The sequence below is a fragment of the Choristoneura fumiferana genome, chromosome Z (assembly GCF_025370935.1).
Source record: "Choristoneura fumiferana chromosome Z, NRCan_CFum_1, whole genome shotgun sequence".
In the NCBI taxonomy this organism is placed as follows: domain Eukaryota; kingdom Metazoa; phylum Arthropoda; class Insecta; order Lepidoptera; family Tortricidae; genus Choristoneura; species Choristoneura fumiferana.
Window position 1 is genome coordinate 7,273,835 of NC_133472.1, and position 144,179 is coordinate 7,418,013.

A 144,179-nucleotide genomic window follows, 5' to 3' on the forward strand; every position below is an offset into this window, starting at 1 on the left:
CTACTCTTAGATTCTACTTATTGTAGAATCCTTCGCTACATTCTGGATTCAATTTACGCCCTCGCCGTAAATACACCATTTTGCTCCCTTGTGACACAAATAACTATTTTCACATGTGTGAACTAAAATTAAATGATGCCGTCTCAGCTTTAAGGGAATTCCAATCCGGATATCATACGAGTAGGCCGTTAAAAATCTTCCGCAAATAAAAAAAAACATAACATCCCATCTATAGCGTTGATCATCGGGTTGTGATGCAACTCGGTTACGCAAAGGTCTTTGCATATTGTCTGCGAGCTTTCTCGTCAAACATCGGATTCGATTCCAAGCAGCACCCGCTTGCCTTTTGTCTGTAATGTTTCTAACACGCAGACGACCCGCTGTATGCCGTGAAATTGACACAGTACCTTTGTCATACCGCCGCAGCGTTAAAACGGCGTACGTCCATCGATTTTTTAAACGCACATGGGACTTTTCCGATTGCCACGACATTATTCTTATGTTCGTGACGAATCGCAGGAGACGTAACCGCGTTGCTTTACCGTTATGAGTTGTTGTTTCTGACGAAGTTTTGACTGCATTGAATGTTCAGTTTATTGGTATAATAGATGGATGATAACAGGTGTACGGTCGGCTCTTGTTATGCTAACTTTCATTTACAATGAGTTACGATTTTTCAAATTATTAAAGAGGACCGTTTTTGTCAAACTTAAAACCTAAAATTGATAAACGTGGCTCCGAAGCGGTAACGTTTCTTGTGCTCTGCCTACCCCATTTGGGAATACAGGCGTGATGTTTGTATTTGTGTGTATTAAAGACACTTACCCTGAAGTCTAGAATGGGTAATGTTAAAATTATATAATGACAGTGATAAAATAAATGAATGAATAATCTTTCCGTGACTTATAACAGTTGCTCCAAAAAGTCAGGGTCGTCTAAATCCGAGTAGAATTTATTTAAGTAAGCCGGTTAGTGATCATCTTCGTTCCAAAATATCAATAGTTTATTATAGAGGTATGATACAAGCTAGACTATTCTGCAAGGTTAGATTGTAATATTGAGATGTTGATAAGTAATTAGCATCTACCTGTATACTATTTTACGTAAATATGTATAAGTAAGTATATAAGGTGTTTTTAAATACTTCCGTAATATTTCAGCAATAGTTTTTTCAGGATTTTCAAATATCAAATGTAAATACATTGATCGATATTCAAAGTCCAAAATTCGTTGTATATCTTGACAGGGGCGTTTACTCGAACTAATCCCATAGTCAAATAAAATAATATAAAATATTGCTCGTTTGCCATCCAGTTCAATAAAAAAAAAAAACACGTACCGTAAACTGCTTCAACTTTGCCCTCCGGCCCCAACATTGCCTGATTCGATTTAGAGTCGATAACTTAGCATCCTTTAGGTTTTTAAACTTTTATCCCCCCGTAATAATAATTCTCGTGTAGATAAAAGTTTGAAACCTATAAGAGTGCTAAGTTATCGACTCTAAATCAAATCAGGCAATGTTGGGACCAGAGGGCAAAGTTGAAGCAGTTTACGGTAGGTATGTATGGAATCCTTAATTTTAATTTATCTCTACTAGCTTTAAGTCATCATCATCCGTATATCAGCCGTAAGACGTCCACTGTTGGATATAAATCTCCCCCATAGATCTCCAGTTGCTTCTGTTGGAATCAGCCTGTATTCACCGAGAGACTGCAGCTTTAACCAGGTCATCCGTCCATCTCGCTGGTGGACGTTCCTAAGCTGCGCTTGCCGATTCGCGGTCACCATTCGAGAACTTTTCGACCCCAACGGCCATCTATTCTCCGTACTTTACCGGGTGTGGCCTGTAATATGAGCAAATAATTAAAACATAGATCATACTCCTCAAACTGAACAACATTAGTTCAGCGACTTTTAAAAATAATTAGTTTTTTAATTTTTATTACATTTTTAAGTTTATTCGAAGAAGCAATGTAAAGCAAAATGTTTGTAGGAGTATGAAAAAAGGAAAACTCAAGGACTCCATTATTTTTAAAAGTCGATGAACTAATGTTGTTTAGTTTGACGAGGACGATCTATGTTTTAATTTTTTGCTCGTATTACAGGCCACACCCGGTATATGGCCGGTCTATGGCCACTTCAACTTCACTTGTTTTAAGTAAATAATAAAATTAATTATCTCTGTTAATAATCGTCATTCGTTTTTTTTCAGGTAGACCTGTGACCATTTATTTAAATAAAATAATTTACAAAACATTATTTGCGATTGACTTTCTTCTTCTTAGCCGTTACACTTTTGACTTCTACTACTATCAGAGGGGCTACTACGAAAATCGACGGTCGTATCTTACTCTCTCTCACTCTACTGCTTGAGAACTTGCTTCTTTATTGAAACTCGGTTTTTCTTGCATACTACACCTATACTTACACCTCCACTGTCCTCACAATTCAATTTCCATCATATAGCCCAATTTTTCCAAGTTACCTAATCTCACTTAACCAATTAAAAACGCCTTCGTTATTTGTTTAAACAAGCTAGAATCTAGAATAGAATCGGCTAATACCCCTCGCGCGTCATTTGTTAATATGAAACAAGTACAGCTAATACAAAGAGTTTCTACTAATTTGTACCGCAGTTTACTGTAAAAAACGGTAACGCCAATAGCATGTGGCAAAGTGGCAATTAGGTGTCATTAAAGCCACGCCAATGAAGTCATTCTAGAGAGTGAGTTACAGCTACAGCGTACAATATGCCGCCATGCTTGAAATAGGATCACCACGCGAATCACAGATACCACTCTCGATTTCGTATTTGATATTAACAAATACCTCAGCTATCAGGGAATCGATATTTTTCGATAGTATTGAACAAAAAAAAAATTTGTAACAAAAAATTGAACCGACTACAAAAAAACCTTGATAACTTTAGACTGGTAGTAAATTATTTTCAAGGTTTTTTCTAGTCGGGTTAATGTTTTGTTATAAATGTAAATAATCTAAGGTACAATAGTTTAATATCAACTGCTCGACACCTTTTACGAAATAATGCTTTTTCCGATGCAGAGACGTTCATTATTGAGGAGTCCTGGTGATTCACCACCTGTTTTACCATATGCATTACGAGGAACATAAATTGCTTAGCAACTGTGTCAAAGTAATTAAAATTCAACCCGTGAAGTACTTGTTATTGAGTAGTAACTCCGATGGTCAACTGCGGTCTTCATCATCAGTTCCACTTCACCAAATGATGATTTTCAAGAGCAAATGCACGAGTCACTACTAAATATATCCAGTTAACTATAGGTGTCGGATTCCTACAACATTTGAAGAGTTCCCTCGATTTCCTTTAGATCCAATCATCAGATCCTGATTTGATGCTTATGGGACCTAATTGAAGACATTCGGTCATTCCTAGACGAACGCAAAAAAAATTATGGAGGAATGGTTCATAAATGACGGAGTTCTGAGGTAACAAGCATAAAAAAAATACAACCGAATTGATAACCTCCTTTTTTGAAGTCGGTTAAAAATGTGCTTAATTTGAAATACGAGTAACTACGAGCAATGATCCCCAACGAGTAAGAATAGAAAAATACAGCTTTGATAGTCTACTATTCGAAAATATAATTTTGAGCTGTAGTTGGGTACGAGTAGTAGGTAATATTTTTATATTTTACCCCTTTCGGGTGGTATAAAATAAATAAAAAAATATCACGGGACAATCCTTGTAATATATAATCAGAATCTCGGAAACGGCTGCAACGATTTCGATGAAATTTGGTATGTAGGGGTTTTCTAGCTTGGTCTTATTTCTGGGAAGACGCTTATTAACGAGTTTTAACAACTTCTTGAGGATAATGAATTTCGAAAAACTTAGAGGTTCGCGACCGGATTTGAAATTGCAATCCTCTGCTTGGGAGGCCTTTGTTCAAGTCACAAGGCCATTACGGCTCGCGGCACTGCGGTCTACATCCCTTGACAAATAGAGATAAAATCGGCAATAATTAAAAAAAATATAGAAATAAAACCATGTTGAACAAACGTATCGCGTCACTGTCCATTATGATTGCATATAATTACAGAAATAGGTACTTATTGCAGCACGGAGGTGTTATGTAGTTGTGTACAAGATGTTAGTTGCGAGGACGCACATAGGTTCGGCCACGGTCAGTGACCTCTAACATTTGTTGGCTTCACGTTCACTTACATTTGAAGATTTTTTTAAACGTTGCAGATACATTTTTAATACATTTGATCTTTACGTCATCGATTTAAGTGTCCAGATATCCTACTAATACGTATAAATACGAGTTCTGTTAATTTGTTTAACCTTTAACCTTTTCACGTCTAAACCACTGAACCGATTTAGATGAAATAGTTTGGATTCCGGGGAAGGACAGAGGATAGCTTTGTAGCACAGTTCCTGCGGGATATAGTGATAACCGAATTAGACAAGTACGCGGACGGAGTCGCTGGCAGGCCACAGAAAAGTCGGATCTCAATTATTGGAATACGACGGCACCCGCGTAAATGAGTGAAATCTTCATATACATAAAATATGGAACTTTGTTACTAAGGGTCAAATATCAAAATAAATAGTAAAAACTTTTTAATAAAAACATTAGACCGCCGAAAAAACTGAAAAGCAAAAAATATTAAACCTTTTTTGTTTAACCTTAATCTAGGTACCAGTTTGAAGTCAGTGCCTCAGCACGAGCCAGGAGGAGTGGATCCATAGTCGTCTACCTGATGGGCTTCTCATTTCACATTTATGTTTTGATGGTATGATTCTCTTCATCATGCAATGCGATGTCACATTTTCAGTTTTCTTATGCGAAATTATCCGAAATGAGTCTTATGCGAAATTACTTTATGCCAAGTAGATTTTACATGAAGTAAGTATTCTGCTGAAATAGCTTTGCGATACGTGTTATGCCTAGTGGGTTTCGGGCAATGCAAGATGAGCTACTGAGAGTTAGGTGGTTTAGTATTCTTTCACGCTAAAAGGATTAAGATGAAATTTCGTATAGATGTAGTGAAAAAAGCTTTTACACAGGCTAAGTCAAATTCAATCTTTGACATAAGATACAATACAGGCTTTGACATGGAAAAACTTTTCTCATTTTAACTATACTGTCGTATGAAAATATCGAGATTATGCTATATTCTAGATTCTTAATTTATTTTAGAGTTTAGAATCTAGATACTTAGATAATTTTAAAGTCTTAAATAACATGTAAGCTACCTTTTGTCCCGATATTCCCACGGGATCGGTAAAACAAGCCGAAATCATAAACGTCAATATTCATGGAATTTGGCGCGGGTGTTTTTTAAGCAAAGATAAATGAAGAGTAATTGCAAACTCGTATTTGCAAAATGCCGGAATTCTAATTCAAATGCTAAAACTACTGCTTAAAACAAGCAACGCCGCGGGTAAATGCTAGTCTTATACAGTTTGTTACTGGCAGCCAGGCTTTTTTAAGGGAGGTTAAAGTAACGTATTTCTGTAACTTAACCATGACCTTAATTTAATTAACAAACTAAAATTCAGACTGTTAACTTTCTAACCAAATTACTCGTATAATTGCCAGCAATGTACAGCAAAGTAAATAGACAAGTAAGTGTAAATGACAGCCGACATATACTTTGATTATTACTTGTCAATTTACCTGCTGTACATTGCTGTCAATTATAATTTGGATAGAAAGTTAACAAAGTCTGAATTGTAGTTTATTAAAAGAATGTCATGTTTAAGTTACAGAAATACCGTAACTTTACTGCCGGGTAACACACTGTATATTTTCGATGCAGGCTAGGTTAAGTCGACGTGCCATCCCCGTACGCCAAAGTATAAAACTTAGGTGATATTCGAAAAACTTTCGTCGGTTTCCGTGGTTCAGATGCTATCGAGCCATTATGCCGTGCGCGGGCGGCTCCTCTGAATTCCAATACTTCGAACGTTGCATCACCACAACTATTTGCTCGGCTCGAATTTGAATCAGGCTTCTGATTATTCAATTTTGAGTGTAAAACATTATTTGCGTAAACAAACCCTTTTCGGTCGGCCTCGCGTATACACTTGACCGTAGGTTACGTGACGCTGCGCTGGTTAACTAAATGTCTGATCGCGCTGACCTGGCCAACTGTTATGATCATTGTCTATTAAGTAGGGTGACGGCACCAATCATGGACATGTTAAGCACAGTAATACCCGAAATGGACAACCAGGATTTGACGCCTTATAGCTCACCATTTATGAACATTACTATAGTTATGATCATCAGTTATCTGAACATTAGTGTTATTAAATAGTTAAAACAAAGTAGGCCCGGGAAAAAACATTATTGGTTCTTGTTCATGACTGGTGCCATTACCATACCAATACTTATTATCGCTGGAGTCATGTAAAAAATTTGGGTAACACATTTGACCCACTTCTTGACGAAAAACTGAACAAAATGACACCGAGCGAACTTTTTTCGACAGAAGTGATATTTATATAGCGGCAAGACGGTAAATTTAAATGATATTCTTTTGTAATGTTTTGCTTTACATTTTATTTATATTAAGTATCAAATTATTACGAATATTGCGTCAACTTGTGGGAACTCATTAAGCAACTGTTTTGGCACGGCATCGAAGTTCTTGCGTATGTTCTGTATACGTACTTGTACATATATGCCTTCACTACAAGTGTGCGAATATCAACACTTTCTCGTATTTCGTTTGAATAAAAATCTCGTAACTATGCAATAGGCGTCTGATCAGAACAAAACGCTTAGAATGTTACGTAATGTTTTCAAAGGAACGATTTTATTTGAACGTTCTGGAAACTAAAAGATACCTGCAGTGATAAATATTTAGAGATTCACTCTTTAATTCAAACTATAAATTACTTAATATTTAACACATTTAAGAATGATCAAACATACTTGGCTTGTAATAAAAGTTTACAGAAGTTAATTGCAATAACAGATACTTGACCTTAATTAGTTCTGCTCCAATAGCTTCGTACGGATACGATTTTAGATGGCAATGCAAGTACAATTAATACAATAATTTTCATGACTCTTTATTACCAATTAGTACATACAGAGATAAGTTTTCAACCTTTGCAATAATAGGTATGGTGTTAAAAATATTTTTGTACAATAACTTGTACCATTCTGCGAATGAGTCGAGTTCGTTGGTGAGGAATGAAAAAGTGGCGCGTTGCGACTAATAGAGGCGCCTTCATTAATACTGCACAAAATACTAGCGATCTAATTTGATGCATACAAATATTTGACTTAATTCAGCATTTTAATTACGTGTTTAACATTTAAAATAAATCCCCGGCAGTTTCATGAATGATGGATGCAAAAGAGATTCAAAAGGTATAGGTCACGTCTCGACATTTAATTATCTAATTTATATTGCACATATTTTGGATAGACGGACATATAAGTATTAATTTGTGTCTGGAATTATGAAAGACAAGGACTTTACCACGGTCACTGAACTAGTGCCGTCATTTAAGAAATATTTTCTCCGATTTCGAACTCTTGATGTTTTGGTAGTGTCCCTTTCCGTGGTATAGGTAGTGACAACAGAGTTGAGGTCACGCACACAAAAAAATGACGTTTAATGACAACGGGATTTTGACATTCACTCATTCATTTCATTCATTCTCTTTTTCAACCGACGAAAAAAAAACGGAGGAGGTTCTCAAGTCGACGCGTATATATATATTTTTCACTTCTCATGCTCGTAAAGTTGGTATTTATGCTGGATCTAGGCGACATAAAATTACTTTTTATGCTCTAGTGCATAAAGTAAAATCTTCGTCTAAGACCAAGGTAATCAGGTGTCAACAGCCACAAACAAAAAGGTTTCTGTATATTTTTTTATTAATTTTTATTTTTTGTTAAACTAAAAATCACTCAAAATAAATCAATAAAAATAAAAATGTATAATTATATAGCAATGCATGAAAAATAAAAAGTACCTAGGAAGTGAACAATTGTTTCCGTTATTGCTATTTAATTTCCTCTCAATCGAAGTGAAAAGCAGAGTGTAAAACTCGAGCTTTAAACCCATTTTCCTCTCGACGTATCTATTCACCCTCGCCGTACCTTCTCGGGTAGCTATATAAACACCTCGGGTAAAATGGATCGTTTTATAAATGCTCTTGTACAATCTACTATTTTTATTATGCAATCTTCATGTAACTGTGTGTGTAATCATTCCCTTCAATGCCTCCCGTAGAAAATAGTTAACCCTTTTCTTGGTATTGTCTCTTATAAGATACATAATTGTAGTCAAAATATCACCAACGGGACTTATCACGCTAACACACACGAGTAATATTTACCTCGACGTTTCGGCAACATTGCAGTGGCCGTGCTCACGAGTAGACTGAAGTGTGGGGTGTCAAGTCTGCCTAGCAGCGCGAGTCCTTCGAACTACCTGCACTTGATCACTAATAGTACCGGCACTCGTATCACAAACTACCCGCACTTGGTCATTTTTATTTGTCACCCCATCACACCGACACACAACACTAACAACGTCCGATCGTCCCTCCGAACATTCATTCCGACGCCGACACTTATAACGTTACATAATTTTAGATCATATTTTTGTATAAGTTTTTGTTAGCGCTATGAGAATCCACCGAGGCTTGAATTCACTTGTTTCAACTTGCCAAGAAAGGGGTTAACTTACCTTAATTCCCGGCTTCACTCTCATGTAGGTACATTCGAATGAGTGCCAAGCAAATAATTAGGAGTCGAAGTGGTCGCCATGTCCGTAATCGGTCGGATCATCATCATTATCACATTTGTATATTGGGTGTCATAGTGCTGAAAACGAAGCGTGAAACGACGAAAATTGTAGCCTCTACTACGCTAAGGTGACGTCGAAGAAAAGGACAACCGTATGCTTTCCATAACGGGTCAAAGAAGACGTAAAGCGTATGTGTATTTATGTGTTTTCCATGGGAACTCAGCGAAATTCAACCTCCGAATCTCACGAGTCCATGCGTCTAGTCCATGTTTCTAGAACACTCGCATAAGGTCCACGTAATAGGTCGCCGTTGTCAATCACCTCACACCTGCTTCCGTTACACAAACTGATGGACACTTTTGCCCATCGGGACCGGCCAGTGGGTCACAGACGAACCGACTCACTCGACCAAGTTCTTAGCGCGTTGACAGAACGGTGATTCCAGCGTAACACTGGGCGACCTTACTGTGGTTCTGAAACACGGCCAAGCCTCTTTTGGTCTGTGACATATTTTAGCGAATGTAGGTTCATTTTAATTACAGCTAGGATCGCGTCCAATTGTTTCGGTTTCCGTTCAGGTTAAGGGAACGATATTTTTAATTCAATTGTGGGAAAAATATATTTATTGCTACATTAAGGCTAAATTTAGACTAGCTGATATGACTTACAAGAGCTGTATTTTATGCTACTCTACCTACTTGTATTTCAACTTCAAAAACACCTATATAATTTCTCATTTACTTGCTTTTTTACGTCAAAAATACCCAATTATCACCACTGTACGGTATTTTATTGGAAACATTTTTTTTTAAATTAGTCTTAGTATTTTAGTAAGTGTAGTCGAAGTGTTGATTTAATGACCAATTGTTACTTTATCATAACATATCCGTTGCTTAGTACCCATAACACAAGCTTTGCTAAGCTTACTTTGGGACTAGGTCAATTGGTGTGAATTGTCCCGTGATATTTATTTATTTATATAATTAGTTAAAGAAGCCGAAGAAATTTGGTTAGGAAAACTGAGTTTAATCTCCATTATTTATTCTCAGTTGTGCGTAACCTAAAGGTCTAATCTGCGGAAGTAGTTATGACACAAAAGTATCTATTTTTAGGTTTCCGTAGTCAACTAGGACTAGTTTCACCATGTCTGTCCGTCTGTCTATCTGTCGTCTGTCGTACGCCGCGTCTCCCCCCCTCTAAAATCTAAACTGTTGAGTGGAAAAATTTGAAAAAAAAACAATATGGTAGTAAGGACATCAAATGTACAAGTAAAATTATAAGATTGCTTGAGAATTATAAGTACTTTAAGAGTAAATAGCAGCCTAAGGTATAAAACATACCTAAACTTGGAATATTCCATACACAATACGAAATCCTTAGAAAAATATTATTTGATATTTTCGTAATGGCAACGGAACCCTATCTTGGGCGTGTCCGACACGCTCTTAGCCAGTTTTTAAGACGTTTGAATTACCATTGTAATAGAAAGCATTGAAAGTTTATTGATAAGCTGTACTTGTACTGTATGTAATGTGCAAACTGTATTTGTAATTTTAAACTAAATTTCAGAGCGAATTCGCGACGCGATTCCAGTGACATTGTTGCAATGGAATTTGCATACTATGATGTACGACGAATACTATTGTTTAACACATTTGGTGACGCTTCGAATATAAATCTATTTATGGAACCTTGAACGGTACATAAATATTCAAAAACTCGTCCCAAATTTCACAAAGGCGCTGGGCCCGATTCACTGTTAGCCAATCGAATATACTTCAATGGCATTTACAAAGCTAAAGATGCTAGTGGTCAAAAGTGGAACTATAGATATCACGTAGGAGTTATGAGATTTGTTGGTAGGTGGCGCTATCGCGTCAGCGGCACAGTTTTACTTTGTAAACGCATGTTACATTGCGAAGTTGGTAAGTTCAAGTATGTTAGCGAAATCATTAACACACCGAATAATGTCATAGGATTAGACTAATTTCTAGCATCAAATCATATTTAACGGGTATCTGATATGGACACTGATATGACACTGTTGAGTGAATAATGTGATGATTAATGAACCGTCCTGCGCCTGCACTCAGAGACGATTGAGAGCAATCAAATGGCTGTTAAAAAATCGTTGGACGATCCTAGTGCCAATTAGTGTCTTGGAGTGCGGCAGTTAATGGAAGAATGATAATGCCATGTTATGATGACGATTGCACTCATGGCGAACTACTTACTGCACTTGTGCAAAATTTCAAAGGTTGCGTGGTTGAAGCACATCTGTATGTAGAATGTTATAATATTTCCTGCTGTAGATTGTACCCATCAAAACAAAAATTAAAATAAAACAGCCAAGCGTGAGTCTTACTCGCGTACAAAGAGTTTCGTATAAATTCGTAGGTATCTTTGAATTCAAATTCAAATATTTTATTCATATAACATTGTACACGGTAATTATTTTTTAATATATACAATAGGATATACTAGGACATATAAACGTGTGCCTGAACTAGGATTCAGGCAAAATAAAATTAATACAATATTAGGATATTCAGATTTGTTAGCAGACCTCTCTTCTAAGCGATATTTACAGTGTGGGGTAATTTTAGATGGCTACTGACATAGACACACAAGCATAAAAAATATTAATAAGACATAAAGATAGCTTTGATTTGAAACAGATTTTTTTTTCTATTAAGTATAAATAAAATTTTGAACAGTAACTTATCTTCGTTTCTACTTGTATTTCGAAACCCCGGATAACATTTGCGTCAAGTTTGCATCTGATATTGGGGTCTCAAAAATTGGCTCCCGGACGGAGCCAACTATGATGTCACCTTACCCAATGCACTATTCAGTGTTACACTCTAATCACGTGCCAGAAAACGCTGCCGGGAACCAATTTTTGACCGATGCCAAATTTATTTTCGAGTGTCTTAAATATTTTTTATTCCAACAGTGCGTGAACAGCTGAAAATATAAATATGCGAACGTTCTCAAAGGCGCTATTATTAGGTACAATATGTTATTTATTTAGGTATTAGTAAAAAAAATATTTTTAATACAAGCTTTTTTGCTGACTGTACTTTTTGACAACTTTACTCACATTGTCACCCAAGCTACATTTGCGTACCAAATTTCAAGTCGATGCCATTAACCGTTGAAGAGTTCCATCCTGCGGACACGATCCTGGCCGGACTATCAGGATGTCACTACCAGATTATTGTATTGTCACGCAATTTACACAAGTATGTCAAATTTGAAGTCAATCCGACTACTGGAAGTTGGTCGAATTTAACTTGCAAGATTTGACTACAGCCACACAGACAGACAATGGGACAGGTGAAACTAAATTAAAGCTTGTTAAAACGTTCGCAAGCCGTCAGTCGCTCGTGGTCGTTCCTCTATTGTCCTGGTCGATGCGAGTGACCATTTTCCTTCGACCTTTTGCAACATAGCATTAAACAGTGTAGTCATGTACGGTCAAGGGCAGTTATCAAGACGTACGTACTTTCAAATGATATTTTCGAGTGATAGGTTTCCAAAAATGGTACCCTGATTATATGATATAAGAGTCGCATTCGAATAAGTCTGGTAGGGTATAACTTTTGAAATTAAATCACTGCGGACATACAGTACCTAGGTACATAAAATGCGTCAGCGATTCGATATTAATTTAAAGGATTCGCAGAATCAAATTGTAATCAACTCGTAAGTCGATTCTAGCTCTATAAATAACAGGATTGATGGCTCGTCGAGCAGGCGTCCTTGACAATACGCCAAAGGAGTTAACTGCTAAAGAAACATACCGGTCCGAGTAAGTACCTATCTGGGGGCCGATTTTTGAAATTGAATCTATGAAAATATCATTTTGAACTGGAAAAGTTTGTGTATTGCTACAAATTTAGAGCTCAAATGAAATTATCGACTAGTTGACGAAATTAACCCCCTGTTTCACCATCAATTGATTAAATTTATTTGACGGATTAATATGATGCCGTCTCTGTTTGTTTTTTAGGAATAGAAGGAGATGGCATCACATTTATCCGTCAAATAAAATTAATCAGCCCCTAATTATTGTTATTATCCCGATACTCCCACGGGATAGGGATAAAATCTCGAAATAATAACCGCTGGGCTTAGAATCATGTAATTTGGTACGTATGTAGCTGGACATCTGGAATAAAACATAAGCTACTTTTTATCTCGATATTCCCACGGGATAGGGATGAAATAAAAAGTAATGAAATTTTGGAGAGTTGTTCTTAACACACTCAATGAAGACCACGATCTAAATTTTGGGAATTCCCAGGAATTTTGTAACCAGATCGAGTAGTTTAAGCGTGCGAAGCCGCGGGTAAACTCTAGTAAATAATAAGTTTGTGTAAGCATTTTACTTTAAATACACGCTTTTTTGCTGACTATACCTATGCTTTTTATTGTTGTTTTTGTGTCTAACTTGCGTATGTATACAAAACAAGTCCATTCGACCGTTGGAACTGAGTCAGATTGAACTTCAAGATTGACCCAACAACATCAACAAACAAGGCAAGTAAATAAAAGCTTTTAAAAATACCCTGGTAGGAACTAAAATAATTTCTTTGCTCACCCACGACCTTATGATAGCTAAAGTTTATGCAAGATATGCGTGTTCTTGCAGTTCCTCCACCTCCACACTGTAAGAACACACACAAATCACACAAACCCATCTACCACCACCACCACACTACACTGACTCGTTTCAAACTCAACCAGAGCTCATCTTCAGAGCAACACAACCGTACACCATACTATCAGATGTTAGACCAAATAAAAAACAAATTCTTTTAGTTCATTGATATGGACCTCCGCAAAGTAACGCCTGATTCAATAAATTACTTTTTACCACTACCATGAGTTTACAGTGACCGTACTCGATAGCGACGGCGTAAATTATTTGCAGAGGCGCTGTACAATTCTCCATACAAATAATTTACGCAGTCGCTATCGAGTACGGTCACTGTAAACTCATTGCCAGTTGCATCTCCGCTATGGATGCAGTAATGCCTTACTCAATGCGTTACGTTAATCATTCGAATGATTTGACCTCTAACTGTCCATTGTAACATGCACTTAAGTTTGAAGATGCCACGTTATATCGAACGAAAATTAAGTGTTCCTTAAACCTCTTCCTAAAGATTACATGAGGTTAAAATAGCATGATATGGTATGTATAAGTTAATTAATGTAATTAATTTTAAAATTGCCACGCCCCAACAGGGCATCACTTTTTATATTTTTTTGTAAAAGGTGTTGCAATAAATAAATACTGAATACTGAAACTTCCGTTATAAAGATATCGAAACTAAAATATCGATATTTTGTCGATAACAGTTTCTTGACTAAATATTATTATATTACTAGCTCGCGGCTTCGTCCGAGTAGAAATATGAAATATTTCAACCACAACACAACAATTTCACAAAAATCGGTCAAGCTGTTTCGGCACACTATGACACGAGAATTTTATATATTAGAAATAAAAATATTTTTCATTACTTTACCCGAAATTTACTTGTAATTGGACACGTAATTATGGGCCAAAACTATTCGCGAAGGCCTCTTTTGTGACTTTTTAAGCCACTCTTCGTCAAGTATATATTATTAAATAACATACTAAACTCGGCCAAGAGTTGAAACTTTTAAATACTTACAATATTTCGTAAATACATCGTTGGATGAGCTTCTTAAAGTAATGACCCAATAAACTGACATTTGCTGGTGTAAAAGGTCAATGTTGCAGTTTCAATATTAATTCTAGTGTAGTTATAAAGGAATCAAACTATTAACATGTCTGCTCCTATGTCAGTGTCTGCAATCAATACAAATGCGAAAGATTATGAGTACGTACACACATATGTGTATGCGTATGCGTGCGTGCGTGCGTGCGTGTGTGTGTGTGTGTGTGTGTGTGTGTGTGTGTGTGTGTGTGTGTGTATGTGCGTTTGTTATTCCTGAAACAGCTAGAAAACGTGGGCTTGAAATCTGGAATAACGCAGAGGCTCCTAACTAAGATAAATCTAATATCTAAGATTTTACGAGTAAGATAAAAGATAATTTATTGCCACATTAACAACATCAGCAAACAATACTTGTCTTATACAGTATGTAACCGGCAGCCAGGTTTTTTTTAACGGAGGTTATAGTAACGTATTTCTGTAAATGGACCATGATATTAATTTAAATAATAAACTAATATTCAGACTTTTTTAACTTTCAAAAAAATTATAACTGCTTATAACTGCCAGCAATGTAGGTACAGCTACAGCAAAGTAAATTGACAAGTAATAATCAAACAAAGTATCTGTCGGCTGTCATTTACACTTACTAGTCAATTTACTTTGCTGTACATTGATGGTAATTATAATTTTGTTAGAAAGTTAACAAAGTCTGAATTTTAGTTTATTAATTAAATTAAAGCAACACTATGCTGAGTGGGGTCTACTTTTTACTATTCGATGTTGTTTTTATTTTTTTCCATCTAATGTATTTTTATGTGTATCGAATATGTGTAAATAAATGTTTCTCTCTCTCTCTCTCTCTAAAGTCATGGTTAAGTTACTGAAATACGTTACTTTAATCTCCCTTAAAAATCGTGACTTTTACTAGGTAAGGTACCATCAACCAAGTATGTGGTCTACCACATTAAAGTAGCGATAATCGTTTGCATGGCATAAAATAACAATGACATGTCTGTCAACTTGAAAGTTCGACTTTAGCGACCTATTCATTTCATAGATACTTGTTTAAAAAATGTTAGACCACTTATTTGGCTGACTGTACCTCATAACTTTGCACAAACATCTGTTCACAATAACAAGAGTTTAGAGTCAAAATTTATTGTAATACACCAGTGTAAGTGTACCTACTGTTAAATTCTTGAACTTTTCGGCAAAGCCATTACTACTCATACATTTCTAAACTCTTTAGTAATATCAATGTTGTTACAAAATGTTCAATTACATTAATTATACATTTTATTCAGTGAGTAATAATTGCTGCTGACGTATTGATAAGCTTTTAAATAACGATGATTTCTTAATTATCAATAAATATATGTTTTCAAAATTAATAACTGTCATTAAGTTTTGACGAAATGCGCATGTACTCGTAATGTTTCTTCTAAGAGTTCCGCACTCTACGGGCTTCTGTCACTGAGGCCAATTTTTCAAAATAAGTTATATTACCTTTCAAATGTAAATAAGTTTTTGGTACAAATTTCATTTTTAATAAGTACCTACCTACAAGCTTTTTTTTGCTGACTGTACTTTTTGTTGACTGTACTTGTATTGTCTCCCAAACTACATTTGAATACCAAATTTCAAGTCAATGCCATTAACCGTTGAAGAGTTCCATCATGTGGAGACGATCCTGGCCGGACTACCTGGATGTCACTATCAGATTATTGTATTGTCACCAGATTAACATAAGTTAATTAAATTTCAAGTCGATCGGACTACTGAAAGTGGGTCAAATTTAACTTGCAAAATTTGACCCAAATAAAGCTTGTAAAAACAACTGTGTATTGGTTACCTAGTCACTAAACTACAGCAATGTAAAAAACTGTGTATATTCACTAAACTACAGATCAGATAAAAATTACACAACAAATTTGAATCTTGTTGTCTAGTCGAAAATTTTATGAACTGAAACTATTACGTACGGTCAAGGAGTTTAATTCATTGGCCACCATGGAAGCATTTCACAGTAAACGTCATAGTGACATCGCATTAAATAACAAGGAAAGTCGTAATGACTTTTCCTTTGCAAAGGTTCCAAAGTGGCCTATGAATAAAATTCCTTGACTGTAACATTACTCGCCTTAAGTAATTATTTCAGTTCATTGATATGGACCTCCGCAAAGTAACGCCTGATTCAATAAATTATAGAAAATTTTATTCCAGCTGTAGTTTTTAGTGATACAAATATTATAACTAATTTCGAGTGATATGCTTAAAAAACCGGCCAAGAGCGTGTCGAACACGCCCAAGATAGGGTTCCGTAGCCATTACGAAAATATCAAGTAATGTTTTTCTAAGGATTTCGTATTGTGTAGGTACGGAATCTTCCAGGCTTAGGAATATTTTAAAAACTACTAATAATTCTCAAGCTATCTTAACCCGTTATCATTTTTTTGATATACTTGCCATCCTGATTTTTTTTTAATTTTCCATTCAACAGTAGATTTTACGAGGTGTCATCACCACGATAACCGATTTTATTGAAAACTAGCTGTTGCCCGCGGCTTCGCCCCCGTTGTTTTTTTCTGTATTTGCTTCCATAGAAACCTTCTTTTGACAGTAGTGACCACAACAAAAAAATAATTAGCGAAATCGGACCAGTCGTTCCCGAGTTTTGAGCTTAGCAACACATTTTACGATTCATTTTTATATATAGAAGATAAGATTTGCTCTTTAAAGTTGAATATTTCGCAAATAGATCTCTAAATCGAAAAAATTGTTTAGACAACCCCCAATGGTTTGAAAAGAGCTATCCAACGGTACCACACTATATAGGGTTAGTCGAGAAACAAAAATCACCCCCACTTTACGTCTATGGGAGGTAACCTAAAAATATATTTTTTAGTATTTTTTGAGATAAAGAATCATGTTTCTAGCACCATGTCTATCAACACGGCATTTTTAACTGTACAGTCGCTTCATTATAAACTCATTAAATAGTGAATGAAAAAGGTCTATCTTTAATTAAAGGCTCCTTATCCACTGAAAAGTGGACTTATAGAGGTTAATGAAATAAGTTTGGCACTACACTTTAATGTGGGTATCATGTTCGTCAAGTTTCGTAAGAATATATAATTAGTACATCCCGCCGACACGGTTTTTTGATAAATAATCATTAGACAGACAATTTTGCTTAAGACACTACAGTTTACATGTCATAAAACAATAATGCCAATACTCGTGTCTGTCAACTTGAAAGTTCGACTTTAGCGACATATTCATTTGATAGGAACTTGTTTAATAATTGATAGACCACTTATTTGGCTGATAGTACATACGTATGTGCAAATGTATATTACAAATTCGCGAATGAAATAAATTTCGTATCCTATTTACATTGATAACTCCTACGTCACTGAAGACTAAAAGCAGTCTTGTTTAAGTATTTTAGTCATATCCGCCTAAACTAAAAAGGAAATCAAAAGTAACCACGTCCAAAAGAGTATAGTCCCCCTGATAACATCCTCTAGCGCTTTATTTTTTAGACCTGGGAAATTATTTTCATACTACTCTAAAACATCATTCGAAATTACCTATAGTGAGTGAAAAATTGTTTTCAAGAGTTCAAATTAATTTTTTGAACTAATAAAAAAAAACTGAATTCTAGCATTGTAGCAATTCACAAATTATTTCGAACTAGTTTCGAATGGTACTTTAAAGTAATCTGATTTCAAAAATCAGTCCGCTCAAGCACATAATTATGTTTACTTAAATACAACTTTTCCGACATTCAAGGGACAAGTACAAATATCAGCATTCTATGGCGTCGAAATGTTTATTACTTATAGATGTTTATAGTGAGGGTTCCTCTGACAGGCTACTTGGCGCCACTATCGTGAGGTCCGTTTAATAACTGTGACATTTGCGTCGCGTTTGTGATTGGCTAAATAAATAAATGAACCAATCACAAACAAGATTCTAACGTCAAACAGACTACACGAAACCAACGCCATCTATTGACATTTCACCTGTCAAGAAACGCTCGGTAATGAATATCAGGGTATACCATGACGATAGAATAGCCTCGTCTCGTAGTCAGTGAAGCTAAAGGTTCCAGGCTTAAATCCTGGCGATTGAGTTTTGAAATCACTTCACCCAAAACTACTATTCAAAAATGGCGTTCACCTAGTTTGAAACTGGATAAAGCTTGTATTAGTAAGTTATCTATTAAGCTTTTCTAAAACGCATAGACATTAAATAAAAACAAACACGTAAAAATATTACGAATCAAATACAAATACTCGTACTTATCGTATAAAAGTACCTGTACAATTTTATTAAGGGGTCGATTTTTGAAATCATGTCTGTGCGAATTAGTGTTATATTAACTAAGTTAATTTTAGCAACTAGTCTAAAATCTAATCGAAACATATAACGCACCTTTGCGTCAAAACTGACATTTGTAAAATCGCAACTTTGGAGATAGCACAGTTTTGTTGCAAAGTTGCGATTAGTGGGTAATCACCGTTAGCCAGTTATGCATAGATTTGCCCAATTTTCGAATGGTATTTTCACAGATTTTATATCAAGAATCGGCACCCTGGTCAGGTGCTGATCAATAATTTCGGTATCACATTCAAATCAACCGGCCTAATAGTGCTTGGCAACGGTACACATTGCTTATTATTCAAGGTAGCGCTACACGCGAATGAATGCAGCGGAACTCTACTCATACAAATACAGCACCTTTTATCATTATCGTTTATGGCGAAAAATAGGTATATAACGACTTCAGCCAAGACTCATCAGACAGATTACAGAAAATAGTTATTTGTGTCACAAGGGGGCAAAATGTTGTATTTACGGCGAGGGCGTACATTGAATCCAGAATGTAGCGAAGGATTCTGCAATAGAATACTGAGCGTAGCGAGGGATTCTAAAGTCGAATCCTGAGCGTAATGAGGGATTCAAGTGTTAACGCCCAAGATGAAAATAATTTAGCTCCCGAGTGGCTCATACAACTTTTCACACCGAGCATTAAGAAACTTGAAAAAAAAAACAATTCTAAATATTATTAAAGAACAACCAGCATAGAAAATGGGGTGGCTATACAATTATCAACTTAAAAAAATGGAATTTGCAATAAAACATTTAGAAAAGCCTTGAACAGAAAAGTTGCACTTTGCTCCCTCTCGTCAGGGAGGAAAAGTTACTTTTCTGAAGGAGAGGTGTGAAAAATATGTTAATGTCCTCCTCGCAGTAAATGTAAATAACATAATGATAAGGTAAACGTCCGAGTGCTCGACACACTAATGCCCAATAGACGACACCCTGCTGTCAGCTCTATTGTTAATGACATAAGATTAAAGATGACTACTGGGAGTGACGTCGTACGTTTACCTTATACTTTTCTTGGTGTGTGTTATATAGGGGAGACAATTTAGCTAATTTTAAGGTACAGGTTCAATGCACTTTTATTTTTTGTACACTAAAAAACAGAGGATTTTTTTTAACCAATGGAGTCCATGTCCTCTTTATTTTTTCATCTAGCTAGGGTTTGTACATGAACTTTGTTGATACCCACACAGTAATTAGATATTTTTTGTTCCAGTATATCGCTGTTACAAAAGTACCAATCAAAACATCCTAATTACATAGTACATTTAGAATACTGAAACGTAACTACCTATTCTATTACTACACATTAATTAAACACAAATATCTATTATATTTCTTTTAATTTGGTCCCGGTTTGCGCAATGACTCACTCAATGCTATGTTCGTAGGCTGCTAGCGATTCCTTTACATTCATGCTTTTTGAAGCATGAATCACTGAGCCGTTATTTCATTTACGTTTAATTCATCATTACATTATCATTATTCATTATGATTTTCGTTTCATTTAGCAGTAAACTCACATAAAATTTTGAAACTTTCTACTAGTAGATAGTTTTTCATTTGGTATACCTCTAGAACGAGATAAGTTACAAGTGATACAATTCTAAGAAGCTGAGACGTATCGAGAGAAACGTAACAATTATATTAGAAATATTTTTACGGGCTGCAGACCGCGATCTCTCTTAAGATCTCCTGATATTTCAATGTAACTTTCTATGGATCAGTCGACATAATTAGTCAAACAAAGCGTATTTGAATCATGCCATTTTCCAGGATAAAAACTATCATGTATCCTTCCCAGGGTCTTAACTCCTTACTAAGTGAGTTCAGAGGTTTATACGTGTACATTTAAATAATAGCACCTAGGCCACCGAGATTTGCTGGAGATTAAACTCGATAATAAGCGTTTTCCTAGAGATAAGACCAAGCTAGATCGTTTTCGAGCTCCCCGAAATATACATATTTAGACGACCGGATGGCTAAGTGGTTAGAGATCCTGACTACGAAGCTTGAGGTCCCGGGTTCGATTCCGTGCCGCGGCATATATTTGTATGAATAATACGAATGTTTGTTCTCTGTTCTTGGATGTTTAATATGTATTTATCTATAAAAGTATGTTTATCCGTTTCCTTGTATCCATAGTACAAGCTTTGCTTAGTTTGGGACTAGGTAATTGGTGTCAAGTGTCCCATGATATTTATTTATTATTTATTCTTTATATGTATACATATACAATAATTGCTCGTTTAAAGGTATTATATATATATATTACAATAATTGCTCCTTTAAAGGTATTAGATAATATATTATATTTAAATGTACCTACATATATAAAAGATTCAGTGAAAGATTCAGGGAATGTTCAGTGATATTAAATTGACTAATAGTCCAGTTTTTTTTATCATGATAATACTATCTAACGTCCAAAACTAAAACTAAACTAATATTACAAAATAAAAATGTCATCCAAATTTTCTGCCTCAGACACTGACCCCAAGACACTGTCAGCATTACCTCTCTGAACTGTTATTATTACATTATCTCTGATGATGTACCTCTCTAAAAGCATCACACTTTAATAATGTGTACGAGTAGAGTATTTATTATTAAAGGTCCTCATAATGACGACACTTACATACTTAATTTTGTACAGGAAAAATGTGTTGATCCTTGGCCGAGGTCAGCATAACATGTTTACGGCAATCAAGCGGCATCGTCACAGCAGGGCTACTACGAAACTCGAAACTCGAGTTTCGTAGTAGCCCTGCAGGTCTTATACCACGAAGTGCAAAATGCGAATATGCAAAATATAATATTACCAGAGTGAGAGGAACGGTACGATACGAAGTTCAATTTTCGAGTTTTGTAGTAGCCCCTCAGGTAGCCGTGTATGTAAAACTGTGTACGGCTGTGGCAGATATTATTGTTACTCTCAATTACCATTTAGAAGAGGTATAAAGCAGCGTTTCCACCAATAATGTGCGAGGATGTGTTGCGAGGGATGTATTTGTCATTAACCAATAGAAGCGCTTCATTTACACATCCTCACACAGCACATCTCTGGTGAAAACAGCTGAACGGAGCGAGGCGAGGTAAATAAAGCCTTTGTATTGGTAATGAAAAACATATTCCTCGCACATCTCTGGTGGAAACGCTGCTTAACTCTGTGCGTTAGTACAAAACAGAAACTCAGCGAGAGCTCAGAGCGAGAGGGACCGCACGATACGAACTTCGAGTTTCGAGTTTCGTAGTTTAGTAGTAGCCCTGCAGTTTTCGACTAGATGACAAGATTAATTAGAACTGTAATTTTCTAAGTAACTACTCGCATTTGAAATTAAGAACCATGTTCACTAGTTTCGTACATACCTAAGTCGTATTTTCGAGTGATATTAAGTATTAAGAGGCCGTATTGTCTAACGCGTTGACGTTTGCGATCGCATTCACCAGCTCTTTCTATCCTCGTCTTACACCGTGTGAGAGAAAGAAGCGGTGAAAACGATTGTGCTTCCAAGTGTAGTAGACAATAATGCCTCCGGTTCTTCATCGTCATTAGAGAGCATTTATTGATCATAAGTTTAATTGATGGATTCGGTCGTTATTTTTCGGAATCTTTGAAATTTATTATCCATTATTCGTTGTATTTGATTAATGGCTATAACACGACGAATATCGCAGTTTTATATGCGGCTGCACATGAGTCATTGAGCTTAAGATACTTTCGCTGACAATTGACAGGTGGTAAACAAGTGTTTTGCCGCCAACGAAGATAAAGGTAGGTATTTTATTCTTACTAGGCTGTATACCGCTGGCAAGTGGTAAAACTGACCACCTGGCAGGTTAGATTGACTTGTTTTGTATAAGGATAGGATTTTTTATATTGTATGTTTCTAGAATTCGACTTTAAAAAGGTTTGACAGCGGTATACATGCCGGAGGGCAGATTGCTCCCGATAGCCTAAGCGGCTGGAACCATTTTATGTAAATTATTTATAAGTGCTACCAAGTTCTAAAATAAAATATAAATAATTAAAGATTGAAGATATTGTTTATTTCATAACAGTTTAAAGTCACGCGCGTAGATCCCCTGTACATATAAAAGCTCTTATCAAGTTACAATGTTTGCTTCTGCAGATTAAATTAATTGATAAATGATTACCATAAACATTAATTTCATTATCATAATTTTCTACTCAGTATGTCTAAGGATGAAGTGAATCTAATATTTAAGCAGTTCCTAAATTTGGATTTTTTTATTTATTATTATACCTATCATCTTCGAAAGTTAACAGTTTAAAAAGACTGAGCAAATTACCATCGCCATTTTAATATACGATTGGTTACACAATAATAATTGATTACAAAAAGAGCAGAGTTAAAAAACTGTAGCTCTAATTAACCGTATCAACTAGTTGAAAAATCTATTTGACCTCTAATTTTGTAGCATTACGCCGATTTTTACTGCCTCGAAATACTGTTTTCGTGGAGTAGATAATTTAAAAAATCGTGGATTTAGTGGATTCCAAATCAAAATCAAAACATTTATTCTGTAAATAGGTCATAAAGGGCTCTTTAACATGACACTTTTTTAAAGAACCAGCGCTTTCGGAAAGAATACCATTGCCAAGAAGAATGCGGCGCAAGGAACTTATGGGAATGTCTTGTTTTTTCAAAACAAAAACTTAGAACTTTCTTTAATTTATTAAAGCTATCAAAATAAAGTACATAAGGTACCTACATATAAATAAAAAATAAAAATTACATCGGCAACGTGTTTTTAGCGGGAAATAGAAGGTCCCTTGGCTATAGTAAGTTCATAGAAACATCTTAGGAGGTGAGATGAGATCTACCGATCAAACCCAAATTTAGGTAAATAAGTAATCAATTTCTACATTTAGTGGAAGTGTAAAATGATTTCACCGTAAAAAAATGATTTGGTCTCCCAATGTCAATATTACCTATACCATTAAAAAAATACATTTCGGTTTAAGTAACCATTACCACTTATAGCCGTGTAAGTTTGGTGACGATTCAATAATTCGGTATTGAAATTCTGCTGGTCCGGCCAGGATCTTCTCCGCAGCAGAGAACTCTTCAACGGTTAATGCCATCGACTTGAAACTTGGTACAGATATGTAGTTTTTATAACAATGCAAATACAGTCAGCCAGACAGCTTGTACGCAAACATACTTATTTCAATGTCTCTGTTCTCTCATGATTTATTGGCTCAGCTACATCGGCGTGTGCGCCGGCCATCCCACACGCCCGCTGTTGTAATCGTTTAAGCCGACTTACTTTCTTGCGGAGTGTTTCGTTTATCGCTACGGCAACACGCGTGGGTGCATCGTACACATGACCTTTGACAAGAGTTGAGTATAGGGTGACTTCTGCGAAATGATTATATTTTTCAAGAAACACTATTCCCTAGATATTGCTAGTATGTAGCAATACAAAGAAAAGAAGAGTTAAGAAAGTTAGAGATAATACCAAAGTATTTGTTTTTGAAAAAATAGGTAAATAAAAGTAAGACTACCTAAATAATATTATTCTTTATTTCGATCTTTTCCCAATTCATTTAGGGTCAACCCTCTGAATAAGTATGGTTGTGCCATTTGGCTCTGTCGTTTATATCGGCTGCGTTCATGATAGTTTGATAGTTTTTCTAGGTTCTCCACCAAGTAGATTAGGTACCTAAACTACCTAAATAATATTATAGGAATAAAAAAAGATACCTAGCTCAAAAATATCTTGTTGAAGTGCATATTTCATGACATGCGCATTTTTAGTTAATTTAATTTCCAGTTGTGACGATTAAAAATTTTCTCTTTCTTTTATTTAAATAATGACTGAATATGAGATGTTTTAAGTATAATTGATCGTTTTTCAGTTTATTGGCAATCCGTGCCGAGCGTGCTGCACAACAACAACACAACACCACAGCATCCCCGACTAATAACTTGATCGTTTGCATACTCAGTGGCGAGTGGAAGATGTCTTTGATCAAAGGTTCTGCTAATTAATTAGATATGTTTAAATTTGTAACAGCAAGTTATCCAGTGTGTTATGATGATCAAAAATATTTCCTTTGATCGATTAAAATTATAGGTTTAATACAAATTTAGAGAGGCCTTTGCCCAGCAGTGGGACATAGAGAAAGGCTAATAAAAAAAATACAAATTTGATAAAAATCAACTTACCACGATCAAAGGTATGTAATTCGAAAACAGGTAAATGACTATTTTATAGGGCTTTCCTTGAAATTTATCAAGTTTTTCCTCACAAAAAATATATCGAACAACGAATAACGTCAATCAAAAAAATATTAACCGGTTACATTGTCATAACCTCAAAAAATTGCCTTAAATCCATTTTTTTGCAAAATTACTTTGATTTTTGCAAAGGACATACATATGTTTCTGCATCGGAATGAACAGGTTTTAACGGCATCCTCGCACCAGGGCTCATCGAACAAAGGTTAATGAGTGATGTGCCGGCGCATCATTTTGGGCATGGGGTGCGCGGTGCACGCGCCGCGCGCGCCGCTTTTCACCGGCGCAGGCGCGCACCCGGTATAAAAGCTACAGGCTCCCATTCACCCGCTCGCAGTGTGTGCTCGAACGTTAAAGTGACCACTACTCCCGTGCAAGGACTTAAAGATGAATTCAAGGTGTTTATTAGTGCTAGCGGCCGCCCTCGGCGTGGGTACGTACAACTTGATGTGGCGATGCGAGCGGTGTCACTGCCGGCGATTTTTCCCATTGACGTGTGATCACGTTGTAATTGCAAACGCGAATGCGGCAGTGGAACCGATTGACTGATCCCACAAAGCGATGCGACTGTGTGCAATACGGACCAGCTCCCGAAAACCAAGTCTTTCACCCTTCAAAGTAATTTTTATACTAACGCTTGGTTGTCGGTAAAGCAGGAGTATTTTAATACTGCCAGGGATCAGCCAATGCTACGGGTTTCAGCTGTTCCAGCATGCAATTTGTAAATTGAAAGCGCTCCGCTCGACGAGAGCAAGCCTTATCTCACTTTCACTTGCATATCGTTTTATCACGACTGGTTTGCAATTTTGTGTTCATGTTCAAATCAGAACAAGTGACTGATAGGTCGATGTGTTCGCGAAGGTCCCGAAGCATCTCGGGTTTCACAACGTTAAGTAACGAGCCCAGCGTTATTTAGAAGGTGCGAGAATAAGTGCAAGTTGCTTTAGATCGCGGCGTCGTGGAGTAATGGATTTGTAAGTGATTGATCGAAAATAGCGATGTAATGCATCTCGAATAATCGCATCGTGTTAAGGCTCAATGCACATGCGTTACATCATGTGGGTTAACATATTTACATCTTGGAAAGGATCCAAAGACAAGTACGATCAACTCTGAGCTCAAGTCGTTGACATGACGATTTATTTCAATTACGACGTACGGGGCATACACGATCAACTTAAATGGTAACTAAATATCATGCCTCGTTTTTACTGAATTTTACTGACATACCTATCAAAAAAAAATATATTTTTAAATTATTGAATTTAATTAACTTAATAAGTCTCATAACAATTATTTGAAATTATCTTAATTATTCACTTCGGTTTATGATGACAATGAATATAATCAACCATAAATTTAAAATGTTAGCTTAATGTGCCATAAATAAGTTTTAGTAAAAAAAAACTTAAGACAATAATTTTACGGTTACTGTACTTTTTGTTGACTGTACTTGCATTGTTATCCTTTCTACATAATATATATTTTTTCCTAATTTTCAAGTCAATCAGACCACTGGACGTACTTCATATACTTGCATATTTACGTACGTACAGACACTGCAAGTTTAAAAAACCTTGCAAATAAAATTTATTTATAAAACTATAAAATTAAAATTTAATTTCATGATTATAAATCAGCAACAGTCCGACTAGTTTCGATCTTTTCGAAAGTCATTTTACAAGGGTCAGCGTGTTCATGACTGTGGCGCCTTTTGCATTGATTAAGCGCGCGCCGGAAGATTTTATTCAAAATTTCATTACTTGCATATCCAACCAAATTTAAAGTCTATCCGATCACAAGAACTGGATAAAATTCCACTTGCAATATTCGAAAATAGCTTACATACTTACGTACGAATAGCAAATTAAATAAAAGCTTCTAATACAATGTCAATTAGAGACTATATAAAATCCAACGGCCGGTCATTGTCCACGATGACATAACGTCTACAGGACGTCCTGACTGACGTACTATTGTACCTAATTATCCGTATGTGTGACACGTTCCCGGTTCCCACGGCGTCTTGCACAAACGCGACTTTTTGCCTTACAGCACTTTACATGATTCATAAAGCAAACAACCTAGCAAGTAAGTATAGTCTTCCTAGGCAGCATATGTATCTTAAAAGTTATTTGCCGGGTTTATACTAAGTCAATATTTTTTTTGTGTCAGTTTCAGAAAATTTAAATGTGACTGCATAACCGATAAAACACATGTAGAATAAATTCGTACAATGTTTTTAAATCGGTGTATAAGGAACTTTGGGTACATAGATAATAATATGTAGAATGAAACACACGTCGTTCTTAATACATTTGATTGTAAATACTACTAAAAATTTCGTGTTTGGAGAAATATTGCACAAAAGATATTATGCAGGCGTAGAGTATAATATCAAATAGTATTATTACTGCAAGTATCGGTAATTAACTAATTATCTTTATAAATAGGTACTTAGGAATTTTAGTATCAACGTTCGTTCAATATAGGTACGTAGATGTCTATACATAAAAAAAGTAGGAAAAAAAGTATTTAATTTTGTCCCCTGCATACAAGGGCCAGTCCTTCAAGAAGAAGTCCAGTTCATGCAGGGGACAGAGAGCGGTGGAAGTGTTGGGGGGAGGCCTTTGCTCAGCAGTGGGACAGAATAGGCTAACAACAACAACAACATGCCCATTTTGTTGCAGTCCGAAAGGTTATTAAACCGCAATCCGCGTGAGGTCGTCGACCGCATATTTTCCCCTCATTATTTGACCATAGTACTAAAGTTAAGTAGATCTCGCGACGAATGGCAATAGCAAATAATTAATTCAAATCGATAGAGGAGCGTGAAGGCATTCAATTACGGCGCGTGGCGGCGCGTACGCGTTTCACGAAGAAGAAAACTGGTGAAAATGCGTCTGCTTCAGTGCGCATGCGTGCTCTGACGGTTACTGAGGCGATAAAACATCAAGAACAAACTGACTCATCTAGATCAGGAAACCTTTTAATAATCAATTTCACTGTGGTTTCCTTGACAAAAGTATAGAATGTCAACATGACATTAGTAACACAAAGGTTACCCTGGTCTGGTACGCGATTTAGTTAGTTCGACTATATTATCAGGTAGTCAAGATGGGATCCTTTCAACTGCCATAATTTTATAAGTCGTAATGTTTGTCATAATTATTGTGAGTCATAATTTTGTTCCTGCTGTAACCCTAAATTTTTCATTATTTTTTAAATGGTAATCCTGTCTAACTCTATAGGTTAGGTTTGTTTTATAACAATCTGAAAAATAAATGGTTTTAGAGAAAAAAAAGTTATATCAAGCATGACATTATACCCAGTCAAGATCGCAATTTCTATTGGGTTTAAGTTGTCTAGAAATCAATTTGTCAATGACACGAGTAACTATTGTCTACGACTTCGTCAGACCATTTTTAATTAAGCAAAAATTAAGACAGGTATTTTAAATGTTTTTTAACTGTTAATTATAATGATTATTAAAGGAATAGCGTTATTTGTAAATAGTTAAAACAATTTTAAACTTTCTTTTTTATTTAATGAATGGCTATTAGTTAAATTAACAGCAAACAAATAAAAAGCATATAACAATATTTAAATTAAAAAGAGTTTGATTGTTGTACAAGAAATAGAGACAATCATAAAAGATTCGAATAAGAAATATGAAGAAAATACAAAATATCCATAGGACTAAAACTAGTATTAGATTAAAATAACTAAAACTAAAACTTTAACTAAAAAAGAGAGGTGGGCCACTTGGCATGGTGCCCATCACGCAGGCACCATTCCCGCGTTGAACGCGATTGAGATTTTTTGCGCGAGAAAGCTGCCGGCGCGGGGGTTGCCTGTTGCCTCCCTTAACCTATTGCTGAACTCCCTGTGTAGCTCCAGCGCACATTTACAAAGACTGCCAAAAAATAAATTATAAACGGAACGAAATTTCATCACCAGTCTGGTCTCATATTGTCAACTTCGAGAATGTTCACAATAAACACGGAAGCGTTTCTGTCCCACAACCTTCTCTACTTCCTAAATAATTAAATTTCATTAAAACGTTGAGGTCAACGGAACACATGCAATTATGCACCGGAACAATGCAACGGAAATTCTACTATCTCGACAGTTCACGAGAACCAAGGTCCGAGATAAATCATGTTTCTTTATAAAAATACTCGTACCGAGTATAATCCGTTTTGTTCAAGGTATTAATTATCAAATCGTCAAAACAAGGCAATTTTCGTGTTCTTTGTGGTAAAGAGTTCCAAAGAATTTCACTCTAAAAAAAGTAAAAAAAATAGGATTTCGGAATAATTATAATTTTTTAACTTATTTTTATCTTATCTTTCGTCAAAAATAAAATGTATGAAATCATAATTAGACAATATAGCATTTCATTGATTATTTTTCTTACTTTTGTTCGCTACACCATTTTTTATTTTTTTTAAGAGAATTAGTCGTGGTAGCCTAAAGGTTAGACCTATCGCTTCTCTAGTAGATAATCGTAACTTCGAATCCAGGCTCACATCTCTTAGTTTTTCGAAAATTTTATTAATTTAGTTTGAGATGATCACGCCTTTCCCGTGTGCCATAAAAATGCCAGGAACATTTAAATAGTCATTAATTGATAGACATTAAACACGGGAAATGTTCAATTGTGTGCGTGTGTTTTTATCTATGTGACAGTTACCTATGTTTTGATATGATGTAAAAATGATTTTTTTTCTGAACATGAAAGCTAAATCATTTAAAAAAATCTTGTGTAATACTTGATTAGTTGAAACGGAATACATACTATCTCTCATTTTTAACTTGTGACAAATGTGAAGTAACTAATCAAAAGTTGTAGACTTTTACCTAACCACTTCTCACCACACCTACGCCCTTTTGTCTCGAGCCACAATGGCATCTCGGTGACTGTGTGTCCTTCAGTCGGCTATAAATAACCTCCACCACAAGCGAACGTTTGTTGCTTTTATTTTCAAAACCATAAGCTGTTTTCCGCACTCCAGCTCTGTTTGGTTCTGTATCGCATACCGGTTTTACAAGGAAACGCAATTTTAATGCAGTTTACTAGTATGCGTAAAAAATGTAAAAAATGTCGTTCAATAATATGATACCCGTGCTTATACATTATGATTACTTTTCAGTTTATTAAGTCTAAGGTTCGATTTCACTTAGAGTCAAAGGTGCGGCGTTTGCGCAAGACATCAACGCGCTTCACTATTAAAGATAAGAACTTAGCTCATCTTCTGTTAAACAAATGCTGGTTTTGCACGTAATTAGTTGATGCAATGTAGGAAACTCTTTAGAAATGTCAATTAAAGTTCTTGAAACTAAAGAAAGCGCGTGAAGCCGCAGTATGAAATTAGTTTTTACCTAACAGTTACACAATGCCCTTCTTAGCAAAGGGTTACGACATTTAGTAAACAAAAGGGTTCATGTTTCAAACACTTTGTTTTATACGCGATGTACATAATTTGTTCAGAAACCATTACTATCTGATAGTATCTCTTAGTTTACGATATCTGGCGTTTGTTTATTAAACATTTAGATGTTTCATTTAGAGATTAGAAGTTTTTAGGAACTTAGGTTTAAGTTTCATAGGTTTTTTTGCAACGCTTTTTTTAATTTAATTTTGTTTTGCTTGCTTTTGCGAACTTTAGATAATAACGCAGAGCTTTTTTTTAATTTAAGCGAGGACTAACATAATTTAATTTTATGAAAATCATTTTCCATTAAAATAGCTTCTAATTCATAAATGCAATGTCACAGCTTAACACCCATAAAACACAGTTATTTATTAACTCACATACAAAAACTGCATTAACAGAATCAGCTGTAACAACTGCTTTTTACAACTACTACAGTTCACTTATAATGAGTTCAAGTTTCGTGTACATTTAGTAGACATTCTGTAGTTGATAAGTTAATAACTATTTGTTGATACTGTTTGAAATTTATAGATATGACATAGGTACTTAACTACTGTGAGTTAATTTAAGACGACAAAGTTTAACCAAATTAGTCTTAAAAAATTCAAAGTGATGTCAAAGTAATGCGTAAAGATAATTTTTATTTAACAATAAATAATGTACAACAATTATATATTATGGGTACAAGATATATCGTAAAAAAAATAAACTGTAACAAAACCATTTTCATTTGAATTTTAAGTTAACAGAGAACCAATAATCATCACCCACTTCACATTTAATGATTAATTTAGACGACCGGATGGCTCAGTGGTTAGAGAACCTGACTACGAAGTTTGAGGTTCCGGGTTCGAATCCCGGCCGGTGCAGATATTTGTATGAACAATACGAATGTTTTTTCTCGGGTCTTGAATGTTTTATATGTATTTAAGTATTTCTTTATATATACGTGTGTTTATCCGTTGCCTAGTAACCATAGTACAAGCTTTGCTTAGTTTGGGACTAGGTCAATTGGTGTCAAGTGTCCCATGATATTTATTTATTTATTTGTTTGAATTTTATTTATATTACAATAGAAACTCGGGTCCATATCGCCTCGCATACTTATCGAAAGTCCGAATATAATATTTGTCAGAAAGATCGTTTGTCATAACTCTTTTTTTCTCTGAATCCAATAATTGTTCAGAATTGTTATAAAACAAACCTAACCTAACCTATGGTATTCTATAGGATGACCATTTTAAAAAATCAGAAAATTTTAAGGTTTGAACGGGGAAAAAATTATGACAAACGATGATTCGGACAAAAATTACGGTATGACTTGCGAAGAGTATGCGAACTTTGGCGCTCACTACTTAGGCAGCACCCAGTATACGACGGGTCATATCTGACTCAATGATCATGTAGCTTACGCATTACGACTCTTCAGGGATAGCCGTAATCGAAATCAATTCATGTTCGATCACTAATTGTATGTATTCAGCAGGCATCTCTTTGATGTGTCTACTAATATCCGATAGTGGATGACTACAGACGATCATGGCCTATCGTATATTTCATCTTAAATTACATGCGTCTACAGATCATCGTGGTCCATTGTGAAGATCTCTAGACGAAGCTAGTCCGCATCGAATCAGCTAGTGCCACACGGCCACACAGTGAACTTTCACTGCAACAATAGTTATCTAATGTTATATTACATAATTTGAGACGCAATCATTTCTAATCGTAATTAACTAAATTACTTTGAGAGAAAGCAGGGAGCTGCGTTTTTTTGGGGCACTGCTTTAGACGGCGTAATTGCACTTGCTCCATTATTTTGTCTTGTTCTTCTTCAAATGATTGATGCTGTTTTAATAACGGTCTCGTAGTTCTCTGAGTGAAAAAAAAACTGATTACTTGCGTTACTGTTGCTCTAAAATGTCTTGAATGAATTCAATGGTGAGTCAAGTGTAAATATGTGTACCTGTACATAAATCACAAAAATATGTCATAAAACTGTTTTTTATAGTCGCAACAAGAACCCGTGGAAATAGTTCTTGAAGCATAAACGTCTAATAGCTATAAAAGATAATTTATTGATTAGCTTAAAAGTTCTTTTGGGCAGGGAAGTCCTATAATGTCTACAACGTTAGCCAGGGGTAGGTAATAGGTATGGCCAATTATGAGCCACTTCTCCAATTTGGTCCAGATCCAAAGCAGCCAATGAGTACTATAAATTAGCATATGATTTAACCAGTTCTCGCAAAGGTCAAGCCCTATACTACGAAGTACAAAATTCGAACTTCATTGCCATCCTGCTGACGCTAATACTATTTAATACGAGAGTGAGAGGGACAATACGATACGAACCTCGATCTTCGAATTTCGTAGGAGCCCCCCAGGCGCCCGCGCATCGAGCTGAAATCGAAAGCGTTCACGCCGGGTCGCCGGATTTTCACCGTTACTCAATGTTATACGTATTAAATAACACGCGTAATGCTGGGTGACGTAAGAGGTCACTTGCGCGGGGGCACTGTGACAAATGGATATGTGTGACAGCTGGGAAGTAGCTACGTTTGTTTTTAATTTTGAGAAGGATACATGATGTGAATACAAGATATCTTAGAATCTTAATGTTACTAGGTGACAGACAAAGTTTGATTGATTTAGGTACTTATTGTATTACTTTAAAAGGGGCTTGTCACAATGAATGAGTTCTGCGACCTATAGTTATCTTATACTTATAAAAGAGTAACGCGACCGACTGTCTAATCTAAACGCACGCAATAACGCACAGTTTGAACTACTAGACTTGAAATTTGGCAGACATATTCTTTGATACCCGTGTGGTGTCGAGTTAAAATTACACCTCTCTATTTCTTCCGTGGACGTCGTAAGAGGCGACTTAGGATATAGGTTACGGTATACCGTAGGCGACAGGCTAGCAATCTGTCACTATTGTACCGTTTTTGTCAAACTTAAAACCTAAAACTGCTAAAAGTGGCTCCGTAGCGGTAACGTTTCGTGTGCCTACCCCATTTGAGAATACAGGCGTGATGTTTGTGTGTGTGTATATTCCTTGATAATTTTAAATCAGGATAAACCAAACCTTTTTCTATTCATCCACGGCAGCAAAACTGTAAAACATTCAAGTGCAAAGCTTTTCAAACTATACAAACCACCTACTCAAATAATAGGGATTATTTTTTAAACACCGCTGCGATATCGCCCGTTAGAACAAAACCCACGGGTACAATAAACTTAACCTACGCTCACACGCATTACCTAACCAGTAGTCACTCGGTAAATCAATATTATGTCACTGGCTCCGATATCAGTTGCGCCACCTTGCGCCCCACTTACCCATATGACATATGACATATGACACGCCCTTATGCTCAAGAGAGGCTTATTCTAGTTACGAACGTCAATACGCTTTTGTGCTAATCGGTCAAACTGAGTGATAGCTTGCGGCTTAGTTGTGATTTACTTGAGCCTAATTAAACACGCGAACCGACGTTTAAAGACATTGCGGAGAAAAAAGCATGTTTTCGAAGAAGTACGTACTTCTACTTCGTACAGGTTCTTTGGATCATGTTTTATAGCTAACGTACTTGGAAATGTTTTTTTCTTTATGATACACACTGCATTGCTTAGAGAAATTTTCGGGATTTTATGGGATGATAGGTACTTTATAAGTAATCGATCAAAGAGGGTAACGTAGTGAAACTCGTCCGATATTTCTCACGCACGATTTTACTTCACTTTTGCATGGTTTGCTGTCACGGTCAATTTGTAGTTTTAACGCCCGCTAAATATTGCAAAAATGCAAAACATAGAAAGTTCATTATTGTCTAATACAGTTTAAGTAATTAAGTAACAATTATCTCATCAGCGTGATCCATAAGCGTGAAACTATCAAATTAAAACGACATAAACACGCAAGCAACAATAATTTTATTGCAACAAAACTTAGTTCGTTACTAAAGAATTCATGGAATTTGTTGCTAATCTGGATTACCATGGTATACCTTAAATGGAGAAAAATTGTTTTGGATATTTCCGCGATTTACACGGTGCCATAAAGCAGAATATAAAACAAAACAACTAATAATTAAGCTAAATAACATGCAAAATTGAACCAGTGTGCGTTTTACAGCAGCCGCCATTATAACAGGGAGGAAGGGATACGAATTAGCCCGAAACTTGTCGAGCTAAACTCGATTGAAGACGTGTATTTATCCGGATTTATTTCATTAAACATGCAAAATGATTATTACAAAAGCCTAATTATCAATTATATTTTAGTTGATGAGCATCTAGGTGATATAGGGTCGCGTTAACTAATCATCGCGACCCAGAAAGTCGATTTGCGCTTACATCAAGTAATTAACACCGTTTTCATCACACATACCTTTTAAATTTTGAAACGATGGCCGATGATTCGATAACTCCGGAGATGTGGGTGAATGGCTACTCGATTATTTAACAACGAATCGTTATACCTAACGTTGATTGAATGGAAGTACATACCAATCTCAACTTGAATAGTTTTCTTTTCTGCTTCTTAGCTCATTTAAAGTGTTAGAAGTGGACAACAATATTGTCCGAAAATTCTTGATATTTTTTATTCGGTAGTTCGGGAGTTGTTGATACTTCGCGCGAAGTGTAAGCTTGGTTTTTGAAGATCGCTAAGTTGTATCTACCCGGAAATAATGGAATTTCTTCGTAGGGCTACGACCTACAAAATTTAAGAGCGAGCGAACTTAGGTAATCTGCATGAATAACATTTTAAGCGAGAGGAGCATTGTGAAACTTCCTAGATGCTCGTCCCGCTATCAAATGTCAACCGGTGCGCTACTGACGTAACTTGACCCCTCACACGCTCCCGCCTTACGAAAATGTATACGACGCGTTATTCAGTTTTAACTGGTCTTCACATTTAGGCTGCGATTCCACCAGTCCTTGTGAGGATGTGTTTAACACATTGTGTTGTGAGGAATGTGTTCGTTATGAACCAATAACGCTTAATTTACCAATGCTCATCGCATCTCTAGTTAAAACAGCGATAAGTAAATGAAGCGTTTCTATTGGTTAATGACAAAGACATTTCTCGCAACGCATTCTCACATATCTCTGGTGGAAAGTTTGACGTAATCTGTCATGATCGCCTCATAATCTGGAACATTTCTGCAGATGTTTTAGTCAGTTTGGCTCAACACCCTCGTAAATGTTTCTTGTCAGAATGTACGAAAACATGGCGTGAAGAATTCGATAGACATATTTATTGGGGTATTAAATTAAAGTAGTCTAAAATCCTATAGATATTATATCATCATCATCCCAGCCTATATACGTCCCACTGCTGGGCACAGGCCTCCTCTCAGAACAAGAGGGCTTGGGCCATAGTTCCCACGCGGGCCCAGTGCGGATTGGGAACTTCACACACACCATTGAATTGCTTCGCAGGTTTGTGCACGATGTTTTCCTTCACCGCAAAGCTCGTGGTAAATTTCAAATGTAATTCCGCACATGAATTTCGAAAAAATCAGAGGTGCGAGCCGGGGTTTGAACCCACGACCCTCTGCTTGAGAGGCGATAGGTCAAACCACTAGGCCACCACGGCTTAGATATTATATACTTACTCGTAATGTTAAGACGCATTCAAAGAATTGATCGATTAAATCGATCCAGCTGTACTTCGAATGGACCTCTTTTGGCCGTGATATTTACAACTGACCACCACAATAGTAAGTAATTTAGTTAATCCGCGTTTATACAGCCAACGCATTCAAAACTCCGAACGTGTCATAAAACTTCAGTGATCTTTATACGCGGACTAATTCCCGTAACGATTAGCCGTTGCCGTTGCCACACTCATCTCAGACAAAACGCCTTTGAGTGCGTGTACAAAGCGACAATTCTTATGTCGCAAGCCCACAACAAACAGTGATAACAGCGGTTGTGCAACCAGCCGGGGCGCATTCCTCGGAGAGAGTGGCCCTGCCCGCGCCCGCGTTGCAAAATGCGACACTCCATAATCGCTGGCGCAAACTGTGGTTTATTTTGAAATTTCAATTAAAATTCAAGAGGATTCGTGTCGTACGTTTCCTCATTCGTTTTAATATGACACCTTTTTCCAATCGACGGTGGAAAAATGACACCAACGGGATCCATTTTAAAGCTTTCTACACAATTATTTTTACATCGAACAATGCCAACCTTATACGTAATTAATTAACATGCTTAGCGATCCCATATTGCACACAGTCGTACGTTTATCATATTAATTTAGTCATTTAAAGATTATTTTTCTACTACAGATAACTAACTTTAAATTTCTTCAACAGCAATGGCCCAGGAATCCTTCAAATGCCCGGACGACTTCGGCTTCTACCCTCACCACATTTCGTGCGACAAATACTGGAAGTGCGACAACGGTGTAGCTGAAATCAAGACTTGCGGCAATGGACTCGCTTTTGACGCCACTGACTCCAAATACCTCACTGAAAACTGCGACTACCTTCACAACGTAGAGTGCGGAGAAAGAACGCAACTTGGTGAGTACACTTATAACTAAGAGTAAGTCAAATTCTGCCTGAATTTTAATGAGTTTGACTCTTTGACTATAATGTCTAACGCTCCCAAAATCAGTATCATTTCCTTCACCTTTATGTCAAAGGGATTAGAGTACTCAGAAAGAGATGGGGAGCGCTGGAGCATCAGACTTTAGTTCAAAATAGCGAAAATGCCACAAATACAGAGTAAATCGTCAATTATCAGCATCAGATCTATAGCTTAGAGTCATCTTGACCATTTTTACTTTTTATTTACGCAAAGGTCTTCTATCATTAAAAAAAAATGTAAAATGGTAACTAATATTCAGGAAGTCCAAGCAAGCACGTTCCAAGTCAGTGCTACCAACTGGTCTTAAATACTGGTTATGATAACGACAAAATTATGCAAAGAATTTAGGGACCTACCAGGGCAAGTACTAAAGTGCCGTTTAAAATCGCTAAAATAGTTTGCAAGACACACCTGTGCCATTTAGTGGCCCAGTAACATTGAGCTACGTGCTCGTTTTAGGTCAAGGCTAACTTAACATGTTTGTCCGCTTTAATATACATATTATTTTTTGCACACACGGAATCCTACCAGGATGTCGCGAAGGTCAAATTATAAAAACGAGATGAGGACAATACTACAGTCGAACATTTTAAACACAAAACGATTTTTTTCTCTGAAATATCAAGTTTGGGAACCTTGAACTTAAATGATTTAATGGACGTCGCTGTTGGTTCATTTATTCATAAATGTGTCATCATTATGACTGATTTACGACTGTGGAAGATTTAACGTAGTGATGTTAGGATTTAATTAATTTTCTGAAGCACGTGTGCTTTATAAGTAACTTTGTCTGACGACATATCATTTTCCAGAGCCGCCAATCTCGACACCTCACTGCCAGCGGATGTACGGTATCTTCCCTGACGAGCAGAAATGCGACGTTTTCTGGAACTGCTGGAACGGAGAAGCTTCCCGCTACCAGTGCAGCCCTGGACTTGCCTACGACAGGGAAGCGCGCGTGTGCATGTGGGCTGACCAAGTCCCTGAGTGCAAGAATGAAGGTAAAACTCCTGGACTGTCCATACGGGACTATGTCACATTATCATAGCCAGGATAAACCAAATAAGTCTACATATATTATTATCTTGACTCATGATCAGATTGTATCCGAAAACAGTATTGATACTGATGGTTAAGACGTAATGGTAAATAAACAGTTCATCATCATCATATTTTTTTTTGTATCCAGAGGTCGCCAACGGTTTCGCCTGCCCCGCTCCCGGTGAAGTTTCGAACGCTGGTTCCTTCAGCCGCCACGCCCATCCCGAAGACTGCCGTAAATACTACATCTGCCTTGAGGGCGTCGCCCGCGAGTATGGATGCCCCATCGGCACTGTGTTCAAGATCGGTGATTCTGACGGCACCGGCAACTGCGAAGACCCCGAAGATGTTCCCGGATGGTGAGTCCCAATGAATTCACGAAACTCAGTGCGTACACTCAATGAGATGCTTGAGTTCTAAGACTGCGAAAAATCTCAATTAAGGGAGAGCTCAGTCAGAATCCGAGCAATCTCATTGGAAGTGGTTCTATAACATTTGAGTGTATGTACTGTGTCAAGAGAATTTAGTAGGTTCTTTGGTCACGTTCAAGCTAAAGCAGAATTGACTAGCAACTTGAACGCTTATACTTCTGACTGGTTGATCCTCTGTGGTGTGGATGACTGTCACAGAGATAACACAATTATTAACCAAACAAACAACGTGCCCTGTGACTAACCATTCTTCTGCACCTAAATGTATAAGGTATACGACAGTTGCTTAGGTAAAGACATTCGAACAATGTTTGTTAGGTATATGAGCTACCCACTTGAAAACTAGCCAGCAATGCGGCTCGGAGCCTTGCACGGTTATTACGTGAAATATTTAGGACAGCTTTGAAATTAACATGACTTAAGGTAGCGTTAGCCTGCACACGACTTTGTTTAGACGACCGTGGTCAATGCCGACGGGTATGTAACGGCGCATGATAATGACGGTTTGTTCCGCGCACCTCTCCACCCGCTAACTGTACACATCAGTGCACATGTCTCGGAGACAAAGCCGCTTAGCTTTACAAAAACTTTGAATATTTAAATTTAGAACAGTACATGTCACTGTTAGCCGGTATCAATTATGGTGATGATTCATTAAGCTCAGTTAAGGAGTGGCTCGTTGATCGAAATAATTGCATCTTGAGGTGAACTGGAATCGAGGCTTTTGAAAGTCATATCATTGAAGTAAGCGGTTTCGCAGCGGAATGCGCTAAGGACACACATCCTTAAAGCAGCGTTCCTGTCTGAGAACAATAAAGCCTTTCGAAGTATCGCCGCGGTTCATGGTCTGGCTGCGGCGAACAATCGCTCGAGCGGTGCGAGATGCGCCGGCGTCGAAACGGGTCAAGCCAAGGTCGCAGCTAGTCTTTTATAAACCTTTTTGCAAGCTCCAAACCACACGACTGGTCGGGAAAAACAGGTGTTAGATAACGCTACTTAGAAAAGCGAGCGGACACTGTTCTTGTTGCCGTTTCAAGGCAGTTTACTCGATATCGACAGTTGTGAGCAGGAATTTGTTACACAATCTGGGCCGCTGGCCGCTCATACTCGCAACTGGTAGAAATTAGATGGGCTTTTGTAACGATTAGTTAAACATTAGTTCTCAGTCGTAGCGTAGACAGTTAGGTTAAGCAATGGTCAAGCTGGAAGCGGCTAGCAGTAAGGTGCGCGTCAATTTTCAGCGAGGACTACTACGGAGACCTGGATCTGAAGGCCATCCGCAAGAGTGAGTTGCTGGCGGGTCTGCAGAGCGACGGCAGCTCCCGCGTCGCCCAGCCCAAGCCCCTCAAACCCCGCCCCCAGAAGGAGAACTAAACACTCTTACCCACCTATACTCTAATACTCACATCAAACAAACCCACAATTCGCATATCATAACGAGCGCATAACCGTTCCTTTTGGTATGCGGCAAATGTGTTCCAGGTTCAAATTTAAAATTTAAAAATATCGAATATGTACCTAGTGAGTTATGCCAATTGATTTGTATTAATTTCTAGTTGCCAAATACTTTTCTCGTTGTAGACTTACTTAACAGTTTCAGAGGCAAGTTAGGAAATTATTTTAGTTGAGATCGTATCGCGGTAGAAATATTTATTTTTTATTGTATTTTAGTTTCGATCCCGATATATCATTAATTTGGAAGCTATGGTATAGTATGTAGCATCAGCCAGCTGTTAGTAGAGTGCCTCCGCTAGGAGGTGTGCATTTAACATCCTGTTCCCTTTACCATTGAGAGGACATTCATTTTGTCGGCACCCATGACCTTGTAAATATTTTTTACTTTTGTACTGAATTTCACTGCGACTGAGTGTTGTTGTTTGATAGAAACTGTAATACTTAAGTTTTATTTTTAGTGATAAAATAAAAAAAATATGTAAAAATATGTGTGTACTCATTATTTGTCTGATTTAGCACTGTTGCACCATTTCTCAGTTACACTACAACTACTTTCACAATTTCTCTGTTTCGAATGCACTCACAGACTTTCTATATAGTAACATTAATAATACTCTACACTAAATTTAGTACTATTTTACTTTCTTGTCTGTACCGGTAACAAACTATTTACTCCTAACAGACACTTTCGTCAACCCTTTCCTTGGTTATCCAGGTATGTTTATATTTTATCATTAACAATAACGATTAATTGCTGTTCTATTTTTAACGTTGGAGTTATTTTTCCTCAATGAACGAAGATACGCTTTCTAATCGGCCAACTCCAGTGGACTGTGATAGGCATTCAAGTTCACTTTCAGTTGATAAAAATGATTTGTTTCGCAGAACATTCTGGTTGGTTGGACACAAAAAAAAACGATGCGTGTGCATACGTGGGATACTTTTCAGCCATCACAAAGAAAGAAATGCTAACACAGTCTATTGAGGATTCGAGCCTAACAGTGATTATTGGTTTTCAGACAATTTATTTGTTTGTAATGTTTTACAGCGAGGATTACTACGGCGATGTGGACCTCAAAGCGTTGAAGAAACTGGGATTCTGAATGACGAGGAGCGGCTCCAAAGACAGACTGAAATTCAATCTCTTCGACTTGGTATAGACAGACCTCTTCAGCTAAGCGACAGCTTATCGTACTTCTTCTTCTCTTTTAAAATATGGCTTTTCTGTCCTAAACAATAGGACAATTTCGCCAGTGTCAAAGTAAACTCTTTGAGAGGGACGTTGTACGGTGGTTGTAGTTTTGCAACTTGATAGTAAAATTCCAGAAACCACGTGGACACAACTTGCGCATTAAAAATGTCAGACACGAGAGAAATATAGAATTTTGTGATCACTGTTCACGGTTAATCGCCGCATAATACACTGTCAAAATTATACTTCAACTAGCCAAAGAAACAGAAATAGCAAAATTAGATATTGTCTACATCCGTCATGTTCGAATGCTACAAATCGAACCCCTTATCGAACTTCTAAGGTTCATTGTTGATTTTTTTTTGAAGTTGTCTGTCTAAAGAGGCGCTCGCGGCAGAAGTCAAATTTCAAGCCTAGGTTTTAAGTTCTAAGTTCACATACTCATGTCATGATTTAACAGGACGCGTGAAATTTTTTGACAAAAATTTTATCATCGGTTAGATTTATAATTGTTGCCAAAAAATTTAAATTCTCCCTATGCTTCCGTCGTCGGCACAACACCGAGGAAGCTTTAGTCATACTTTTAGAATACGCTAGTTTTAAGACAACAAATTGGTAATGTAAATAAACTTTCCATTTTTTACAATTAAGATGTCTCATTTATTTACCTCTAAATAATAGTTAAGTAGTTAAATAAGTGACAGTAATTTTAAAAATAATTAAATACTCATTTTAAAAACAATTTAAAGGATAAAGTTGAAAAAAAAAAAACATACTGTCATATTTAAAGGGATACAATGATTGGCCTTTTCAGAAAATAATGTGTTAATTTTTTATTATACAATGATACAATATCATTATTATTACAAGAAGAAATCGTACAGTTTGTTGGTCCATCAAAAGTGGTGACCATTGAAAATAATTTAATGCTTTAACTTAATTAAGATAAACAAATCTTTATGCACTCAATAAACAGAGAAAAACTCTAAAGAGATAGGATATTCATACTTTCTTTCAAATACAGTAGACAAATATTGTAATCAGCCTCCTTACTATAGAAGTATACAAGCAAAATTCTTTCTCTATACGAGCGAAATTACATTCCTATCTTACGCGTAAAGCATGTATTCTAAGCGCACGTTAGAATGAGGGCTATCGCGTATGAATTCGCCGCTAGAGGCGCTAGTGTAGCGTGAGGTCTCCGAAATGCCAATCTCATAATTTTTGGGTGACCTACGCGGGTTTATTTAGAATTAGAATAATTTTGTGAATATTTTGCATTACCTGAAATTAATTATGGCAATTATGCGTTACGGGGCAGTTTTGTCTTTCGGGAACTTTGTCCTCCCTTTTTTTCCGAACGAAACGGGTCTACGCAACACTGTGGTTGCTTGATATTTTTATGGTACGGTTTTAAGGTGTATTAAATATGATTTTAATGTAAACTTTGTTTTCACGCCCGTAATAACAGGCTTTGAAAGCCACACTTAAAACCTCACGCAACAGTGGCGCCATCTAGAAAGACAAAAACTATAGCCCTCATTTCGCATGCGTTGTTCGACCAACGTTAACACTTGAAAATGGCTCTATTATTTATTGACTCAACAACAAGCCAAGTACGACTATAAAAAGGCTAATGCACTGAACCATCCATCCCAGCCTATATACGTCCCACTGCTGGGCACAGGCCTCCTCTCAGCACAAGAGGGCTCGGGCCATAGTTCCCACGCGGGCCGGGTGCGGATCGGGAACTCACACGCACCATTGAATTGCTTCGCAGGTTTGTGCAGGTTTCCTCACGATGTTTTCCTTCACCGCAAAGCTCGTGGTAAATTTCAAATGTAATTACGCACATGAATTTCGAAAAACTCAGAGGTGCGAGCCGGGGTTTGAACCCACGACCCTCTGCTTGAGAGGCGATAGGTCAAACCACTAGGCCACTACGGCTTGCACTGAACCAATAAGATGTAAAGAAATGTTATCATTTGTGCTTCGTTCGATAATCCAAGTCGTCATTGTGTCACCAGTTATTAAAACTCACATTTTTTTTCATACATTTAACATCACTAGTGTCATAATCCTTTTTGAAGAAGAATTGAAAGCAATTTTAGAAATTAAGGGGTGTTTCCCGGATAAATGTGATGTCGTCTCCGTCTATTCGAACAAAACAAACAGAGATGGCATCACATTTATCCGTCAAAACTGAGCCGGGAAAATAGGAAGTTCAGCTGCATGCAAAGTCACCTTCAGTTCGCGTAATATTTTTGTTACTCTTATCATTCATTCTGCGAGTCTAGTCAGTGGATATCGCGTTACCAAAGACATATTATGAAAGTAAAGTAATTAGATGGCTACATGCAGCAGAGGAGTGTGAGAGGCTGATGAAGTGGACGACCCCCAAGCTCAGCGCTTTTCTCGTTCATGAAGTAACATTTATATCTACGATTGACACACATAGAAAACCTTATCACAAAACATGTCTTATGTACGTCTAAAATGTCAGTTTTAAGAACTGACATGTTCATAATAAACAGTTCGACAAGTCTCAGTTTTTGTGTTAACTTCGTTATATAATCGCGCCAATACAAGCCCTGGATAAGGTTTTGTAGATGTGTGTACTCTTACAGATACTTAAATTAATAAAGACTTAAAGAAAGGCCTAAGAATTGATATCGTGAGACCCACGTCAAATTTTGATCATTAGAATTTGAAATTTAATGTCAATCAGTAGTTGACATTAGTTTTGACGAATGTCCTAAATTTAGGACGTTGGGCCTTACGAGGTTAATAGTAAGTGTTGACATTGGCAATGCGCCCGAGTTGGAGTTGACGGATTGCGTCTTGACGGGACATAGCCACGTGAGTTGACCAACCTGGAATGTAAGCAAAGTTTAAAATGTTATTAGAAAATAGAAGACTGAGCGAAATATAACATGAGACGTAGACCGTATAAGTAGAGAAAGAGGGAGAGAGAGCCTCCTCTCAGAACGAGAGGGCTTTGTCCGTAGTTCCCACGTGGGCCCATTGCGTGTTGGAAACTTCACACACACCATTGAATTGCTTCGCTGTTTTGTCCAGATTTCCTCACGATGTCTTTCCTTCACGTAAAGCTCGTGGTAAATTGTGAGGCTATACGTCAAACCACTAGGCCACCGCGGCTTTTCAAACCACTACGACACCGCCGACCTATTTTGTGCGGACCTACACGGTAACTTAGTATTGTGACAGTATTGTATTACTGAGACTAAGGGGCTGTTTCACCATCCATTGATTAATTTTATTTGATGGATAAATGTGATGCCGTCTCCATCTATTCAAACAAAACAAACAGAGACGGCGTCACATTTATCCCTCAAATAAATTGAATATATGGATGGTGAAACAGGGGGTTAGTTTAATAATTTTATTTAAAAAACCCCAGACTTTGTCATTTCAAAGTTCAATATCTCAAAAACAGCTGAACCGATTTTGATGAAACATGTCTAAGAAATCGCTAGAAAACCTGGTTTCAAATAAAAAAACCGCATTCAAATCGGTCCACCCGTTAGACAGACACACATAGCGGTGAAACTTATAACACCCCTCTTTTTGCGTCGGGGGTTAAAACCTAATTGGTGGCCCCTGCACTACGACCTACTCGTATATCTACGATACCTAACCTACACAGAAAAAATACTAGAAAAGGAAAACAATAATAAATATCGAATAGTATAAATGAGTACATAACATAATGTACATTCATTGCTTTAAATGTATACGAGCAAAAACCTACAAATATTGAAAATGTGAATGTTTCTGAGTATATTGTATACTGCTTTGTTTTGCGCTTGCATTAGTTATAGTTTATTTTATAATTAATGGAACTGTTGGTTCTTAAGTATATATTATGTACGTTGCTGCATTGAAATGTAACCGTTTGTTTCCTAAATAAATTAAAAAAAAAAAAAAAATGTGCGTGTGTTTGTTTGTATTAAAATAGTTGGTTGGATTTGGACGAAATTCGGTATTTGTCCCGATTTTCCTGCGGGTTTGGGATTTATATACACAAAACTTGGATCCCTGAACTATTTATTGAAACGTAGAGCCAGCGTTATTGGTCAACGCTTTCTCTGTAACAGCAATACTTATTGAAATATTTCGAATTATAATCCTAAACTCTCGAACTTGGCCCCTAGGACTAATAGACTTGCAATTTCCTATACTCACTAGTTTGCCATAATTATAACGCATCAATGTCCATGTCGGCGGCCGATCGTAAAATTCGCCAAATCACGAAATTCCTAGGCATATTGTGAAATGGCGCAATTTCATGAATTGGCTAAGGGTCATCCGCCATATCGTTCAAAACTCACCGTTTAACGATTTGCCTAGTGACGTTTAGGCAGATCATGAAATTACTAGGCATATTATAAAACGCCGCTATTTCATGAATTGGCCAGTTTAGGCAGATCATGAAATTCCTAGGCATATCATGAAACGCCGCCATATCGGTTCTGGCACTTCGCCGGCCGCTGCCGCGGCACGCTCGCTTCGCTCGCTCGGCTGGTGCGTTATGGTCATAACTCATACTAACCACTCCTCGCTTTGCTCGTCGTACCTAAATTTTTCTTTTTTTCGGCATATCACGATGTGCCCGGTATAGAGCTAGGAATATCGAAGAATGCGTTGCTCTAATCGATCTGTCGTATTGTTTCTCAGGCACATCGTGAATGCCTGGGAATTTCGTGATCTAGCGGATTTTACGATCGGCCGCCGACATCCATATGAGAGTTGAGTTAGAGGAGATCGATTATTGAAATCACATTACTCGGTACCTTCAACCATTTGATGGTAAAAAAACCGGGCAAGTGCGAGTCGGACTCGCACACCGAGGGTTCCGTACACATTTAAAGGTATGGTAAGTAAACGGGAATCGTGTCTTGAAGATATTTCTCGCTTTTTCCGAGTGATTTAAGCATCTAGTGTATGCAGACCCTACTCTTAAGCAAAATGTACGCTGTGTGGGGTCAGATTATAATGGTCGTTGATATTTACGAACAGACATAAAAATCCAAATTTTCAGACTTTTTTAGTTAGTTGTGTTATAATAGCTACCTTCATACCAAATTTCAAGACTCTGAGTTCACGGGAAGTACCCTGTAGGTTTTGATAACCCTTGCAAGTTTTCGAAAATTTGCGGAAATTTGCAGCATAAACGACTGCATCTTTTGATTGCGTGGGCTTAGAAGTTGGATTTTTTCACAGCTCCAAGGGACAGTAGACTTCAGTATTTGATATAAATTTCAGCTTGATACCTCCACGCGTTCCCGAGAAAAAGGGTCTTGATAGACAGACAGACGGACAAAAAGTGGTCCTATAAGGGTTCCGTTTTTTCCTTTTGAGGTACAGAACCCTAAAAATCAACTGTATTTGCCACAATAGGACCGCTTTTAATTTTTTACGACAAATTTAATTTTCGAACCGTTGACAAGATTAATTAGAGCAGTAATTTTCTACTACGCTAGTCGTAGGTTGTCGTTCGAATTTTGTCCGGTTTTTGAAATCAAATAGAGTGCCGAGTGCCGAGTCTCTAAAGAACCAAAGCTCAAGTAAAATTTACGACTAAATAGTTGCCAAAACTATGTAATTACAGTTTGTAATTTTATTTTAATCTTCTCGTAATTAAACATACGATTTTTTTTACTGCATTCGAATGTCATATTTTGATTAGTGTAATTCGAGCTGCCCTGCAACTTTTTTACAATAACCGCCCCTCATCATCATCATAAATTACCACCGGATGACGTCCACTGCTGGACACAGGCCACCTCCCTCCATAGACGTCCAGTTGCTCCGGTTCGAAGCCTGCATCCACTGTTAACCTACGGCTTTAACCAGGTCAACTGTCCATCTCTTTGGTGGACATTTCCGTATAACTTTCTATTGACTAGAATGGTGACTTACTGAGTTAGCGATGTAAATATAGGTTTAGTTTAGGGTAGTTTACTTATAGTAGGTAGGTAAGAGTAAGAGTAAGTCATACTTTGAGTGTTATAGACCGAGCTCCTCATGAGTACAGTCTTAGTGTCGGGCGGAGGAGTTGCGTCGCTTGTGCTAGCCGGTGCTGCCGGCGCCGGCGCCGCCGTGGTCTGAGGGGCGCTGGCAGGAATCGAACAGTTTACCCTATCAGGGTAGTCGCAAATGCCTAGGTCCTGAAAAAGTAAGCACAAGGAGAACCTTATCAGTTTTATGGCAATTTCCTTTTTTTAGTTTATATTCGTGTTCATAAGAAAAAAACGGAACCCTTATTAGGATCACCCTGTTGTCCGTCAGTCTGTGTGCTCGTCGGTCAATACCTTTTCTCCTAGGAACGCGTGGAGGTCAAAGCTAATATTCATAAGTATATTTAGAAAAAACTGCGAATAAATAAAGTATTTTTTTCTTGAGAACAATCAGACTACTTTTTTCTTACCCCATGTAAGAAAAAATTAGATTTGTTCAGATTTGCACAAAATAAAACATGTAATGTAAGGTATATCCAGCTCTGAAGGAAGAACTTGGACTAGGAATGAGTTGATGACGTATCCAAAAGTTTGTTACACATCTGTTTCTCATACATTTCGCATTTGCCTCTTCAACCTCATTAACTCATTATAGGTCCGTGGCTCTCCTCAATGGAACCTTTTTTCTCATTACCATCTAATGATATTTGATGTAATTGCTTATTCTATGAAAATAAATCTTCTGTTCTAATTTATTGTTTTCCGTCTTGATACACCTGTACATCTAACCTGGTTGAAGGCGAGGTCAGCAGGGCAGAGGAACCTCACTGGCTGCCGATTCACGCACACGAAGAACTCCGAGCAGCTCGAGTCACTACGGAAGGCTTCGAAGTCGCTTGCGCAGCGCGGCTGCGGTGCTGGTTTATCTTTAAAATAAGACGCAAAAAATTTAACGGTTCATCTTCATGATTTTTTTAAACCGTCCCCCTCGCTCTCGTGTTAAATAGTATAAGTGTCAGAGGGACCGCACGACACGAACTTCGAGTTTCGAATTTCGTAGTAACCCTGCTGGTGCGTGCAAGTTTCCTCAGGAAGTTTTCATTGACTGTCAAGCTCTTGGTTAATACCAAATACAACTACTCACATAAATTCCGACTCAGAGAGAAAACCAAAGCTGGAGGGTGATGAAGAATAAGGAAATCGAAGACCTAGTATCTGAGACTAATATTTTTGGAGAGACCAAAGCATCCAGACTCCGGTGGCTTGGACTCGTGAAGTAAGTATAGAGGATCGAGCCGTAAAAAGAGCGTACTTGGGACAATCGAGTGAAAATAGACACTGGTTGGTTGTCCCAGGTACCACTGAAGGGCTGAGATCCAGAGGGATCTTTTAGGTCTTGGGGTGTAAGGCTGGCAAGAGCTAGCCCAAGATCACAAAGCATGGTGTAGTCTGTGTCGGAGGCGGAGTCCGTTTGCGGGTCACTGCGCCTAGCTAGTAAGCAAGTACCTACAGCCGAACCATTCGATTCCTGACCCACCGTAGAACGCTTTCGCAGTAAGTGTCATAATGAATTCCCTTGTCAAGCAATGCGATGTCACTCTGACTTTTTCTACGAGAATGTTCCACAGTGGATCACGATTCAGTTGGTTCGATAGAACATAAATTCTGAAAAATTCAGGGGTGCCCGGTTTCAATTTTTTATACTTGGTAAAGTGCCTTAAGTACCATGAATAGGTACTTAAATATTTGTATCACACAAAAACATAATGATACAAATATTAAACTCATTGGATGTAACTCGGACATGCTTAGCGGTTGTGTAATAAACGTGTTGATTACTTAACATGACATTTCCACTGTTCTGACGACATCTGGTAAGTTCAAAAGTTTCATTTCCTTGCACAATTACGTGAGGGACATAGAGATGTCAGTGACCTTTTAGGCATGCTCTTATACGAGGCAATACCAGCCTGCGACTCCGTTGGCGTAGAATTCCGGGATAAAAACTATCCTATATCCTTTCCTGGGACTCAAACTATCTGTATACCGAATTTCATCTAAATGTTTAGCGGTTTAGACGTGATTGAGTAACAGACATCAAAACATCTTTACAAACTTTCTGATTTATAATATTAAGTAGCATAGGTTAGGATTTATTCGCTTATGCTCGATTCGCCCTTGGCAAATTTTATTCCCGACACATACTTTCATTTTGTATATTATTCTGTGCTCGTTCTGTTTGACGTGCTGAATATTTTATTTTTAAGATTATTTTGACACTCGTAATGGATTTACGTTTTACTAAATAATTGGTAATGTTGTAGTTATAATTATAATAAACTAGCTGTTGCCCGCGGCTTCGCCCCCGTTGTATTTTTTCTGTATTTTCTTCCATAAAAACCTTCTCCAGGCAGTAACGAACACAACAAAAAAAGAGTTAGCGAAATCGGACCAGTGGTTCCCGAGTTTTGCGCTTAGCAACACATTTTACGATTCATTTTTATTATAATATATATAATATAATAATAAATACAAGATACCTATAATTTTATTCGAAAGAATTGTAATTATTATGTTACCTCATGATTGAAAAATAAAAGATTATGTATAATTGCGTGATTTGAAATTAAACGAAGTATATTTTTATAAATAATGTGCTAAGACGATTGTTGTAATTAAATTACATTTATTTTTATTTACGTTTCTTACCTTATGTTGTATGGATTTTTTTGGACTGGTAACTAAATACGAGTATCACCAGGATTCCAGTGAATTATTAATTCAAATATACACACTTTAATTTTACTAGAAGTAAATAAAAACAAATAGTTATGTATTTATATTATTTTTCTTAGGTACCGTAGAGTCAACAAAAAATTTTACTGTGTGATTGTATTGTTGTTGTATTGTATTGTAGGTATACGGTTGTGTTGTTCTGGTTGAGTTCGAATCGCGTCAGTATGGTATGGTGGTGGTAATAGATGGGTTTGTGTGATTTGTGTGTTCTTACAGTGTGGAGGTGGAGGAACTGCATGAACACGCGTATGTTGCCTAAACTGAGCTATCATAAGGTCGCGGGCGAGCAAAGTTATTACTTTAGTTCAACGCAAACAACACAAAGTATCAACCTACATATATTTTATTGCAATTATTACAAGTAAGCTTGTAAACACCCGATCTAGTTCCTTTAGCCACCTTGTCTTTGTGGTTACAAAGCCTAGAGTACAAAGAGTTGTTAGTGTAGTGTAACTGTTTGTTTTATCATGATTTAGGACTATCTCGTCGATAATACTCACCATTCGTCCTCCTATTGTTACAGTCAACCCGTTGCGGATAGTCGCAATACCCTTCCACTGAGAATAGTAGTCCGTTGGGGCACTCTTGTTCCACAGCCCATCCGTCCCAGCAATTCAAAAAAGCATTGCACAGCTTAGGAGAAGGTATCTGGGCCCTTTTTCCTGAGCACAAGCTGTTCATCTCTATGACAGCGTCCCTGGCTGGTAGGATCAGCTTGTTCTGCATGAGCGGGTCCGATGCAATTTGATGGATCACCTCGTCGGATACCGGGATCATGTAGGTCATCGGACGGACGCTGAATGAAGAAGCTGGCTGTTGGAAAAAAATAAATGCATAAGCATGAGTATGTATCTGAAGACTGATCTAAGAAATCACTTGATACCTAGAGTCAAAGATATATTTACACTTTACTACGTTGTCGCTGTCACTTCGTGTTAAAGTCAAAAGACAAACCGAGGCAAGGTACAGTCACCTGCATTAATATCTGCTACAGTGGAGTGTGCAAAAATATCTAACACATCGTTACTGGCCCTAGAAATAGAGTCGTATCAGATATTAATGCACGCTTTGATGTGTCCGATATTGGTGCTAGTGACTGTACTAAAGTATAAAGATACTTTTGACCTCGAATCTACTAGTTGATGATAGTAATTTCTACTTCTCTAATCATACTTAAATTTAGCAAAATTATTCACCACTTTCCATGAGTATTTTAATATTATTTTTACCAGTATTTAAAGCTTTTTGAAAATGTACATTTTAAATTACTTACACGGACAAAATTGTACAACGGCTGGAAAAGTGACCCAAAGAATGGTATTTTCTCCATTTGTTCCGGAAAATCATGCAGAGGGTTGTTGTATGTTTGAACTAGATTGCCTTGCTCGTCGTAAACTGAAACAAACATTTAAATATCTAGTTTTAATACCACAATCATAATATACATCTCAAAGAATTAAGTCTCAAAGTTCATGTTGTATGAGTATTCAAAGATTTTTTTTTGATAATAAGGTATAACACAGATAAATAAACGATCATGACCGTACCTAGGAAAGGGAAACGAGAATGACTGACTTACAGCCAACTTACAGCCAAAACCATTGGAACTGGAGACTTGAAATTTGGCAGGCATGTCTCTTTCTTACACAAAGTCCTTTCATACACTAAGAGGGATTTCTTTCAGTTTCCAACCAGTTTTTTTTAAATGTTTGAATGCAGTTTTTCTTGTTACTAAAATCGATGACATGGTTTCTAAGAACAGATCTTCGTATGTCTTATGGTTTCTGACTTTCCCCTACTGACCGATTTAAATGAGCCATCCTGTATAACTAACGAGGATGTTATTATTACTAATAGTAATTTATATATTTATGTTAGTTTTATGCAAGCTGTTTTTTGTATAGGGGGCTTTTAAATATAATTAAAAGCCCCATAGGTATACAAAAAACAGCTTGCAATAAACTGAAATAAAATGAAATTTATTCATTTGCTTTAAGTGTAGTACATTACACGATGTTCAATGATTTATGAGTCTCATACATTCAAACCTTATAAGTCATGCAAATAACAAAATACTACTACTACACTAATATATATCCATTTGTTTAGTTCCATCTATTATAAGGACTAACTAACATAAGTATATAAATGACTATGAAGGTGATCTTCTATTCCCGATGCAAAATTCTTGCATGTCATCATAAATCCATTAATAAAGTTACATGAATCATTCTTTACATGCAGCGCATCGGTGGTGCTGTCATCTTACACTGATAGATTGACAAAGGCAACAACATAACTTGTTCGAACAAACCATTCAATGGATGGGGATTTAATTTGCATGTTGCAATTCTAAAAGGACATAAATCCATTAGTATAATAAGACATGGGGGTCTTTTTGGTTTTGCGGCTAGTTTCGAGTCTGAGAAGGATTCTGGAGAGATAACTTATGTGGGCATGAGATGAGGTTGAATGACCGGTGGTCAGTGCATTTTAGTACAAAGGCATTTAAACTAAGTATTGCATGCGTGGGCTATTTAAATGGCTATGTTTTTCTATATGCGGATTGTACTCGTCGATATTTAATTTTATACTGAAACTAGCTTTTACCCGTGGCTTCGCTCGCGTACCGGTCTGACAGTTAAATTTAAGTACCGAAATTCTTAAAAATGACATCGTGCTTTTTATTTATTTTATTGAATTTACCCAAGATAAGTTTTCGGTACCTTTAATGTGTGCGAGTTGATACCTATTTTAGTATCAATAGATATCGAATAAATAGATTTACTAAAAAAATGTTTTTTTTTTAATGCTTTGTGCAAATATCAAGGATTTTGTGTTACGAATTTAGTTTTTGTTTGTTCTTTTTGTCTTACATGATTTGATTCAATTTTTATGCATATTCTTTTTATGAATAAGAAGTGTCTTGGGCATAAGATTATAGGGGAGACCAAGGAGAGTTGTTGTTGTACTGGAGCGTCTTGTAGATGACGTACGGTGGAGGTTTGCAGGAATTTACAAGTCCTTTTTTGAATTTACATGCATTTAATACTTTAAACAGTAATACAAAAATATTTCGTGCGTCCGATGCAGTTGACGGTATAAGATTATTGATTGGTGGGGGTCGGTGGTGTCATTTTAAAAGTCATTCGCGTGGTGAGCGTGTGTTAGTGCTGCACACATACGCTAGGCGTCAACAGTTGTGACAGAGGAGAGTAGTGACAACGTCGATTTTTGGAAACTTATTACGTGCTAGCGAGCTCGCTACAGCCCGTGTTTGATAGTTCGAGACTTGAACTAAAAATCGCGCGCTATTGCGAGCTCGCTAGCAGATCATAAGCTCCAAAGAATCGACGTTGTCACTACTCTCTGTCACAACTCTCCTCGGTCTCCGTATAATTCACATTTGCCAGAACCAAAAAGCCGTGGTGGCCTAGTGGTTTGACCTACCGCCTCTCAAGCAGAGGGTCGTGGGTTCAAACCCCGGCTCGCACCTCTGAGTTTTTCGAAATTCATGTGCGGAATTACATTTGAAATTTACCACGAGCTTTGCGGTGAAGGAAAACATCGTGAGGAAACCTGCACAAACCTGCGAAGCAATTCAATGGTGTGTGTGAAGTTCCCAATCCGCACTGGGCCCGCGTGGGAACTATGGCCCAAGCCCTCTTGTTCTGAGAGGAGACCTGTGCCCAGCAGTGGGACGTATATAGGCTGGGATGATGAGAACCAAAAAGCGTATCGTTTGAGGGTACAATGTTTTCAAGATTCTCAAAAGTGGAATAAATAATAGCGGATAAGATTTGTATATCAAAACCCCTTTTAAAATACTTACGCAAAATTACTAAACTCCTATCAATTTAATGAGAGTGACCACCAAGTTTTCAAGATATAATTATATAAATTAGACTAACCACTACATATCGCTATTGCTTAAATTTATAGAAAGCGTGATTTTGTTGAGGTATAGTGCAATCCCGTGTGACCAACAATAGCTAATGCTGCGTAGCTTTAAAATTTATTAAATAAATATCATGGGACACTTGACACCAATTGACCTAAGTAGTCCCAAACTAAACAATGCTTGTACTATGGATACTAGGCAACGGATAAACGTACTTATATAGATAAATACATATTAAACATCCAAGAACGGAGAGCAAACTTTCGTATTATTCATCTGCTCCGGCCGGGAATCGAACCCGGGACTTCAAGCTTCGTAGTAAGGTTCTCTATCTAACCACTTGGCCATCCGGTCGTCAATAACGTGTCTTTGTGTTTATACCGGGTGTGGCCTGTAATAAGAGCAAATAATTAAAACATAGATCATACTCCTCAAACTGAACAACATTAGTTCAGCGACTTTTAAAAATAATTAGTTTTTTTATTTTTATTACACTTTTAAGTTTATTCGAAGAAGCAAGGTAAAGCAAAATGCTTGATGTTAGTACCGTGACAGGCGACGTCAGTTGTGTTCTAGGATAGCGTACATTAATAGCATTATTTAATTTGTATGAAAAAAGGATAATTCAAAGACTCCATTATTTTTAAAAGTCGCTGAACCATGTTGTTTAGTTTGACGAAGACGATCTATGTTTTAATTTTTTGCTCGTATTACAGGCCACAACCCGATTTATACTGCCAGCCATGATATCTCAAATTTGCTAGGTACTTTTACTAGGTTTCGCGGCACTAGACATTGTCAGTAAAGTTGCTAGGCATTGCAGTATCATTGACGATTAGTATTTATTATACTATTTATTATTAACTATATGTCGTAAATATCGTACATTGTATTTTACTACTTTTAAAAATGAATAATCATAAAAAATCTCATTCGAATTTGATACATGATCTTCACCTTATCTTTTAAATCTATGTTACTTCAAAACGACTTAAAAATTAATGCAATGCAAAAACATGATAATCTTTAACACCCAAAAACACTAAAACTAACAATACTCACATAACAGCCGCTTCTGCCGATTCCCGTTCTTCATTTTCTCCAGCAATGGGTTTCCACAAGTCAAATGCGCTAAGGCTAAAAATACGAAGACCTTCAACATGGTACTAGGGTCGCAGCAACCACAGGAGATTAACAGCAAGGGTCTCACAGGGCAATGTCAGGGACGACTTGAGTCCTTAGCTTTTATACGGTCCGGCTTCGTAAACAAGTACCTTTATAAGTACGTACGTGGGCTCCAGTTTAAGTCAGGATACCGAGGAAAGTCTAAAAGGATACGGCTTTGTATGTCTATTTTTATTGCCGTTTTATACGTTTGATATTTAGGTGCGTGGATAAGTTTCCTTTTATTGCTCTCGCATAAGGCTTTGGGTTACAATAGATTTGTTTTCTACTAAAAATACTTTTTCAAAACAAGAAATAGTTGGAAAGTGTGTTTGTTTAGTTAAATATCTCGCGTTTCTGACCTCCATCAGGCAACTTTTGGAATCATATGACTCAAAAAATACCAATTGAAAGTGTTAAAAATCTGTGACGCCTACAAGATTAATAAAATAAGTGCTTAATTCACAATTACTTACTATTGTACTCGTATTTCAAATTTAGCACAATTTTTTAACACCCTTGAATTTTATATATTTGAGTATTATGACTATTGATTACAAATATCGCTCCTTAGCCCGTAGTAATTGCTTTATGCGATGATACGAGATTATGCCAAAAACTGTTATACAATAAAAGATAGAACCAAATACTACCATATAGTAAGTTATGTTAGATAAGCTGCAAGAAACTTTACTAAAAGTACTTTCCTAATAAAGATAGCAGCTATCTCAATGTGGTACAAATACTAAAAAATCGTCGTAGTCACGTTTCATATGTATTATATTAAGTCCATGGCACTGGAAATTCTGAAATTGACTATTTTGCACTACAATAGTTGTTGTAATGCGAAATACTTAGTTTGAATTGTAGCATACGTTGTTGCTGGAAAAGATCTCGATGTGGTATTAAACTTCGTTTACGGGTTCAAAATATATGGACCTATGAATCTTAAATCATCTTGGATTAACGCTTTATCTTTTTACAAGCTTTTATTTAGTTTCACCTGTCCAGCGACGTGTTCTGTCTGTCCGTCTGTCTGTAGTCAAATCTTGCAAGTTAAATTCGCCCAACTTCCAGTAGTCGGATTGACTTGAAATTTGGCATACTTATGTAAATCACGTGACAATACAATAATCTAGTAGTGACATCCTGGTAGTCCAGCCAAGATCGTCTCCGCAGGACGGAACTCTTCAACGGTTAATAGCATCGACTTTAAATTTGGTAGGTATGCAAATGTAGTTTGGGTGACAATGCAAGTACAGTCAACAAAAAGTACAGTCAGCAAAAAAAGCTTGTATTAAAAAATAATTTTTTATGGTTAGGTTATTTTGCTAGTAGTTTTTGATGCAAATATATGAAAATACAAACTGAGACATGGATGTACAGAAAAACCATTAAAAGAGACCAGCGCTGGGAATCGAACCCAGCGTGCTATAACCCCTACACCACAGCTGGACAGGAATCTAGACACAGATATCTAGAGATCTAGAGAGTTTGTATTTTCGATATGGTTTCACGGGATACCCGTAAAAGTAACAAATTTGGAGTTGAAATAAAAAATACAAAAATACTCCAAAAAAACCAATCATAGCAAAAATATGACACATCCCTATATTTTTTACTTTACATAAAATTGGCAGTGTAGGCTGCAGACCAAGTTTCAGAAACGTGTAAACCTAAGACAGCACATAAAATGGTCTTTTGAAGGACTTGCTGACAAAGTTATATCCATATCGATCAATTTTAATACACTCAGGGCCTGTTTACCACTCCTTAACGATGATAAATTTTACGTTGCGTTGCTTAGTACCCATAACACAAGCTTTGCTAAGCTTACTTTGGGACTAGGTCAATTGGTGTGCATTGTCCCGTGATATTTATTTATTTATTTATGTGACAGATTTGCCTTGATCTTGCCCGAATAAAGAGAGCCAGCATCAAATTTAACTGTCACGTAATTATCAATGAATGCTGTAACAGGCCTTGAGCGAACAATTCTTGCATTATATTTATTTTGGAGGTCTCAGAAACGGCTTATGAGGGTTCACAATCAGTCGATCTAGCTTTGTTCTATCATCCGGAAAACGTTTTGGACTTTTAGCCCGAGCGAAGCTTGGTTGCGGGTACAACGCATTCACAAAATAAACTCATTCATTTACCCACCTCATTCCTTTACATTGACAATAGGAAGAAAATACTAAGCATTAAATTCCCAATCTTGTTGGCCATCGGTTCGCAAATAGCTACTAAGAAAGATGTCCATGTCCGTCCGTTTCGCATCTCTGAGCGCACCCGATCATTATCATGATGAAGAGCCCGTGCGTGTCGTTATTCACTATCTCTACGATTGTCCGTTTTGTGTCATTTATAGCATTTTATCTAGATACAGCGAGCGTCTAGTATTACTTGCCGCCTTTCGTTTGATAGAATTTACTAATCGTTCATCAGACCGTTTAAAAGAACGTAAGATTTATGCCTTATTGATAATAAATGATGCGGGAAATATCGAGCGTGTTCTGTTACTTTGTAGGGCCGCGTACATACTTGTCTTCACTTACGTTGCACGATGAACACCCCTGCACAATCTCATTTCTGTAAATTAGCGGTTAAGATCTTGAGATCTTATCATTGACATCTATGTACCTTACGGCACTAGACTGGCTGTTTGGAACAAAACGCGCGGCGCATCAATCATCAATATTACTTTGACACAGCCCCTGTCACCGACGTCAACAAACTATAGTGAAAGGTTCACAAATCCGCGCTGTGAACCAATTTTCTGCGCCGTTTTGATGTAAGAAACATGCAGTTTATACATATAGAATAGATGTCGATGGATCTTATATATTTGGTTTCGCGGAAGCCATATTGAAATATTATATATCTTTTGACACATCGACAGCTATGATGAATCTAATCTAATCTAATGATACTTCATACTTATGTTAAAATCCGTTCAGCCATTAAGGCTGCAGAGAGGACCAAATACATAAACCTCTTACGAGCAGTCGGATTAAAATAATAAATGTGCTGGCATGTTCACAAAATGCTCTCTTAACCACTTTTAAAGATAAAAGGACTTAAGCGACATGTATTATAAACGCAAAACTCGAGTCTGCTGCGTTAAGTGTAAGCTCAAAATATCTCAGTAGGTTCAGACAGTTTCATAGATGCGAGTTTGTTTAGGGTATTGTATGTATTTCCTAGAACACAGTGGGCGAACTGTGCGTGTGAGTGTTCTTGTTATGTTTACTTAATTACGTAGCACCCACGGATTGCAGTGACCCTTCATTAGTGAACTGTTAATTGCATATTGCATATGCAAGATAGTCCATGAATGCATGTTTCATTTCTGGATTTTGTTCTTTATTTTATAGCCTTGTTTTAAAATGAATGAAAATATTTTACTCCAGAGATACTTACCTACTTTTTATTTACCTAATAAAAGTGTCACATTGGTAAACATTTTTAATTAAATGAAAGGGACAAAAAATAAATTAGTTTATTGCCACTTGAAAACTGTATATTGCCACAAAAAACTGTATCGACTGTATCTTTAGTTCGCGTATGAACATGAAGTCGGGGCAGGTATAGTATAACAATAAATTAAATCAGACATGAAATCCTGTGTTGCATGCAACCGGTCGATGCAAGTGGCGATTTCGTCGAGAGGCCTTTGTTCAACAGTGGACGTCTTCTGGCTAATGAAGATGATGATGAAGATGATCGAGAAATATGAAGTCACGCTTTTGATGGGTTACACTTTGATATCGAATGAAAACATATGTGTCAACTTCATTCAAATAATTCTGAAAAGCTTTTACAGGGGTGTTTAGACAGCAACATAAAATTTTCTGTGTATTACAGATATTAGTATTGACTAAATACTCTATTTTATTATAGAAAATACTGCCACAATCTTTATTAAAAAGAAAAAGGCTAAGAAAAAAAAATCTAAATTGATGGCCAACCTTCAGTAATTGAAGAAACACCACAAGAAGAAACAAAAAAAACATAACCATATAATACTTCTCACTGTGTTTTGATTGGTAGTTAATAATGGTAATGGATGGTGGTACGGAGCCTTTCGCTTGCTAAGCTATCTTGGCGGGTTTCAAATTTCCTCAACGGGACCCTGAAATTAGAGTAAGTATTTGAACAATTGATTCGCCGAGTGAAACCGACTTAGATACTCACTTTCTATTGCGCAGGCGCGATGAAAGTGATATTTGCATCGTCTGCACGCGAATACTTGTGAATTGTACTGCACATACTTATTAATTTCAGCGCCATCTGTTAGTTAGCACGGTACTCGAAGTCGTTGAAAATAAGTTTGCACCTCCTTCCTAAGATATGATTCAGGTGCAAACCAAACTCAATCGAGTGTGGAATTTTTATAGCCTATAACCTGGCCGGAGATTTTATCAACTGATTGATAAAGTTTGCATTAAAATCCGTTCAGCCGTTTTCACGTGATGCGCGGTCAAATAAACAGACAAAGATTCTAAAACTTTTGAAACGTTATCAATTCTTAGTAACCCCAGCCAACTTTTTTTTAATATCTTCCTTTTCCTTCAGTACAGGCTTTCGACCCTCATCAGCTTTATAATATGCTTAGATTATTATGTATAGAAGATGTATAGATAGGAAACAGTCAGTGGAGTGTCCAGTAGTACCCGTAACAGTCACCCTCTTGTTTAGGTTGTCAATACAATCTTGTACGGTCATGGACCTCAATTCATAAGCCACCATGGAATTATTTCACAGTAAACGTCATAGTGACATCGCATTAAATAACAAAGGAAAATCGTAATAACTTTTCCTTTGTAAAGGTTTCATGGTGGCCCTTGAATTAAAGTCCTTGACCGTACCATTTAATTAAAGAAAGGGGATTCCCCGATTTCATCATTGGTACCATCAGCCAAATTAGTAGTCTATCAATTTTTAAACTAGTTCCTATAAAATGAATTCGCTAAAGAAGAACTTTCAAGTTGACAGATACGTCTATTGGTATTATTGTTTTATGACATGCAAACGATTATCAACTTTAGGGTGGTAGACCACATATTTGGCTGATGATACTACGAGTACCTATGAGTAATGGAAAATGCTAATTCTAAACAGTCTCAATCGTTAGTGCGAAAAATGAAATATATTATTATCTAGATATTATTTAGTATCCTAACTAATTAAAACAAAAATGACAAATTAAATAAAATAACAAATCAAACCACAAATAAACACAAATAATCAAAAGAAACCAAACAATGTCAAATAAAACTAAATTAAACACACGTCAAAATAAAAGAAAAAAAAAATAGAGTACAAAATAAGACCTAAACTATTACAAGCTAAAGACTACCATTCCGCGTCGGACCCGGCTCAAAAGTGCCCATAACGCCAGCAGCATTTCCTCGCTGTATGGCCAGCGCTACCTGCTGAAGCAGGTAAGGTACGATCCGGAACGGGGGTCGCAACCCCTGTCCCAGCCTACGACCCAGCTCCCACACCCTGCAGGTGGTAGGACCTTGTGCAAGGTCCACCCAGATTGCAACCACCATTTGCTCGCTAATCCTACCGTGAAGCAGCAGTGCTTGCACTGTTGTGTTTCAGCGTGGAGAGTAAGACAACCGGTGAAATTACTGGCACGTGAGGTATCCCATCTTAGGCCTCTAGGTTGGCAACGCGTCTGCAATACCCCTGGTGTTGCAGATGTTTCTGGGCGGTGGTGATCTTTTACCATCAGGAGACCCACTTGCTCGTTTACCATCCAGACGAAAAAAAAAACACCTAAGATTTGGCTTCAGCCCCCCAAGGACCTGCCGTTTCGACCGCAAAAGGCACGAAGACATGAGTATTCAAAGCTGAGTATTTGAGGTGCTTAGACCGCGCGGCATTCAGTATTATTTATTATGGAATTATGCCGCCCGGGGTGGTTAAGCGCGTTGATGTCTTCTATACTAGACGCGGACAAGTTCATCAATTATTGAATTTGCAATACAAGGACAGTCACGCTTTACTTAGTTTTAGTACCTGCTTTTTACAACTTTTATTCACGCATTAAAATAATAAACTAAATGTACTAAAAAAACCACCTCCTCAAAGTAATGTCTGATTCAATAAATTAATCATAAACTATATAATTGCTTATAATAATATCATCATCATCCCAGCCTATATACGTGCCACTGCTGGGCACAGGCCTCCTCTCAGAATGAGAGGGCTTGGGCAGTAGTTCCCACGCGGGCCCAGTGCGGATTCACACACACCATTGAATTGCTTCGCAGGTTTGTGCAGGTTTCCTCACGATGTTTTCACCGTAAAGCTCGTGGTAAGGTTGAGAGGCCATAGGTCAAACCACTCGGACACCACGGCTTTTTTTATAATAATATAAACATTTCAAAATATTGTGCAACTGACTTACATGCATCATCAAGAAACAATATGGCTTACATTAACTTAATTCTCCAATACCAACGTTTTTATTTACACAAAATTAGTTAAGTAATTAGAAAGTCATGATCATAATAAAACAATAAGGGGCTGTTTCACCATCCATTGATTAGTGTTAACTGGCGGTTAGGTGTGATGTCGTCTCTATTTATTTTGTTCGAATTCACCGTCGGTTAACGCTAATCAATGGATGGTGAAACAGCCCCTAAGCATTATGTAAATAGTAGGTAAATACAAATCTACTGACAAACTTTTTTTGTCCATTTTTATTTATCAAAAGCTATAGAGGAATTGATAATAATAGGGGGGAGATTTCATTTATGACGTCAACTACTGATCAACGAATCTACGGATATTACATTTAGGGGCTGTTTCACCATCCATCGATTAGTGTTAACTGGCGGTTAGGTGTGATGCCGTCTCTATTTGTTTTGTTCGAATAGACGGAGATGGCATCACATTTAACCGTCGGTTAACGCTAATCAATGGATGGTGAAACAGCCTCTTAATGAGCTTTATGATGAAGGAAGACATTATGAGGAAACCTGCATAAACCTACAAAGCAGTTCAATGGTGTACGTGAAAGGCCATTGGATTACTGAAACAAAAAGCACTGGGATATTGAAATTGAAAAAGCGTGATTTTTTTTAAACAAATAGCTGAACCGACTACAAAAACCCATGTTTTTTTTTGTTATAAATCTTTTTTTCCCGCTTTTTAGTGTTAATAATCTGAGATACAATAGTTTAATATCAACTGCTCGTCACCTTTTACGAAAGATTGCTTTTTACGATACAGAGACGTTCATTATTGAGGAGTGCTTCACCACCCGTTTTATCATAATATGCATTATTATGCATGTAGGAGTGATTGAAGCCCAATATATATATGTAGGTGAGGTAGACGACTATAGTTCCACTCCTGCTGGCTCGTGCTGAGGCACCGACTTCAAACTAGTAGAAAATTATTTTCAAGATTTTATAAGTCGGGTCCATTTATTGTTATTTTTTTTAAATTTACATTAGCAAACTAGTTTAAGCGTAGCGTTCAATAATTCGTGAACCGACAATTTAAAAAGAAAATAAACCTAACCTATCAACAAATAAATAACAAAAATATTATGGAACAACAACTATATTAAAAATTTAAAATTATTTACAACAAATTTATTTAAAAAAAATGTGGAGTGGTGATAGGTAAATGAGTGAGTATGAATGTTAGTATTGAGGTGGAATCGAGTTCGGAAGTAGACCGACGGAGACCGGACACCGAAGATCGAAGACCGAAGATTGAAAAGGCAGCTTAGGTACATAATATGTAGCTTGCAAAACGACAGTTCAATCACGAAAATCCCACCTGTGTCATAAACGATCATCACATCATCATCCCAGCCTTTATACGTCCCAGTGCCGGACTGCTGCTGCTTCTCTAAGAAAGAGAGGGATTGGACCGTAGTTCCCACGCGGGCTCAGTGCGGATTGGGAACTTCATACACACCATTGGATTGCTTCGCAAGTTTCCTGACGATGTTCTCCCTCACCGTAAAGCTCGTGGTCCATTTCAAATGTAGGTAATTTCGTACATGAACTTAGAGGTGCACCGGGGTTTGAACCTACGATCCTCTGCTTGAGAGGCCATCAAACCACTAGGCCACTACCACTGCTTCTACACAATCCATCAATACTAATATTATAAATGTGAGAGTGTGTGTGTTTGTATGTATGTCCGTCTTTCACGTCGAAACGGAGCGACGGATCGACGTGATTTTTGGCATGGAGATAGTTTATGGGCCAGAGAGTGGCATACTACTTTTTATCCCGGAAAATGCAGTTCCCGAGGGAACAGCGCGTGATAATTGGATTCCACGCGGGCGAAACTGCGGGCAACAACTTGAAAATATAATTAAAAACGCAATAAAAACTTAATCACTGTTACCTTATTACGGAGCCGCTTTTTATTTCAGTTCGCGTCAATTTAACGATTGCGTAATTATTACGTAGTCCTAATTTTTGAGAATAATGACGCATGTAATGTTACTTTATGTTGGCGTTAGTAGTATGTGAATGCAACTTTCAGGAGTTACGAGTATGTATGAGAAGAAATTTTAACAACGGAAGTACCTACTGTAATTAAACAATAGATCTATATTTTGAAAGAAAAAGCAGCCAAAGAATCATAAAACTAGGGTCTCTAGCTTACACTTTTGTTTTTATCGGTTTTGAGACACTGGAACCTCAAGGTCCCGGCGGTCCGGCGCACACAAGCTGATTAAAGAAGTGCAAAGTAATTGCCCGTAGGTGCAAAATAAATTAGACGACATTAATACAAAACAACACAAATATACTTTATCGAGCACTACAAATCAATACAATCTATCCTATCTAGTCTAGTCTTATCGCTGAAAAGTGGGTGGCGGGCATAAATATACAGGGCAAACGAAAACAATAATATTAATAATGTAATACATGAATACATATGTACTAGAACAATAACTTTGCTCCGCGACCTTAAACGTAGCTATCCGCAAAGTAACGCCTGATTCAATATATTTTATAGGTACTAATACTTAAGTACATAAAATATCAATAAAAAATATCAACAGGCCGTATGTAAGAAAATACAAAATAAACAAAACAAAATATTGAGACACAAGAGAACCGAAGACCGATAGTAAATACCTAGGGGTGTGAAATTGGGAGCCATGATGAGATTATTTTAAATAGAAACTGATTTAGCTTTACTCACTATCAGAGGAAGAGAATTCCACGGGCGAATTGAAGAATTTGTGGGAAAGTTATGATACTAGGGTTTAGCCTGCTGAATCCTGACATTTTTTAACAAACTTAGTGCTTAAGACCTAGACGTGGTTCACGTGAACTACCATGAGTTTACAGTGACGTAAATTATTTGTAGAGGCGCTGTACAATTCTCCATATTACTTATGCCGTTGCTATCCAGTACGGTCACTGTAAACTCATGGTAGAGGTACTGTTGTATGTAATAGAGCTGCCAGATACACTCGGAATTCCGTTTCGGAATTCCGTAAATACATCACATACGTAAGTTTATTTCAATTCCGAACGCACAGGCCACCATATGGAATGCCGAATCCGAGAAAACTTCGGACGGAAAACTACACTGCTTGTATGTGGTAGGTCCATACATTTGTATGGATTTACTGCGTTCGAAATCCAGAATTGGAATTCCGAATCGAAATTCCGAAACGGAATTCCAAGTGTATGTGGCCGCCCTTAGTAACGTGTCCGTACAGATAAAGTCGACATTCCATATTCGAAAAATGACTTAAGTCCCATATCAATTCTGTCCACTACTACACATACAAGAGAGGAGAGATTTCCCATACAAAAACTGTCATTTGATTGCGATTTTTTACCTATACTCACTCGATGATATAGTCATGCATTAATATCTCCCACAGCTGAGCGTGAAAAAATATCTGACATGTTTTACCGATAGAATGGTACAATCACCATCATCAATATCTGCCACAGCGGAACGTGCAAAAATATCTGAAACATCCTTCCGGCCCTAGATAAAGAGCCGTATCAGATATTTATGCACGCCTTCTAGTTTCAAATGTTAATGCGCTGACTGTACCTGCCATTCGACAGTCGTAAAAATCGGTGCATTGGTACAATTTTATAGCTCAAATGAAATGCTTGACAAGTTGTTAAGATTAATTATTTAGAGCTGTAACTGTCTTTTACTGCACTCGTATTTCAGTACTTTCGAATGGTACTTTCAACTGATATGTTTTCAAAAATCGACCGCTTGTGATTTCAGTTGGGCAGTTAAGTTATATATTACTTAAATAAAATTAATGATTAAAAATAATAAGAAGCTAAAAAACAAACAACACTTTATACTGAAATTTGGGTGTCATAATCATAATTATCAAACACATTATAAGAATATTAGCATCAACATTTTTAATTCGCAATTCAACCCCTAATTGCCGAACGCAAAACTAATTAATGGAAACTTCGTAACTTAATTACAAATTAATTGACTGAACAATTTGGTGCATTAGTATATCCTAATTTCCTTGCCAAACACGTCCGATAATATAACAGGATCTGAAGTGTTCCGACTTGATATGAGTGAAGAGAGTGACCGCATGCCCTGAGGTATAAGAGCGACAGCGATAAAACATAGGCCAGCCTTTCGCCGAGACGCTTGCTGGCTAAGAATCGAATACAAAAACTGTTATTCTCAGTGCGACTGAGTGTGCGGTGCGGGCAGTTCAATATTTAGAGTCACATTATAGTGACATTTTATTATATAATAGTGTATTATAATTTTCAAAAGATGGCGTTTAAGTCGAGTATAGGGATTGTTATCCTAGGGTGCCTAGTAGGTGAGTAACGCCAAAGCGAAATGTTATTCCGCTGATTTGCTTTTGTTTTTAAGCGCGCTTCTTACGCTAGCTGGGTATATAGAAAGTTGTTGACATTTATAGTATATCTTACGTATTAATATACCTATCATATGATATGGTGGTTTGCGCCCTTTATGTGTTCATAGCTCAATACAAGTGGCCCATTTGAGTGACCTTTAATTTTATTATTCAAGACATTCATTATTTACAAAGAGATTGACCTTGTATTCTAGATATGCAATTCCTAGAACGGGCACGGCATTCAGCTACGAATATAAATAAGAGGCCACTTTATATCGAATACCCGCGTCTTTGTAAACCAGTTTAAACATAAATAAATTAAGTAAAGTGCTATTGCTATGCGTTAAAAGTTTCGATTTAAAATTTTACGAAACCAATGCCAAAGTAATAACTGTCACGAGTTGTTAAGAATGAGGCAATTTTCGCGTTTTTTGGTAATAACTTAGAAATATGCATAAAATTTTGATAGTTTGTGGTTGTGATAGTTGGGTAAAGGTAATTTATCTTCTAGTATGCAAATGCACTGCGCAATGTCGAACTTGAAGACGCATCAAATCTAAATATGCCTCACTGGCTTATAACCGCGGCTTTGCTTCTTCTCTACCTTGTGAGAATTTTCGAAGATCTTTTCTTAGTACACTTTCATGATTCTCAGGATATATCCGCCAAATTTCAAATTACTAGCTCCTGAACTTATCCTGTGCCTTTTCGTTTGTTTCAAATTTCGAGGCACTAGCTCTTGAACTTTATCCTGTGCCTTTTCGTCTGTTTCAAATTTCGTGACAATATCTCCTGCACTTTATCCTGTGCCTTTTCGTGTTTCAAATTTCGAGTCACTTATCTCCTGAACTTTATCCTGTGCCTTTTCGTCTGTTTCAAATTTCGAGTCACTAGCTCCTGTACTTTATACTGTGCCTTTTGCCTGTTTCAAATTTCGAGTCACTAGCTCCTGTACTTTATCTTGTGCCTTTACGTCTGTTCCAAATGTCGAGTCACTAGCTCCTGTACTTTATCCTGTGCCTTTTGTCTGTTTCAAATTTCGAGTCACTAGCTCCTGTACTTTATCGTGTGCCTTTACGTCTGTTCCAAATGTCAAGTCACTAGCTCCTGTACTTTATCCTGTGCCTTTTGTCTGTTTCAAATTTCGAGTCACTAGCTTCTGTATTTATGCCTGTGCCTTTACGTCTGTTCTAAATGTCAAGTCACTAGCTCCTGTACTTTATCCTGTCCCTTTTCTTCTGTTTCAAATTTCAAGTCACTGGTTCCTGGACTTTTTACTGTGCCTTTTCGTCTGTCAAATTTCGAGTCACTGGCTCCTGTACTTTATACTATACCTTTTGTCAGTTTCAAATTTCGAGTCACTAGCTCCTGTACTTTATCCTGTGCATTTTCGTCCCACATATAGTATAATAGATTGGTCTTATCCTAACATAATTGTCACTGTTGTCCTTGTATTCAGCTTGCAAGCAAGCGTACAGATATTTCATTATATAAGCTAAAGATGATTGTTTAATTTAATTAAAATAAAAAGTAATAATTGTCTAAACATAATGTCAATAATATTGCCTATAATTGAAGTAGTCCTTGACACTATAAAAACACTTATTGCGGATTTGCTTTGTATCTATCACTAAGGCCGTCTTGCAGGAAAAAATAAATCTAGATTTAGCAGTTAAACCTGGCTTAAGATTGACAGTTCCATTCATTTTGACACTACTAAACTAAGGTTAACACTAACTCGAGATTTATGGGTTTCCAGCAAGTAGCCATAAATTGCTTCGCAGATAGTGACAAATTTTAATTCGCCGAAAACTCATGGTAAATTTCAAATGTAATTTCGCACATACTAAACCACTTAGCGGTGCGCCCCAAGTTTAAACCCACGACCATTTACGAGGCGAAATTACTCGTCACCTTTTACAAAACTTTGTTTTTTCCAGTGCAGAGACGTTCATTATTGAGGCGTCCTCCTAGTGTTTCACCATCCGTTCCACTTCACCGTATGCATTGCGACGAGCATAAATTGCTTAGCAACTGCATAATATTTGTTATTGTTTAGCTCTTGTGGCCAACTGTAGTCTTCCTCATGAGTTCCATTTCACCAAATTGTCATTTCCAATAGTAGATGAAGAATTCCCTCAATTTCCCAACGGATTCGGTTTCCCCTCATCAGATTCTTACTTGGTGATAATGGAACCTAAGTAAAAGTAATTCGGATTGATAACCTCTTTTTTGAAGTCGGACTTTAAAAAAATTTGGTCTCACACACTCGTGTATGTAAGTGTAATATTGATATATAATTAAAATTTTAAAAGCGACATTCAATTAACGCTCTTCCTTCATCACTATTTTTGAGTCGTTTTAATAGACGCCATAGGCATATAATTTGCTATTCCGTTTGGCTATATTTTTACCCGTTCCAAGTATTTCGTCTCCCCGTTGATCTATTATTCAAATATTAAGTATTTCAACTCTCTATACCAGCCTGAGGAGACTGCTCTCATCGTATAGTGTGGCAAAAGTTGTGTTTTGTCGGCATTTCGTTCTGGCAACTGTTGAGAAAGAGTGAAATCAGCGCAAATATTGTTGCTTCACGTTCTTTGTCAGCCTGGCATGTTTGGCATACATTAGGCAACCGATTGATTTAAGCTAGATACACGAGGTGTTAAGTATATATACTTATAGTAGGTACATAATTTGAAACTTTCATCATCATCATTATACACGTCCCACTGTTTAGCACAGGTTTCCTCACAGATTGAGCCTCAGACTGTAGTTCCCACGCGGTCCTAGTGTGAATTGGGAGCTTAACATATGCCACTGAATCGCCCGAGACTGAAAAACTGCCAGAGTGCAATAGAATGTTATAAATTTTCATTTGGACCACGAACCACGTATACTTATTTAGTAGTAGTTACGATTTTTGGATCTATTTAATGGTTCAGTGACAAAATGAATTGACACGGAAGCTGATGATGTTGCCACATCAGTCACACTCTGCTCAATGTTCGTGTCACACTCGACAAGTGGCATGGGAAGTGGGAACGAAAGGCAGCAGAGGGGCTACTACGAAATTTGCAAATCGAAGTTCATATCGCACCGTCACTTTCACTCGCGTATTAAATGATATAAGCGTCAGCAGGACGGCAACCATACGAAGTTCGAGTTTTGCACTTCGTGGTATAGGGCTAGACGTATTGTGGCAACGTTACTCGTCATGCTGTACAACATGCTACACGTCATCCCGCACAACATGCCACTCATCATACCCGTAGACTCTCTCGTTATGATGCGCAAGAGACAGGGCGTGTAGCTCGAGGATGTAGTGTGTGGTTGTCACAAAGTGAAAAGTAGTAAAAGAAGTGCGAGTCGTAAAGTGTGACGCAGGGGTGAAAGAAAGGTATAGAAAAGCTTGGCCTTTGGTTTCATTGTGAACATTGAGGAGCAGGAAGTCTGCGCGCGCAGCTGTCAATGCGAGCCGCTTTTGCAGGAAATGGCCGTCGACGGTCAGACTCGATCACGAATAACAGACAGATATAATTTTATCACATTTATTGAGACTAAAAAAATACTCTACATATGTTGCAGGTTCAAATATAGGTAAATGACCTGTTGTACGTATTAGTAGTAGAGCCTAGAATTAATATGGGACTTAAAATCATTTTATAGTTTCGCCATGTCTGTCCGCGGCTACGCTCAGAGACCATTCGTACTAGAAATCTGTAATTTGGCATGAATATGAAGCCGTGGTGGCCTAGTGGTTTGACCTATCGCCTCTCAAGCAGAGGGTCGTGGGTTCGAACCCCGGCTCGCACCTCTGAGTTTTTCGAAATTCATGTGCGGAATTACATTTGAAATTTACCACGAGCTTTGCGGTGAAGGAAAACATCGTGAGGAAACCTGCACAAACCTGCGAAGCGATTCAATGGTGCGTGCGAGGTTCCCAACCCGCACTGGGCCCGCGTGGGAACTATGGCCCAAGCCCTCTTGTTCTGAGAGGAGGCCTGTGCCCAGCAGTGGGACGTATATAGGCTGGGATGATGATGATGATGATGAAGGCTGGTGCCTGGCAGGCACTTTATTCTAAAAAAGCAAAAATTGTAAGCCCTGTTGGGTGAACATTCGAGCGTTTTGACCGCTCGGTTAAATGTCATTACCATCCCACGTTTAAATATTAGCACAATAGAAGGACAAGTCACATGAATTTTGATAAAGCCAGATTAAGGATCGGTATTGTCTTTAGTTTTCATCTAGACACGCGGTAGCGTGTCAAGCCAAGTTCAATAAAAAATTAACCTAGAACATTACTTTTTTTAATAATACTGGCCGAAACGGTAACAAAAAAAAAACGCTGAATACTCTACGGGCTACTACGAAATTAGAAAATCGAAGTTCGTGTCGTTACGTCCCTCTGACACTTATACTATTTAATACAAGAGTGAGAGGGACGGTACGATACGAACTTCGATTTTCAAATTTCGGAGTTCTGTTACTTACCAGATAAGATAGATAAACAAGTAGGATCCTTGTAACCAATCCCGATCTGCCTCTAAGATGGTGATGATGTATATTTTAATAATTATTGATGTATTCCCAGTGCTGGCATCCTCTGCACTACCAAAGACCTCAAAACGCAAGGCTGCAAGCCCGCCGGCAAGAGCGCAGGAGGCGGACAGAGATGCAGAAATCACAAATTCTTGCCCGGACGACGGCTTCTTCGCAGACGCAGAGCAGTGTGACAAATATTATGAATGCAGGTAGGACAATTTTCTGCATTTGAATTTTCTTTCATTTGGTAACCCTAATTGATACAATTTTTTTCTCTCTCTACATTTTTTCGCAGGCACGATTTTTATAAATCCTATGTCATTTCGACAGTTATTACAAATCTCATGATACCTCATACATAAATGATTATGTTGAAATCCATCCAGGCATTTAGGCTATACTTAGAGAGTGCCAAAGATTCGATGCAATTTCGTTCGAAAAACAAACTCATTCGGACAATTGGGTAAATAAAAAGCAATCCAAAGGATCATTTTGTTGTCCATCTGTCTGTTTTTCTCGGGAAAGTTGTAATTAATGTCAAATACTCCTGACTCACAACGCAGACAGAATTTTAACCCAGTTTTTCAGTTTTCTGTATAATTTTTCAAACATTTTCTTACATAATGTACAACCTTGTCTAAAAAATAATTAATGATATTATTGCAGCCGTTTTCAAATATTGCAAATACAAACATTCGGCAATCGATTTCCGTTAAATAAGTAGAAGATTTATTAATACGATTGCACCTACTCGAGTAACTGCTAATAAATCAAAATATTCCTTAAACCCACTCCGTGTTCACATTATCCTGCATTTTTTCAAGTCAACGCACGACTGACTCATTCTCAGAAGTTCAAAATCACAGTAAACATTTTCGGTTAAGAGTTAAGATTTAAATAATTTTCCTTAAGCAGATATTTTTAAACACCTTCTAACTTCGTGGTAATGACTTCACAGAAACGGCGAAATCATCGAGAAGCTCTGTCCCGATGGCATGGTGTTCAATGACTACAATCCCGATGACGAGAAGTGTGATCTGCCATTCAATTTGGACTGCTCACAGAGGCCTAAACTACGTGAGTATCTATTACCTAGTATTAGTAGTAATATTGGTATTACAGTCAAGTGTAAATATATCGTAACGGCCAAAGTTACAAAAATATGCATACACGACATTAATGTTAAGGACATAAAGTCGTGTAATTATACATATTTTTGTAACTTTGGCTGTGTCGATAGCTTTGCACTTGACTATACTACGTAGTATAAGGGCTTTGAGCTTAGTTATAAACGATGAAAAATCAAGCCAACAGTTGAAATCTTTCTCGTAAGTTATCTTTATTCTACGGTTCAACGACATTAAGCAAATTCTGCCTAGACATTTCTTATAGCAAACTTACTTACTTACGAACTTATTCAGTTTACTTACCGACTTTCAATAGTTCATAAAACGAATATGAATTCAAGTATTCCGAAATCATCTTTGCAAATCCTGATTTAAAATAGTTGTATTTAAAACCTAAATGGGGCGAGTTTGCTCAATGTAACTCGACAATGCTATTAATAAAACATCATCTACATAGAACTTAGTTATCGCTATCGAGAACTTTGAAGCTTTCTGAATCATAAAAGTGTTCTATATCCTTCTTTAAGTTCCCCCTCTCTCTTTACCAAAATTCATCAAAATTGGTTTCATCAAAATTCAGTAGTTTAGGCGTGAAACTGCAAAAAAAGAAGGCTGAGTTACAGTAAATCGGGGGGTACGGTAGTGCCCCCGCCAAGACGGGAAAAAAAGAAGGCGGGACATTTCATTTTAGAAAAAGTTGTAGATTTCCTTCTTGTAGTACTGGAACTTTATCGTCAGGGTTTTATTAGCTTGGATTAAGATACGAGTACCAAAGCACATGTTGGTTATGACGTGTCTGATGCACCAAAGCACGGAACGAGCCATTGTACCTACAACTGCGGGTCGACTCAGAAACAACTTTCCAATCTCAAGGGGAGCGGGACCTTGGACCGGCGTCCATTGTAGTTCTTTATGTTAATTAGCTGGTCATTATTTGCGCTGAGACATTTTTAAATGCATGAGACAAATGGCCTTTACCCGCGGCTTTGATCGCATAAACCATTGTCAAGCAGATGAATGGAAATACCAGATTTTTTTTAAATACTTTAAAAATATTTATTTCATATTTTTTAAACTGAATAAGAAACGGTTCAACAGTTTTAGAGAAAAATTATATCAGATAAACAAACGCACAATCTCTTACGCGTATCGTTCTCCTTTAAGTCTTGGCACAAAAAGGAAATCCAACTTTGACAGCTAGGCACATTCGTGTTTAGAAAATTTTAAGCTTTTTTTTTTTAACAGAGGAGCCAAAGCCAACGTTGCACTGCCCCCGTATGAACGGGTACTTCTCTCACGAGGACCCTAAAGAATGCGGGATATTCTACTACTGCGTCGACGGCAAATTCAACATGATCACATGCCCAGATGGCCTGGTGTATAACGAGAGGACTGGTATTTGTACCTGGGCCGATGAGGCTAAGAAGAAGGGATGCGGAGCTGCTGGTAAGATTTTTTTCCAGCATATTAATTATTGTATCATGCTGATGAGCAGCGGTATCGACAGCTTCAGATCTGGCGCTATCTATTAGCTTTTGGTCATCTTTCTGGTCTTCAAAGTTCTTTTCCCAAAAATGTCCGTAAAAGTTGACATTATTCTTTACATATCAGAAGGTGAAGTGCATAGTTTATGGTCAGCGAAAAATTAAAAAGTTAAAAAGATTGCAGGCGCGCTAGCTCGACAATAATTAATTAGCGCGCCTGCAATCAGTCACTTTTTTTTAAAGTTACAAAGGCCATGAAAATGTTGGCACAAGTCGTATACAGCCAAGTCTAATGGCCGGTATCAGATATTTTGTTGGAACTCCGGACTTTTTCTATTGGGTCTGAAATAGCTTGTGGTGTTTTCGGTGGAAAAATACACCTGCAGTTTATTTTTAATGAAATAAGGCGGGAAAGCATAAGAAAAATAATTCGAATAAAATTAAATGTTATGATATATTTTGAGATAAAGTTTAGTCTATTTCAGAATTATTCATCATTTTTGAGAAAAGCTTTATATTAGTCTCGGCTGGAATAGCAATTACTGGCTTCGTATTAGTTACTCGTCCGTTTAATACTCATACTCAGACAGCAATTGCCTACTTCCAGGCCACGACAATAATCTACTATTAAAGTCCTCTTTTTGTTAAAACCATTTTCTAAGTAATAGCAATGTCCGTTCATCAATTGTATGCGCCATACAACACAATAATCTGTTCCAGATGTCTTCAAGTTCGACTGTCCGGCTGTCAACGAGACCTTCGGTCTCACGCACCCTCGGTACGCCGACCCCGATGACTGCCAGTTCTTCTACGTCTGCATCAACGGCAACACGCCGCGCCGCTCAGGTTGCAAGCTCGGACAGGCCTTCGATGACGTCAGCAAGAAGTGTGAGTGGGCGAGGAAGGTGCCTGAGTGGTAAGTTAATGAACATTATCCAGCAAGCTTTCAGGATTCCGTAAGCCTTACAAGGAACCCTTATGATTTCATCCTGTCCGTCCGTCCGCGGCTTAGCTTAGAGACTGCTAGTACTAGTAAACTGTAATTTGGCACTATCGCAGATAATAATACATAGGTTTTACAAATTAAAGAGTAACGCTTAATATTGTATGCTATTGCCCACTATTACGTACGTCTGTACGCTATTCCTCTGCTAATAATTGGTTTATCACTATCTAAGTATATGCAATTTTCCGGCATAAAAAGTATTTTGTGTGCTAATCTAGGCTTCAAACTGTCTGTGTGCCAGATCTCATTAAATCCGTCAAGAGCCGTCCAAATCCTTCCAAACATCTTCACAAACTTTTACATTTATAATATTAGTAGGGTAGTATTCGATAGAATTTGTCACATTACGAGTATTACTACGGACCCTATACTGCACTTGACCAGACAGTTGACGCAGTTGGTCCGTTTTTGTGCAATAACAAGGACCTGCGTAATGTAACGCCTGATTTATTCAATCCAATGCTTACTACCCTCTCAACACCAACACCGGATACTTATATCCTCCAGAAAGAACCTACAATGTAAAGTGCAAAATTAATGTGAAGAGTTCAAAAGTAGCCCCAAATGATTTAAGTAAATATATAAATACATGGCTGTGTCGCCAGTCCCTTTTTCTTCGAACTTGACTGGACACACTGCCATGTCTCTAGTTCTTCACGCCATGGCATAAGTTTTAAACTAGGTTTAACTTCGATTTGAAAAGACTGTCTTTGAAATCTCACACTTCTGACTAACTTTTTCCCCCTCAGCGCGGACTGGTACAAGGGACAGCTGACTGATGCTGAGTTGGATGCTTTGGAGAACCCACCCACCCAGAAGCCCAAGACTTCAGGCTCGCAGCCAAGCCGCCGCAAGCCCCAGCGCCCTCATAAAGGCAAAGCGGTCGAAGAAGAGCCCTCGCAATAAATGTGTTTAGTTTAACTTATTTGTTTTATTCCGTCTCAGCTCCCAGAACCCAGTTTACACACTAACTCCAACCGGATGTTAAGTGAAATATAAAACAATAAGGTACTAATAATTTAATGGATGTTATCTTAAATAAAAAATGTTTTTATATGATTTTAAATGTTATCCTTTTCATTTTACGAACAAACTAACTTAAAATATTTCCAACAATCCTGTGCATTTAACAGACAAGATGTTTAACACTTTCAGCCAAGTGAACATCGATGTATGGAAAGTATCGCGAAGTGGCCAGGATGATAGATTAGGAGTTCCACATTAACAGGCTGATTTTACTTAGCATTTTTTCCCCCAATTATGCTTCAAAATATTATATGAACTTTTTTAACATTTGATACTTAAATGTACTTCAAGAACCGAGTACTACGAGTATCAGCTCTAAAATTATTGGTAGGTAACGCCTGACCAGAAATATATGACTACCTTCGCTATGTTGCGGAATTTCATTGGCACTAATTTCTTACACTGGGAATAATTTTAATGATTGTCAGTGTCCATTCAATGTCACTGTGGCGGTTTCTTTGAACAATAACACAATAACAATAAATGCCGAAAACGATTAAATAGTAGGCATCACTTCGACCAACTATTGGATCGAGCGACTCGCGATCGGCGATTCCGCAGCAGGGCTACTACAAAACTGGAAACTCGAAGTTCGTGTCGTGCGGTCCCTCTGACACTTATACTATTTAATACGAGAGCGAGAGAGACGGTACGATACGAACTCCGAGTTTCGAGTTTCGAGTATATCCGAAGTGACTCACAGATTCAAAGAGTCATTAGGACGAATCGGTACTTCAGTACTTCATGTCCGAACCGAGCCGGATCGGCCATTGACAAACTAATAATCGCTTGAAAGAACCGTAGTCAATAAAGGAGTCAGAGTCGATAAGCGGATTCGGTACCGATACCGGAGTTGGATTTAGTGAATCAGATCTATTTACATATTGCAGCAGCCGTTGAAATAAATTTAAAGATTTTATTTTATAAATATTTTATTTTTCTATTTACATGTCCATCTTTTACCTGTTCTATTTACATATTTATGTATACATGAAAATACATAATTATAAACTCTGTCATATTTATACATACATGTCTACGGTAACTAATATCACGAATTATCGGTATTTGGCAACTGGTTACTAAAGGTAACATAGTTTATAGAAACAATGTGGTGTAATAAATTTCAAGGTATTTTAACTTAGGTATTTTGTGTTAAGGAAATAAATAGCTTTCGGTAGAAAAGGCAATTTTAGGCGTAATTTCAAACAGAGGTTAAAAAGGATTACTCTGTTCAAAATTATTAGAAATCGCTTCAATATGTAAGTGTTTGATGCTTTTAAATTAATTAGGAATATCAATATCGCAAGACGAAAGGAAACTTTCAGTTAGATAAATATTAAAAAGGCTCTTAAAAAGTAGCCAAGTAATAAATGGTAATTAGGCTTTTAATACTCATACTTCGGTGTTTTTAGAAATTGATATTTCCACTACACAATCTTGACATGCCTTTTCCCAAAAACTGTTTTTAAAAATTAATTACGGGTACATACGATACCAACATGACTATTGATGTCACGTTAAACTTAATTTGTTACTTGTCGTTACTTACTTTATAATAGTAGTTAAGTTATACAGTAAAGTGAAAATTCATGATTGTGTAGTCGTTGTTATGGCTAAAAAAACCGAAGCAAAAGTAGGAACTCAGTCAATTTCAGACAGCAAAAATATCACTCAGGTGACACTGAAGTAAAGTTTTGTTAAACCATTAAAGTCGTCTTTAGTCTTGCAATACGATCATAATTAAATCACGCGTGTCCGCAATGAGGGACCAGTTCCGGGTCCTCGCAGGTAAGGTTTTGGTCGTCAAAGACCTTGCCTTCTCCACAGGCGATGAGCCTGGGTTGACCTTCGACGCAGGTGATGAGATGGTGGCAGTCGCCGGGCACGGGGAAGCGGGGGAACGGCCAGAACTTGGCGGACTGCGTGCCCGCTGGCACTTTCGTTGGGCACTTGAAACCGACGACCGCTGGCGAAAAACACGAATTCATATTAACATATTAATATTAAAAGTTGCTTAATTAATAAATGCGAAACTGTGGGTCAGTACAGTCAAGTGCAAAGATATCGACACGGCCAAAGTGACAAAAATATGTATATCTTTGCACTTGAAGAACCAGGATAGGCAGCTGGTGCCCTGCTGACTGCTTAATGCACGCCATAGTGTGTGAGTATGTGTGTTTCTTACTTTTTCATGCTATAATGAGAATTGGGACGAAATTTGATATGCGAACAATTTAATGTTGAATGCTGCTATTTATTCCGACATTCCCACGGGACCATTTAAAATCATTAAGTATGCATGTAAAATCCCAAATCTTAGCCATAAAAGTTAAATTGGACACTTATGAAATTTTACACAGTTATGGCCAAGCAATTCAACACAAATGAAGACTAAGATGTATTTTTAACAGGCGCTAATAGAGTCTGCAATTTAGTCTCTATTTTTATTGAGCTTGTGTTAATCTATGTGACGGGTGCTTACTTAGTAAGTTCGTACCTTCAGGGTTACAGAAAGGCTGCAGCAGATCGGGCCAGTTGCAGGAATGTGTGCGATGGTCGTACACTAAGCCTGGCGTGCAAGGCTCTTGGTTTGGAATTCCGTATTCGCATTTCACGTAACTGGTAGAGCATTCATCACTGTCAGGGTAGATGCCGAATTGGTACTCGCAGCCAGGAGTGGAGAGCGGTGTCACTGTGGAAAAAAGTCACTAGTAAAACTACAGAAGATAATATAATGTAAAGAGATTACTCATCAGTGGGTGGATGTGGGTTTCTTTAAATGATTATTAGTAATAGAATTCAACGAAGTAACGTTATTCTTACTGAGTAAAAAAGTTTTTTTTATAGTCGGTTCAACTTTTGTTATAAAATTATTTTTTTACGCTTTTTAGTGTAAATAACCTAAGATATAATAGTTTAATGTCAACTACGCCACCTTTTACGAAAGATTGCTTTTTCCGATGCAGAGACGTTCATTATTGAGGAGTCCTGGTCTGTCATGTTTCATCATGCATTACGATGAGCATAAATTACTTAGCCACTGTGTTAAACTGATTGAAATTAAACCCGTGAAATACTTTTTATTGAGTAGTAGCTCCGTTGGTCAAATGTGGTCTTCATCATCAGTTCCACTTCACCAAATGATGATTTTCAAAATAAAATGCACGAGTTACTATTAAATTATATATCCAAATTACCATAAGTGTCCCTACAATATTTGAAGAGTTCCTTCGATTTCCTTAAGATCAAATCATCAGATCCTGATTTGGTGCTTATGGGACCTAATTGAAGGCATACCTATACTAACGAAATTTTTTTTTTCATATCGGTTCATAAATGAGTTCCGAGGGATCAAACATAAAAAAATACAACCGAATTGATAACCATCTCCTTTTTTTGAATTCGGTTTAAAAATTAGGAAAAACTAAAATATCTTCTCGCTTGTTTTCAAATTATAATATTTACAATATTTTTTTTCACAGTTAAATTTTTATGCTTAGCGCATACAAAAAAAAACGTAACGCGACCAAACGTTTTTTTGTACACAACACAAAAAACGTTTGGTCGCCAAGGTACACCAAGGTAAGGTAGGTAAGGTCGGTAAGGTTTATACTTACTTAGTGATAAAAATCCGAGGTTAAACCTTGTTTTTTGTAAAAACATTTTTTACTTGTTATGGCCTTGTTGTGTCCTCTATTTATGCTCCTATCGATGAACTCAAATAGCTAAGTACTGGCCATTGATTTGCCACGGTTTGATTTAACATCATAATAATACCTACCGCAATATGTGAAATTTAAAGTATTTTACGAGTAAAGAAAGAGCTTAGGTACCTTGGAGTATCAAAAATCATTGGCTAGAAAGAAAATGGATCATAACAGAAAGAAAAAAGTTATATATAAGTGAGAAGATAGAGACTTTCGATTCGACGTATTAGGATTAGGCATAGTGTTGAAAAATATTACGTTAAATACTACGGTAGCTAACCTAACGGTAGCAAAATTTTGATAAAAAGTGAACCTTCAGGTTTTGCATGGCAATATTCTAAGATTAAAGCGATAGACTCACGGTCAGCTTTCCTCTCCCCACAGTCGACAGCCCAGTTGTAGTTACAGTGGTTGTGAACGGCGCCTTTTCCGTCAAAGAGCAGACCATTCTCGCAAGTCTCGACGGTCAGGGTACCATTGGTGCAGAGGAAGAACTGATCACACAGCTCAGGATGGGCGTAAGCCTGGAAACAATCAACAAGTTCAGTTAGATTTGTCTCAGTGTGATGTAATGTGAAAAGCTTTGTTTTACAAACAACGTTTAATCTAGGCAATACTCGTATTCTTTGGCGTTGCGTTAGATCCCCAGGTCACTTGCACAGTCCAGGGTTAAAAAAAGTTAAAAATTAAATAAAGTAAAAGGTTAGTTATAGTTGGAATTTTAGTTATTTAATTGGTATTTTATTGTTATTTATTACTTTATCACTACACAGAGCAAATAAAAATGTTGTTATTTATGGCATGATTTTCATTCAGGATAAGAGGTAAATTTCTTATGATAGACTGCACGAGCTGCTTTCAATCTCTTTCTTCTTTTTTATGATTGCTCTTTTAAATTATGTTTTTTACAAGATATAATTTAGTGAGTAGTTCACTGAATTGTAAGCACCCTTTGAAAACATTAAATTATGAAACGAAATACATAGTTAAATTCGCTCTAGACTTAGTAACGGCGTATTAAAACAATTCGCATTGCAATTATTCAATTAAAATTCATACCACTATAACAATCGCCTGCATGCTAATATCACTTTCAAATGCTGTTTTATTTTTCGCATACGCCAAGTATAATAACCTATATGAATATTATTGCATGGTGAACTTTCGTCAAATTCACAACACAGATAAATATACAGAATGCATACATAACTCTTCAACGGGATATAATATCATACATCAGATGAGATAGGGGTCAATCATGATCTGTTTTATGCAAAAAAATGCCAAATTAAAAAAAAACATTTACCTGGACTCCATAATGTTCTGGGCACTCGGGCGCATGCTCGAGCAGGATACCTGCGTTGACTGGAAAGAGAAGAAAAAAACAATTATTATGTTTGGTATTTGCAGGTACTCGTACCAAGGTAATAAAGAGTATAATATAATTATCTATTTATCCAAAAAATCATGCTCTAAAAGTACGTTAATATAGCCGGAATAAAATGCAATATCGCAACACAATCCAAAAGGAGCAAAAAGTATTTTTTTTTCAATTTACTTAGAGTACTTTAGGGAAAAATAATACATCCAAGAACATGATTTTTGTTTTTGTTCACCGTGATAAAACATTTTCTTTTTCTTTACACTAAAACACAGTAGGATGTAATGTTTTAAATTGTTCCGTATCTTTGTAAGGTTTTAAAATCTGTGTCTAATCAATTGGAAAATAAAATAAAATAGAATCAACAAACTAAGACTTTATGCCTGTCCTTTTTGCCTGCCCTAACATTTTAGTAAGTAGGTATATTGTGCCATTAAAAACATACTTTACTCGTACAAATAACTGTCATCATTTACGACAAAGACGATCGATTTATATTGTAAATCTATACGAACATTATGTTATTACTATTTTGAAAAACTATTGTATTTCAAATAAACACGGCAACAAAATTGACCCTCGAAATAATGATTACTAAGCTCACTCAGAAAAATAAATCGACTTTGAGGCAGGAGCTTTTTAACCTTTTAACCGCCACGGTCGGCCAAAGCCGACTAAAAAAAATCTAAAAATCGTTACATATGCGCCACGAAATGCCGACATGGCCACTATGGCACTTTTTTCAGCTGTCGTGTTTTACCGACCGTGGCAGTCAAAGGGTTAAACAGTAGTGACGATGTGTGCAGCCCTTATCAAAGTTAATCATTACTTAGACTGCACTTCTACTCTGTCCGTTCCATTAGGCCGCTTGTAGAAGTCCCTTGCTTTCACCGGACAAGGGACGCACTTCTACTCTGTCCGTTCCATTAGGCCGCTTGTAGAAGTCCCTTGCTTTCACCGGACAAGGGACGCACTTCTACTCTGTCCGTTCCATTAGGCCGCTTGTAGAAGTCCCTTGCTTTCACCGGACAAGGGACGCACTTCTACTCTGTCCGTTCCATTAGGCCGCTTGTAGAAGTCCCTTGCTTTCACCGGACAAGGGACGCACTTCTACTCTGTCCGTTCCATTAGGCCGCTTGTAGAAGTCCCTTGCTTTCACCGGACAAGGGACGCACTTCTACTCTGTCCGTTCCATTAGGCCGCTTGGAGAAGTCCTTGCTTTCACCGGATAAGGGACGCACTTCTACTCTGTCCGTTCCATTAGGCCGCTTGTAGACGTCCGTTTTTTCACCGGATAAGGGCCTGTTTTTTCGCCGGAGTTGCAGTTTTGTATGGCTTACAATGAATGTGAGTACATGCACAGGACACATGTTCGGCGACGAAGCCATACAACACCGCAATAAACGGTCCGTTGTCCGGTGAAAGCAACGGACGTGTACAAGCGGCCTTAGGCAACAAACGTCAGTACTCGTCAAACTCGAACCAAATTTGAAACCGTTTTCAGGGGGTTATTACGCATTAGGTCCGAGGTTGCTTTCAATATAATAGCACAGGGGCCGTGTGTAATCGCTCACGTGAAGCGTGACGTTGGCTAACTATCGACATTGGGTCGAAGGAGGCTAATAACCCCGATTGCTTCATTAAACACGCTCGATAATTAATATTTGTTCACACTCCCTTTTAAGGCTTAATGCTGTAACTAGTTCAGATTATAAAACAACTACGTTTTTGTTCAGGGGCTCTAATTGTTGGCATGTTGACAACTAGGTTAATGAAAATATTACATAAGTTAACACTTCTTACACGACTGTCCTAAACAATGAATTTTTTAGGGTTAGTAAGTAAGCACGAATGTGAGGAGCGCATCACTACGTAAGAAATATAACTTCCCACTGTGGTCTCTCCAGACCAGAAGATATGCTAGCATTTTCACATCGTTAAAAAAAGTTTGGCACAAAATACTCTTATTTGTTTTTTTTAAATCCTTCTAGTTATAATTGGCCAGTTAAATAAGGTGTTATCAAATAAAGTCCCAGTTGTATGAAACTTATTTACACCTTTTAATATTGAGTCAACCAAACTAAAATATATGCACCTACCTACCATTTGGCAATTGATAGAAGAATTTTGCTAGTAAAATTGACCGTCCTCAAAAATCTTAAACATATAACTTGTTTATTTTAGGCGTTACCTTGCGGAGGGCCATATCAATGAACTGTGCTACTTCTATTACCTTACATCTCTGTTATAAAAGCAACCAGAAGTATTATCACAGAATGGTAAGATGATGGTGGTGGTTCACTTTAGTAAATGTAGTAAATGTATATTGAGTTACCCTTCTTATCTATGCTTAGCGATGTTGTTGCATATCTGTACTATATCGTGCTACATCTTGAAAGTAAAAGTGGTCGAGGTTCTCGAAGACGGGAGTACGTTCGTGACTGCACTTTCAAGGAAGCGGGTGATGTTCTTGTAATAGATAATGATACCTTATACATATAAATAAAGCACTGCTAGTATGACGCTGTCACTTTTCACGAATATAATATTTGAAAAACTATGAACGATCCGCCTTAAGAAGTTGAATCCATATCGATTCTTGATATCGATTAAAGTTCACAAAAAATGATTTTATTTTGTTTCTTAAAAAGGAAACTTAATCTGTCACTATAAATATTAATTACGTCATGTGAGCATTACCTTTCGTGTCCTTAGATAAAATATAAAGTAAAAGTAAATTATTTTTTTGATTTAAGTACCCATGCCAAACACATTCGTTGAATGGCTGAAATACTTTTCGCAACCTTGCTACACTTCGAGTGCGGACCTGTCACTTTTGTGATAACGTGTCTCTAGTGGCTGGTAAAATGCTGCATGACATGCAACGTGCAATTAAATCGTAAATCAACATGACCAACATATCAAATGTCGCTGTTCTCTGAGATACGATTGAGATTGACACGATTATTAATTATTTATTTTCTTACAAAAAAATATACATGTTAATGTAACTGTGATACACGGGCAGAAACTACTGATCGTTAAATTAATGAACTATCGCTGTTTAAACAAAAATTCGTCGAAAAACCTCTAAAAGCTGCAATATGTTCCGTTCGTCACATTTGCTTTTGTTACTATTCGTTTTATTTCTCGGGTTTTTGACACCGGCACTTTTAATGACTGGTAAAGTTTTTAAAAAGTGTAATAAAGAAATTATAAATCATTCGATGCTATAAATTAATCAACTAACCTTTTAACACAGTCACGCAGATCACGTAACCGTTTATTTATTAAGTCAAGGCTATTCAAGTTCATTTAGTATTTCATATTCTTAAATTCGTACTTGTGCTTGCATTTTTATTTAATTTTATGCGACTTTCTCTGTCACTAACAAAGTAAAATAGACAATGAATAAAATTACACGCATTCGAACTGTTTACAACTCAACTGTTCTCTCTCTCATACTAATAAAATAAAGCATTTCATGCTAGATAAATATATACTAAGCGGCAAAAATCTGGCTCTCAAATATAAACAGTTATAGTTAATTTTGTATGAAGAGTGGGCAAAATTTTGTGCCGCTCACTATATTTTTGCCATGAATGAGTATTTTGTTGTCATAGTATCAGTATCAGTTACTTGCAAATCGTTTTTTTTTTGCAATTATTTTTTTATCAAATGTCTGATAAAACCTATAATTGTGTGCTGGCAGCGATAACCAAAGACCAATCCTAAACGTGACAAGAATGTTACAATAAAATATAAAAATAGTCTAAACTAGTTCTCTGTATAGCCCTGTTTGCACGCCTGTCTTGTTTCTTTCGTCTTTTCGCATGTTACGATGTAATGCGCCATTTTATGGGCTCGTGGCAAGTCAGCGAGCGAAAGTAATGAGTGGACAACCTTGGCATGCGCCGCGACCGCGTCCGAGTCAATTTAATAATTGTCTTAGATTACGTACATGTGATTATTTTTTATGCTAAAGGCTTGGGTCAAACATTGCCATGTTTTCAGTATATTGTATATATTGAACTATTGTACTTGTTGATTTTTAATTAATAAGCCAGTATTCTAAATAATAATAATAACATTCAATCTAATCAGTCTGGCAATTACATTCAGACCTCATATATTCAAACGAGATCGATTTCTTTACTAGAATCGAAGAACATTGAGGTCACCACAAATTAACAAATTAAATAACAAATGTTCAGGTTTATTTGACCTTTCGGCAGGTTTTTATCCGAGGCTGACATTTTCGCCGCGGACGTGACTGATACATTTAGGCACGGTAGCATGTTCATAAAAACCATATAGAGCGCTTTAATATATCTCCGATCTCGGTGAAACCATTTCTACATTGGAATGTCGAATATTTTTGTCATAACGTCTTTGGTCAAATGATCGCTTATCGCTTAAAATAATCGTTTAAAATATAATATAAATTATAGCCGAACCAACGCATTTTGAACAGGTAACCATATAAAAATAGTTTTTTTAAAGTACTTATAGTTAAAATAATTATGACTTAATGACTTCATTTATTTTTTTATAGTACTAATCTATCAAAATCAGATCATTTTTTATTTATTCTTACAAATAATTCTTAATTAAAAAATAACACATAAAGTTAACTAAAACGGGCTTCCTCTTCTAAAGATATCGCAGCGCGGGGTATTATACCAAATGGCAAATTAGGACAAACAATATTCGTTGAAAGGGCACTTCACGTCATTGTAGTCTCGGAACACTAGTGCTTGAATTTGACATTGCGTAAGACACTAACAGGTTTCGTCGCCTTCCGCCATTTCTCAACCTCATTATCGAGTGGGTTGCTGAATAATAGAAAATCTGCTGTTTATCCAATGACCGCGAGATTGTAGGCTTGCGAATGAGGGTTTATTTAAGATGCAAGGAAACTGCCTACACCTATATAAACTTATGTTATTTTAAAGATTCTATAAGCACATGAAAGTGTTATTTGACTGACTGACAGACAATTTTGCAAACGTATTCTAAGGAACATTTCAGCCGAATTTTATTCACTAATGATTATCACCATTACCTCTCTACTGTACTTCTATTTCGAAAGCACTTTTGTTGCGTTCGTCGAATGGTGCGTTCGAAAGATGTGATCCGTAAAAGTTGGTCCTCAGATCGCATGTTTTACGGCTATTAATACAACAATAGCAGTGTAAGTATCACGTATGATAGCAGAGGCGTGAAAAGCGATGCTCCTCACAATACGACAGATAACCGGGGTGAACGTCACGAGCGCTATTCGACATAGTGGCTCTTGACTACAGAAGGAAAACGGCGTCCATGGTAAATTTATTTTTTTCTTAAATTTCTTTGGTGAAAAATAAAGCTAGGGCTAGGCTAGTTCCTCGTTGTTCCGTATACTTACTAAAGCGGCAATTACACTGCGTCGTTCACCTGATGCGCTCGCCGAATTTGTTTCTAACTACTTCGGCGAACGACCGTCGCCTTTACATTAGTCTGTCCGTCTACTGCGGCGGCCATATTAAGGCGGTGGCAGCTGGCGCTCGCCGAATGCGGCCGACTACCGTGTTCATTTCACTTTTGCGGTCGCCGCATGCAGCATACGGCGAACGACTCAGTGTAATTGCCGCTTAATACAGTCACCTGCAATAATGTCAGCCACAGCTGAGCGTGCAAAAATATCTGACACTTCCTACCGGTCGAAGAAATAGAGTCAGATATTTGTGCACACTTTGTTGTGGCAGATATGATTGCAGGTGACTGTACATACTATTCTATGTGTGCAGTGTAGTTCTATATATTGATTATAAATCACCTACTATGTTTGAGCAAATAAGTGACTGGTTACACCGTCCCGAGATGCTCCCAAGTAAAAATTCAATAATTTCGAACAGGAGAATCATAAGAATAAAGAACCTAGGCTAGTTGCATGCATTATGAATTTATGATGATTGGACGCATACATTTTTACCAAATTTGAAGTAAATACATTACAATACATTTCAAATATTCTTTATTGCACACCACGCAAATTGCAAATCTTAACAACGACTGGTAAAATTTCACTTGCCTTAAACAAATAAAAGTTTAAATGTAGTTAAAGTATTTATCTTGAACAGTCGGGTTCATAAACTTGTGAGCAAAATTTTGATCAAAAATATTTGAACTCGACTCTATTGTTAACGGCGTAGAAGCGTGTTCAGATATTTTTGATCAAATGTTTGCTCACAATAACTCGACTGTACGTGGTGGTAAAACGTAGTTCAAAAATATTTTTTCATATAATACGAGTATACACGCAATAGAACATCAACTTACGGATACAAAAGTAATAAATAATCTCTAAACCTACTGTATTGTGTACACTATGCAAGACAAACGAACCGTGATGTGCGCTTACGCAACAAAACAGATGAACAAAGTGCTAGTCGCTTCACCATAAAAGTAACAATATCACTAGAAAAGTTTACTTAAGTTTTTTAACAGGTATATCTAGTACCCCTAGTGTAAGTTTTCGGTTACAAAATACATCTCGATCGCGTTCGCGTAAAATCTCAAGTTGTATGGAAACACGAACATTGCAAACGTTCCGCTAGAGGCGCTGTTCGTGTTTCCATACAAATTGAGATTTTAACGCGAACGCGATCGAGACGTATTTTGTAACCGAAAACTTACACTAAGGGCACAGTGCGTAATAATATTGATTATTTATTGTAGTTATGAAAGGGAATTAACCTTATCCCTTGTCAATAGTTTTGTAGTCGTAGTCGCGAAAACCGAAACCATCCACGAGAGTTATACTAGACTTGAAGAAGTACAGTACGAGTTTATTTGCTAAAGCAAATATTTTATAAAAGACGTAAAAAGATAAATCTATATATATATATATCTATATAAATAAAAATTAATCGTAAAATGTGTTGCTAAGCGCAAAACTCGGGAACCACTGGTCCGATTTCGCTAACTCTTTTTTTGTTGTGTTCGTTACTGCCTGGAGAAGGTTTTTATGGAAGAAAATAAAAAAAAAAAAAAACGGGGGCGAAGCCGCAGGCAACAGCTAGTTTAATATAATTTCTATGCTCTCTCTCTAAATCTCTTTATATGTATAAAGAGTAAACTGCATCAAACTATATTTAACTAGATCCATGTTATACATGATAAAAAAATAAACCTCGTTGGGTTTATTGCCGGATTCTTCTTAACAGAGGTTTTTCCGAACCGGTGGTAGAATTTTTTGAAATTCATAAGTGCTTGTTATTGCCTAAATTGAATAAAGATATTTTGACATTGACTTTGATAAGTAAGTATTAATTATAAAATTAATTTTAGAAAGCCTAATGTCGTAACGTGTCGTGTAATTTGCACGAATGTCGACTAAATTTTAAGATATGTTGAGAGATGTGATTTAAATAATCTTTCTCTGGTGGAAACTGCTGATGATACCAAACCCTGGGCCCTACGAAGTACAAAATTCGAATTTCGTATCTTGCCGTCCCACTGACGCTAATTCTATTTAGTACGAGAGTGAGAGGAACGGTAGGACACGAACTTCGATTATCGAATTTCGTAGTAGCCCCTCTGTTCAGTTCATCCTTGGTTTTCGGTTTAAAATACAAACGATGGAAACGTACATTTAGAAAGTGCTGCCGCCTTAAGATGTTACACAACACATTATTATCTTTGCTTTCGTTGGAAGTGCTCTTAATTACCAATACAGCAATGCAAGTTGTTTATAGCAAGTAGGTTATTTCACATTATTCAGGTTTCATTATAGCACTTACTTGTAGGTACTGAAATGAAAGGACATTAAAGGAGAAATGAAAGTACTTAGGTAATTACATTGTGTGTAGATACAGTTGTGGAATCAGAATTACGTACTTACAGATAGTACCTTTGGACCAGTAAATAAGATTAATGAAAGCTGTAATTTACGTACTTCCCTTGTATTTCAAATTCAGTACAGTTTTTTACCATTTTCAAACAATATTTTTAGCGTTTGGTAAATTTTTGTTAACTGTACTTGGTATAGTCACCCAAACTACATTTGCATACCAAATTTCAAGTCGATGCCATTAACCGTTGAACAGTTCCGTCCTGTGGAGAAGATCCTGGCCGGACCACCAGGATGTCACTACCAGATTATTGTATTGTCACGTAATTTACATAAGTATACCAAATTTCAAGTCAATCCAACTACTGGAAGTTGGTCCAGTCTTTTATTTTTTAACAGGTCAAGTTGTTGTGTCAGTGCCAAAAAATAAGAATTGAATTTTAAAAGAACCCTTTTAGCATTTTGCTGGAATTTTAATGGTGCTGTATGAAACTTCGTAAAAAATGTAGAGATTCCAGCTGACTAATTAGGTACGAGTTCTGAAAAATCAAAAAGTCGAGTCTAAATTATTACAAAATTTCTTTTTGATCGTAAAATGTCTTTAAATGTTAAAATCGTATGCGCATGTAAAGTAAAAACAGAACTTTATAAAAATACCGATATTAGTGTTAAAGCTACAAAACGAAGTTTTAGCTGTAAGTTTAAAAAAAGTCACTTCACATTTCTTAGAAACAAAATAAATGACCACATTCTTACATTTAGATTTATGTCACGGCCGCAAATAAATATGCAACCCAGAAAAATTACAAAAACATATCACGCTTGCGGTTGACTCGCTGGTATGCACTTGCCATGTAAAATAATACAACCTGTATACCGGATTGCAGTATTTTAAATGTCAATAGTTTTTTTGAAGGCAAAAAGAACAATGATTGTTCGAATTCAATTTAAAAGTATGACAGAAATGTACCTAAGACAACTAAAATGAGCTAACGTTAAGCGCGTTTAACTCTTTTATACAAACGCGTGATTTCTAGAACTTGTCGAAAGTTGTTAATCATTTAAGTTGATATTTTGGTACACATAAGGGTGGAGTGGTACAAGTTGAACATATAACACGAGTAGTAAAAAATGTATGAAGCATTTCGTTGTATAATAGACACTTAAACATACAGTATGGGTAATTTTTATGTCATAGCTGAACTCTTTCAGTCAATGGTTTTGTACGTTTAAGTACCGGTTAAGTAACATGGTTAGAGTGTTTTCTATATAAAAATACCACAGGCACAAATTCGTATTCAATTACGGGTGGAGCGCAACTGAACCTAACTGAAGAAATAATTAATGCGTTCAATTTTTCAATAGGAACATTTTGACGACCTATCGCCTGTCATTTTGTTAACTTCGGCCAATAAGTCAACAAGCCTTTCCCCACAAAAAATAAAAACGGAGTTATTTAATTTTTACTTTTATTCGAATTTCAGAAGTAGGTCTTTGCAATTAAACATCATACTTCAGTTTTCCTATCTCCTTGGTTTCTAATCGTTAAACATAACATTAACTTCCGCCCATTGTCGGTCCGGATTTCCACAATCATTTGCGCCTACAACAATGTTAAGAAGTTATGTAAATGCTACGAAAATTGTATGTTATCTGAATGGACGCCATCTCAATAGAAAAACGCGCTTTTATTTGTTAAAACAAGATATCGAGCCTTTAAACACAGCATTCGAGGTGTTTGAAGGACTGATATAACCAGAACACCGAACGAATTTCGAAATCACTTGTGTATATTTGTTTCAAACTACGCCTCAAATGAAATTTTAGGCTCTCTCTCTCTCTTTTAATTTTTACATACGTAGATATAGTAGTTTTGCTGAGTATAGGATATAAATCAGTCGATGTTAAACGTCTAAGGATATTTATATTATGTTTGCCCAGCTTGGCTCGCGTGAGCATTCGATATAGCAGTGGGATTGGAAATCCAGGGATTTTTCTGAATTCCTATAAAAAATTCCAATAGCTACTCATATATCGTGTTCTTCAATTACGTTTTTATAAAAATGTATGTCTCCGGTCCAGATTTAGCGGTTGAGGTTTTGGGATTTTTTCCCAATTCCGTGGGAATATCTCGAGATAAAGCTATCTATTAAATGCCTAAAAACCATCCATCCATTTTTTTTCGTGTTTTTTTTAACTCCGAGGCGTTGTTAAGTTCAGCCGGGTTTGTTAAGCCGGTGAGAATCTGGCAGTGTCTGGACCCTCCTTTCCCAATCGTCTAGGGGGAGTCTCTGATCATGTCTCTTTAAATCCAAGGTTTGATCCTAGTCGCATAACTGAGTTACTTTTGTTCTGCTACTTTGAAAAAATATAACTACTATTAAATTATTCTTTTTCATAAAAATTAAATGTAATTATCAATGTATGCGATACAATACGAAATTGACGGCACATTGATAAATTTATCTTAGAGAATGTCAAATAAATGTCCAAAATGTGTCTTGCTGGTTGAAGGTAATAAATATGTACCTAATTTAACTGTTTTGTTTTGCGCTTGCATTAGTTATATTTATTTTATTATATAATTAATGGAACTATTGGTTCTTAAGTATATAATTATGTACGTTGATGTATAGAAATTTAACCGTTTGTTTCCTAAATAAATAAAAAATCAAGGCCCCCGTATCAAGAGAGCAACAACACCACCGCCATGTCTGATACACTGATTTAACAATTAAACTTTGTGGATCAATAAATGATCTAAATTTTACAAAACAAAAATAGCTTAGTTTCGTGAGTAGAATCGAACCTTAAATTAAAAGCCCCATGGCCAGAGACACCATGTATAATGGTTTTTCCCGAGTGCGCGCCCCCTTCTTTTTTATTATGAGAGGGAGGCAAACGAACAAGCGGGTCATCTGATGGGAAATCACCGCTGCCCATGAGTGCCTACCAACTACTCAAGGAGAGTCATTGATCCTTTGCCAGCCTTTTAAGAAAGTACAAGCCCTTTTCTTGAAAGCCCCGATGTCATAGTTGTCAGGAAATACTGATGACGGAAGTTGATTCCACAATTTCACTGTACGTGGCATGAAGATGATGTTGATGAAATTTAGACTTTTGGCACTTGGCATTTTGGCTTTTGGCTTTTTAAAAAGCACCTATACTTGGTTTGGATAGGTATTTAACTAAATGTAAACAAAACAATGTCAGTTGGTGTCTTAAATATTGAAATTCTCCCATTGAACTATCTAAATTGAAATACAATAGTCTAGTTTGTATTACAATGATAGATAAGTAAAATGTTAAAAATCCTTGAATGTACCAAATCGGGCAGCTGAAGTTTGTTTACATTTTGTTAAATACCAATTCAAACCAAGTATAATGAGAAATTAATAAACAAGTAAACAAAAGCAAAGATCTATGGCCCATTTCACGAAGCTACGAGTTACAATTTACAAGCGGTAGTCTCTTTTCAATGCATACTGTTAAACAAAGACTACCGCTTGCAAATTGTAGCTTGTAGCTTCGTGAAATAGGGTCCTTTTTAAGTCTTTGACCCTTAAGGTGACTTAACCCCAAACAAATACATACAAACTTTCGCATTTACTTTGCAGGATTTACGAGTATCTTTCGCAGTTATCAGTTAGGATTGTTAACACACAAGCCACACCCGGGTCTTTTTAAATGTCGCCAGCTGGAGCACCGGCCTTGAGGCGGAGCCTTTCCAATCGTTGGGCAACGGAAATACTGTATCACTAATTAGGTCTGCTATATAACTAGAGTTTATAGTTTGGATGCCGACTTCATTGCTCGAAGTTTGACCTTCCCACTTGATACTTACTTACTTACTATCAAGGCGGACACAAAGTTATGATATTTTTTTATATGTAAGGTAAATGATTCTAACAAAATAATGTCTATAATTACACGTTTTGGTTGTCGATACTGGATTATTGCGTTTTTATCAGAATTCGAGAAATTAATCAAATTTCACGGGAATGAGACCAATGGTAGTAAATAAAAATACAGTGCCGAGATTTGTATGTACGTTGTTATTAAGTTTGTTTGTCATGTGTAAAGCTAATATAATAACGACGTTAAAAAAGCTATAAGCTATAAAAAAAACGTTGTTTCTAATCCCAAAGTAACAAAAATAAGAAAACGCACAGTATGCATGCTACACGCATGTAAAAGGACATTTCTATGGTGACTGTGGTAATTGTATTATGTCTTTTTTTGGTGTAGGGAAAACTTCATGCTTCCACTTATTTTAATCAAAATTTTTTTTTTTTGTATATTAGAGGGGGCAAACGAGCATGTTTATAATATGTATACGGAAAAACCCAAAAGCAACAGAGCAGAAACAAAGTAACACCATTATTTCTTTATAAGTAACCAACTCTATTGTAAAAGAATTTATAGCGCTTTAAATGGTACCGAGGAAGTAGTTGAAGGCCGTTCACAAGCATAATTAATTAATGTTCTTAGGTGTAATGAGTAAAAACGTCTCTAGCAACCTAAGCTGGTCGACTATCAACTTTTGAAATCGCATCACACGACAATACTTTTCGAAGGTGGTAAAAATATGAACTTTGCTATAAAACTATAGTACAGTCAAGGGCAATGATATCAACATGGCCAAAGTTGCAAAAATATGTATACACGGCCTTAATGTTAAGCGCATAATGTCGTGTATACATATTTTTGTAACTTTGGCCGTGTCGATATCTTTGCCCTTGACTGTACGTACAAAACAAAATATAATTTTGTACCATTTTCAATAAGTAATTTCGAGTGGTGTTCTTTCAAGGATTGGACTCCTACTCGCATATTAATAAGGGTATTAAGTAATATATCAATACTCGTAGCAGTGTAAATACACATATGATAACACATCCGTGAAATCGATGCTCCTCACACGCAATGCTTCAAAATTACAGGTTAAGTAAAAAATATCGACAAATGAGTAATTGGACTAGGCGAAAAGAGTAAATTTTCTTATATACTTAATAAAATGAAGGTTCTTATAACTATGGACGATTGTGAAATAATTGCGTTTACACCCCACTAGCGTGCATTACAAGTTATGACTCAATAAGATCTTGTTTAATTAACACTTAATATTTACTGTGCACGTTATAGCAGTTAAGTCAATAAAAATGCATTCGCGAGCGCAAACATGATAAAATTATAAAGTTAGTAAGTCATTAGCGATGTACCGGGGCTCGATTCCACTGAACTTCAAGTGTCGGAGTGTGATTCTTAATGTCGACCGCGGATTAAGCGCTGCGCTCAACCGGTAACCTTAACGAGATCTGAGCCCTTAATGTCTAACACTCTTGGGATTGCAATCGTTTTCAGCACTTCTTTTTGTCCCATGGTATAAGACTCATAGTTAATAAGACAAGGGTAGGAAAATGATTTTAGACAATGCAGCCTCTGTTCACACATAGGCATGATACAGAGAGAGGCACATATCTTGACCTACACGGTACAACAGGCGTCAAAGTACTTGTATAGGTAATGAATGTAAGCCAATAGGTCAGTTGTGGTTAACGTGAGCATTTTTGTCACAAGTAAAAACGGGACTCCAAATAAACTTCTCTTTGAAATACAAACATGTTATATCATACACCTTGTTTTTTTTTTAGTACTGCTGGTGACACCTTTATAAAATGTGTAACGTATTACCAAGTTTTTAGAAAATAATGTCATTAAAAATTTCAATTAACACAGTTAAAAGTACGGAGACCCCTTATTGTGTTGTATCTTCTGCCCACAACTTGTTTATCAAAGAAAATACGCGCTTGGCTAACAATTTAATAGACACGTGTTGCTTATCACAATTTTCTGAAAACTATAGGGATAGACTTCCTGAGACGGGGCTGTCCCGTTTGAAAAGGGGCGTATGGTTACGTTAGAGTAGTAGTTAGGTTAGTGTTTGTCATGAAAACCGATTGTGATAAGCTTAGCCTGGCTAACTGGTTTTCTGACGCAATGATTGTCGCAGGCGAGCTTTTTCTTGAGCTTGTTCAACTATTGACTGGTATCACCTAGGTATCAAAGCTTATAAAGCCCTAGGATTAACAAACACGGAACACCAAGCTAGGGATAAGATTGACTTTAATTTTTAGTTAAGGTAAACTTGCGAGAGCTCATCGCTGTCCCAATATAGTTGCCATCATTGATATTATGTCATTAGAAATAGAGGTAAAAGCAGTTTACGGTGTCATCTATTACTATTAGGCATGCGCTCGGACGTTTCCCTTATTATAGAGTGTAAAGAATGAGAAATAATTCTGAACAAAAAAATGCACAAAATTAGTATGTATCGGCCTATTCTTTTATATATTATGCTATTTATGATCCTGGACTACGTAGAAAAGACGTAATGAAAAATTTACTTTCCCGGTAAAATGGAAGTAGATTCCAAGCGTGTATAATATTATGAGTAAGAATACCAATAAAATATATATTTTTTTACTTTGATTTGTATATCGCATCCATATCATTGCGTTCAATGATTCAATGGTTTTTAAGGAGTTGCAATCGTTGTTTTTACAATTTTTTTTATTTCATTACCGATTATCTTTTTATACCTATATCTAAGAGTACGAATACGTGGAACTATGTGTGTTTGTGTGTTCATAGTTGTCTCCTCAGGCCACATAAGCGGACTAGAATAACAAGTTTCGCTTTGTTACGTATTCGCATACGAAACAAATTAACAAGATAGGTACCAGGTAAGTAATGTAGTTATTTTCATCTAAACCTAACTGAGGACTTAAACTAGCTTTAACTAAAGTAATTATAAATTAGCAAGGTTTAAAACCAATTGTAATAAGAGCGAAAGCGGCTAAGTGAGATTATATTGTTGAATCGATTAATCGCTTTCTACTTGTAGTTTTAGTTATTTTCTAAAAGGGTTCAATTTATAAGTCTTTATTTAGCCTGCAATATGTTTATACGTTTGTTAAAGTTGATTTTTACTTCATTGACTTGAAATTTGGTACGGATATTTAATTTGGATGACAACGCTAGCAAAAATACTTGTATTAAAAATTTACAATACAATACAATACAAAGACTCTTTATTGTACACCAGACATACAGAAAACAGATACACAGAGAAAAAAAAATTACAAGGTGAGCAATAGGCGGCCTTATCGCTTAAGAACGATCTCTTCCAGGCAACCTTTTTTACAGAAAGAAGGAAGGACTAGTTTACAACAGGTGGTGCATCAAAAGTAGATCAGAAAATTTAAACGTAACAGCAATACATCTACGAATACATACATAATTATATCACACATAAAATATACGTCAAAAATAAATATAGGTAGTGAGATAAACATTCTCGTTTGATCTATGATCTAGCAATGATTAAATGATTTTATGAAATGACAACTAAACCTGTTTCTAGCTATCGGCTTCCTTATTGCGACAATATTCTAAAAATATTTCCTAAACAATGTAGGTGTGTCGTTTTCTTTTTAAAATGTGTAAGCTTGACTTTTGTGGTTTGCGATTGAACTTAAAACCAATCAGATATTGGAGAATTAACCTCTGACCATTTAGTTTAGTTCAAATGCAGAATTACCACTACCTTTGGATTATACCTCTATACGTCCTTCTGTTGGGTCAAGCCTGCTCTCAGAATGGCAGGGCTGGGGCTATTGGGCAGATTGAGAACTTAAAAATTGCCATTCATTCTAATTTTGGCTTACAAAATTAAAGTTCTTTTATATGCTCTCAGCTTATCTTTCTATTTCTTACGATAATTTTTTGAGAGACGAAATTTTCACGTACAGCATACATCTACGATCATGTCAAATCTGTTTGCGTTCCTACAAACTCATATGCGAACTAAATCATCACACAAATAGGACATGCAGACAACCTATGCATTGAGGGTAGGAGCGCTAGTATTTACTACCCCGCTGCGGGGGGGGGTATGCTGCTGCCGGCGAAAACTAGCAGCCGTCTACCCTGGAATCGATCCATTGCACGCCAAGATACATTTCCCATTAAACGATAACGTCCGAGGTTGTCATATATTTTTGGCAGAGGAACGCAGTTGTAACTAGCTCTTGTTGAAAATAATACATAATTAATATTGTTTCTAGAATCCTTGTGAAGTAAAACTAAGGTTGAAAAAGGAAGGTTATAAGGTTGTATCTACAGGGTATTCATTCAGATTCTATGTACTCGTAAATAAAAATAACTTGCCGGATGTATGTTATTGCATAGCTTCAATGGCTAATAGCATAGCTTCACCTGGTAGGCTAATTCTTTTTTTGCTATGTTTGTAGTTGTCAGAACATTATTTGTATGAGAATCTTATGGATGTCTCAGAAAAATTGAAAACAAAAAAACAGTTGTTTTAAAAAAATCTGCTAATAAGTGAGTAAGACATAAGTTGCTTGCATGGAAGGTTTGTCTGGTTGGTCTACTGTTACGCTTGTTTAAAATGATTGTTTTGACGGTGAGATTTTTACGGAAACGTTGTATTTTTTGGAAACATCGTTCCATTCACATAAAATGAATACTAAAAGACATCTGAAAATTCAACCGTCCAGTTTAAAGACAAACAAGTGCTAAGTTCAAAGTAATCAAAAGGTTCTCACCAAAAGCAACGCAGGCGAGTAGAGAGGCGATACCACTGGTAATCATTGTACGTCCGCGCGTCGTTCTCTGTACGGCACCACTGAGCGCGCTCGGCCCCCGCTCGCGAACGACCCTTGGCGCGATGTCGTAATAGGACTGGCTCTGGGGCTGGCGAGGTGAGGCTTTTGGGACACCCTGTAAATATCGTATGTTAGTCTTAATTGGTCGTTTTCAGTTTGAAATTTTATTACGTTGATTTTTTTCTTAAAGTTATGTTTTGATGCTATCAAATTGTGATCTGTGACTAACTTGGTTCTCATGATTTTTCAACAAAAAAGTATTAAATATTTAGCGGAGTATAATGAGGCTTCCTTTGAGAAGTTAGTTGGTGCTTGTCGTGAGGTCCGTTTGACAAATTTGACACTTGATCTATGAATCCATGATCAAAATTGTTTTTTTTTATTACTAATCTACTTATTATCTTCTTCCTCTGAACATCAAATAATATTTTACCTTGATTATTATATATTAAACCTAGCCTAAGTCAAATTGTTTTTTTTTCTATTACTAATCTATTTATTATCTTCTTCCTCTAAACATAATGTTATACCTTAATTATATAAATTAAACCTAACCTAAGTTTGATAGGGACCTAAACGACTGTAATTAATGTCGATAGACCTCCTATTCTGCGTAATTGAGGCGCTTCGTGCCTTGTCACAATTCTAATATAACTATGTGGGTAAAATTAACCTAATTCAAAGGGTTGTTTGATGTATGGGAATAATTAGTATATTATATAGTGTCGATAATCACCATTAACATGGTTGGCAAATAAAATTATGGCATGCGATAATTATGGATTGCAATGATTATGAAAAACGAAATTATTGATATTAATAAAACGGGAAAGAAAGATTCTGTTATTTGATTAATGTGGTAAACAATGAGTATGGCAAATGAAATTATAAGAAACAACATTATGGCAATTGAATATTATGGCACATAAAATACGGGCAAATGAAATTCTGGCAAGTAGAGGTAACCCAAGGGTCCATATCGGCTCGCATAGTTATTGTAAGTCCGAATGTAATGTTTGTCAGAATGCTCGTTTGATAACTCTTTTTTCTCTGAATCTAATTATTGTTCAGAATTGTTATAAAACAAACCTAACCTAACCTTTCTAAAGGATGACCATTTAAAATTTTCAGATAAATTTAAGGTTTCAGTAGAAAAATAATTATGACAAACGATGATTCGGGCAAAAAACCGGCCAAGAGCGTGTCGGACACGCATGAAATAAGGTTCCGTAGCCATTACGAAAAAATTAAGTAATATTTTTTTAAGGATTTCGTATTTCGTACGGAGTACTGGAGGAGTAATGTACTCCAAAAAAAATTGTTTTTGAATTTTTTATTGTGCTATTTTGTCGCCATAGTTTACATATATATTCGAGCAAAATTACAGCTTTCTAGCATCGATAGTCCCTTAGCAAAACCGCGGACGGACAGACATTTTTGCCATTTTGGCTACGGAACCCTAAAAATTACGGTATGACTAGCGAAGAGTATGCGAACTTTGGCGCTCCCTAACCCAAGAAGCCCTCATTGGCTTTGTGGTATAGAATGGCCTTTAGAAATTTTTATTTTCATACCTCCGACTCCATCTGCAAAGAATTCGTTTATCGCTATCCCGATAGAAATGATGTGTGGCCTATAATACGAGAAAAAAATTAAAACATAGATCGTCCTCGTCAATCTGAACAACATTAGTTCAGCGACTTTTAAAAATAACGGAGTCTTTGAATTTTCTTTTTTTCATACAAATTAAATACTGCTATCAATGTACGCCATCCTAGAACCCAACTGACGTCGCCTGTCACGCTACAAACATCAAGCATTTTGCTTTACATGCTTCTTCGAATAAACTTACAAGTGTAATAAAAATTAAAAACAATATTTATTTTTAAAAGTCGCTAAACTAATGTTGTTCAATTTGACGACTATGATCTATGTTTTAATTATTTGCTCATATTACAGGCCACACCCGGTATACACAGATTACATATACGTCTTTCACTATACATACTCTACCAATTTGTTTTTGTTCACCGAAAATGTATTCGTGTCTAATCACTTTAACAAAATGACTTGTCGTTTTGTTGTTATGACTACATAACACACCTAGTTATGTAAAAGCTTACTAAAGCTTTCATATAACCTGTAAATTTCGGAATAATAGGTGATCAAGTACTTTTATACAAACATGTTAGTCATGATTTTCTATCTGACTGTCCGAAATAGAATCATGTTTTCACGTGTATTACCTATTTTGTATTGATGTCTTTATTTCTTTAGCAATCCCTTTAGCCTAATCGGCTGGACGGATTTCAATGTGAGGTATCATAAGACTTATCGTAATGAGGGCTATCGCGTATGAATTCGCCACTAGAGGCGCTAGTGTAGCGTGAGGTCTCCGAAATGTCAAATCTCATAGTTTTTGGGTGAGCTACGCGGGTTTATTTATAATTAGAATAATTTTGTGAATATTTTGCAATATCTGAAATTAATTATGGCAAATATGCGTTCCGGGGCAATGAATGTCTGTGTTTTGAGACAGTTTTGTCTTTCGGAAACCTTTGTCCTCCCTTTTTTCCGAACAAAACGGGGACTATGCAACACTGTGGTATGCTCGATATTTTATGGTATGGTTTTAAGGTGTATTAAATATTATTTTAATCTAAACTTTGTTTTCACGCCCGTAATAACAGACTTTGAAAGCCATACTTAAAACCTCACGCAACAGTGCGCCATCTAGTGAGACAAAAAACGATAGCCCTCGTTGACGGAGTGACATAGTGTATAATAAGTATATGTTTGTATTAGGCATATTTTAATTTGGAATCTGCAAAAAAAGAAGAGAGGAATAAAAAATACGGAAGGGAATTAAAAACATATATTTTTGTTGTAACAATATCGTTATCAAATATAAGCTAATGATCAGCTGCGAATCATCAAAAATAATGGAACAAAAAATAAATAAAAAGTCAAAAAACCCGACTGCCTTTAAACGTATTTTAATGATGTTAGCCACACATAATAATATTATGTATCTCTGAGATTTTGGTAATGAAATAAATGATTTTTAATTTATTTGTGTAAATTATTCAGTTGGAAATTTATGACTGCAAAACTCAAATAATTAGAACAAATTTGATTCAGTTTATTTTTTATTTCAATTGCACCTGTAGATACTAAGTGGAAGAAACCAGGTCCAAAATACTTCCTTGACTGGACTGGTTTAAGACAAGTAAAGGTACGCTTGACCTCTCCAATTAGTTACGTAGGCGTTAACATCATGTCGTTACAAAGGAATCAGTTGTAGACCGGAGTCTCGCTGCATTAGGGTCAAAGTTATAAGAAATCCTAATGAACTGCTCGTGGGTACATTACCTATTCATATTTTTCAAATGACATGTTTTTGTTACTCTACAGCATACAGAACTATAAAAGATCAGTAAAAATTGGGTCGTAAATCTAAGTGTTTCGTTTGCAAAGCAGGTTAAATCAAAGCCATCTGCTGTAACTTGTATGTTGTAAAATATATGCTATTATAGAGTCTTTCACGCTTTAATATAGTTTATTAAAATTGTGAAACGTTGTTGTGTTGGTAACGATTTGTAGACTTAACTGCCAACAATACAAATTGAGATTTCACTTATCCCCATTTCTGCCTTCATGTACTTTGCTTTAACCATAAAACAAAAGGATGACACATACTTTACAAGTACTTTATTCTTTTACTAAAGGCACTCATATTCGACACCTATTCTGCAAAATCTAAATTTAACATCGTAATTTCTACTTGAAAAATAAAGACTACTTAAGTATTATGGTATAAAACGTTACACCGATCTGTCTCTTGCATCACCCGAAATCGTAAAAGTACCCCACAGTTCAAATTATGTCTATTATTTTTGTGGCCTCGAAATAGGTACTAATTCAGAATTTACATTTTAATGTCGAAGCAAAGGATTTAACAGTCGGATCTCAACCTACAGAATCACGAATCAAAGACGAACATTACCGAACACGTACTCGATCACGAAGTGATGAAATGCTACGCAAAAACTAGTAAAGTAACTTTTTACTAACAATGTCTTGCCCATATGAAAAACTACTATAAAACATTAGTTATAAGTATGTACAGTCAAGTGCAAAAATAAGTATCTATTCGAACCACTCAAAAATATGTTACTACGGCCTTATTGCGTCGGAATAGGAGTCTGTCACACGGTCTTATCCCCATGTAATAAGGTCGTTGCACATATATTTTCGGGTTGTTCAAGTAGATAGATTTCCGTATCACATATTGCGCACGATTGTTTGTTTTAATAGTATTGTTTTGTAGTTCGTATTATTAAGGCTCTTAAAACTTACTCTACCGTAATGTACTTACATTTTCTTTAAAGATGCACTTTTATAGAATTAAAAGAGACTTATTTGTACATCCTTATGAGTACAGTCGAGTTCATAAACTTAAAAAAATGAATTGTTAATGAGGGCGCATGATGAAGCAATTCTTTAAGCCTGTCATAAACCGGTAGGTTACTTTTAGGGACAAATTCACTAAGGTTTTTGACAAGTGCACGTACAGTAAAGTGTATATAAAAAACCCCAAGAAATGTGTGCTGAAACCTTTTTCTTTTTAGTGACCCTAGCGCCATCTAGTTATGAAATAAAGGAACCGCTACATTCTGCATTATACTATCGAAGTTTCTCGACTCGATTGCATAATACAACTTTCAACTCTCTTCCTTAGGACTTCGGTCCCCAGGCATAACATCTGCTCGAAGAGAGATTTTTCTACTGACGCCTCAAGCCACTTGTGAGAAATAATTTAATAGATAATTTTGATTAAATAATTTAACATTAAATAAACCGATTAATTCGCGGACACAATCGCGTGTCCATTGGTGTAGATTTATATCAGTACATAAAGCAGTTTGATTGACACATATCGTTTCTTTGACCCGTTAATCTCATTAACTGCGCTTGTGCAACGCTTGATCACTACGATGGGGGTAATTGGACCACGAGTGAGAATTAAGTAAGCAGCATTTAGAGGAGAATATATTGCGAGATTTGTTACATTGCGCCGCCGCGTGGTTATGAATTAAGAATTGGTCGATGAAAGACAGCATTGTACCGCGACTCGTACGATATTTCTTGACATCTAAATGAGGCTCTATTTGACACATTCTGGGTAGTAGCAAGTTTGTTCAGTCGTCTACGATCAATATGACCAAAGTTATAAAAATATGTATACACGACCTTAATGTTAAGTCAAGAAAGTAGTGTATACATGTTTTTGTAACTTTGGCCCTTCGCTCTTTTAATAGGTCCACATCAAGGGATTTTATAGTAGCTAACCACTAATCCTACCTATCTAAATAAATAAATGATCTATCTCTCTAACTGATTCTCTCACCTTTACATATAAATCTTAACGTTTCATTAACGTGTTATTTCCTTATTTTGTGAAACATGATTTTCTACCCTCGTACAAAAATAAGTCGATCGGACCGTCTGGCCAATATGGTAAGAAATGTAGTTTATATCTTCAGTGTTGTGATAATATAGGTAAGTATACATTTTAATTCCTTACCTCACCATATAGGTCATACTGGTCATAGGTATTTATGGTGTTACATGTGTTACCGACAGCCAGGCTTTTTTTAAGGGAGGTTAAAGTAACGTATTTCTGTAACATAACCATGACATTAATTTAATTAAAAAACTAAAAATCGACTTTGTTAACTTTCTAACAAAATTATAATTGCCAGCAATGTACAGAAAAGAAAATTGCCAAGTAATAACCAAAGTAATTGTCGGCTGTCATTTACACTTACTTGTTAATTTATTTTCAGCAGAAAGATAACCAAGTCTGAATTTAAGTTTATTAATTATAAATTAATATCATGGTTAAGTTACAGAATACGTTACTTTAACCTCACTTAAAAAAAGCCTGGGTACCGGTAACACACTGTATATATTGATGAATAAGAAATTACGTTACAGGTCTTCAATGTTACGAGTATAGATCTGTGAAATGGCCAAGCCATACTTTGAAATCAACGTGTACATACATGTGTGTAGAAGTCAGGGCTTAGGGATTTGGCCGTGTACGTGTATATCCTATATGTATCCTAGTATTATTAGACTTGGACTGCCCATTGTAGGAGTAGGAGAGTGAAAATAAAAGATGTCTTTACATTTATAATCTTTGATTGTAACGTAAAATTTACCATGTATAAAGTATTACCCAAGACTAAGTCCAAAACCAATTAGCATTTGGCTTGATTTTTTTGATCCCATAATTTCACGTAGCTAACGAATAGTCATGTGTATTTCAGTGTGAAAACAACTGGTCATAAACTTCTGGTCATCAATAAAACACTGTTTATAAAATAATTATTTTATTTTAAATACATGTCTAAATCTTATGATAAATATAAGTACTACGGCACTTTACGCTTTCTTCGGGAGTTTGCTCTTCTCCTTTTCCAAATTCACTCCATCATAGAAGTTTTCACTGTGAAAATAAATATAAATATTATAATAATTAAAATTTTTAGTACAGTCGTGTTCAGATATTTTTGATCAAATCTTTTCTCACAAGTTTATGAAGTTTATGAAAATATTAATTAATGTTTTTTGTATTTATTTAAGAGCAAGTCTCGCCATCTAGTGTAGTTTAATAAAACTACTGCGCACGCTCTAAACGAGTGGATTTCTGTTTACCATCTAGAGCTACTTTTTTGCGCCTGAGTGCGATCGATGATATCGCCATCTAGCGATACCAACCCGCAACTAACAAATTTACTCATACTAACTTTAAAATCGTTAGGACAGGTTTTACTTTAAAAATATTATAGTGGTTAGCAAATAATAATAATGTCTCCCTCCAATTAAGTATTAATTTGTATTGGACGATATTATACTCTTCATGTTGTAGGGTAGTTACAACTTGATCATTTGACTATTGATATTACATTTACATTATGTAATCTATCGCATAATGTTACAGCTGTGTGAACGAATTCTAATCCATGGAATTATTTTTTTAAGCCACAATTGCTAGTTGCTAAGTACTCTAAGTAAGGGAGAGGAAGTGAATTCTATTACTTAATGCTACTAATATAATCAATACGAATGTTGGTGCGTTTAGAATATATTTTCCACCAAGACTGCCTCCGAAATCTCAACAGACTGAAATTTGGCACGGGCGTTTTGTTGTTCTTGCATCGTAATTGAAGACCACGACGTTATTTTAGGGGATTTCTACAGGAACTTAGTAAACTTCCTTAATTCCAATTTATCTGGCGAATCTACTGATTTATTAATTAAGGTCGCCACTCACCATCCCTGGACCTTCTGCGGTTCGTCACACATGAACGTCTCCTCGTTGTAGACCTTGCCGAGTGGACAGCTACCCTTCTGGGGCTGGACGCCGTTGCGGCAGATGTAGAACTTCTGGCAATCCTCTGGGTGGGGGAAGGTGGGGTGGGGCAGGGCGCGGCCGTTGGGGCCCATCACGTCGCCATCGGGGCAGGTAAACCCGTCGTCAAGGACATCTAGGGGAATAAAGGTTAGATTAATTGGTGTTACTGGCCCGAAATGAATGTAGTGAAATCCCAAAGTTATCCTAAAACGGCTATGATATATTTATAGTTTTTTTAGATTGCAATTAAGTCGATACTGTCCGTAATTTAATGTATAAAATAGCGATAGTGCATTGACAAATGGTTTGTTTTTAGAATAATCTTGTAGCCAACGCCCTCCAATATTATATTTGATATTTTAAAACATTTTGAAAACAACACCTCATATAATCACCTTGAATTTAGCATTTTAATCCCCACTACAGAATTCGATTAATGATCTAGTCAAATTGTATCGTGTCAAAGGGCAGAGCCGGGTTTAGTTATCTAAGCGCCCCGGGCAAGTCACGCCTGGCGCCCTGTAGTACCTGGCGCCCTGAGCAGCCACCACCGTCGCCCTAAAGTCGCCAAAGTCAAAGGGGTTTCATAAGTTTCATAACATGCAAATTTCTCTTACCCTTAGTAGGATGGTCACACTGGCGGTTGACGGACTCTTTCCAGTCGCAGTTGGAGGTTTCCTCATCGAAGATCAAACCGGGCGGGCAGGGGTGCTCGTTGGGGACACCGTCGGAACAGTAGACGAACTTGTCGCAAGCCTAATAAATGAAAAATAAATTAAATTATGTAAAATGAAAGAAATAAAGATTTATTTTCAACAAACTTCAAAAAAGGAGGAGGTTCTCAATTCGTCTGTATGTTTTTTTTGTTCCATCAGTACCGCTACTTAACAGTAATAAATAAAAGTAAAACTGACAATAAACTAAGTTAGGGTGACACGACAGGAAGACACATTATACCCAATATTCTAAGAGATCTGAAAAGCTATTCAGTTTCTACGCAGCGATTTATTTCTGACAAAGTCACCATCAAAAGTTGGATCCACCAAGAGCGAGTTGCCTCGGAAGACAGATGTATGAAACATGATTTGGTTTGACACAAGGATCAAAATCAGACTAAAAAGTATTGCCTCGCGTGACAATTTTCTGATAGTGGACCCTGGTAATAAAGTACAGTCGAGGAAACCGCATCAGGTACCAGGATGGTATCTTTTCATAATCAAATTCGCTAGGATTTCTCTGGCAAATGGGAAGTCAATATGACATTAATAGCATAAAGGTACCCTGGTACGTAATTCAGTGTCACAATATTTTTATTTAATTCAATCAATCAACAGCCACAGCCCGTCCGTCCACTGCTGTAAAATGTTATGCTCTGCCAGCTCCTGTGTTCCCTGATCGCTACAATCTGGCCAACTTCAAATCTAGGATGAATGGGTATTTATTAGGCAAGCGTGCTCCATCTTAGTGCACATCTTGGATCACCATCAGGCGTGTTTGTCGTCAAACGCAAGCCTGTTTCTGTGTAATAAAGTAATAAACTCCTCATTTTTTTGAAGTCGGTTAAAAAAACATCACAACTCGCTATCCTTGGTTTGGCTTCTTTCGTCTAGCCACTGCCAACGGTGATGCTCTTTTCTTCTCCTTCTCTCCTCTTTTTGTCTTCGCTCCAATGAGGCGCAGGGCGTTCGACGTCCCAAAGGTGGCCTTCACTTTAAAACTCTTCGGCTCCAACGTCGTACTACTTGCTATTTAGAGACTTAGTCTGTAAATAATTGAATTGAAATCAGTTTTAATACCTGTGGGTCTGGGTGTTTGAAGTATCCATTCTGACGCGCACAATCTTTAGTCGGCTGGGGCTCCTCTGGAAAATTTAAAACAATTATTAAATAAATTTCCTGATTTGTTTTAAAAAAAGTTAATAACTCTAAAGTGTGAAGTCTATACTCGTAGTAAGCTAAACAACTATCGATTTATTACTAACAAATTTTACTAACTTCACGTTAAAACTTAAAACGTAACTTAAGCGGTAGCTTATACCCTCAATTAGAAGAGTTAGTTTTGCCGTACTCTCAGTAACGACAAATAGGTATAGCTAAGGCGGTACAATGTAGGTACTTTAATTGCGCGGTGTTCCATCCGAAGACGCACTTAACTCAGGCCTCTCCCACTCTCCTTTTCCTTGCCTGCCGCATTAAAGTGTTGTTTTGCTCAGTCTTTCTGACGAAAGTGAAATTTTTGCATATTACTTATGTAATCGATTGAATCAGACGTCGCTTTTCGGAGGTCCATATCAAACTTCAACATTTCGACTGGTCTCTAACTCAACCTCGTACCTATATGAATCATCATCATCCCAGCTTATATACGTCCCACTGCTGGGCTCAGGCCTCCTCTCAGAATGAGAGGGCTTGGGCCGTAGTTGCCACCTATATGAAATTTTACGAAACTCGATTAACCATTACATACATTGCATACACATCCTAAATAAAGTACCTCGTTGAGTTTCTTGCCAGATTCTTCTCAACAGAACCGGTGGTTGACTTTTTTTTGACATTCATAAAGTGCTTGTTATAGCCTAAATTGAATAAAAATTTTGAAAGTAGTCTCTCCCTTAGTTTCTTTCCTACTCTCCCGCAAGGACTATATACAACCCGACGAAACTAAGTTTGCACCTAGCGTCTTAACAAGAACAGTTAAAAAAAATCAAATTCAACAAATAGGGGACGAAAATTCGTAAGACGCTTATCGTCGACAAAGATGCTACTCGTACTGACGCGACAAAGGGGATCGCGGGAAGGTTATTTAAAAATTTTGAAGTGTGAATTAAGTGCGACTTAGCGAACTTAGCTTGGTGGAGTAGTATATGGTCTTGCTCTCCAGCTACTAAAACACGCCACTGTAAGTAGGTATACTTACGGAGTTCTTTCCTGTCACCGCAATCGACGTTGGAGGGGATGTCACATCGCTCCTTGTTGGGGTTCTCATCCGAGAACACTAAGCCATCTGGACACAGCTTCGTTTCTGATTTGCCTGCACAAAATAAAACCAGTTTGTTTAGTCAAATTACTTGAATCTGTTTGCCTTAACTGGTTTGATTACTAAAATAGATTGGCTGGGCTTACATGGCCGTTTAGCATAAACCGATGGCTCGGGACCGCGGGGCAATTTTAAAAAGTAGTGTAACAATGAAGTCGGTCATTTTTAATTCGCAAATAAATCTCATAATCGAATTTCTGTTCGACTACATGTCAAACATTTACATCTTGAGTATAGTTTAAATTTAATAGCCATTTTAAAACTATGGGCCTAATTTGATCAAAATCAGTCCAGTACTTTGATCTCAGAAAAACCCAACTACTTTTTATTCCAATTCACATGGGACAGGAAGGCACCCATGTAATGTCCCAAAACTGCAACCAAAGCTAACTTGAAATATTGCGCGAGTAGGTATTCTTCATGAATTGAAAATTAAAATAAAAATAAAACGTATGATGTAAAGTATGACGTGACTTTGTGAATTACCATGAAAATTTAGCAAAATCTCGGAATCTCAATTCAAATCAAAGTTCAACATTAAACAGATATATCTATTGCATATTACCATGTAACACTCCTATGTATGTATAATAAACGCAAAAGGGGAGGTAGATACTTGAGTCACTAGTTATTAGGCATCGTCATGTAGAACCGTATGCCAAGTAGCTACCTACTTTGAGCTAGGCAAAGCAATGAGAAAAATTACTAAATTGTGAAACTAATTTAAGTATTTTAATTATGTTTAAGAATGAGAACAAAACCTTAATTTTTTATTGTTGTTACTAAATAAATTTAATTTTAAATGCGGTTTGCGTTTAATTATTCTGATCATAAAATATTTTTGAGGTCAAATTCTAATGATTTACTCAACTTTACTTACTGATATTTTGAAATATTAAGTACTTGCGTTGACTTAGCAGTTGGGTGTTTTTGCAATGTCTATTACTGAAAGGAACTGCGCGTTATTTGCTACTATTACGTACTATAACTTGTTACAATTTAACTTAAAATACTGCTTTTCAACTCAACATCTATTGCGCAATAATAAGTAGCGCAATTAGGAAAAATAATTCTAAGTTTATAATCATTTAATTTAAACGTTACATAATAATAAAAACGATTATGCGTGTAATAAACGATAAAACATACAATAGAAAATGGGAGCGTTGGGCCCAATGAAAGCCAATAGTTAAATAAATACATTTTTATACAGTCTAGGGTAAAGTGCGTTTTGTGGTAGAGTTAAAAACTACTGATTTTCACTTGGATTACGAAGAAGCAACAGCAACATTGAAAATGTGTGTGTGTATGAATTTTATTCTTTGTTTATACAAACAAATAAAATATAAACCTTATCCTATAAAGTAACCAATGTTTGTGTCTAATTGTCTTGGCCTAAGAAGAAGATACTAGGACTTTATGCAGTATACTAGAGCATATATAAGTCATTTTATGAGCATGAAACTACCGTGAGACTCGCTCATATAAAATGATATCCTAGGAAGAAGGGCTACGAATTAGCCCGAAACATGTAGAGCTAAATTCGATTTTAGACTTGAGTTATCCGTTACAATATCATTTAATACATTTTATGAGCGTAACAAGTAAAAATAAAATGTATTACGCACATAATTTAAACAAAACAAATTCACAAATCCATAGCCTAAGAATTGTAGGCATTAAATATGCCAAGTGTAGTTAGGCTAAGGTCCTTAAACTTCACGCTGGGCCTTGTTATTAATATACCATCTTTGTAACTGTGGAGACACGGAGGTTTCACACTCTATTTGTCGTAAGCACATAATAGTGTCGAGACTGGAAGGTTTTGACATTTTGAACCTTGAATGTTTCATATTTTTACATGTTCATTCAAGGGCATGCCGCAGTTATGAAAGTAATACATTAAACCGCGGCTTCGCTCGCATGAACCATTGATAGTTCAATGCTACGAATTGGACCGAAAAATAAAGTTGATTGTAACCTGGAAATTAGAGAATTCAAGGGAAAAATCTGATTCATCTACCTCAAATTTCAAGTTTATGGGTTAGTTAAAATCTCGTATCACAAATAATTACGTTAACATCGGCCTCAGAAAAAAATATCTATTTTGAGGTAAGAGCTTTTTAAAAGTATAACGAGCGATATGTCAGTTGGATGACATTGCAAGTATGGTCAACACAAATACAGTCCACAAAAAAGCTTGTATTATAAAAATATTTTTTTACTCTGAACTTATTGGGCTACTAAATTGAAAGGCGGTTTGTTTCTATTCGTCCTAGTATTAGTTCCGTGACAGGAACGGCCAATAAATAAATGCTATTCGGCATTCAATTTAAATTAAGATAGATATGCCTTTTAATGCAGTATTATGTAGATGTCATGTACTTTCACAACGTTCCGATACCGGTTGGCCTTTTCAATCACGATACTGACCTTTATTGCACTTGTAATAGAGGTCGCACTGGTAAGAATCTGGGTAAAAGCCGCTCTTCTCCGGACACTTAAATTCTTGCCCTGAAACAAAAAAGGTACATTGCTATTTAAACTACAAAGTAATAGTACATTGTGTCTTAAGGGCGGTAAATAATGAATTACGAACGAGAGTCTATTAGAAGCCCAAAATCGAAGACTGAGGGCTTTAATGAGTCGATGTTCGTAATTGTAGTACCGCCTGTGCGACATACACTGTTTTTCATCACATTTGCGAGTAAAATTGTATATTTGTAAAAGAAAAACAAAATATCTTTTCAAAAATTGCCAATACCGCTGACTGCGCTCTTGGCAGCGCCAGCTCCCCACCGCCCTCCGCAGCATGTGCACGACGTGCGCACGCCGCGCTGCAGGCGCAGCAGCACACCATGCAGTAACAAACTCATTTACCGACCTTGGGCTTCATGACATGAAAATTAGTACGGGCAATGACTCATTTACCGGCCACGGGTTTCATGACAAGCACATTAAGGTCGAGGGTTTTATTTGGGGGGTTGCAATCGAGGTAGCCTGCATGTTACGACACTGTTTACGAGCAAGTATGATGAAAAGCATAAAAACACCTAAAAAAACTACATACAAACTAAAAACCGCGACTCTGTAACCGTAGCCGGCTCAAAAGTGCCCTAAGTGAGTAAGTAAGTGGTGATTCTGGTGATAGACGGGTTTGTGTCATTTGTGTGCGTTCTCACAATGTGGAGGTGGAGGAACTGCACGAAAGCACGCATATCTTGCATAAACTTAGCTATCACAAGGTCGCGGGTGAGCAAAGAAATTCTTTTAGTTCATTGATATGGACCTCCGCAAAGTAACGCGTGATTCAATAAATTATTCAAAAGTGCCCATTGTGCAGTGCTATTTAGAACTTTGCTTCGCTGGCAGCGGATGGATGCGAGGGGCTGAAGACAGAGTGTAGTGGCGCGCCATGGAAGAGGCATATGTCCAGCAGTGGACTGCTGTGGGCTGATGATGATGATGATGATTTAAATAGTCATAATGTGGCGTAAACTAAGTGCGCTGTAGAATTTGTATATTTTGGAGACATCATCATCATGAATATGTGCACTGTTGAACAGAACGCCACAATGAAGGACAATTCGCCACTTCCATCCAGCAGTGGCCCGAAATTCTCGTGATGTCACCAGTCCACCAAGAGGGAGCCTGCTAGCGCCTCGCCACGCATTCCCACTCGAGAACTTTCTCCCCGACGGTTTGTTCTTTGACCGAAATTTACTTTGTCCGAACTTTAACTCCCATATTCTTCGAGCTATGTCGATGACTTTGTTTCTTTGACGTATTTACGTATTCTGGATTCTATCGCTCCAAGAAACGTATTAAAACCGACCCCAACCAACTCTGTTTATTATGGGATCATCATCATCATCATCGTTATCACCAAATATCAGCCGTAGGACGTCTACATACTTTTGGGCATGGCCTCCCCATAATATTACAGGATATTATACGATATACACATTATGGGATAGCGTTTTGTGTTAAAATAAGTGTACTATTTTGAGCTTTTTATATCGTGCGTTATGTGGGAATACAGAAATACTCGTAATGTTCTATGAAAACAAAAATGTGAAAGTTTCACGTAAATGCAGTGGTGAACAGATTGAATACATTTACAGAGTTGTGGGGGATTGTTCTCGATCACCACAAGTACACGATCTTGCTTTTATGTCTGGCCCTTTAGCTACCATTTATTAAGTAGTCTCTTAAAATACAACTTTTTGGCCAGGTGGAAAATGCCAGTTAGCTTATAATAATAGTACATTACTATCCCCGCGTTTAGCTTACGAAACGTTACACAACGCAGGACGCTGGCGTTTATTCAAAGTCTAGTTAAAACGTGCTTGTAATATGGAATAATACCCTAGGATTGCGGTAGACGTGTGCCACATAAATTTATGTCATTTTGAATTTCATCATTTACGTGTTCCAAGAATTTGAATTATTCAGATTCAGATCAGGTTATTCCACGGTTATTCGATGTTAAGTAACTTAAAACTGCTAGTTTCTAAGTGGTCAGCTCCAAAAACAGCAAAAGACTATTTGATACCAATTGAAATACTTATTATGAGCTATCAAAAAAAAAATTTCGTATTTATTTATTTATTAAGCAATAAAAATTACAGCAATACAGTAAAGAATCAATGCGCTGTAAAATTGAATTAAACATAGGTACAAAAAATACAACATTACATACAAAAAATAAATAAATACAAATAATTAGTGATTTTAGAAAGTTTTAGAAAGGAACACTACACCCTCCGGCCTGCCTGCTGGTGCTAATGGACTATGTAAATATGGTAATATTGAACTGTGATGTCACTGATTACCCAACTCAATCGACTTTTTATTTATTACAAAGTAACTAAAAATGGAATAATACGTTTTCATTTTTAGATTGTTTTTTATCAGAGCTGTATTTTGGAATTTTTAGGTTATTTGTATTAAATAAATCTTTTAATTCGCTAAGTCCCAATGTTTAATCGATATTAAGGCATGAAAAAAAATGCAAAATAAATTAAAATAATATGAGTTTATGTAAGAAACTAAATTTATTTGTACGCAAAACTTTTAGGATCACTTGCAAGGTCTAGGTTAAAAATCCTTAACCTTGGATTTTACTTAATCCTGGGTTAGCACTTAACTCGGAGTTAGATATATAGTGTGTGCTAAGCTAATTAACGTTTAAATCCAATTCACAATGGTACGCATGCTAAACAGTACTAACTAGGTTACAATTATTAGATTGTAGGTAGCATCATAACATGACAAATATCTACCGTCTTATCGCATTTGCACGTAACTGCTTAATTTTCACAAATGGGTCTCTGAACGAGAAATGATTTGCGTAAACCTTTATTTTTGAGGGGTCGTTGGTACCCCTCGAACCAAGAAGAGAAAATAAACTCCGGTCTTTAAGTGTAGGAACGAAGGATAAGATTTTATACAACGTTTTGCCCGTGTGTTTTGCTATACCACTCAGTAAATAACTTGTCTTTTTACTTTGGTAATCGCTACTTCTACATTAAATAATATCTTTTTAAGTTTAATAATATGTTTAAATTACTTTATTTAAATTTTTCAACTGTGCTTACGGCTACAGAATACAGAATTAAAAGTGCTTTATTTGCCTTACCCGCGTTAAAAATATATATCACTATTTGGTGTCTATTTAATGTATAAAATTCTCGGGTCAAAAATGTTTGTGGCCAAACTTCTTCGAAACGGCGTGACCGTTTTTTTTGTATATTCGGTAGGTCTAAGAATAGGATGTTAACTATTTGTCATACTTCTACGCGGTCGGAGTCGCGGGCAACAGCTGGCTGGTCCCTTATATCCTTATATATTTTCCCAAAATCTATATTTATATGAAAATATCTATGCAAAATTTCGACCCTTTACTTAGTTTCAAGGGCTTGAGTCACAGATTTTCCTTAAACGAGTACCTACATAATGCATCAGATTTTGTTACAGTTTGTGTACTCCAAGATCTACAATTGTCTACAAACGACCGTTCCTGCTGTTAGTTGTATGCTGTATATGTATACTCGTAGGTAGCTGTAATACGATATTTGTAACAAGGATACTGAGTTGGTATGCCCTAGGTGACTCACAATACTTAGTCATAATCGATTACAGAACAGAGTTTCTTGATTTCATAAAGCAAAATTGTTTCATTAACTGTTTATTTTTGCATGATAACAAACGTCTACATATCTTTACAATTTTCTCTTTTGTTATACCATTAGTAGGACAGGATCGAAAGTAGAATTTTGAGAAGTCATTACGGGTCAATCTACGCCTGCCAACTCTTAGGCAACTTATTGTTGCTTCGAACGTTTGTTACTGCTTTGTCGTTTTCAGATTATGTAAAAAACCAACGGTTCCCACTTAAAAATTCAACGCATTCGCGGAATAAAAAAGAATTAAGGACATTGCGTGTGTTACTCGTAATAATGAGACGATCGAGGCTCATTACTGCACCACACCACGCGCTCCGGAGTCGATTTCCGTGACAACATTCGATAGTCAAATTGTCCTTGCGACACATACCGCGAAGAGTTAAGAAACTACCGTAACGTTAACAATACAATCCCGCTTTTGTACTGTACTTGTTTGCAACGCGTGTGGTAATCCGGTAATGTATGATGTCTAGGATTGGGACGTGAGTGAAAGGAGGACGATTGCTAATCGCCCGGTTCATCGGATGGTTTCGGTTAATGCCCGTGTTGACTAAAGGTTGTGTAGTCCTTTGACCTTATCAGACGGTATCGGCTCGATTAAAATAACGTTTAGTCACGTACCTACTAACAATTGGTAGAATTTTAAGTTAGAGTAACGGTCGGCCCTGCAGTGACATATTAAAACCACAATTAAATAATTTGAGCACGTAATTGCGTACAGGTTGTCCAGAAAGTTATAAGTAACTCATTCAAATTCTAATAATTATGAACTTTCATGCTGGACGTTTATATTCAGCCATATTTGCAAAATAATTAAAATAAGAGTAAAAAAATTGAATAGGCTCAGAAAAAACACGAAAAATGGTAAAAAAATGAAATATAATCAAAATGTTATGATTGACTAAAAAAATATTTAATGCACTACCAGAACATTTTTCCGTGTGTGCTTTTTCAGTCATCTACCTTACCTACATCTTATCTTTTGAGCTGGACTTGGGGTGGATTCATGAGCATTTGTTGTATGTAACTTGTAATAAACAAAATAGGTACCTACTTTAAAAAAACAGGGGACTGATTTTTCAAAATCACACTACCCGAAGACCCTATGTTATGTAAATATATGTAAATGATTAATAATATTCCTGAATTTTTGAATTTGTCATGAACGTTTTTTGTTTTTTTATTTTTTAGTTGAATTTTTTCCCTGAGTTTTTGTCAATTGGTGTCAAGTGTCCCATGACATTTATTTATTTGAAATACTAGTCTCGTCGATCTCTCAATGTAAAATGTTATTTTTATGTATTTTATGTACTGTAGGAACTAGGCTGTATACCGCTGGCAGGTGGTAAAACTGACCACTTGGCAGGTTAGATTGACAGCGGGTATTACATGCCGGAGCGCAGATTGCTCCCGATAGCCTAAGCGGCTGGTGCTATGCTATGTAAATGTATTTTTAAGTTCTGAAATAAATCCAAATGATTGAAGAAGTTGTTTATTTTGAACTGAGTTTAAAGTCACGCGCGTTGATCCCCAGTACCTAAGCTCTCACCAAGTTACAGTCCCCACAGTACCTACCTACAACCCTTTATTGTAATAAAGAGTTATAGAAATACAAATATAATTGTGTCGACCAGTCGAATTATAAAGTACCTAACTCTAATTATGGGACAATACGGACATTTTTACCAATTTGCAGAATACGTTCGACTGATTTCGTAAGTTGTTCTCTTAGTCGTCTATATCACTTGACCAATCTAAGTTACTTGAAGTAATAAATTCTAGGCACCTTCTGCGATATCTAAATTGGTTTCATAATAAACAACGGCAAACTTGTTTGCATTTTATTGCAAACTGTAACAGCTGTGAGCTGGACTACGAAATCAACCCCGCCTTGTCTTGAATTGAACCTAATTTTAAGACATTAGGTGTTATTTAGGTGACATTAAGGTGTCCCCAAAATATTGTGGATGTGTCCGTTTTGTTACGAAAATTATTAAAAAACATCCATACAATATTTTAGGGACACATCTGGAGACCCTGTTTTTATAACTCGGAAAAATGGGGGATGTGCTCGTAGGAGTCTACCTCCCAAGTTTTGTTGTAATCGGAGAGATAAACTCAGGGTACAACTTTAAATAGAAATGCCTAGTTGCGAATAAATGCGTCGTGACAGGCTTTCTTTGAAGTATACACGGTGTTATTTTTGATTTTCGTTAACGTCCGTGACTGAATTCACCGTGTTTCTACCCTCATCCTTTACTGTTTAACAGAAAGCAATACATTCGTGATCCCCAGTGCTAGGCTTTATGAACTCTGGGATATAAATGAATCTATAACATATCGTCCTACATATATACCGACCACGTCACTGCTTTGAAAAAATTCCGTACCTCAAATCAATACACCAACCAAATTTAACCTTGAAATTATGTTCATAAACTTCGTTCCGAATAGTTATCGATTTTAAGGTTATGAGATGAGTTTTATTAAAAGTAGATAGTAGAATCACATAGTAGGCAGAAGTAGACATTAGTAGACAGTAGAAGTGGTATTAGATGATATGTGTCGTAAGTCAATTTGCAATCGGGTCCTGGCTCTAAGGAAAACATGTGAAATGTGTTACATGATCAACTTTTCCATGAGAGGACCTTGTATTCTATTTTAAAACAAACTCGTTTGTGGAGATGTGGTCTTATTTACAAGAATAGATGAATAGGTATAATCTACCTATGAATATTTTGGTGTATATTTTATTTCTGCATTTAGTGTTAAATCGCTGGATTTAGATTTGACTACACAATCATGTAATGACAGCAGTTTTGTGATATTAACTCATTCATTTCTTTTATTTTCTTTTTATGCAATCTGTTTTGTAACTGTGTGTAATCATTAACTTCTACTCTCGTGCCACTACCCATATTAATACTTATTTAAAGCAATTTATTTTACCAGTACGTTTATTATTCCAATATAATTTATTACACCAATGTTTACGTCTAAGCTAAATAATTATATAAAACTGGCTAAGTGCGAAACGAATTCGTCCACCAAGATCTGTAGATAATTGTGCAGAGTCCTTCTCCTAAGATAAATGCAGTATGGGGTAATTCTAGATGGTTCTGGACAGAGAAAGATAGACATAAATTTAGATTATCAGACTTTTCTTATTAGGTACGCTAAAGCTACCCTCATACCAAATTTCAAGTTTCTACAACAATTAGAACTATACTATATGTTTTGATTCCTCGGCAATTTGTACAGAAACACTTTTTTTAGTGACGGCGTTGGATTTTGATTGAATTCGTTAGAAGTTTAATTTTTTCAGTGCTCTGAGGGGTAGAAATGTTACATTGGGTGACACTCTTTCCCGGCCCGGATAATACCGACATGGAAATACCGACCCTGTTTTTCATGTACACACCCATAGAAGCTCATGTCAGTTTCTATGGGCGTGTACACAAAAAAAAGGTCGGTATTTCCATGTCGGTATTATCCGGGCCGGTAAAGAAAGAATGTAACCCGTGGCATCGGGACAAACTAATCTCGCTTAAGGGCGGGTACTCACTAGCGAGCCGTAACTGTAACCTTTGCACGTTACAGCTACCAAATATCACAGTGAATAATTACTTCACTACATTGAATTTTATCACGAAAAGGTTCCACCCTGTTTCCTCGACTACCTACTGGTGTGTAAGTTGGCGGCGATCACGCAACTGTGCCTATATATAGACTTTATAATCGATTCCGAAAATTACGAGTACCTATGTGTATCTTAAGCATTGAATAACGTGTTTACTGATTGCTAATACGCAGGTTATGTAGGAAGGAAGTTCTGACACGTAATATGCCTATACTAACTGTTGCCTGCAACTCCGTCCGCGTAGAATTCGTTTACCTCTGACGCGGAACTATGCAATTTTGCGGGATAAAATCTACCCTACATCCTTTCTCGGGACTCAAACTATCTGTATACCAAATTTCATCTAAATCGGTTCAGCGCCGGTTTAGCTGTGATGAGGTAACAAACAAACAGACTTACAAACTTTCGCGTTTATGTACTAACATCCCACTAGGGATGGGATGATTTTACCTATGTAAGAAACTAAGTAATATTAGCAGGATGGGGCGAGGCGTTAGAAACCACCTCGGAATTAAGTAAGTTTTTTTATTACCGTCTGATGGAGGATCTGAACTACGATTTGTAATTTGCCAAACATATTAATCATGGAGCTATACGGAGAGTGGGTTTTTTGAAAATTTCAAGGGGCGGTGAAAGATAAATTTATAATAAGCTTACAGATAGTGTTATGCTATGAGAGAGTGCTGAGATTAAAAATAAAATATTTATATCCTACAACGTCTAATTTCAAAAATCTCACCTACCCCACCTATTCATAAACGCATGTGAACTTAACAGTAGTTTGTCTTTTATCTTCATTTCAACGATTGCCTTTTTTGTTAATTTGTACATCTCCCTGTAAATAATTATCCTTAATATATCGTTTTTAAGGTAATGGCACAAATTGCTGTCGCTAGGCACAAATTAAACATACCCTCATCCTGATAAATAATTAACTAACGAATTCTTAATGACAAAGAAAGAGATAAAGAGAGTTTTTCTAGTGAAACTATAAAATGGCGTCGTTATGTAATACATGTTATGTATGTGGATTGTAGGTAAATAACCTTCACTAATTTCTTACTAACTTTATACTTTGTTCAGTATTGTTATCTAAACTAAATCCATACTCTTAATAATTCCGTACGTAAGGTTGTCACGATACGATAGCTTAATATGCCTTGTTACAAGGTGCCCTCAGAACTCTGTCCGCGTATCTGTCACAATATTTGAAATCGTAATAGGCAGATTTACTCAGCGTGTATTAATATAGCCGCGAGAGCATCATATAAAAGAAGGGCTAAGATTAAAATTAAAGATACCTACAAGTAGTCCCCGTAAAAAATGATATAGCGGTTTTTGCTAAATCTTATTATGGCTACTGTGCAGCCGCACGGAACTCTTCTTGTGCTTGACTTATTTTTGGCCAGTTTTTATCACCCATCTCTGTAAAATGTGGTTGAAAACAAAAAAGTACCTACTAGTTACAGGCAAGCCAACAAAACAATTGAAAATTTTAATTATTAATTAAAATAAAAAGTAAGAATCGTAATAAAAATAAAGAGACTAACTTCACGCTCGTAGGTAAAGTTAAATACAAGTCAAATTAGCACTGTATTAAATAACTCTTGATTTTAGTATAATTCGCTTCGCTTGCTTTAACACACAAAAACCGTTAAATTAAAACAAAAATTAAATACATTTAAAGCGTAATAAAGAAAAAAAAACTTACCCAATACACACACCAAACTGGCCACTAAAAAGACAACGCGGTTCATGATGACAGCAAAATTCAAAATTTAAAACAAAATAATAAAATATTTTTTATTTAGGTGCACGTGTGCCTCCCGCCAGAGGTTGCTATGCATTGCCAGACCCGACGTTCATTGTAATACCTGCGCTCGCCTCAGCATTCCAAAAATAAGGCTACGTGCAAATCACGTTTTACTTTTACTGTAAATGTGTAATCGCCTTTATGGACTTTTAACGGCATTTAATATTCTTCATTTAAAGTTCTTAATTAGTCGGGATGAAAGTACGAAATAAGTGTTTCTACAGTGACATCGTAAACTTGTTCTATTTTTTATGACCTTTACGTTTTATGGTGTCTTAAATATTTAAATTCCATTTTGGTTTATGTATGGAACTGGACTCGCGCACTGAAGATTCCGTACCTACAAATTGAGAAGCGACAAAAAAATATCATTCTATTTCTAGAATTTCTACCTATTTTTAGCGAACACTGTCGGATTTTTATACTTCTCTTGTGCTAGACAAATTTCATATTTCTATGGCTAAGTATTTATAGTTTAGTATAAATGTTTTAATACCTACCCACTGTTTTTGTCTGAAATAGACTCTCGAAATTTTTCCAGAGGTTCGATGGTATAAACGTAGTAAGTTCAATAAACGATTAGTTTGACATCTATTTGTGTATGTGTGTGTTTGTTTGTAGCATCATAATATGTTCCAAAGTTATGAGCCAATTGGAATTTGTTACAGAAATTTTATTTAGATGAGATGACAATGCAAGCGTATTCAGCAATACAAGTACTAGTAGTTAATCAGCAAAAAAACTTGAATTAAAAAAAATGTTTGTTAACCCTCCTTTGGACAGTCGGGTAGAAAGTAAAAACAACAATGATATATTAAATACCTAATGAACAAGCTTTCGAAGTCACAATGATCTCATAGATGTTACATAACAAATTAGCATATTTATTGTATATTAGAGTTCCGCACCGCAATTGGCAAAAATAAAACGGTTATAGGATTGTTTTGTTGTCCCTCTGTCTATCTGTCTGTCGTCTGTCAAAATATTTTTTCCCTGGAACGCGTGGTGGTGTTAAACGGAAATTAATTTAAAATAAATAGGTACTCGTCTTTTGTTTGTCTAGTACAGAATACACAACTTTAAGTAAGAATGAGGGAGAGTGCTACTTTTTTATAAATTCCTTTCACTTTTAAACGAAAAAATGTAGGAAAATATCTACAATTTTTTATCAAAATTCAGACTCTTTTTTTATCATTTACCCCTGTTTTAGCTTGTTAACCAGCAGGAATTAGGTATTAAAAAAAATTAAACCTTTAATATTTTATAAATCGTGTATGCGTGTGTGTGTATAATTTTGTTTCATTTTGAAATAATACATAGCCAAGGTAATTTTTATCTCGATATTCATAAATATAATGACGACCAGATGGCCAAGTGGTTGGAGATCCAGACTACGAAGCTGAGGTCCCGGGTGCGATTCCCGGCCGGGAAGTTTATTTATTTATTTTTATTTATTTATACAAAAATAAAATAATAGTTCACAATAAGAGTAGCTTAGGAAGCGAACTTAAACCGAGCACGGAATAATACACGGAATTATGAATAATACGAATGTTTGCTCTCGGGTCTTGGATGTTTAATATGTAATTAAGTATGTATTTATCTATATAAGTATGTTTATCCTTTGCCTAATACCCATACCATAGTACAAGCTTTGCTTAGTTCGGGATAAGGTTATTGGTGTCAAGTGTCCCATGATATTTTTCTTTATTTTATAATTAGAAGAGCAACACTCTTATTTAGCGAACGAGCTCAAAACAAGGTATTTTGAGGTTAGCAATAAAAATCACGGTGCATTTAACCATGTACCGTATTAATTGTCAGACCATTTCATTGGGCCGTGATACTTCTTAATTCTGTCTTAATATTGCTATCTAATTTCCATTATCCTTTTTTACTCAAATTCATTATCCTTCGCCTAGTCCAATAGTAGATTGAACACCAAGACCATAAAACGAACGGTTTAATGCTAGTGTTTTACACACTGCTTTTCACTTCTATTGCGAGGAAACGAAATAGCAACAATGGAAACAATGTGTGCACTTACTATGTAGATATACCTTTTATTTTTCATGTATTACTATATAATTATATTTTATTAGTTTTATTGATTTATTTTGATTGATTTTTTGTTTTATATAAATTAAAAATTATAAAAAAATATGTAGAAACTTTTTTTTAGTGGCTGTTGACACCCTGATTATCTTGGTCTAAGACGAAGATTTCACTGTATGCACTATAGCATAAAAAGTCATTTTATGTTGCCTAGATCCAGCATAAGCACGGACTTTACGAGCATGAGAAGTGAAAAGGTCATTTTGTGAAATCAAATCGAAAATCACAATAGTTTTGGCCACTTTTTACCCGACTGCACAAAGGAGATATAGGCTTTTCGAGCGTATGTATGTATGTTATATTTCTTTGGCGTTATTTGTAACCTAAAAGGCTCAACAGATTCAAACATTTAAGGTATCATAAAATTAGTCCTAACCGTCAAGGTGACATATATAATAATAGTGTCTGTGGAAAAAATTGTTGGGGCCCATTAGGTCGGTACTGGGCTTTTTTGACCCTGTCACGATTTTGAAAGTGCCCCGTTTGTTTAACTTTAGGTTACTTAACAGAGTTCTAGACAGACTTTTTTTTGCTTTTTCTCTTTTAATTTTTTTGTATTTAAGGTAGTCGTTTTTTTTAACGCGTTTATATTGACTATTCTTTTAACTAAAAACATTCCGACCTCTTTGAACGTTATGCAAAATATAATCGAAATTTCTGAAATAACGAAAAGCTTTCTTATGTATATCGCAACCAGTCCGCCTTTTATAGAAATAGTATTTATGTAATGGCAATTACAATTTTCAATAATATTCCTGACAGGTATATATCTTTGAATGTAACAGAATCTTTGAACTTTATTTACACCTACTTCTTATGTTTTAATGTTTATTTGCAATGGGGTACAAGCGGTACAATATGGCTAATTACACTAAAAAATCTTAGATTATGCATAGTTCTGATAATAATACAATAATAATGGTACCATCGAGCTGACAGAATAAGGTAACTTAGTCATTGGGCTCGTTACAATAGTCTTAGGGTATATTTTTACCAAAGTTAGCTTCCATGGTCAGATAATGTAACGTTATCGTTAAAACGTGTTTAAATTTTTTAAACTAGCTGTTTTTTGTCGGACTGTGTAAGTATGAGGGTAGAAAGTGATTATGGGTGCAATTGCGCGTTTACCAAAAAGCCTCTTGTATATTAAAATTTAAACTTTATCAGTTGCAGTGATATGCTAAAGGAATAAACCAGTCATATCGTTTTGGTATACGGAATGGGGCGGTGCCGATGGCCTTGCGCAGTGACTCGGTCTCATGGCATTGCGCTGAAAGTCAACCGGCTCAAGCGCAGCCTTAATGCCCATGTGTGATGTCAATATATGGCTTTTGACATCATCCTTTATTCCTGGTACCTGTTTTGTAAACTACCGATTATTACGCCACATATTGCGGGTGGCTATTACAACAAATAGTAGATTGTACAACAAGAGCATAAAACGAGTCATTTTACCTAAGACGTTCATATAGCCACCCGAACCGGTACGGCGATAGTGGATAGACACGTCGAGGGGAAAATGGGTTTAATGCTCGAGTTTTACACTCTGCTTTTCACTTAGATTGCGAGGAAATTAAATAGCAACAGTGGAAACAATAATTCACTTTCTATGAACCTTTTATTTTTATGCATTATTATGAGAATTATATTTTTTTATTTTATTTATTTATTATGATTCATACGATTGATTTTTAGTTTTATATAAATTAAAATTTATTCAAAACATATGTAAAAACTTTTTTATTTGTGGCTGTTGACACCTGACCTTGGTCTTAAGTTGGTTTTAGATGAAGATTTTATTTTATGCACTAGAGCATAAAAAGTCATTTTATGTCGCCTAGATACAACATAAACACGAACTTTACGAGCATGTGAAGTGAAAAATGTATTTATTTTAATAAAGAGGCGAACATGCAAGCCTTTAGAGGTACGTGAGGAGCCGGATCCTGGCTAATGGCCGAAATAAAAACCCAAATGATTAATTTACCAATTGTTGTTGTTAAATACCCTGGCCATCTTTAGATATGTGTGTATACTTTATATTTTGAACAATGTTCTATTTTATGTTCGTAATTCTAGTACCGCCCGTACGACATGTTTTTCATCACATTTGCGAGTAAAATTGCCGATACTGCTGACTGCGCTCTTGGCAGCGCCAGCTCCGCTGTCAAGAATCTATATTGTGATGTTTAACTTATGACAACCAAAATCAATAAAAGGATTAGCAAAGAAATTTTTTAACAAAAAGTAAAACCGACTTCAAAAAATAACAAAAAATGGAACCGACTACAAAACCCTTAAAAAATATTTTTCTAGGTACGTACTAGCTCGAAGTCGGTGCCTCAGCGCGAGCCAGCAGGAGTGGGACAATAGTCGTCTACCTCTTTTACATACTATGGGTTTCATTCAATCCCTCCGTAGTACGTACCTAGAAAAATATTTTTTTAGGGTTTTGTAGTCAGTTCCATTTTTTGTTATTTTTTTTATTTTATAAGTCGGTTTTACTTTTTTAATCGACCCTGTTTTTGTGTACACGCCCATAGAAACTCATATCAGTTTCTATGAGCTTGTACCTACACGAAAAACAGGGTCGGTATTATCCGGGCCGGTAAAGAGTGTCACCCGCAATGCCAATACGTTGTCAGAGGAAAGAACCAGCCCTATGGTCACCTATGAATCGAACATGTAACTTTAAAACTCAAACAATATATTTATGGAGCAGACCCGATCCATCAGCACGCCAGCCTTTCGGTATTGGTCATGATCAATTTCGTGCAACGGTCAAAAGAACCAACTCCGAACCTGTTTACAACTACACAAGTTTAATTGTTTCACGCTTAAATGAGTTTTATAATAGGTAAGTTACAAAGCGTTGATATGCAACAGCAGATAAAGCCAGGTTAGGCAACGTAAGTACTGGTAGGTTTTATTGCCAGCAATTAACGCCTATACTTTGTGTCCAAATTTCTCAAGTAAACAGTACTCGTAATAAATAAAAACTACCTACCCGTAATATATTTATAAGCACCTTTTTATTTACGAGAATTTGTAAATAAGTTTAACATAATTTATTTTATAGGTTATGTCAATAATACAGACATACCTACATTTTACAAAAATATCGTTAAATGTAACATGCAAATAAAACAGCAAGTTAAAGAAGCTAAAGTCTACTACTTAGGCGAGCGGAATTCTATTCCACTTGTATTTATCCCAAATAAGATGACATCTATGAAAACGGAGCAGTGACATCTAGAATATTAGTTACTTACTACATTTTTAACCGCGGTGTCTTAGTAGTTGGACCTATAGCCTCTCAAGCAGAGGATCGTGGGTTCCAATACGGGCTCTAAGTTTTTCGAAATTCTACATTATAATATGACTGACTGCATTAGTTGAAAATACAAACTGAGACATGGATGCACAAAAAAACCAGAAAAAGAGACCAGCGCTGGGAATCCAACCCAGGTCCTCAGCATTCCGTGCTGCGTGCCATAACACTACCACTGGACAGGAGTACATACAGGAATTTGTCCTAAGCACACGTATCTCAGGTTGCTTTTTTCTACTACGCATTAGTTGCATTAGTTGAAACGGACCACTTGTCCTGCTTCTCTTGTATTGTATAAATATGTAGATGATGTGAATCCCATCAACTAATATGACACGTCGATCGTCGCATGTTTTCTCCGCTTTTATGACGGCGCGTAGAACGTTTGATAAACTTGCGTTCACTTTGTAAAGTACCTACAGCAATAAAATAACCTATGTACATATTTTTAAACTTTAGCGACGAATGCTTGATACAATGATTTGACTCTCGATATAGGTGAAATGTAGCTGTCATAACAATTTAGCAAAATTTATTGTAAATAACTTAAAAGTTATTGCGTGATAAATAATAAATGACCTGCCTAGTCTTATACAACTACCCCATTTATTGCTTAAAACATTTTAAGTAAGTGTAACAGATTTTACAAAAAAGTAGATAATTGACTTACGTATTACATTTAGTAACACCTCATGTTATCGTTTGTATGGTTGAAATACCTAATTGCTTGAAATCAAAAGGAGATACCGTTGTGGGGAGGGTTAGGGTAGGTAATTTTTAAAATTCATTAGTACCTGTGATTGTCATTTGATGAAGTGTACCTACTATGAGAATAAATACAATGTGCGAGAGAGATACAGAGTGCGAGAATACAATTTAGACGGAAAAAAGGTCTAAGTAGGTACATTATTGAAAAGGCATGAAATATTTTGAAGAGATTTATTATATCTTAAGCACTCAATTTTAGCTAAAACATTATCATGGAACGTAGTTATGAGATTGAAGACAAGCCTAGACACTGCGTGACAATGCGCAACATAGTACATCAGTTGAGAAGATCTGCGCAGGGCTACTACGAAACTCGAAACTCGAAGTTCGTGTCGTGCAATCCCTCTCGCTCTCGTATTAAATAGTATAAGTGCCAGAGGGACCGCACGACACGAACTTCGAGTTTCGAGTTTCGTAGTAGCCCTGCTGCTCTAATATATCGTTACAACAAGTTAGAAGTAAAATAGTAAGATGTAGGTAGGTATAATAAATAATAATTCGTTAAAGATTTAAAAAAAATTGAAAAAAAAACTCTTAGTGCCGTGGTTTCGGCTATTTAGTTTTAGTCACTCGGAGGATCATGAGCTTGAGCCCGGGCTGGTACAGTCGAACCATTTTTCCTGACCCATCGTAAAACGTTCTCACAGTAAGTGTAATAAATTCCTTTACCAAGCAATGCGATGTCAAATCCACTGGGTTTTTCTACGAAAAGGTTCTACAGTGGGTCACGATTTAGTTGGTTCAAGTGTACTTCTGCTGTTGTCGAAATTTATGTGCGAATTAACTTTTTAAATACGTCTAGCTTTTAGGTAAGTGAAGGAAATCATTGAGAGAAACTTTCATAATCTGACAAAGTAATGCAATGGTACGCGCGTGAAGTTTCCGATCCGTACTGAAGGGGTTACTACGAAAGAAAATCGAAGTTCGTATCGTACCGTCCCACCTGACGCTTATGTTATTTAATACGAGAGTGAGAGGGACGGTACGATACGAACTTCGATTTTCGAATTTCGTAGTAACCCCACAGGATTCACGTAGAAATTACCACCCAAGCCCTCATTCTGAAAAAAGGCGCCTAGCCAGAGAGAGAGAGAAAGCGAATCATTTATTTACACATATTCGATACACATAAAAATACATACATACATACATACATACATACATACGGATATGATGTACTCGTATACATACATACATAGACAGATGAGATGATTCATCAAATGATATACTTATTCAGATGCTCTTTCTACATGCTATACCCATGTTTCTGTCACATTGTAATCTATATCGGCGTCTTGCTTTTTCGCGGAACTTTGACAAACGTGCAGACCTTTACTGTCACTCACACACGAGTTCAATCGCGTACGCAACTTTCCTTTTCCTTATCACGCTCCATCTAGACGAAGCGACAAATCAGTATGTCACAATGACGAGAACTGCCCCCTGTACCACAAAAGTTACAAGTGCTACAATGCTACAAAATTGTTAAGTTTCTCTTAGTAAAACGTAACAATTTTGTAGAATTGTAGCACTTGTAACTTCTGTGGTACAGGGGGCTGGTCTAGCTTTGTATACCAAAAGCCCGGCGGTACTAGCATGCATCAAAAAGATGGAGACCCGTCAAAACTGGACCATATATCAGCTAAATGGATTTCTACACAGATGCTTATGAGTGATTAGGTTCTTCAATAATTAACCCCTTACTCGTAAATCACATTTATTTTTAATCTAATACCTATAAAGTATAAACGAGCAATTCTTGTATATATATAAATATGTTTTGGTGATCTCGAAAACGGCTGTAACGATTTCGATGAAATTTGGTATGTAGGGGTTTTATCTCTGGGAAAACGATTGTTACCGAGTTTTAGCCTGAACAAAGCTCGGTCTCCCAGGTACTTTACTGTAATGCTTATGGTACTTTACTGTAAAGTAATTACATACATTCTATTTATTATGAAAAAAAAAATGGCTTTCTGCCAAGTTTCTTGCGACACAGTCTTCTTGGCAATGATGGTTTTTCCGGAAGCGCTGGTAATAAAAAAAACATGTAAAAATTCCCTCTGCGCATTAACTTACGGAATACCTGTTTTTTTTTTCATTTTATATTATATATTTTGGGTAAGTAGGTACGAGGCAAGAGCGCGCGATAACCGAATTCCACACGGGAGAAGCCGCGTGCAAAAGCTAGTATTGGAATAAAAGTAATCTATGGGTTTAGTCAGACAACCTGCTATCTACATACGCAGACACGCACACATTTATAATATTAGTAAGACAATTTCCTTCATTTTTCTTTCTCTTTCCGATGGCTTAAAGTCAAAACCAACGCATGCTAGCACAGTTTTAGATTGCTTGCATAGCACACACGAGTCACGACTTTACCAATCGTGATTAATACTTTTATAGAATTAGTATATTTTGATTACCTAACGATCGAAGTGACGGGATTTGGTAATTTGACTTCCTTTTTACCCGACTGCCCGAAGATGGGTTATGTTATTCGAGCGTATGTATGTATGTATGTATGTGGGTATGTATGTCCATTTCTTTGGTCCTCACTGCAGCCTAAACGGCTGTACGGATTACACCATATGAGGTATCATTCGAATCATCATAACTGTTGGAGTGACATTAGGGTATATAATATTTCAATATGGCATCTGCGAAAAAAAATATGGCGGAGGAATAAATAAAACAATTTTGTATTGTAACAATATGGGCATCAAATGATAGCTAATAATTAGCCCATTCTAAATATATATATATGGGTTATAATACTTTTAAATCTACCATTGTCACAGAAATATCAAAAAAGTAAAATAAAATATATAATTCAAAAAATAAAAAACCCGACTGCCTTATAAACTAAAACTAAAAGGAAGAAAATAAGTTCAGTGATCTAGCTAGAACTATGTTAAGTAGCTAATTTATAGTTCAACAGTCGGTTCAAAAAATCTTGGTAAGAGGTCCCGACTGTTGAACTTTAAATTAGCTACTTGACAGAGTTCTAGACCACTAAACTTTCTTTTTCGTTTTAGTTTTTAAGAAAAGTGTCTTCGTTCCATTCTCCATACAAACGTAGTCCGGTCTCATTTGAAAACTAAGCAACAGAAATAGATGAAATTTTGTAAGTATGGACTAGACGTATGCCTGTGGTTTTTCAGATTTTCATATAAATGCAGCTCTACAACTTTCTTAATACAGCTTTCTAGTACCGGTCTCTGAGCTTACCCGCGGACAGGCAGACCGACAGACATGGCGAAACTATAAGGGTTCCTAGTTGACTACGGAACCCTAAAAAGCAAGCACACAATTAGTTTTCGCAGACCATTTAATTAAAGTGTCTTAATATTGAGAACAAACAAACAAAAAGACTATTAAACTTTTGACTGGCGCTTGTTTTTGGTCCCCAGTCTTCCTTTCACTGCCTAGTTCGTGATTAAAGAGTTGATGCTCTTGAGACTAGACGTGTTTGATGGCTAAAGTGAAGACATAATACTTAATTGGATTTAATTACGTGTGCTTTTAAACATTGTGTTGACCGCTCTCACCAAAAATGATGGGGCATTCGTTCCATAGACAAGTGGTGTAAAAGAGTGAAGCGTTTGACACAGCAGTGGACATTATATCTGGTGTCATCTAAAAATCTAAATACACTGATTTTCAAATATTGCTTAAGCTCTAAGGCCCACTTGCAGTAAACACATAAATCTCGAGTTAGCGTAAGCTCAGTTTAGTAGTGTCAAATTGTATGGAACTGTCAAGCTTACGCCTGGATTAACTACTAAATCTAGATTTATTTTTTCCTGCAAGACGGCCTAAGTATGCAGTTTTGTGGATACTTATGTTTATAAATATGTTACTTACAAAGTAAGCAAAGCCTGGATTATGGGTACTAGACAACTTTGTGAGATATGTATTTTAAACTATATTGATATTTTCCGAAATAATAAATAGATAGCTACGACCGCTAGCTAAGCGATAGCTGCGTTGTTAGTAACTCTGACTACGAAGGTAGCGGTTGCGGGTTCGGTCCCCGTGACGGGCAAATATTTGTATGATAAATACAAATGTTTGTACTTGATTCTTGGATGTTTGTATAGGTGCTTTAGTACTCGTATATCATCATCCCAGCCTATATACGTCCCACTGCTGGGCACAGGCCTCCTCTCAGAACAAGAGGGCTTGGGCCATAGTTCCCACGCGGGCCCAGTGCGGATTGGGAACTTCGCACGCACCATTGAATCGCTTCGCAGATTTGTGCAGGTTTCCTCGCGATGTTTTCCTTTAAGCTAAGCTTTGCTTAGTTGGGGGCTAAATATGCCAATTGATGTAACCTGTCCCAAAATATTATTAATTTATTATTATTATTGAATAAGTAATTCTTTCTTCTTGAATTTTTTTTTTATCAGGTAGTATTTTCTTGATTAAGATAATTGATAGTACCTATTAATAATTATGACATTAAAACTAAGCACAAGAGGCCTTAGAGGTCTTATTTTGTCTGACACATTCGGAATCACAATCGATTTCACCACTTCATTTTGTCATACATTATAACATGTGGGTAGAAAGAGATGGTGAATGCGATCGGGAACACAATATCATAGTAAAAGAGAACAAGTAGGTCCACTCCGACCCTTTAGGAGACTTAGCTGCCTACTCCGGCGCGGACGCTTAGGGCTGTCGACGTCTATTTTAGATTAATTACCTGCCGGCAAATAATTTTAGTACGAAAGTTAACTTAAAATTGTCTTATGTCTGTGTCTAGAGAAACCAGACAGATTCTATGCCGTTATATTATTATTATACTAATATTATAAATGTAAAAGTGTGTGTGTTTGTGTGTTTTTATGTGTTTGTCCGTCTTTCGCGTCGAAACGGAGCAACGGATCGACGTGATATTTGACATAGAGATAGTTTATGGGCCAGACATAGGCTACATTTTATCCCGAAAAAAGCCCAGTTCCGGAGGGAACAGTGCGCGATCACCGAATTCTACGCGGGCGAAGCCGCGGGCAAAAGCTAGTATTATTTATAAATTTGCCGTAATGGTGATGGCGACTGTATACACTACTCATGTTTACCTACACATAATACTATAACTATATTGTTTATAGGTAGGTAGGTAATATCAATTTTTTTTATGTGTCCTTGCACGAAACTATTATACTACACTTATTTATACCACTAGATTTACAACTATACCTAATACAAAAAATACGTAAGTAAGAGTACGCGAACGTAAAATGTGACCAACTCGCGAGGCGAGCGCAAGACGAAAGAGCTAAAATCGAAACGTACGGCACCGACGGCGGCGCAGCCTTGACTAAAGAAAACTTAATCCTCCTTAAATTATCAGTGTGCGCGTGCGACGGCGCGCACACATTTAAGCCACGCGTAGTACTTTTGTTCGTAGTGAGCCTACTTGTTCTCTTTTACTATGACAACATAGCCTCAATACTATTAAGTTGCGTTTGCGTCCCGTGTACCCACAATAAATAATCAAAAGAAACAAATAGGTATAGAACAATAAAACTGCACATATCTCCATTGAAGACCAAGTACCTACCTAGTTAGGTAAAAGTTGACGCGTGTTTCAGCATGTCAAAGATAACATCACCGCTGGAGGTGTTCATGTGTTGATCACGAATAACTTAATGACTTATTTTAGAAAGCACATAATATAATAGCGAATAATATTCTCTAATCTTTGCTGCAGTTTACACCGCTACTCAGGCATTGTTCGTTCCTTTCTCTTGGCAGTAAAAAATAACTATCCGTTGGAGGTCTTCCAGTTTGCAAGGTGAGTGCCCATGGAGGTCGGCTGAATTAAAATGATTGACTGGTTCTGCTCTTGATGCTGAGGTCGACGACCCTTGAAGCCTGCTTTGTGAATGGTAGACCAATAAAATTACACAAATTGGCATTTTGTAGTTTTAACACAAACACACTAAAAATACGTAGAACTTTCTTCTTGCCTGTGTTGGACACGATAAAAAATTACATCCAACATTTTAGTCACCTTTTATTCGCATATTTCTACTGACCTTTTAAGCCATTCAAAAATATAATGAAAACCGTCTTTTGTTTCCTATTTTGTGTATGAACCGTCTTGCACTTTAGGTAATCTGTTACCTAACTCCTGTGAATCGTAGCCTAACTAGATATCTTTGATTTTCGACAAATGTTTTCATTTTGTTATCACGGTGGCATCTAACTATGTAGTAGCTATTGTATTTTTCTACCTGTAGATATATTACGTTTTTAATGTTTTTTTTACATCCTATAAAACAATATTTTATTTCAGTACAGGCGATTTATTTATTATAACATTTGGAACTTAACGGTAAAATTTGCACAAGTTTTTAAATGAAACAAAGAAAACTATTTAAAATTGTGCTAACTTCTATCATAAAAACATAATAGATGCCGCTAATACGCTACATGTAGGTATTTTTAGTCAATTTGTGTTTGAAATACCGAGAACCGTGTGTTAAAATTTGACCGTTACTTCAAACCTTAAATTAAACTGAGTATAATCCAATAAAACAGCACAAAATAATTCAGTAGTAAATAATTCAGTTATTACAGTGTAAATGCATAATAGTTGAAATGTTTTTACAAGCTTTTATTTAGTATCACCGGTCCCGTTGTCTGTATGTCTGTTTGTCTGTCTGTAATCAAATCTTGCAAGTTAAATTCGACCAATTTTAGTAGTTGGATTGACTTGAAATTTGGTATACTTATGTAAATTGCATGACAATACAATAATCTGGTACCTAGTGACATCCTGGTAGTACGGCCAGGATCGTCTCCACAGGACGGAACTCTTCAACGATTAATGGCATCGACTTGAAATTTGATATGTAAATGTAGTTTGGGTGCAAATACAAGTACATTCAGCAAAAAAAAATTAATTAAAAATGAAATTTTTACCAAAAACTTATTTCTATATCCGTCTTCGAGGAAGATCAGTGCTTGAGTGAATTCTTGGCATCAGTTAATAATGTCCCTGCTAATCTTCGGAGTAACATCATTAGTCAAAAGCTAGTAATCCGACATGGGGGCGTATTACCGGTTCGTCTTTCTGATGCGTGTTTTTTAGGGTTCCGTATCCAAAGGGTAAAAACGGAACCCTATTACTAAGTCTCTAGGAATACCAGGACTCTGTCTGTCTCTCTGTCTGCATGTCTGTCACCAGGCTCTATCTTATGAACCGTGATATATAGAAATTTTCACAGATGTTAATGTAGATATTATAACACAAATACTAAAAACAGAATAAAATAAAAGATTAAGTGGGGCTCCCATACAACAAATATGATTATTCTCAAAAAAAAGGTTATAGCATAGTGCCTAATAGATAATGGTACGGAACCCTTCGTCTGACTCGCTCTTGGCCGGTTTTATTCTTTTTTTTTTGTTAGGTAGGTAACTATGATTTCTACCGATATGGACACAACCCAAGTGGCTACCATGGGTGCATATCGGCTCGCATAATTGTTGAAAGTTATAATATAATGTTTGTTATAATTTATTATTTGTCATAACCATTAATTGTTCAGCTTTGACCTTTCTAAATATTTCAGAAAAGTAGGGTTTTGCGCGGGAAAAAATTATGACTAACAAAAATTATGACAAACATTACATTATGACTTTCAAAAATTATGCAACTAGATACGCACCCAGCTACCCACTCGGCTACTATTGATGTAAACACTAGAAGTAAAACAATCGTTACTTTTAGTTCTGATTGAAATGAAGTCTACAATCATTACTAGTTTAATGTTGGCAGTTAATCAATCATCAATCATACAAGGAACATTTCAAGTGAAACTAAATTGCAATTTAATCGTCTTAGCATTAGAAAAGAAATCTCTTGCATCACACCCATTATTTACCTCTCATGTCACCCCTGTCAATTCGGACATGTTTAGATATGCTTTGATTAACTAGTATTGATCTCGTGTCATTTATTTTATTGTGTTGCTTCGGGGATCAACGTGGCTGAGTTATAGCAAGACTTCGTATGTCATTTTTAGGGTTCAATGTCCCAAAAAGGATTAAATGGAACCCGAAGTTCAATTAGCTTTCGATCTTTCCCTTTCTCAGGAACGCGTGGAGGTATCAATTTGAAGAAAATAGTATTGACGGGCAGGTAATCGCACATACGGATAGCTACGTACAACCCTATGAGGGTCCTATTTTTAACCCCCGATGCAAAAAGAGGGGTGTTATAATTTGATGTCTCTCTGTTGTGGCCGTCTTTCGTGGACCGATTTGAATGCGGTTTTTTTTGTTTAAAAGCAGGTTTTCTAGTGATGGTTGTTAGACTTTATCAAAATCGGTTCAGCCGTTTTTGAGATATTGAACTTTGAAGTGATAAAGTCGCGGTTTTCCAACTTTTTGTTGGTTAGGTTATTAATTTTTCTTGATTAAAAAAAGAAGTCAGTTCGTCGAAAATCTTTTTTTGTACAAAACTTTATATAACTACATTTCTATCTCAGAACAAAATTAAACTAGGAGTATTGTTTATTTATTTTACTATTATCATTCTTGATCTTATGTATCCAACCCATTTTTCTAAATTACGCATTTCCCATAACTAATTCTATTACCTTGTGAAGCTAAATGTGCCAAAAGAGTGTAGCTTATAAAAAAAGCGTTTTTTTTTAAATTACGGAACTCTAAAAAGCAAAAGAATGCGCTGCGATTTCATTTTCACACCTCACGATTAGTGCGTCTGAACTGAATACAATTAAAATACAGATAATACACTTATCTTCGCAACATGAATATTTAATATAGATTATGAAATAAAACTGAAAGAACCGAAACAATGCGTCAATGTGGCCCGATCTGTTACAGACACACCTAGTATCTATTCGTTGGAACAGATTTTTGAAAGTGCATTGTCTTTGACACCGTTGCATGGTAATGAGCCAGCCCATACTCCTGCGCAGCGTGGCTAATTGAAAATGTTATTGTAACGTTGCAATCTGCCGGTTGCTCCATCGACCTCTGCGAGATGAGGGGGTCATACTTATTTTTTAATTCAAATATTTACAAGGGCATCGCCAAGGGGGGGCAGACATTATATCCTTGCAACACCTATAGCCTAGCGAACACATACAAATACCGTATTGCAGCTCATATTCGTGAAAATGAGGTTTTCAGTTCAATGTAAGTATTATGACAGTTATGTTTAACGATCTAGAACATAATTACATTCGGGCTTGAGATTAATGTAAGTAATGTAAATAGGAAAAAATATTTTAGGCGGTTATCGCACTGGTCCCACCCCACCACCCACCCCATCCCGCTACGGCGTGCAGTGCCATAGTTTCTCACTTCGACTTTACGGTCAAAGATTTTAATTCATGAGTCACCATAGAACCACTTCACAGTAAACGTCATTATGACTTCGCATTAATTAACAAGGAAAACCGTAATGACTTTTATCTACACCCATATAGTAAATCCTCAATTATGCGTTCAAAAACCATAGGTAATGACCAGCAATACGACATTGGATTCTATTATGAACACCTGGAGAAATCTGTATCGTTATGAGATTTCATACATCATTACAGTACGAGGGAGGGGGGGGGGCGCCGCGACCACGTGCAGCAGCCAGGTCGTCGCGCGCGCAGCGGGCGCAGCTCGTGGGGCAGACATACCTACCTAGTTTCTCAATGGTTCGCGGAACACATGATAGAGGATTTAATATAAGGATATAGATAAAATATTGTATGCGACTGTACGTAATTAGGCCTTAAAACACTCATGTGACCCTATTATGAAACTCGGCTACGTCTCGTTTCATAAACCCACACACGTGTTTTAAGGACCCCTATTACGATACAGTTGCATTAAATACTATTCCTTTGAAAAGATTCCATGGTGGCTCAAGAATTAAAGTCCTTGACCGTATAAACTTGATTTGTATGCAATAAGGTAACCGCAAAATCCGTGGTGGCCTAGTAGTTGACCTACGGCCTTTCAAGCACAGGTTCGTGGGTTCAAACCCCGGCTCGCACCTCAGATTTTCGAAATTCATGTGCGAAATAACATTTGAAATTTACCACGAGCTTAGTGCCTCCGTTAGCTGACGCGGACGCCCGCCGCGTGCGCACGCGAGGATCCCACTCCGGACACCCGCCGTATTAGGGCGTTTTCAGAAAAAGTTGTTGAAATTACTTTATTTATAGATTTGGACGAAATTTCGTTGTGCTACTCAGAATCGGGAGCACTTTCGATTGTAATAGGACCGTTTTCATACACGTTTCTGTGGCGGTAGTGAATGGATAACACAAAATTATATGAAAGACCGGGGACACTTTTTTTCCTATTACAATCGAAAGTGCTCCTGATTCTAAGTAGGAAAATGAAATTTCATCCAAATCTAAAAAAAAGTCACTTCAACAACTTTTTCTGAAAACGCCCATTTAAATCCGTCGCACGCGCCCGCGCCAGTTAGCGCTGTTCATACAATTTCTTATTAGAAGGGCGTCCGTTCCGGGTAATCCGCGTCAGCTAGCGGAGGCACTTACGATGAGAAAGCATCGTGAGGAAACCTGCACAAACTTGCGAAGCAATTAAATATCATGTGTGAAGTTCCCGATCCGCACTTTGCCCGCGTGGGTAGTACGGCCCAAGCCCTCTCATTTTGAAAGGAAGCCTGTGCCCAATTTTGGGACGTATATGGTTTAAAGCCCAGTTTAGAACTGCAAGAAAAAGCATACAAGTAGCACTCGGTTGACCACTTGAAAGTAATTTCTTTTAGGACCTCGCAATGTAATACAACTTTTTTTTTATTCGACTGGATGGAAAACGAGCAAGCGGGTCTCCTGATGTTAAGATATCACCACCGCCCATATACACCTGCAACACCAGGGGGATTGCAGATGCGTTACCAACCTAGAGGCCTAAGATGGGATACCTTAAGTGCCAGTAATTTCACCGGCTGTCTTACTCTCCACGCCGAAACACAACAGTGCAAGCACTGCTATTTCACGGCAGATGGTGGTAGCAATCCGGGCGGACCTTGCACAAGGTCCTACCACCTGCAACTTGCACCATTTCTCTTGCAAGTCTAAACCTTATTGTTTGTTTGAAAAATCTTTTATACCTACTCTAAGGTGGCACAACTTATGAACTAAATTACATTTCATATCTCTAAGGTATTTTTGTGAGCAATTCGCCCAAAAATCGTGCATATATGGCGTGGCAAATCTTTATATCACTTAAACTGTTTATACTTGCAAGAGAGATCGTGCAGTGCAAGTGGGGCGCTCGATGATCAGCTTCAATCTTTTTGCTTTACGGTTCGCAATCTACCTAATGTACCTTACGCGATTTTTCTAGCAGATCTACACAGAGCTTTATTAAATAGCGGGTTATCACTACCTGCTATTAAATAAAGCTATTTCAAAGTACCGATCAAAAAATATTTACTAATTTAGTTCTGAGTGATTGAAATCTGTCTGTCGGTCCCTGACCGTCCTATCTGTCGCAGCTAATTTTCCCCGAAACTACTGAACCGATTGAGTTGAAGTTTGGTTCAGTTACCCAAAGACTGACGTAACGTAAATTAATTAATTTCAAACACCAATTTACTTTATCACGTGACAATGTCAAATGAGTGCTTGTGGACTTGTGGCGCTTAGTTATCATATCCTACTAATATTATAAATGAGTGAGTGAGTGGGTGAGTATGTTTTTGTTACTTCTTCACGCGGATTTGGATGAAATTTGGCAAGAAGTTAGTTTATAACCTGTATTAAAACATAGGCTACTTTTTATCCCACTTTTATATTACCACGGGATAGGGATAAAATCTTGAAATAACAACCGCTGGGCAAGCCATGAAATTTGGTGTGTAGGTAGCTGGACGTCTGGAATAACACAAGCTACTTTTGATTCCGATATTCCCACGGGATAGGGATAAAATCTTGAAATTTTAGACAGTTGTTGTTCTTAACCCAACTTCAATGAAGTACGATATACATTTTGGGAATTCACAAAATTAACTACCAGGGCCCAATTGCATAATAAAGTACAAGCTAATAGTATTAGTGAATTTCAACACAAAATCGCTAATAATATTAGCTTGTACTTTGGTATGCAATCGGGCCCAGATTGAATAGTTTATGCGTGCGAGATCGAATAGTTTATGCGTGCGAAGCCATGGGTAAACTCTAGTGTAAGATAATAGGCAAAAATTGACCATTCCCAATTTCTTTAAAGCTACACACCTAAATTTACAGGAAAACTAAAAAGTGTAGGAATACCAATTCTATTATATTTTTTTATGTCTATTCATAACAGTAACCAATGTAATAGTTATGACTCCATATTGCATAGATACATTTTGCTCTGCTAATGCTGAATATTTAATAGATACTTACAAATTGGTACGGGACCCTCGGTGTCAGAAGCCAACTCGCACCTAATCGGTTTTTTTATTAGATTTATCTTGAAATTACTGGTTACTTAGGGGTGTCGACTAGAATCTTACTATTTGGTGTAGATTATAATTGTCATTATAAAATTAAAACGCTGTTTATTTTCGGTCACTTAAATTTTATTAAGTCTTAATTTATATTATATATATATATATTTATAATTATCACTATGAGAGTTTAAGACCTCGCCTTGGGTGCTGGCGCCGCCTCATCTGAGTCTTTGTACCAGTCCTCGCTGTGAAAAGAAAGACTAATTAACTACAGGAAATTTATATACAGTTCGACGTAAACTAACGTCTGTAGGTACATCTGATTATATACTGTTATAGCATCCCCGCTTAGACTACAACAGCAGCTCATGTAGTATTTACTATCTTTTTACACTTTTACATGCCTTTAAACGGCAGTAATATAATTTTACAATAGAAGTGTTTCGGCCATTATAATGAAGTAGCGAAGCCATTTTTCAGATAATTAAATAAACTATACCCGTCTCTTTAGTTTAGACATAGTAGATATTTAGCAAAAAAATCTCGATCTCTCGATCTCTCGAACGAAAAAACTTAACAAAATCGTAAGGAAACTGGATCTGCCTATATATCTACTAACCATCCGCGCACGTTCTCAGGCGCGTCGCATCTCTGAGACTCCTCGTTGTAGACCTCTCCGGCCTGACAACCAAGGTCTCTGGGCTCCACTCCGTTCAGACACACGTAGAAACGTTGGCAGTCGGTTGGGTGAGCGAACTTAGGGTGGGCCACGGGTTGGCCGAGAGCGTCCACCAGCTGGGCCTTGGGGCATTCGAAGCCATCCTTGGTCTTCTCTGGAAGGTAGAAGACAATTTAAGAGATTGCAATGATGTAAAGTGGTATTTTGTGAGATTACTGTAGGTAGGAGCACACTGAGATGCATTTAGTTAACATGTGAGTCTGCAGGAAATAAAAGAGTTTTACCAGTCCAAGACTGAAAGTCGTAACGCATTCCGCCAGTCATCAAGCTGCCAAACTATTTAACAGGCTGCCCACTGAGTTAAAAACTATAACAAATGATTATTTGTTCCAAAAGATGTTAAAATTGTTTTTGTTAAGAAATTGTTTTTATAGCGTGGAAGAAATATTTAATGACGTGACGATATAGGTTAAGCTTTTTGTAATGTTGTCATGTATATGCTATTTTTTATTTATGTTATTTCAAACACAATACTTGTATTGTTTTTATGAATAAATATATGAATATGAATATGAACCAAGTAAGTAATCAGTAAGTAAATTGATGATTTTTTTATATAGAAGTTGCTCAACCAAAACTTTAAATTCTGTTAAATTATTGATTATTTTATCAGACGGGCAACAAAGTGACTGAATTTTATTTACTTTTAATCCAAATAATACTTCTGTTTAACAATTCTAAACTTTCTTTTCCACCTGTCACAAACAGTCTAATTTTTTCGCAACGCTCTCTCCACTTCTCGTACTAAGTGGCTCATTTAGATCATTCAGATAGCTTTCAGTTATTATGATGGCACTGAATAAAATATATCGAAGAACAAGAACAACAATTACAATTACTTTATTACCTTATCTCACAACCAGTGCCTGGCTTTGTTAGCCCAATTTTATAACAGGTGACAACTTATTGATAGCCTTTGGATTACAGACGGCAAATCGTAAAACAAACTTGGCGATAAATTTCTATGTGCCTTGTTACCCAGTCTCTGCCTGAATTAGAATGTCAACTTGTCTGTGGAAACGTTACTACTATATGCTATAATTATTTGTAATAGCTACTTACTGTCTTGACTGTTGCATCCCTGTCTACCAGCGGAATCGGGCCACACGCAAGTACCAGAGTACTCGTCAAAGTGCAGTCCAGCGGTGCACTTGACTTCGATGGCTTCTCCTTCAATGCAGTTGTAGAAGATGTTGCAGACAGACGTGTCTGGGTGGGCGAAGAAACCGTTGCGGCGCGGGCACACATCAGTCGGCTTCGGGGGCTCTGTGGTAAAAAAAAATGGATAATAGAGAAGTTTGCGCTGTTAATGCGAGTTGAATTATTGTATCTACATAGATGAAACGGAGTGACACAAATAGAGAGAGATGGAGAAGTCTCGCAAAAGCCGCAACCAGCTTACAAGATAATTCATGATTACGACAGGAGTGTACGACTACGCAGATCTGCAATGATAGGCTGAATTTGCTCCGTATCCCATAAAGGAATGCTATTAAAAGCTGAGGCAGACCGAAAAGGTTGGCGGGATGACTTGAGAGTGTATAAAATTGAATGACTGAATTATGAGAGGCATTCGTCCAGCCATAGGGCACGTAATAGCTGCGTGCAGTTGGCCAAGCTTTTTTGTCATGAGTGGACCAATGACATAAAACATAATATTGATGTCCGACATTGTTGACTTAATGCTGCTGGCAGTTAAATACTGCGGCCCATTGCACTATTGCTACTACGTCACATTTATGGCAGATATAAATAAAAAGTTGAATAAGGCTAGTTTTAATTATATGGTCTATAAAGTGTTCTACGTGGTTACTGTTTAATGTCGGAGCGAGATATACATATTTTGTTGTCAACAGGAAACAGCCTCAAAACTTATTTTAGAGAGCGTGCAAACATTTCGGCGAAATCGTCAACGAACACATTAATGCAAGTATTTAACCCCCCACCAAGGTAAATCGGTGACTTTTAAAAAACAGGATTAAGCTGTTATCGAAATCAGCATAATTACGTCAGCGTGCGCGGCGACTTTCTTGCAACTTTTGCCAAGTATAAAGGAAATATTAAAATAGTAGAACTCAACTCAAGGCCTTATTAAAATAGCTTTACGCAAAAACGGCGAGCAGGAAATTTCGTCATTTACGCTAAAAAACGAATGAAAGTTCAATGCTCTAGAAAAAAAAACACCGTCCGATTGCTAGCAAGGTCTAAATTTTAGTAAGGCGCGCTAAGCGGGCGATTCTAGTGAAATCATGATTGTCCATATCGCCACGTGTGACATCAAAGTGCCAACATTCTTTAACGTCGAGACTGTGCATTTGCATTTGAATTAAGTTATTCGACTCACGATTCGAACAAGGAAACTGCACGTATTGGCTGGTTTTTATGGAATTATATTGCGGCATTTAAGCATACAAATTCTATACTTATTACAATTTAAGCGTTTCTTAAACAGTTGATTTCTTACGATAACAAATTTGAATGACTACCTCTACTAATCGTTGATCGTAGGACTACCTACATGAATTTCTGCGAGGTACAGTCGAGACCACCAGTCGACCTAGAAAGTCAGTTGAGCGCGTTTGACCTCGTGTCAAAGGTAGACGGGACACCTTCACTTCGCTGTATACTTGTACCTACCTACATACCTACCTAGGCAGACAGGAACTATACCGGCCTTTAAAACACCTTTTACTCGAGATACGGAAACTTATCAAGATCGTGTTATCGTTCAAGAGAACATTTTTTTTAGAAATGGTCAGGAAGAGATTTCTGGAAATGTAACGACACCCAATAAATATTCGAAGGCTATTGGAATTCAATTTAAGTTAAGATTTCGGACTACTTTATACTTTAAATTCTATTGCTTCGTGAATATGATCCCTTAGTTAAAGGTCTACTTACGGAGCTCAGTCCTGTCGCCACAGTCTACATTGAAGGGTTGGTCACATTTGTTGATCTTTCTGATGGTAGGGTCGAACACTAGACCGTCGGGGCACAGTTTGGTGGTCACCGCGCCGTCGACGCATTCATAATACTTGTCACACTGCCTTTCATCTTCGTACTGGCCATCTTTGGCCGGGCACTTGAATTGGGCACCTGGGAAGAAAAAAAACAATTAGAATCCTATTTTTTTAATCCGCTATTCTGGTATTAAGAACAACAAAACAGATGCCATCACAGAGGCGTTCACAATTCATGATTTACTGCGTAAGAAGAGGGTAGAAAGAGATGGTTTCTTTCTACCCTCGTCTTACGGAGTTTGACAGAAAAAAGTAAAAATGATTGAGATTCCAGGTTTTTTAGGCATGACATCATCGGCATTTTCCCGAATAGTGTCGATTTTTGAATTACTTAAAACTTCAAAAACAATTTAAGCTTTAGGCGGATCATCAAACGATTGTGACTTTGGCGATTCTGACTAAATAAATCTAATAGGTTTCCTGAGTCTACTAAGTAACGTCAGTGTCACATGCTATAGATAAAATTTTCTTAGGTGCCTCTAAGAAGTGGAAAGCAAAATATTTAATCATCGATTTTTTAATTTACTTTTCTTACTTGATCATCAGAGGTTTTATAAGGAAGGACAATTAAAAATTTTGATACGTTGAGCTATGAGTAAGCAGGTAGGTATTCATTAAGGACACGCCCAATCTAGTTATAGAAATGGCGTAGGCGAAGACAATGTCGTAACAATAGAAACCAAGACAATTCAATAGGTACGCGTGGGTTAAATTTCCAAGATGACTAAGCTATCGAGAGTTATCGCGGCACATAACGAGGGACCTTTTCTCTATATTAACACTTATTTCTTGTTCAGACGTTTGCTGGTTTTAGCAGTATTTTCTGCAACTCAACAGTTCTTTGCGTCTATTTTGCGTGATGGGCTATAGGCAGTATTCAAGCCAGCCCAGTCCAAAATTGAAAGTGGGATCACATCAATATTGAATTGTAAATACTTTGATACCGGTAAATTCCAAGTATTTTGACAACAATGTGCTGTCAGGTTACGAAGTCGCGTATTACGTACTATGAAGATTCATTCATCCCACGTTCGTACTCGTAGTTACGCAGCCCACCTACCTATATAATCATCTCGTGTTGCACGCCAATTTCGCAACCGAACGTTCAAGAAAAAACAAACTCGAAATATCGGTGAAAGTTGGCCCGAGTCGTCGTTAATTTTATAGCATATAAGGTTTTCAGAATTTATGTAACGTTCTAAGGCGTGAAGGTGTTGGCGCAAGTTTAATTTGATCGAGTTCACGTTCATTATTTCAAGCTATCGTTCCACTAAAAGTAGGTACGTAAACTAAGAAAAATACGAAATTTTTATCGGGTATTCTTGGGTATTCTTCTTACAACATAAACGAAAGAAGACTAGGTAGCTTTCTGGAATTTCAATTCACAGATGTGGGTCATTTGATTGATTTATAAAAAAATAGGCCCAGTCAAACTGAGGGTGCCGTACAGAAAGTGCAAAATATATGTAGGTAGTCTACAAAATCACAAAAAATTAAAGTGATGTTCAAGTTCACACCGTATTAAATTATAAAATTTCAGCCGTCCGTCTAGTGATAGACAGACTCAGGACAGCGTAGTGATATTAATAGGGTTCTGTTTGCTACTCTTCGGGTAAGGATCCCTAAAATTATTATGTATATTTTTGTTTTAATAGTTAATGTTTTAGAATCGGAACGAAATTGTCGGATGTAATTGTATACATCCGATTCATTGAATATCGATTTTAAATTTTCCAGGCAAGGTTAATACAAATATACATGAATAGTTAGACTATTATAGTAATATATAGTTACAACTCCTGAAATAATAAATATCAAGTAATACTTATAATGTACCTTCTTGTTGGAAGCACAAACAAAGCACAAATGACTCATTCATTATTTAAAAAATAGGTACTTGAATAAATTATAGTCTATAGTAGTGTAGGAAATGAAGCAAGTTGTTGTATGGAGACCCATGCATTAATTTCTCAGTCGATGAAATTTTGCTTGCTTATTGTATAGTATGAGCCGAACTAACATAAATATCCAAAAAAAACACTCCTAAGTTAGGTATTTATACGTAAAAATAAAAAAAAAAATATAAACATATATTGATCTGTTCAAAATTATTTTACCAAATAAGTCATTTATATCAGTATGTGATACTAGAAAAAAATCTAAAACTTGTCGAACATGAGAATATTTTTTTTATGATAATTCCTTTTTTGACGCCCATTTTCATCGGAAAATTGCTCGGTTTTTTTTTCTTCTTATATGATCTTAGAATGTAATTTGGCGTAGTGGGTAAGAAAATCCAAAAAAATGCATACCCAAATTTATGTATTTTAGAACTATTAAAAACTGAGAGTGGAAAATTTCTCAGCCTGATTTCTTTTTAAATATATACTAAGTAGTCACGTATACACTTAAATCCAAAATATCCAAAAAAAAAACCGCTTGTACACCCCGCTCCCTACACACTGCTCCCGATATGTTTAGTTTTTAATACGCTCGTTATTTTTTTGGATGTTTTTATAGTTGAATTCAAGAAAACTGTGAACTTAATTCAATAAATAAAATGGATAGAGAAATTTTCCACAGCGAGTACAAAGGCAATTTCTGAAAATAGTATAGTTACATGGTATTTTTTTTTATTTTCACTTTGTAGGTATTAAACGGCAATAAAATGGCATTCCAATGAAAAAATTAGACGGAGCAATTTTCTGGTCCAAGAAACGTCATATTTCATTCATGCTGGGATTTTTTTTATTGATACCTACTTCATATATTGTTGCAATACGTTACATGAATATGTCCGGTGAAG

At 36.6% G+C, this 144,179-nt stretch overlaps 6 protein-coding genes across 7 annotated transcripts in view; 2 read left to right on the plus strand and 4 right to left on the minus strand.

Annotated features, from left to right (window-relative positions):
* The first annotated feature begins 25,469 nt into the window (after positions 1-25,469).
* Gasp (Chitin binding Peritrophin-A domain-containing protein Gasp) lies at positions 25,470-41,962 on the plus strand. 2 transcript variants are annotated; one of them, XM_074111082.1, is made up of 5 exons: positions 25,470-25,580; positions 36,921-37,130; positions 38,010-38,198; positions 38,387-38,597; positions 41,173-41,962. In XM_074111082.1, exons 1-5 carry the CDS (start codon positions 25,535-25,537, stop codon positions 41,225-41,227), a joined length of 711 nt encoding a protein of 236 aa, XP_073967183.1. In that variant the 5' UTR covers positions 25,470-25,534; the 3' UTR covers positions 41,228-41,962. The 2 variants fall into 2 exon arrangements, with proteins under 2 accessions (XP_073967183.1, XP_073967175.1); XM_074111074.1 differs by lacking the exon at positions 41,173-41,962 and adding an exon at positions 39,911-40,611.
* A 189-nt stretch (positions 41,963-42,151) lies between these two features.
* LOC141438300 (uncharacterized) lies at positions 42,152-55,200 on the minus strand. Its single transcript, XM_074102128.1, has 6 exons — positions 55,057-55,200; positions 51,367-51,488; positions 50,594-50,906; positions 48,087-48,223; positions 47,339-47,507; positions 42,152-44,189 (listed from the first exon to the last, which is right to left on the minus strand). The coding sequence occupies exons 1-6, from the start codon at positions 55,154-55,156 to the stop codon at positions 44,101-44,103; spliced, it is 930 nt and encodes a 309-aa protein (XP_073958229.1). The 5' UTR covers positions 55,157-55,200; the 3' UTR covers positions 42,152-44,100.
* A 10,603-nt stretch (positions 55,201-65,803) lies between these two features.
* On the plus strand, positions 65,804-75,117 carry LOC141445291 (protein obstructor-E-like). Its single transcript, XM_074111093.1, has 6 exons — positions 65,804-65,989; positions 70,629-70,788; positions 71,538-71,656; positions 72,952-73,152; positions 73,911-74,106; positions 74,946-75,117. The coding sequence occupies exons 1-6, from the start codon at positions 65,941-65,943 to the stop codon at positions 75,100-75,102; spliced, it is 882 nt and encodes a 293-aa protein (XP_073967194.1). The 5' UTR covers positions 65,804-65,940; the 3' UTR covers positions 75,103-75,117.
* Positions 75,118-76,136: 1,019 nt separating this feature from the next.
* Positions 76,137-96,887, minus strand: Peritrophin-A (Peritrophin A). Its single transcript, XM_074111288.1, has 5 exons — positions 96,778-96,887; positions 80,239-80,297; positions 79,294-79,456; positions 77,723-77,917; positions 76,137-77,191 (listed from the first exon to the last, which is right to left on the minus strand). The coding sequence occupies exons 1-5, from the start codon at positions 96,821-96,823 to the stop codon at positions 76,971-76,973; spliced, it is 684 nt and encodes a 227-aa protein (XP_073967389.1). The 5' UTR covers positions 96,824-96,887; the 3' UTR covers positions 76,137-76,970.
* A 6,331-nt stretch (positions 96,888-103,218) lies between these two features.
* On the minus strand, positions 103,219-118,982 carry LOC141445430 (protein obstructor-E-like). The gene is made up of 7 exons (XM_074111278.1): positions 118,836-118,982; positions 109,730-109,810; positions 107,177-107,290; positions 106,057-106,121; positions 104,878-105,016; positions 104,180-104,393; positions 103,219-103,351 (listed from the first exon to the last, which is right to left on the minus strand). Exons 1-7 carry the CDS (start codon positions 118,879-118,881, stop codon positions 103,288-103,290), a joined length of 723 nt encoding a protein of 240 aa, XP_073967379.1. The 5' UTR covers positions 118,882-118,982; the 3' UTR covers positions 103,219-103,287.
* Positions 118,983-137,721: 18,739 nt separating this feature from the next.
* Positions 137,722-144,179, minus strand: part of LOC141445302 (protein obstructor-E-like) — an 11,462-nt gene continuing 5,004 nt past the window's right edge. Inside the window, exons 2-5 of the mRNA XM_074111102.1 lie at positions 141,255-141,449; positions 139,416-139,619; positions 138,234-138,447; positions 137,722-137,859 (exon numbers count right to left, since the gene is read on the minus strand). Coding sequence (XP_073967203.1) covers positions 137,802-137,859; positions 138,234-138,447; positions 139,416-139,619; positions 141,255-141,449 — 671 coding nt within the window. The 3' untranslated portion in view covers positions 137,722-137,801. The remainder of the gene's footprint in view (positions 137,860-138,233; positions 138,448-139,415; positions 139,620-141,254; positions 141,450-144,179) is intronic.

Coding starts and splice junctions, on each gene's coding strand:
- Gasp (XM_074111074.1), top strand. CDS start 25,535: ATGAATTCAAGGTGTTTATTAGTGCTAGCGGCCGCCCTCGGCGTGG. Junction 37,131..38,009: donor CGGAGAAAGAACGCAACTTG/GTGAGTACACTT, acceptor ATCATTTTCCAG/AGCCGCCAATCTCGACACCT. Junction 38,598..39,910: donor CCCGAAGATGTTCCCGGATG/GTGAGTCCCAAT, acceptor GTCAATTTTCAG/CGAGGACTACTACGGAGACC.
- LOC141438300 (XM_074102128.1), bottom strand. CDS start 55,156: ATGTTGAAGGTCTTCGTATTTTTAGCCTTAGCGCATTTGACTTGTGGA. Junction 50,907..51,366: donor CGTTGTACAATTTTGTCCGT/GTAAGTAATTTA, acceptor TTTTTCCAACAG/CCAGCTTCTTCATTCAGCGT. Junction 47,508..48,086: donor CTGACCTCGCCTTCAACCAG/GTTAGATGTACA, acceptor TTACTTTTTCAG/GACCTAGGCATTTGCGACTA.
- LOC141445291 (XM_074111093.1), top strand. CDS start 65,941: ATGGCGTTTAAGTCGAGTATAGGGATTGTTATCCTAGGGTGCCTAGTA. Junction 73,153..73,910: donor GAAGGGATGCGGAGCTGCTG/GTAAGATTTTTT, acceptor AATCTGTTCCAG/ATGTCTTCAAGTTCGACTGT. Junction 74,107..74,945: donor GCGAGGAAGGTGCCTGAGTG/GTAAGTTAATGA, acceptor TTTCCCCCTCAG/CGCGGACTGGTACAAGGGAC.
- Peritrophin-A (XM_074111288.1), bottom strand. CDS start 96,823: ATGATTACCAGTGGTATCGCCTCTCTACTCGCCTGCGTTGCTTTTG. Junction 79,457..80,238: donor CAGAACATTATGGAGTCCAG/GTAAATGTTTTT, acceptor GATTGTTTCCAG/GCTTACGCCCATCCTGAGCT. Junction 77,192..77,722: donor GCCTTTCTGTAACCCTGAAG/GTACGAACTTAC, acceptor GTTTTTCGCCAG/CGGTCGTCGGTTTCAAGTGC.
- LOC141445430 (XM_074111278.1), bottom strand. CDS start 118,881: ATGAACCGCGTTGTCTTTTTAGTGGCCAGTTTGGTGTGTGTATTGG. Junction 107,291..109,729: donor CTATTACAAGTGCAATAAAG/GTCAGTATCGTG, acceptor TATTTTGTGCAG/GCAAATCAGAAACGAAGCTG. Junction 106,122..107,176: donor CGGTGACAGGAAAGAACTCC/GTAAGTATACCT, acceptor TAAATTTTCCAG/AGGAGCCCCAGCCGACTAAA.